A 144,179-nucleotide genomic window follows, 5' to 3' on the forward strand; every position below is an offset into this window, starting at 1 on the left:
AAAGGGAGGGGATAGGGGTAGCATTAATAAAGGGAAGGAGTGTTAATAGTATGTAGCTGCAGTAACTAAAACCAACACGTAAACAACTAAAGTATAAACTACATAGTATCATCAGTATACTAACTATACTCTACAATAAGCTGAGTTACTAACAGTAAGTAATACATTACAATTCTACGTCGTAAAAATTATATAATATGCTTCCATCTAAACTTTATTCTCTTACATCACACGAGTCTACACCGTACTATATACTGCCATAGACAAACCCAACATTAAATTATATACTGTATTGCTATAAACCACCCTAAACCTTATACATTGTAATATTACACTATGTATTATTCTACCCACCCTAATGTATATCACACTGCTATATATTCACTATACAATTACGATACTATATATTACTTTGAACATTGTATTAAGCATATAAATGTTATACTATTTGTTATTATACACTGTACCATTGACAGTCGTGTCAATGGGTGAGTAGTGGGAGGAAACTTGCAGCGGAGCAAAGAATCCATATAATTTTTACGACGTAGAATTGTAATGTATTACTTACTGTTAGTAACTCAGCTTATTGTAGAGTATAGTTAGTATACTGATGATACTATGTAGTTTATACTTTAGTTGTTTACGTGTTGGTTTTAGTTACTGCAGCTACATACTATTAACACTCCTTCCCTTTATTAATGCTACCCCTATCCCCTCCCTTTGATGCTGCTAATCATGCATAATGCACGGGCATAATTAGTACTATTCACATACCTGCATTTCCCATATCCCCTCCCTTTGATGCTGCTAGTCCTGCATAATGCACGGGCATATGTAGTACTAATCACATTCCTGCATTTCCCATAACTATGCTAAATTCCTCTTGATATGCAAATTCTTTTGTCGAAGCGCCCTTTCCCCCCCTTCCAACCCAGCTTATATATATGCTCCAAGCTCGTGTGCTGTTTCATTCAGACGCTGTCTCCCCGACAGACCTGGTTTTCACCTGAGGACGGCTGCTTGTGTTGTGGCCGAAACGTCGTGAGAATTATTTTATTATGTTTTATTTTTATTCTTTTATTACTTCCCTTCTACGTGACTTTACCGAAAGAACCAAGAAGATGAAACGACTGCTTTAGGCGTGCATTCTAAGAAGCATAGTCAACAACTAAATGACACAACAATTAAACTTGCATCTATTGATGCACACAGTGTGCTGCGGATTGCCACTCAGCTGCAGGAGTCATGTGCACCATGCACAGGATGTCGCCTGCCTCCATGCCTCCCATGGGCACACATCTAATGCTGCTTTCTTCAAAAGGAATAAGCGATTTCATTACTAGTTACAAGGTCTCAGTTGCATCCAGATTAGGAAGCCAGCTAGTTTACGATGGAAGTATCTGAATTTGTGCTGAAGAGCTCTAGATTTGGATCACTGAGCACATTTGTAAATTATGGATGGGATAAGTCACTTGATTTCAAAGGATAGTGATGCCCTGGAGTTCACCACAATGAAGCAAAAACTATTTTAGACCCATACAGCTGTTGTACATTTTTCCGTGGGTCATGTGGGGTGTTCAATCTGTGTCTCTGCCTGATGCCAAGCCAGACGCTGCCGGCATCCCTCGATGTCTGTGACGAACCCTGAGGTGGTCAACTCCTCACCTGGAAAAAGTCATCAGCGGAATTAAATCTGTGTAAATGTCTTCAATCTCTTTCTCTAGTTTTGCACCTGTGAAAAACGAAACACACACTGTCATGTTTAACCACCAGCACAGACGAGAGAGTTAACTTATGAAGAAAATAACATCCCATTGAGTCATGTTATTTTATAAGAGAACGTATATATATTTTCCGTGCATAATGACACATGCGACATCAACAATTACCTATCAACAACAATATTAATGTAAATATCAACACCACAAACACCACAAATATAATTCTTAGCACCAGCTATAAATCTATTTTACACAATAATATCCACAATATAACCACAATCTTAATAACTGCAACTACAACCACAATCATAATAGCCACATTATAACTAAAACAACTATAACAGTCGCAGTATAAGCACAACCATATCAACATCTGCATGAAAACCACAAACAACATTCTAACCTAAGACAAAAATTAAGATTTCCCGTTTAAGCCCACACAGACTGTTGGGGCAAGTGCAGTTAGCGAGCACCTATGATGTCTTGACGGCACACGAGGGAGTGAGATGATCAGCACCACGCCCTGCTACCTCTTTCTCCATAGTGGCCATGCTTATACATAGCACCAGGTACGTATTTGAGGCTGAGTTGACCTAGAAGAGGCCCAGGACTCATTTAAGATAATCATCATTGGTGTTTGACTACTCCCCGCACATTCTAATCGCAATCATAACCACAAGCATAACCGCAACATTACAACAGCCAGAATATAATCACAACCACAATTTAACCACGACAGGCACATTATAAACAGATCCACATTATATTCACAAAACCACAAAACCAAAATCAAAGCCATGACACACCCACATTATACCTACAACCATAACACATTAAAACCACAACCATAACTACCACATTATAACCACAATAGGCACAAACCACATCCCAACATAACCAAACCATAACCCCATTATAACCACAACCACATCCATAATCACTTTATAACTGCAACCATAACCACAACCATTATAACGACAATAATCAACACCTTCTTGGTTCTTTCGGTAAAGTCATGTAGAATGGAAATAATAAAATAATAAAAATAAAACAATAAAATAATTCTCACGACGTTTCGGCCACAACGCAAGCAGCCGTCTTGTCTTCTCGACAGACCTGTTATTCACCTGAGGACGGCTGCTTGCGTTGTGGACGAAACGTCGTGAGAATTAGATTATTATGTTTTATTATTTCCATTCTACGTGACTTTACCGAAAGAACCAAGATGAATCCCTGAGGTCACGAAAGCTTTAAATCGAAATAATCAACACATTATAATCACAACCACAAAATATTAAACTTATTTTTCTGTCTCAGCAAGTTAATTCAAAGATAGCAAAATTTTATATATTTCTTATGTATATTCACACAACTTTTACACAATTTCCAGGGAATGTCCTCGGCAAGAGATTTTTTTCAGTTGTATGCCAGACAGATGGACGGACATATGCGAACGAGATTTATAAATCATAATTTTGGATATTTTTAGGTTAAAATATAAGTATGAGGTAAGTAAGTGCAGATGTGCAAGTCTTGTAGGTGAGGAAAAATAAACAACATGAAATACTACATTAAATAATCATAATTATGTAGTCTAGCATAGTTTGAAACAAGACTGATTGGTTAGTTATAATGAATCATCATTGGCACTGCCAAAAATGACATTACCAGAACTCATGGTAACACGACTGGTGAGCGGCCCTGTCGAATGAAGGCCGTGTTTGTGCAAATCCACTTAGCAGAGTACATAATGTGTAGTCGTAGCACAGGTACTCACTAACGTCCACAGTGTAAGTCATCAGCATTTGGAACATGATCTCAGTGACGATTCGGAGAGGGATCTCAGAGTCATCTTGGGTGGGAGTGTCCTGGATCTTCTTGAGCAGCTCTAGGAAACACATGCGGCTCTTGTAAGGCGGTGAACACTGCAACATGCTCGTATTACAGGCGCACAGCAGCAACGATAACTGAATGCGTTTTTATGAACGAGTATAATATGCAGAAGGTATGTAGAAATTAATCTCCGTGGAATGTGAATGTCAGGGTCATAATGTGATCCAATAATCGAACTGTCTAATTATTACAATCTTGTTTTATTTTCTTAGTTTTGCTTAACTTGTTGTATAAGTCGAAATGCAGTTTAGTATATAATTTGCATGTCATTTACATATTAGGTTGAATACATTTTATGCATATTTTGTGAGCATGAGAAATAACATGTCCTCATGAACTGATGAAGTGATAGATAAAGCGATTTATGAAGCGATAGATGAAGCAATAGATGAAGCAATAAATGAAGCGACAGTTGAAGTGAGAGCTGGGGGCAATATTCCTGAGAAACTCTTGAGGACGGTGCACGTCCCTGCAGAGCTGTCTCAGTAACGCTCACACAGAGGGGACGCTGTCTACACACCTGCACCTCCCTGCCGCAAGAAGGCCTCCTTAACGTCCACTTTCTCCTTTATGGTGTGCTCCACACTCAGCATGTTCAGAATGTCTATCAATGGCTGGACGACAGTGAAGTCAAATCTGTAAAAAATAACACACGCACAATTGAAAAATAAACGTAGAAAGTGATAAATACTGGCTCATAATTGAGGACCCCACTGCATTAGTCATTGGTGTATGAGTAATTTTTGCTTTGGGAGAGCCTACCAATTTCAGATCAGCTGGTATAGTTGTATATACAGTAAACCCTTAATGTTCGTGGGGATTCGTTCCTGGAGAATGGCACGAATACTAACTCCGTGAATATTAATACTTAAAGCTTATGAGGAAAACAGGGTTAAGGGCATACACATATTACCTTTAAACATGAACATATAAACTACTAGCAGGAAGTACCCGGCGTTGCCCGGGGGAAAACTATATTTCAAAACTTCTCTTACACAAGCTCTCCTCCTCCCAACTCCCCCATTGTTCTGCTCCTGCATTAGCGTTTTGCTTGCGCAGCTCTTTCCCCCGCCCGTTCACTTTGGAAAACTTATAAGCAGTTGCATATGGAGGCTTGCCCCCTCTTTTCTCTCCGTCTGATGAAGACCACTTGTATTACGATCGAAACGTCGTGGGTTTTTTTGCTTTTATTATTTTCAATTTATTTGTATTTTTTATTTAATTTAATTAATATTGTATTTTAGTATTTCGATTTTTTTTTTCTATCTACATGACTTTACCGAAAGAACCAAGAATAGGAATACCAAAAGTGTACGAAGAGGGCAATCATTGAAGCCAGACCAGAAAAAGATGATGCATTGAAGAGGTATGTGACAATAGGACGAAGTGCTTTGGAAAACTAAATACTATTATAAAAATCAACATAGCAATGTGCCAAAATAAGTTAGTTTTCAATCATCACCCATGACCTGTCATGGTATATGGATCAGAGGACGCTTAACATATAAATGCAACAAAAAGGTATGGAGAAATGCATGCTGCGGATTATACAACGACTGAAGGAGTAATACGTGTATCACAGAACACACACATATTACAGACATTATACTGACGTAAGAAAAGTAAAGTAGGGTTGGGCAAGACACATTGTGGGAAATGTTGTTTGACAAGACAGAATGGCAGCCAAAGGAGGGAGCGTGCCGGAGAGGGTGACCGCGACTGGGATAGAGCAAAGAGATTATCTCAGTCAGAGTCACACAGAAAATGTTCATCAAGACCTAGATGTCAATCGAGGGTAACTCTCAAACCCTTTATAGTTTATAATTTAATTATCGTACGAACTACTTTTAATAACCCCACTATTTATCTCAACCACTATCAACGGATATACAGTTATATAAATGTTGTCAAGCGCCATGGATTAAGGTGCTATATTTCTCTATGTAAGATAAGATAATGATTTATTTGAAGCTTTCGTGACTGCAGGAATCCATACTCTTTGGTTCTTTCGGTAAATTTACGTAGGTATAAAATCAAATTAAATCACGACGTTTCGGGCGCAACACAAGCGTCCGTCATCAGGTGGGAAAGCATGATCCGCTGCTGAGGCAGATTTTTAAAAGGTTTGAAATGGGTGTAGCCCAAGGGTCATAAAGAAGCCAGAGCCACACGTTAAAAAAATTAGATGTAAACAAGATTGTCATCAATCATAGTAACATCCCAATTTTCGACAGTCTAAAATCGGCACTAGCTAAAGGGTTGAATGAATTTCGCAGTCACCCCTAAACACATCCCAGTGGATGATATAATTGCCCAGGTCGACGTAGCCCTCAAAGGCTTGGGACACATCCTGGCAGACGTTGCTAGATCTAAAATCGCTGCTATCCTCAAAAACGCTAAGAAACCCATTAGCAACATCAGCAAGGACGAGCGTTTTGAACTCTCTAAATTAAAAAAACAGAGATGACATTGTCATCCTCTCAGCCGACAAGGACAATGCCACTGTCATCATGGATAAAACCACTTACACCAACACAATTTAGGACCTTCTTAATGATGACAGCTATACCAAAATCAACAGAAATCCCACCAACCGCCTAGCCACAAAAACCAACAATTTCATCACTAAATCGATCAGACCAAGCAGAGCTCCCTAAAACCTTCGGCTGGTAGACCACCCAGATTTTATGGCCTTCCAAAAATCCACAAACTAGGTACCACGCTCCATCCTATCGTCTCAGTCATTAACTCACTCACCTACAAACTGGCCCAATTTCTGTCTGAGACCCTGCTTCCTTTCACGGGCAAGTCCACCTCAGCTGTACTTAACTCAGCTCACTTGGTTTCTCTAATCAAGGACATATCACTGTCTCCAGATGATTTGCTTGTCAGTTTCGATGTAGTCTCTCCGTTCACCAATGTACCTGTACCTGACACCATTGCAATCATTGAAGACTTGGTCCAACAAGGACTGAATCCAGATGTACCAACTTTGGTAAGGCACTGCCTTCACCTGGAATGGTACATTCTACAAACAAAATGAGGGTACTTCAATGGGTTCTTCCTTATCGCCAGTGGTAGCGAATGTTTTCATGGAAAAAATTGAGACAGATGCCATCCAGACATCCACCCTACATCCTTCTTTGTGGAAGAGATATGTAGATGACACGTTCGCCATCTGGCCACATGGCCTGCCAGCACTGAACCAATTTCTCATCCACATCAATTCCATACAATCGTCTATCAAATTCACCATGGAAGTGGAAAAGGATGGCAAGCTACCATTCCTGGATGTTTTGATCGAGAAGAGACCTGATGGCTCGTTGGGACATTCGGTCTACAGGAAAGCCACCCACACGGATGCATATCTAAAGCCTGACTCCCACCACCATCCAGCCCAGAAGAATTCCCTCATCAAAACACTACACTATAGGGCCTGTTGCATATCCGACCAGCACCACCTAGCCAGTGAGTTGGAGCACGTACACCAAGCCCTCAGGATGAACGGATACTCGGACAGTACATTCTGCAAAGCTGTCTCTCCAGCCATGGGGAGACAACCTTCTGAGGATCCAACCAAAACCATCACTTTACCATACATAGCAGGGGTTACCAAAGATATTTCCAAAATCTTAAACAAACACAAGATCCAGGTTCGTGTCAACACAGTACACAAAATCCGTGATTTAATCCCATCTGTAAACGATGTTATTCCTGACATGCCATACCCTGGTGTCTACAAACTGAGTTGTGGTTGCGGTAGCAGTTACATTGGGGAAACGAAACGACATGTCTCGGACCGCGTTTGTGAATACAAGGCAGATCTGAAACACGGTAGGACAATTACCTCTGCCGTTGCTGATCATTGTTTTACCGCTGTGGGCTTACACGAGATAGTTTTTTTCCAAGACGGAGATACTCTGCAAACCTAATGGTTACCTTCAGAGATGTGTTCATAAAGCCATCCAGATATATAAACACACACACAACTTCAGCAGAGAAGATGGGTACAAACTGAGCAATCATTGGAATGACGTTATTAACCAGGTAAAGTCTTAACTGACTGTGATGTTTCCATCTTACCTGCCTGTGTCTGCTGTTATTTACGACTCTGTGCCTCTCTCTTAGATTTCTCACATGTCGTTTGGATTGCACTCTCATGCTCACATGCCCTTTGGATTGCACTCTCATGCCTTTGGATCACCACTCTTAGATTTTACATTTTCATGCTAATCTCTCACATTAACATAGCCACTTCAGTGCCCTTATCGAGGAGGCTGCTTTAGATTGCACCACTCTCCGATTTCACATTAACATGCTAATCTCTCACATTAACATAGCCACTTCCATGCCCTTGTCGAGGAGGCCGCTCTCCTATCTTACATTTACATGCTAATTTCTCACATTAACATCACTAGCCCCGCCCACTTCTTTATGACCCTTGGGCTACGCCCATTTCAAACCTTTTAAAACAGTCTGCCAACAGCAGCAGATCAAGCTTTCCCACCTGATGACGGACTCTTGTGTTACGCCTGAAACGTCGTAACCAAAAAGTATAAGATAATGAGTGAAGATCAAATGTGTCTAGGATTGCTAATTGATTGTTTGTGTTGACAAAGAAAATTAAAGGTCATCGAATTATTTGTGCAAGTATAGCAAGCTGTTAAATATATTTATATGCATATCTTGACACGTCACAAGTAAATTGAGTCTATTGTCGAATATACAAACAGGCTGCAGTCAAATATGTTGTCGATTATCAAACATATACTGAATACAATTATTTAAATGTTGTCGATTTTCAACTGATTGTACCTACTAAATAGACGATATATAAAACACATTGCTATGCTATCTACATTCACTTCTGACTGGATTGTGAGTATGATGCATTGCTGTGCTCTAGCAGCCAGAGCCATCTTCTCTTCACATAACAAGATATATCTCCGTAGAGGCACAGTGTGTGTGGGTATGGTAAACAAAATCTTTAAAAGGAGACATTTGACCATGCTAATGGTGAAAAAACGCATATTTTGTTAAATTTATTAAATACAATGAGGGTTTCTTGCTTGGGATTTCGTCATTATTTAATGCTGGTCGTAGTAATGTGGCCCACGTCTACGACCTGTTTTCCTGAATGTTTATCCCGGATTGGGGTGGCCTGGTCAGCTGACTAGTTGTGGTTATAATGGGGTCTCCTGTCTCTCCCTCTGACTGTGGGCCTCTCTAATTGTGTGTGGATAGTGAGTGCTTTGGGGCAGCTTTTGTAAAGTGAAACTTGGTCATAAAAAGCAACGTACCAATGTGTCTAAAGAAGAAGGTTGTTTTATAAGAGTGCAGCATTACTTGTTGTGACATGGATCAGAAACATGAACAGTAGCAAAGAAAATGGAACAACAGTTCAATGTGCGCAGTGAAGCATGAAGGGATGCAAGCTTGGACTTACAATGAGAGATAGAAAGAGGAACAGATGGGTTAGAAAACATATGCAAAGTAAAGATATGACATTGCTTGTTAAGAAAGTCAGTGGGCGTGGGCAGGACATGTTACTCGAAGGGATGATGACTCAGTGGGTGAGAATAACAGATGGGCAGCTAAAGATGGGAACGTGCCCAGGAAAGTCTGTCATGCAGAGGGGGTGAAGAAATGAACTGTTGCGCAGGTGCTGGGTGGAATGTTGCATTATAGGACTATAAGAGACGGTTCCATCTTGGGGAGGCCTTCAACTAGCAGAAATTGATAATGGCCGATAATAATGACATCAGCCCACAATGTCCTAGAACTTAATTACAGCAAATGCAATGCTTTGGTAATGAAATCCTGCAATGATTACCAGATGGCTGTTTTTGTACAGTGCTTCGGTAGTGAGTGGGTAGTAACCACCCAGCCACCTAGAGAAGTATATATCAAGCCACAATCTAGATTGAAAACGAATTTATTTACAACTGATTTGTGTGTTTAGTTTGTTGTCCTTCCCCCACACCTTCCATTAGAATGGTTGGCTACGGACGGTGCAAAAGAAGTTCAACATATATACTTCCCCACATTGGTCAGCCTGATTTGGTGAAAGAGGTGGCTTGATAGCTGCTTTCGGGAAATAATGGTAGATAAAAAGCCGTAAATTGGAAGATGATTTAAATACCTTAGACCACAGCTTACAGATGTAGTGTGTGTGTGATTTTTGAGTATTTCGTGGGTGGATCCTTACTTAGATAACTTTTTTAGGCTGGTTATCTTCTTCAGTAGATTTTTATTGTTCTTCACACCTGTTTCTGTTGAAATAGAAACAGGGCATTGCAATAAACACATGTTTAAGAAAACTGATGCTACCATTTTCTTTTACTTGCATCATAAAGCTTTATACAGGGACTCCTTTACGAACACTCGACTTACGAACTTTCAGAGATAGGAACAAACCTGTCTGTATGTCCATTTGCCTGTTCGGACTGAGTCTCGTCAGTTCAACCGCTGCCCAATAGATGGTGGTCGTGGCATCTACATTTGAAGAACATGAATAACCAGTGGAATCTACATCTACAGGAGATTATACAACTTTTAAAGCCATTCCCCATGTTTAGTGTACATGCTGTACAACATGTTTGGAATCGACAGGAATCAAGTTGGACTTGCGAACAAATCGACTTACGAACAGACCTCTGGAACCTAACTTGTTCGTAAGTAGAGGCGTCCCTGCAGATGCCAATTTCCTCAAAATCAGGCAAGTTAGCAATAATTATGAATCCATTCTCTATTATTATTTCACAGTTGCACTAGCGTTAGGGAATGCTAGAAAGAAAACAATTCAATTAGCTAATATTAGGAGTCAGTTACACATGAATGCATGCAGTGTTTTATAGTAAACGTGTCAGACTTAATATTGTGGTTTAAAGAACGCAGACACTTCCTGACACTGATGTGTAAGTCGTATAATAATGAACAGGTCTTAGTCTATCCTCTTGTGGATTAAGCCCTCCCATTGCCTGAGTTACAGAGGTTGTATGACCATACTTTGCCACAATGGTCAGTGCAGGATGGTAAATGAAGGGTACCCAGGACTGCATCAGATATCACTAACTGCTGGTGCTCGCCATGGCATAAAATCGAGCTCAGGTGACTGGATTCATAGTGCAGTATGCAAACCACTATGCCACCACTATTTCACTTCTCCATTGAGTTCCTTAACATAGGAGAGATACCGGCAGCAGAGTAATAGGTTAACATGACAGCTAGTAGTGATATGCCTCTGCAGTGTCTCTGGTGGTGCCTCTGGCTGAATTTATGAAGGTGTTATAGTGGATTAATGCAAGGACTGTGCACACTTAGCCGTGACAGTCAAGAGCCTCCTTACGCTATTGTCCCACTGCTGCCATGTGTTAAGTTACCAAAACACGGGAGTGGCAGGACGTATCTGCGTTTTGGTCTATGGTTATCTAGATGACAGTTTTGTGAATGTACCGGCCGCTAAACCTACAGAGCTCCACTGCAAAACAGAGATGAGGTCTTGCCGCTGCATCTGCTCTCTTGCAGGAGGGGCAGGGGAGCGAGTGGGGAATGATATGGAAGCTGTCGGTGTGACCAGTGTTCATGTTTATTTATAACAGGGAGATCACCTCCTGGATTGCTTAGTAGCCCAAGTGCACTTTGCCACAGATGTTTCTCTTCCCATAAATTTCACCAAGAGGCTTAGGTAGTTTAACATAGGAGATACAATTAATCTATTTATCTTACATGCAATATATCTGTAAATTCGTGGCCATGCACAGATAAAAAAAGGAGAATTACAAATCCCCTTGTCTCATTGGAGCTGCCATAAACTGGTGCAGGGTTTCCCTATTTACACAAATGCCACTAGAAAATAATGGTCCAGAAAAAAACGTAGTCTGACAGAGTGTGATATTACACTCAAGTAAAGAGACATACATAATTGACTATTGTATTACCCACAATCCTCAAGACAGGGCATATTAAGTTTGGTGCAGTGATGCCAACTGGAATAACAGGTCTACAAGCTGCTTGTGCTGTGGCTATCGCTCAGTCGACTCTCATGGGAGCAAACTTATCTACAACTACCTGCAGATGTTTCTTACTTGTGCTGCAAGGTGAGGCGTATTACCTCAAGCGCAGACAGCTTGTTGTCACAGGTTTGAGTTCTCGAGCAATACGTCCTGGCTCGTCTGGGTAAGCTGTGCCCTTTGTAAAAGTGAGAACGCTCTGCATAATCAGCACTCACTCTGCTCTGGCGTAAACGTCTTCATCACGTCCTCAATGAGCTTTGTCGTCTCTTGGAGCTGCACGCCTGAGCCCTCTCGGGAGGCAGACGTCCGGATCTTCTCAAACATCTCTGCACAGGGTACCAGACTTGTTATCAAAGGAGAACAATATCAATACGTGTTCCATTTTATATGTTTGTTCCAATTGCATACTCTCGATAGTTATCAGGTATATTTAATGTGGTCATATGTTTTTATATATATAACAATTGATTATTGACGATAATGAAAACATAATGCAAATTATATGCATTTAGCCAAATTATAGTTGAACATTGTATGTTGCATGGTCTTGTCCTGAGAAAAATTTTACATTTTAAGTAAGATTATAGTTTTTCATTGCAATACCAGTTTCCATGGGTAAATATTGAGCTTGAAACAAAATCTTCAAACATCCATACATATGCATACACTCATTTACATCAATGCAAAGTATCGAAATTTCCTGCAAGATGGCATCAAGGGAAGTGGCACACCACAGCAGACTCTTACTCCACTAAACGGAATAAGAGGGAAGAGGCCTAAAACACAGCATGTGGGTAAAGTACTGAGCAGGCGGGCAGGCGGGGACTGCCCCTGTGACTTAAATGTTAGATATATGCTGGTCTAACGCGTGTAATGCAACTGCATACATCGTACACACGGTACTCTTAATACAAACCTGGGCCACCATTCTTGACAAAAGCTGTTTTCAGGGCAAATTTCTCCTCCCACGTGGAATCAACAAAAGTCATAATTTTCTTCAGCCTTTCCAGGAGCTCAACCATGGCGTAGTTACAGCTGCAAAAGAGGTTGGAATTTAGAAATACGAGCATCAAAGACAGAGATCCTACCTTTACCTTTCATATGCTTGTGTTTCATCACTTTAATACAATAAGAGCACAGAAACAAAAAATAAAATGACAGCTCAGGATGATTTTACCATTAACAATTTTTTTCATAGTGCAAGTTTTGTGACCTCGTTTTGTGAGTCAAATAATGATGTTGCAGCATGGTGTGTTTGAGGAGCTGAAGGTGCTGCTGTCAGTTACACGGTGTTGGTGTTGCATGGGAGGTCATTCGTTCAATGAAATTCAAGATGAAAGGGGAAAGATTACCGCACACGAGCTACAAAGTGCCGCAACGCACGAGTTGGCAGTTTTGATTAATGGCAAGGATCCAAATGGTGTCCAATCAGGTAAAGCTGTGAGAATAAGGGAAAAGGAAACATAGCCATTTGCAAGGTAGGACAACCAATTGGGTGAGATATAGCAAGGCTTGGGAGTATGCAAATGAGCGAATCGAAAGTGTTTTTTGGGCTCTGGGGCTATACAAGATGGGACTGAACACAGAACAGGAGTGTGCACAGAGCTATAGACTGCCGGAGAACCAGGAGCGAACAAGAGCAGCAAGATAAGCTCTCCCGCACTCGAGAAAGTACAGAAAAGTTAGCACAATAAAGTTTGTGAAAATGATTGCTTAGCCAGGGGAAGCGACTGTGAAAGCTGCTGTGTTGGAAGTGATACAGAAAGTGTCTGCAGGGACAGCAGTAGTGATGATACAAGTGATCCAAACTGAGGCGGAGGTCCTTGGAAGTCTATTGATAGGTTGAATAGCAGAGTTGCACCAATGCTATTCCACTCATGTATGTTATAGAGGCTGACAGTATTGTATAGAAATCCATCAGTGATAGCGCCGTTGGAAATAGTTTGTTAAATATCGGCGGAAGAAGTGTGTGTGCCACTGATCTATTTACGTGGGATTACACTTATATTGAAGAAAGTTCAGTGAGATACAGGGCATGATTGACGAGATGTTACTCTCTGGTGTGCTGGATTGGGGAAGATTGTAAGTCTAAATTGCATCGTTTGCTATCCATTAGAGTTTACACAACATAATTTTTCATAATACGAAAGATTAAATGTCACGATGTGACGATTATCACGATATCAGTTTCGCTTAACTTTGTAAAACGATGTCACGTTTGTACAGCGTGACGTCACGAATCTATGGTGAGTCCCTTCACCCGGCCTGTGATTCTTGACCATGGAGGGGACTTGTTCTGCTGCACACTCTGCGGGCTGGGACGCCGCTCCGGCCTGCTCACAAATAGCGACGCGCCACTGCAGCCGACGATGTTCCCTGAGGAAATTTTACGCCCTTGGAAATATCTGCTTTCACATTTTGCAAAAAAGCGCGATATACATATGTATATGTAATGACCGGAAAATAACCCCAAGCCTATGTGCAGCCAAACGCTATTCGAAAATAAACCAAGGTCCCTGATTGGACCAAAGTGGTTTCCACAGGGGTTGGTCGGGACGAAGGCTTTTAAAGTGATTGGAGAAAAGGGGTTAAAGGAGAATAGGCGGGAAACAAAGTGGAACCTAGAGGCGACAGTAGGGATCCGTTAGAGGGGAATGACAGGAATTGGCTGAGGGAAATACAGAGACAGAGGGAACATTCCAGAAAGGGGACTAGAACAAGGGAAGGGGGCGTTTCAGGGAAGACAAGCTGAAGACAAGCTGAAGGTGTCACGGGGGTTGTGTCGGGCCGTGACACTCTGCGTGAACCCAACAGGACACGCCAGGGGCCCCAGGGGAGTCACGTGGTTGGGGTTCGGGCCTCTCCGAAGGATCCGGAAGGGGGGCGTGGCCTGGGGCAGGGCCAGCCACGCCGGAGTGGTTATAAGCGGGGTGTTGGCAGAGAGCTGGGCTGTTCTGTGCTGTTCTGCTGTGTCAACTCTGTGATGAAGCCACTATCTACGATTCTCGGTATCCGGTCCAGAAATGTAGTATCCCCGTGTGTTAGCTAAGTTATGAATGGTGGTTACCACCCTATGTCGTTATCTTGTTAATGTTAAGAGTTGCCCGTTGTCTTTAGATAATACATATTTTTGCCTCCAAAGTACAGTGGGCCCCTGAATTTAACCCACCACACATAGTTTAGAATATTTAAGCATAACTACATGTATAGTAGAAGAGGTTTTTCTGGTTGGCTGGCGCAAGGGCAAGTGTGTGATGACGTCACCCATATCTCACGTTGTCCTTGTGTTGTGCAGATGCAACGCCTCCCCCACCCACCGCAGGTGTGTAACCCTTTGCAAATGCACGGGCGATGCGAGTGTGTTTATCACAAAACGTTATTGCATGTTAAAGAGAGCATTTCAACTATGGAATATGTACTTCACACTCACGACTCTGTCTGTGTCAAAACAGCATAAATAGGGTTACACTCGCATCGTGTATGTGCGTGACAGGGGGTTCGTCGTCTTTGATTGCTTCCCGCAGTCCACACTTGTCCCCAGCCTTCTCTGTCCGTTTCCTGCCCGTTCTCCCCCTTTTCCCCACCAGGTCTCCCTCTTATATCTCCTCGCCTGCTCCTCCCCCTTCCACTGTCACCGTCCCACTGTCCCCTTCTTTTTGGTGGGAATCCTTCGCCTGACATCCTTTACAACAGTGTGAAACCCCTTCCCGTGGAGAAACCAACATGTCTATATTAACAGCACCATCTTACCTGGGCAGATTTTTCAATTCCTTTACAATGTTCAAAACGTCATCTACTTTCTTTTTCAATTCTGGTCCTATTAACACAAGACAAATATGAGCAAGACAACAAGAACCCAGATGAAACGGCCTTAGTTGTCATAATTAGGGTCATAAAGGAGACACATGGGCTTTGGGGGTGGAGATGGGGGGACGAGGGCAAATGTAGCCATATCACAGAGCGTGTGGCTGATGTTTGTTATCACAGTTCATTGTTTGAGAGTGGCAGCTTTGTGGCGATTTAAAGGTTGTTGCTCTCTTGCTTGGTCTGCAGACTGGATACACAAAGTACTGCTGTTTTCTCTCCCAATGGGATAGTCGTGTGAGAGATTCCTACTACATCAAGATAGATTGGCCACTCCGACAGTCATTGGAGCCTGTGAGAAAAAGTGTTCAGCATCCACAACTCGTTGAATCAAGGAAGATTTGTTACCACCCTTACACAGCAAGCTGGGTCTGATAAAGAACGTTTCCAAAGCTATGGACAAAACACAAGCGGCTTTCAAGTACCTCTGTGGAAAATTTCCATGGTTAAGTGAAGCTAAGATAATGGAAGGTGTCTTTGTTGGACCTCATATGCGTGAATTTTTTCGAGATGATGCATTTGACAGTGCACCGCGTGGCAAGGAAAAGACGGCATGGAAAGCCTTCCAGTTCGTGGCCACAAATTTGCTCGGAAATGACAAGGCAGACAACTACAGGGAGTTGGTGGAAAACCTCAAGGCACACAAAAGCCTTGGTTGCCACATGTCACTAAAGATATTTTTTTGCACTCTCATCTAGATGTTTTCCCTCCGAACTGTGGAGCAATGAGCGACGAGCATTGCGAGCGATTTCACCAGTACATTGCAACAATGGAGAAACGCTATCAGGGAAAATGGAGCCCATCAATGCTTGCAGACTATTGATGGACAGTGACAAGAGATGCTCAATTTAATGAATACAAGAGACAAGCCAAAAAGCGCCGCGTAGACACTAAGGACTAAACTATGCACTTATATATACACTAGCGGTAAGTACCCGGCGTTGCCTGGGTGAAAAATATCTTTCAAAACTTCTCTTAAAAACCTTACATATACACACACAGATACTAAGGTATTGTGAAAGCCCGGTGTGCCGTTTGTACATTTCTCCACCAACAAAATTATAAGAAGCTTGCAAAAGTCCAAAAAGTTGTAGAAATTGTGGGGTAAATAGTTGATGTAAAAGGTTTCCGAAAATTGTGGACACCCCCCCTCAAAAAATTATCTTTACCCCCGTGTAGGTATATATACCTACACACCCTACATACAACAGAGGAAGTAGTATCTATTGACTCTGTAGTTGTATCTACTGACTGTACAGTAGTATCTACTGAGCCAGTAGTAGCTACTGACTGTTGGAGGATTATTTACTGATTGTAGTAATGACTGAACGTAGTACTATCTACTGGGCCTACAGTAGTATCTACCGACTCTATAGTAGTAACAACTAACTGTATAGTAGTATCCACTGACTATAGTAGTATCCACTGACTATAGTAGTAACTACTAACTCTATAGCATTATCTACTCACTCTATAGTAGTATCTACTGACTCTAGTAGCTACTCACCATCGAAGTATGTACTGACTGTATAGTAGTATATACTGACTGTAGCAGTATTGACTGACTGTAGTGATATATACTGACTGTTTTAGTATCTACTAACTCTATATAGCAGTATCTACCAACTCGATAGCAGTATCTACTATCACTACAGCAGTGCATACCGACTGAGGTGGTACCTGCTATGATCACAGCAGTACATACTGGCTGTGGTGGTACATGCTATGATCACAGCAGTGCATACTGCTGTGGTGGTACCTGCTATTATTACAGCAGTGCATATTGTGGTCCTACCTGCTATTACAGTAGTGCATATTGTGGTGGTACCTGTTGTCTACAGCAGTACATACTGTGGTCGCACCTGTTATGACTACAGCAGTACATACTGACAGTGGTGGCACCTGCTATGACTACAGCAGTACATACCGACTTTGGTGGTACCTGCTTTCACTACAGCTGTGCATACTGACTGTGGTGGTACCTGCTATGATTACAACAGTGCACACTGTGGTGGAACCTGCTTTCACGACAGCAGTACATACTGTGGTGGTACGTGCTATGGTTATAGCAGTGTATACTGACTAGTGTGCCTTTCTCCTAATTTTCAAGCTTGCGTACCGGACCACCTCGTCATCTTGCTTACCGCTGTCTGTTCTCTCTGCCTGGGTCCTATCTTTGGAATTTTCACACTTAAATTCTAACTTAGCAATCTTTGAAATACGTAATCAACCGGGCTATGTGTTAATTGTGTGTTGACCGACTCTCTGTGTTGCATTATATTACATTTTTATATTTTACTAGGTTATTTAATTTTAGTGTGTCTTTCTCCTGATTTTCAAGCTTGCGTGCCGTGCCGCGTCGTCATCTTACTTGCAGCATCACGTTGTCGTCCACTCATTGATATGCTAATTTTTTATCTGCCCCCTCCCTCTCTCCGCCCCCGCCCCCCTTCTCTATATTTAAGGCCCCGTCACAGAAACGACCTCTCTCTTTGTGCCGATATGTGTTCTCTCTCCGTGTGTCCTTGTGATGTCTGTCTGCTTGTATGTCTGTCTATAGTTTTCTAGTTAGATTTTTGTTGCTATTTCTTTTATGCCTGATGATGATTGATTGTGTTGCAATCGAAACGTCATAATATGCTATTATTTAATTTATTATTTTATCTTTAGACGTGACTTAACCGAAAGAACCAAAGAATAATTCCTGCAGTCACGAAAGCTCCAAAATTAAGATTGGTGGTACCTGCTATGATTACAGCAGTGGATACTGACTGTGGTGGTATCCTATGACTACAGCTGTGCATACTGACTGTGGTGGTACCTGCTTTCACGACAGCAGTGCATACTGACTGTGGTGGTTCCTGCTATGATTACAGCGGTGCATACTGACTGTGGTGGTACCTGTTATGATTACTGCAGTGCATATTGTGGTGGTACCTGCAAAGATTACAGCAGTGCACACTGCTGTGGTGATATCTGCTATGATTACAGCAGTGCATACTGCTGTGGTGGTACCTGCTATGATTACAGCAGTGAATACTACTGTGGTGGTACCTGCTATGATTACAGCATTACAGAAATAGTTTGTAGCCTTTTGTTTCATAATACATTGTATTTATATAACCCTTTTGCTGATTTTTAAAGTGTTACATGAATAGGACAGGTGACATGTTATCATGTAAAGCAACCATAAACACATGAAAAGGCCTAGGTTTACAATTTATTAGTAAAACTCTACGATCTACACAATATACATAGAAGTAAAATGTTAAAACTTTGATATATTTGGAACAGTAGACAATCACTTGTTTTAATTGTCATATTTGAATTCAGCACCTCAAAATCCATAATAAACAGCACATTTCATCTCTGAAGCAGACGACGTCTACAAAATTGTAGACGAATGAAATTAAACATTAATTGCAATATTTAAATAATAGTCTCCTTGCACATTTGCACAGAGGCTGCATCAAATCCATACCTCGCATGTCTTCTGCCAGAAACCGCAGAAGCTGAGGAGGAAATTAAGATTCAGCGATAACACCGAGCATAAACATAATCCAGCTGTGAAGCCGTGCGTGCTGAATGCAACACACAGAAAACCCCCTGGTGAACATGTTTAATTATTTAAGTCCAATGTTATCATGCAACTGTTATACATTAGCAATATAATGTAGAATACAGACAAGTTATACTCCCCTTGTCACTCAATTTATACACTGTATGCTTCATTGTGTATATTATCTGCTATACAGAAGAGTGCATCAGCTGTGAAAATAGCACTAATTCAATATCACCCACGACATGTACACTATTTAGAAGACAATCACATTACTGCTGTAACAGTAATAGTCTCCTAACACACTTGACCTGTTCACCGACTACACATCAACTGCTTTTTAATAGTTTATCACGAAACCAATTGTAATATACCTCAGTTAAGTTTTAACTAAAGCACACACCTCTGAAGGAGTTTCATCCATGGACTGCATAAGATCAACCGTCTAAAACAAAGACAATTACATGATTACCTCAGCACATTCACATTCGTTTCACAATACGGTGTCTCAATTGAAGCAAAAACCATCTGTTCTCACAATATAACAATAAATGCTAGTTTAAGTTTTCAATTCAGTGTTATTACATTTTGTAATAGAAGAATACATTGATAGATATCTCATTTGATTAGCACATTGCTCATGACTTGTTGGACAACTTTGTAGTCTTGTGACTTTCTTCAATAATTTCCTGTCGTTCATTCCCATTGGGAGTGATAATGGCTATGTCGTCAATAACTTAGATATGGACAACACTTTTTTCATCTATGTTCATTCCTCGATTTTTCTTATAACATTTTCAGAAAACATCTTCTAATGTCGCAGTGAGTAACTTTGGCAAGGTCTGTATATTGACTTAATATGCAATGTGTTTCATTATGCAACCTGAGTGTAGCTGTTACATTTTTGCAACTGGTCGAACTTAAACTATTTTCTTTTTACATGTATTTATCACGATCTTAACTTGCGAGAGGCTGAATGTGTGTCACACAGAAAGTAAATAGTATGAAAAAAGGACAGCATCAAAGAATCACAATCAGTCATTGGACCAATATCTGCAGATATGGTAACCACATTTTTACACGAAAATGTAAAGCTCAATCATTGAACTGTGCTTCAATTAGTCTTCTATTCTAAAAGAGTGATCATTCATGTTCTACAAATTTCCGAAGCAATAACAGCATTCCTCATGGAGTTTACTCAGAAATTAGCTTCCCCCCTCCCAAAAAACAGTGAAGTATCAATAAAACGAACTACATAGATTGTATATATAATGAACTTCTTCCGTACCATACGTAGCCTACCGTGCTAATCGGAGGTGTGGGGGAAGGACAACAAATTAAACATAAAAAGCAGTTCTAAAGAAATGAGTTTTCAATCTAGATTTAAAAGTGCATAGTTCCAGTCGCGTCCTTATATCAGAAGGAAGAGAGTTCCAGATGGCCGCAGAAGCACATCTGAAAGTGCGCGATGCAGTGACAGTATTTGTTCGATAGCTCGCCAAAAAGACGCTGCGAGGATGACCGGAGTTCACGTGATGGTTTATGCAGGCACCAATTAACACACACAAGGCATTCATAAAATGCATACAATATCAAGCACCACTATGTTCCATGAAGGATAAAGTGATGTCATAGCAGTAAAAGTATCTCCGTTGGCAGTTGTGTCTAGCTGAAGTGATGTTCCTCAGCTCAGTATTTTCCACGTAATTGAGAGCTTTATCATGTTGGCAAATCGGGTTGAGCAGTTATATCTAATGCATACATTATCAAATAATACATTTTGCATGTTTTACCACAATGCAGAATGTTTGCCTTGCAATGTGTGTCTATTTGATGTTTGAACATCTTAACACCTGTATTTTTGCCAGAAAGGGTAAAGCCTATTCTGTTTTCATAACCAATGTTTCACGAAAATAGGACAGTGTGATGTGAGTTAAGATGCCGTGTAATAATGAGCATAACCACAGTGTGATGAGGCAAGAGCAGTTTAACTTCCATGAGGAGCCCCGCTTCTCTCTCCCAGGCCCCAGGCAGCGCCAACTCACCTCGGCCAAGGCCTTCTCCAGCGCTTCATCTCTACCGCTGGCTGCCACGGCCTTTAAGGAAGTGAAAATCATTAATTACATTTTCATTCACGTCACATAATAATAATAATATGTAAATAAAGATAACTTACAGCTTCCCACATCGTGTCAGTCATGGGGGTTAATTGACCATACCTCACCGTACTTCATTAGACCTCCTTTGCCAGTACCAAAATATAATAGGGGTTTTCCCCTTTTTTCTTTCAACAAAACTTGTTAGTGTGGGTTGGTGAAGATGGAGGCCTCAGGACTTTCAGATATTACTCGTCACCAATATTGGCCGTAGTTAGAGTCAATCTTGGGTCGCCGGATTACATAGCACAGTGCGCTAGCCACTGTGCCACCGCTCCACCATTTGATTTAGGAATTTTCAACAATTAGACACATGTAAACTCACATTCACATGCTTTATATCAATTTGACTTTATATGTGATGACATAACTAATATTTAATATATTGGAGGTCCAATCTTCAATACAATTTTATTTTAACAGTAAATAATTTTGGAATACATTAACAATTTCCAGTTAATTAAGTGTTTTTGTGCAAATTCATTTTAGGACAAAAATGTTCAATGTGTATCAGGCAAACAGATCGAGTGTTAACTTAAAACGCAGGTTTTCAGACACAATGGCACGCTAGTTTTTGGGTCAGGCAACGTGGCAGTTTTATAAAAAAGCATTTCTGTCATTAACCCTCCACCACCCGACACCAACTACCAAAGCACGCGTTATCTGCATTTCTCTGTAATGTGGGCCTGGCCAGCTTTCATTTAAATTATATGAAATATATAATAATAATAAAAACACACACATTTCAGTAGTGTTCAATTGACTCCTACTTTGCTAATCATTCCTAGCATCCTTGAATAAAACAGACCACGTTAGTCTCTAATCAACTTGTTAAACCACTCTAGCATTGACATGTTTTTATTTCGTGCTCTTTCCCTCACTCATACCCACTCTCTACTATAAGATGCACACTAGTCGACTCTCTATCCCTCCACAGAGTCATTGAGGGCTCTCTCAATGTCATTAAATTCTGTCATTACAAGGCACGCCCAATGTGCCTTAATTCATGATCCAGGCGAGGTCCCACTAACCTTTGTTAAAAATCACCTCTCCTGGAAATCCTGAATATCACATATGTGGTGTTAAAGGATCTACATGCTCATCCTTTTGCCATATAATGTTAACAGCTATAACTATGAATCACACATTAATTAGTTGTTCAAGCTAAGTTAGGCAAACCAGTCCATGTCTAGAGTAGTCTACACTCTATTTTCATATAATATTTAGTCTACACCCTATATTCATCCATACAGTGTATATCTCATATCTTAGAGGCAGAACGTCTATTGAATAAATGTGATTCATAATAGATGTTTGGGTCATATCGCACAAATATAATGTGTTTAGTAAACCCTCCACTACCGAACACATTACAATTAATATAGTTGTCACTTGAACAAACGTGCCAATGTATTACTGCGTGCCTTTACACACTGTGAGTGCTGAAGCAGTAATACATTGGCATATTATTTCACGTGACGACATTATTGGCTGTGTTGGGTGGAGGAGAGTTTATGGCACACATTTTACTGACGCAATCTGTCCCAAAAATATATTTGTATTCACAATATTATTCGCAAAAGCTCACGTGTTTAATAAATGTTTATGGAAGTGAAATTAAGCAACACATTTTACACATAGTGGATAAGGCTATGTCATATGTTAGTATTTAATTCCAATACATTATTCATGGTATAGAGTGTAAGCAACAATACTCCCTTGCATATTAGTATCCATATGCCTGTTCTTTTTTTTTTAAGAAATACGTTGTGAAGCTTGATTACTGCAAAGTACAACCACAGAATTATCCAAGAAAACTCACGCCTTGGAACATGCGCTGTATTTTAAGAACATCGAGTGGGCTGAGGAAGTCCCTCTGACCGATCGGAGTTTTCTTGTCTTGAACCGGCACAATCGTGGGGCTGACTCCATCGATTGATGATGCATGCCTTTACACGGTAAGCAAGCAGAGGAGGAAATCAGTAACAGTACTAACACTCATTTGATGAGAAACATTGTCTAAGATTGAAAAATTGTTATTGCATTAATATTTATTGCCTTTTTGCCACATGTATTATTTTATATAGTTCAATCAAGCAGTGCATATTGCTAGCTACTTGGCATTGGGATCAGCAACTAGCAAAATGACTAAGAACGTTAAACAAAATATGATAATTGCACAAAGAAGCATGGGGAGATGCATTCCTGGAATTACACTGCGAGAAAGAAAATATATCACATAGCTAAGGGAACAAATGCAAATCTTGTGTTCCAAAAGAGGCTGTAAACTTGAGCTCAAGTAATAAATAAACAACTGTCACGTAAAAGTTTTATGAACAAAATGTAATAATTGATAGAGGGACACAACACTGGACAACAGAGCAGAAGTCTCTAGATGGTAATTAATGAAGGCTGACCAGGAACACAATGATGGAGTGTTGAGTAAGAGCAGGACCGAGTCAGTTTAGATTATAAAAAGCAACTTCGCAATGAATAAAAATCGTTAAGTTTTCAATCATTGCACATGACCTGCCATGAAATATAGATCAGAAGACTCAAAAAAGAAAATGAAACAAACACATCATGTAGCGATGCATGATGGGACAGAGACATTTAAAGTATAAAACATGGATCAAAGAACACACACACATTAAATACATCATACTGACTATTAACACAAAGAAGTGGGATTGGGCATGACCCATAGCTAAAACGGACGATGCCTATGAGAAATGCATCTGATTTATGCAATACGTGCACGCTATAAATAGTGTTTATTAATATTATTAGTGGTGATGGAATGGCAGCCAAAGGCAAGAACATATCTAACATTACAACCACCATTAGATGTGGTGTTGAGATCAGTGCAGGCACAGGAGTGAGACGGACTGTGGCATAGCAGGGCCATGGGGGCAGTGGGGGCCGTGGGGACCCTGGGGGCAGTTTGGGCCGTGGGGACCGTGGGGGCCATGGTCAACGTGTGGGGAGGTTTTCATCAAGTGTGGGAGTATTGGCTAACGATGATAATAAAAATTGTTATTGAACCAGAATTAACCTTTGAAATTCACATCAACATTTCTAGGGGATTCTGGCAAGATTACATCAAACATAATCAATGTATATTACAAGCACAGAAAATAGATGAATACAGGTTATAGTTTAACATGTTATCAAAGTTTTAAGAAGATGGTGTGAAAATGTGAAGTGTATGTTGCACACTGATGTCGGTGGAAAGGCACCACCCGCATAGCATGAATATTGATAAAGGACAATAAATAATAATGAAGAATTCCATTTATTTACATTTCAGTGATAAAGTCCATGGGGAGACCAAATATGGGAAATATTTTGTATGGTGGCAGATAAGGCAAGCACGTGTGTTCTAACATCAGAAGCTTTTGTTTTTGTCACTTTGTTAATATACAGCTCTATGACCAATACAGTAAGAAGGATATTGCTGGTGCCTCAAGCACCTGTCTCTTAAGACTAAATTTGGCCGCTTTACTCTTCCAAAGTGGTTTATATTGTCTGTCAAAAATCTTCGGCAATACATAAGGCTACCCGTTTCTGGGAGACTCAAAATGAACTTGAGCTGGCAGCCTGTCTCATGTTATTCTCGCCAACTTTTACACAATTATGCCCACCCAATCACGAGCCCAATTCACACAGTAAACCTCCTTGTTCTCTTTGTTGGCCCTTCCCACTGCCCATAGGCCCCAGCCACATGCCAACCTCATCCATTTCTATCCACTGCTGTTCTGTTTAACCATCCCTGATTGGTCAACCAATTGAAGCTGGGACAAAATCGGTAATGTCAAATAAGCTTCGGGATACCGGGACATCCTTTCTGAAACCCAAGCTGTCTCAACCACAGTGGGATGTTTGGTAGCTTTACCATAATAAATATTAACGTCATCGCAACCACCTACCTGTATTATGCATAAATACTACTGTAATAAATGGACTCGACCACAGTATCTGGTCTGGTGTCCTTTATTCGGGTTCGTTCTTCTCTTCCCACACGGCTGTCTCTCTCTCAGACCCTCCGCTCGGCGCCGACGCTGCTGCCGCACCCGTCGCCGCCAATAGCCTCTTTGCTGGTCTCCTCGTGTCGCTCCTGTAGCCTCTAGCAGCCTTGCTGCTGTTCCCCCACACGCAGCCCCTCCGGCTGCTGTCGCTCCCGTAGCCCTCTTGCTCTGCAGCTCCAGGCTAGCTGCTGTAGCCCCTTGCAGCCTCGCTGCTGTCTCTCACACGCAGCCTCTCCGGCTGCACTCGCTGCTCCCAGCTTCCGCCCTCCGTGGCCTCACCCTCGTCCAGTCTCCATTCTTCCCTTTCCCGACTGCCTCGATCTCTTCCTGTCTCACCGCTATACTATCTCCCTCTCACGTGACCCTGACTCCTCCCCTACATGACGTCACATCCGCCAAGCCCTTTACGCCCGCATTACACCACCCTCCCCCGTAGAGAAAATTCCAGCCGTCCTCGGCTGAAACAGAACCAAATAATGCGGGCGAAGGCATCACAACCAGGAGTCCCCCAGACACAATAGACCTTATAACAACAACAACAAGTAACAAAAGGGGAAGGATCAGGAACCGGACCAGAACAACAAGAATAATAATAGCACAAAGCACAACACAACGGCCACCAACACGCAAAAATGGCACACGCGCACAACCCAGAAATGTGGTGTCTCAAAGCGTGTCCATGTTGTTGTTCCATCCGCTCGGCTCAAGTCCAACATCAAAGAGCAAGTGGTAGAGCAGAATGACGAACGGCGCTCAATTGCTCCTTCAAGTCCTCATCCAGCTAGCACACCAGGTAACACCCAGTGCGACGGGAGCTGAAGAATCTGTGACGAGAAGGAGAATCCAATCCCCTGAGGCACAGCACAACAACGCACATCCGCATGTCGTACACGACAGCCACCCGGCCTCAGGATAGTGGAGATGATGTAAATCCGGCCCGCTTAAAAAAAAAAAACCCCAATAATTACCCAAATTAACCGCGATCGATGCCCCAGTATTTACATTTTAACAACAATATTATTTACACGTGAAAACAACAACAACAAAAAATTTCTGCTCTTACCCACCAGCAGTCCTCCCTTGAGGACCAGCACAGACCTCAGACGTACACAGCATGTACCCACAGTCACTCTCAACAAACCAACAAAACCCCTAATCGCACACCCTCGCGTGGAGAGAGCCACGCTCCCCAGCGGTAACGTTTAACTCGCCGTAACCCTCACCGTGGTCGTCAACCCACAGCAACATCCATTTACCATACTCTCGGCTAGTGCCATTTCGGGGATGAGCAGCACTCGGCCATGCTCCTCCCTTACTATCCCATCAGCGATGGACACACACCAGCCTCTTATAGTCTGACGCTTTATAGCCAAGGGAAGATCAATCCCTCGGCAAGGCCAGATATCAACGACCCCCCCCACGGGGTAATGTTCTCTTATAGAGACAATAACGCCCTAACCCAAATCCCGTGAGCCCCCGGCACACCAGGTTCAGTCTGCCACCGCACAACTGAACCATGACTCCCCGAGCCATATGAGCACACGGCCCATTAGTTTAAGACATACCACGGAGGTTTCGCCTCCGGGCTGTCAGGTCAGCCATCAGCCATAGGTCGCCGTGACCACCACTCGTGCATCACCCAATCAACAATGGCAGGCATAACAGATGGAATATTTGCCCCACCGAGGTTTTTCCCGCGCACTCAAAATGGCGGCCCTTTCCGCAAAGCGCATCGTCGCCATACCCCGCGTGTGCGCAAAATGGCGGCCCAACGTGCGAACACGTGGCCAGTTTTCTCCATTCGTGCACCCCAGCTTCCCTTTGCTGGGGGTCACAAAATGCATCCCCCGTCTTATTGTAACAATCCCAACAACGATAGACGCACAGCCCCAGCTTGCTGCGCGCAGCAGTCATATCGGAGAATTTTTTACCAATATTTTACCAACCACATTGGTTACACAACCCAACTCGCAAAGCAACTCGTGGCTGCATGCGATCAACCGAATACGCGACGCCACTTGGCGCCAATTTACGGTCCCATTAGCATTAACCTTTGAGACACCCACAACGGCGTCATCACGCACCCTCAAAGCGCGCCCTCTCTCTCACAAAGCGCAATTACCCATAATATACACAAAATCGCGTGTACATAACATCCATACGACCAAATAATAGGGTCCCCCTCGAATTTGTTACCAATTTCCAAACAGGTACGCACAATTAATAACATCCCAACCCCAATAGTCAATCAATGCATCGCACCCCATAACCGTACAGAACGGTGTAACAGCACATACAGTCAGCATATCGCGATCACACGCGCACATTTAAGCACAATAGCAAGCCGATCTGCAGGTAACCAACACACCATTAATCCAGTCGTAACATTGCAGCAACACAAATATTCTCTCTCTTGCAACAACCACATCGCACATAGCACCTCGCAGCACAATACACCAAAACAAATATATATATATTTTTCAATTAAGCCCATCGCACAAGGTAACCCACGAGATAATACAGCGCAAGATACCCGACGCTCCCGAGTTAATAATTAACTTCGCCATCAAGATAACAACTCCACACCGCAGCGCACACACACAATTTAACACTCAGCAAGCACAGCATACTCTCCGTCCATTCTCAACACACGTACACACTTTAATTGACACCGAGCAACAAGCAGATAGCGCGTTCATCGTTATTACACACACATACCCACAGTCCGAACCGCGCTCCGCACAATCGAGTCATGAGAGAAAACAAAATCGTCCCCCCCCCGGCCCTCGAAAGATGGGTGAGGTGTGTGTAAAGGCCGGGTGCGCATCGTTACGACTCGCCCGGGGCTGCAGCAAGAAGAGGACGGCAGGGCGGCAACTTGAGTCGTCTCGCAGAACTCGTTCGGCGACTTGACTGCTCCGTTGTCACGCACCCGAGCCAGGACGGGAGAGCTCCCGCCCCAGCAGCTGTAGCGTCGTCGTCCTCTCCTCGCAGCTCCCCCTCGCAAAACAGCAGCTCACAGCAGGCTGCTCTCCCCGCGGCACCTCCAGATGGCAGCGCCAGGCTGCCTCTCCGCCGCGATGTTGAAGATGGCGGCGTCTCCCCGCCGCGGTGAAGACAAGATGGCGGCTTCCCGCCGTTTCTCCCCTGCCACGCCCAAGATGGCGTCTTCGTGCCGCGTGGCCGATGGCGGCGACAGCGAAGATAACACGGACTCCTGCGGACCACCAACCTCTCCTTCCGACGCCGCCCTTGGCGTGCCGAGCTCACACAACTGTGCAAGCACGTTCTTAGGAGTTCCAAGTTGGTCCGCCATCTGTTGACATGGGGAATCCTCGTCCGTTGATGCTGACGGGCCCGCCACCCCGGCGACATCTTCAACTCCAGTTTCCGTGCTCACTTCAGCAGGGTTCTTTTCCACGACTCCAGCTGCATCCATCGTCGGAGGAAGATGAAGCCGATGCCGGAGTATTCTTTTTCTTCTCAGTTGTTTAGCCATGCCGTTGCACTTCTGACTCCAATGTAATAAATGGACTCGACCACAGTATCTGGTCTGGTGTCCTTTATTCGGGTTCGTTCTTCTCTTCCCACACGGCTGTCTCTCTCTCAGACCCTCCGCTCGGCGCCGACGCTGCTGCCGCACCCGTCGCCGCCAATAGCCTCTTTGCTGGTCTCCTCGTGTCGCTCCTGTAGCCTCTAGCAGCCTTGCTGCTGTTCCCCCACACGCAGCCCCTCCGGCTGCTGTCGCTCCCGTAGCCCTCTTGCTCTGCAGCTCCAGGCTGGCTGCTGTAGCCCCTAGCAGCCTCGCTGCTGTCTCTCACACGCAGCCTCTCCGGCTGCACTCGCTGCTCCCAGCTTCCGCCCTCCGTGGCCTCACCCTCGTCCAGTCTCCATTCTTCCCTTTCCCGACTGCCTCGATCTCTTCCTGTCTCACCGCTATACTATCTCCCTCTCACGTGACCCTGACTCCTCCCCCACATGACGTCACATCCGCCAAGCCCTTTACGCCCGCATTACACTACCTAAATACATCAAGTCCTCATCTATATTCACTCTCTCATTTCTTGACAGCTGTGACCAAGTTACAAGATACACATTCCTAACCATTGCCATGCACTTTGTTTTTTGGAAGCTCACACTCAGATCCCAATTTTCAGCCTTATTGCCTAAAACAGCCAAGAGCTGTAATGCCACATCCAAGGGCCTCACGAGCAAACCTTGGAGCACAAAAAGCCTGCATGCTGCAAGTCTCCTCGGTGCAAACAGCACACTGTGATCCCTGCGTGTTCTGCCATCTACAAGTTGTGGTTTTACTGAAAACAAAAGTTGATCATGACATTAAACAAAGCTGGTGGTAAAATACACCCCGACCCAACTGCGGTCCTTACTCAAAACCACTTTAACGTCTGTCTTTCAACCCAGATACAGGACTGTATCTCACAGTATATGCTCTTAGGCGGTCTGATTTATTTACCCAGAATGTGAAAGCAACCTAAAAGTTCCCATAGTCCTCTCTAAAGGCAATCATATGCTTGCTCCAAGTCTTGTTTAAAGTCTACATCAGATATGTTGTATTTGTGTAGAGGACACAAACACACACTGTGAAATAACTCACAAGAGTGGGCCCTCTGTGGCAGTGTCATAGATCGCATTTCATAAGAGCTTAAAGCAAAAAAAAACACATCTTGCATGGTTACGAGGTCTCACATGCATTATAGGATAAAGTGTCTCAAGAGCCTTTCTCTTGGTTTCTGGCCAACTGAATATGACACGCCAATCTTGTAGTGGCTGCTTATGTCAACGCTTACCTGCTGTTGTGTGTAATTGAGATGTAGTCATAAGGCAGTCCGTAGTCACGCTCACTTAATTCAAGACGTTTAAATTGGCACAGATCATCTGAAAAATAAAAAATAAAAATGTATTTAGTGGCATTACTAGAGCTGGACATTTGAGGATAGGTAGGAGGCAGATAATCCTAAGGACATCATGAATACCATATTGGCCCAGATTTACATACCTGGCAGGTAATTCATGATTGTGACTGAGAACTCTGCCATCCAGTGGGATGGATGTGACACACACATACACCATGTGCCTAGCCAATCATAGCATAGATGTGTGGAAAGGGGAATCTACAGCAATTCCAAGTTGACAAAAACTCTAGCCACTTGCATAACATTCCATCCTTCCAACCAGGAGTTCACATAGACACGGATGCTGGGTTTAGCAAAACAACCCACACCTCCTCGATGTTGTCATATGGGAACATTGATGTGTTTTGAGCAATGCCATTTGCGGAAAGGTCGAAAGGCTGATGCTAGTCAGCTGTTTACCCTCATGTCATGCTTATATCCACAACAGTGCTGAACGCAGGGGTGCTGGATAGGTGTGAGGGGGTGGAAGGCCCTCCATCTATTAGCTTATTACAAAATGAAAGAAATACAAAACACCAGCCTAAGCATGTGCCGGAGGCCTACAGGGGACGGGCAAATATGACATATCCTCGCCAAACCTCATATGCAGAGCCAGGAGACTGAATTCCCCTCACCCCACCCACCAACTGGGGTTCCTCCACAAAAAAAACTAATCATCTGTTGACACCTCTGTGGAATACAGGAGGTCCAGTGAACCAGTACTGGCTCCAGTTAGAAGTCCTCCACTCGAGGCAGGACACTATAATAAACGAAGTGTGGGAGCATAGCCATGAGGAGCATAGGAGGTGCCACAGTGGCGAGATGTTAACTATCTCGCCTGGTATAGAGGATGGTTGTGGGTTCGATCCCGACCCTGACGTCTGTATATTTGGAGTTTGCATGTTCTCCCTGTGGTAACCTGGATTTTTCTCCAGATCCTCCAGTTTTAACGCCGCATTTAAAAACATGTGTTTAGAGTATTTGGCTGCTATAATTTCCACATAAGCCACTTCGTTGGGCTATCATTCGTGGCCAGGTCGCTTTCTGAAAAAAACATTTTTTTTTGCTCAGTGAGCTTTACATGGTAAAATAAAAAAGTTTAGTTTTAGTTTAGATGTGGAAATCTGCGAGTTCCAGAATATTGTTGGCTTGCCTCCACATCGAGAGAATGGTGGTTGGTGGCTTATGTCCTCACTGAAGATGAATATCCGTGGAGAGATGCAGGAAAGACTGTCGAGTCACATGCTTTTGATGACTTCCTATCCAATGTGTTGGCTAAAGTGGCCCATCAGGAGAATACTTTTATTGTGGTGATTCATGACAATAATACTTTGGCAGATGGCCCAGATCAGTTAAATAACAATGGTAGGAGGCTGCTATACTTCTGTGCAGCTCATGTACTCGTAATTACAAACACGCTGTTCCGGTATTGGTGCAATCACCTATCTCCTGGCCTATATATCGTTATGTAATAGCAAATTCAGGCCCATATCCTTGACAACAGCACCTATCATGGAGCGGATCTGCCAACTGACCATCTACTTGTCATCTGTAAAATACGCATGCGATTCTTTCACTATTGCACTGGGCATGAACATAGGACGCCATTCAAACTCATCACTTTCAGTTGGGGTTGATATCGTCCCCCCCTCCCCTTCATGCAGAGGGAAATCGGTAAGGTTCAGTGCTGGCTAATGCAGCTGCTATGGCTCAATTAGATCAGCAGTCCAGCCCTTTCTCAAACACCCTGGCCAATGGAGGCGGTGTTCCAGCTCGCAAAGGGAAAGCAGCAGCCCCACTCTTACCATCTACAACATCCCATATCTGAGAATGAGGACGCTTACCACAGCCTTCGCTTGGAGATTCAGAGAGCCGTGTGGCACTGAAAGGATAATTGATGGTTGCAGGTCGCTGAGGAGATGGAAACTGACTCAGCAGTTTGCGATCACAAATCACTGTTTAATTGCATCCAGAAACCAACTTCAAGCATCACACATATTATAGTCCTTTAGGCAAATAATGGTTATACGATGTCTGACCCCCAAGAACATGTCTGTAGGTTTATTGAGTATATCTGTGAGGTCTTCGTGGATGGGAAACCCATCAGCCCAGATAGCGTCATGGGGTAGGATGGGGTTGACCCTCCTGGGGGTACTGTGCCTCAAATATTGGAGGAAGTATCCACCCCCTGTGAGTGGCTGGCTGATGTGCCATCTTTTGAACTATGAAAAGTGATCCAGATCCTGACACACGGAAAAGTGGCAAGCGGACATACCCTCCTAAGTGAACTGCTGAGGGAGGGTGGCAATTTTGTGCAGGCTGACGGATATGATATAATTACCACTGTCTGGACCATAGGATGGGTTCGATATCATAGGAGACCCTGGTGGTCCACTTTTTAAAGAAAAAATAGCGCACTGATTTTAACAAGTATGGGGTCATCTATCTCCTCAGTGTGCCGGGGGATGGTCCTGGCAAGGATTATTCAACATTGCCTTGCCAGGCACGCTGAGGAGAGGCTTGCGGAGCCCCAATGTAGTTTCATAACAGAGCAGCCCTGCACAAACACCATATTCTATGTCTGTCTGCTACATCAGAGGTGTAGGGAATTTGAACTGGACCTATAATCACTACTTTATTGACCTGGTCAAGGCCTATGATACCATCAGTAGGCCAGGGCTTGAGGTTATTATTCATGCTTTTAGGGTAGTACTCAGAAATCTACGTAATGAGGAATATAACACTCAAAGCTCCCCACAGTATAGTCTGGATTATGCAGTAAGTGATGTGACAAAAGCTCTGCTGTGGCACAATACTACTCGGTGCTCATGCAGCACCTGCAGCAGTCAGGCAGTCGGGAATGACAAAACTGCATCGGACTTGCAGCACCGACCATGAAGCTTGCAATTCCTTTCTCTTTTTACAGACGACTCTGTTTGTGGGACATAATTCCGATGTGATGAAGTAGTGCAGTGCAAGTGGCCTTCACTGATCGGCATTGGAAATGCCACAATAGTCTTACCCTGTCAGGTTAGTGCCATCAATCACAGACGGTGAAAGTGCATCAACACCATGGGTGATGTCAACAAAATTACACTTATGTGAGTAAACACGCGGATTCCCTTGCGTGCCATGCATACCACTATGTCTACCGCAGTTTATGAGAGAGCCAGTCAGTGATGCGAAGTTTAAATACCCCCTCGCACAATCACTAAATGCCTACCTGCAGGCTACTGAGTTCACTGCTCAACTGACCTTTTTTGGTCCTTATAAAATGTATGTAACTTAACCCATGTAAATGAATCCTCAAATGTGGTGCATCTACGTAAACATATAAACATAAGTTCATGAAATAAAATACTGCTCCTTATAACCATGTTAAAGATAAACAACGCACTCTCCTTGATGTTGTCCTCATGGATGTGGACGTGGTCATCGCGATCGCTGCGGCAGTGCTCGTGGTGGAAGCCGAGCGCGTGCATCAACTCGTGCAGAACCGTGCCCCTGTCCACCATCCCGGGCTGCAGGGACACGGACTGAGCCCCTCCCTTCTTGCCCAGGAAGGACCAGCTCCTGCTCACACAGCACCCGGGATGAGTCAATCAAACATTCTGGCACACGTGGCCATCCCAAACATGCAGATATTCATTACACTGCAGCAATTGTTATTGTTAAACTTGTTTACCAAGGAAAACCTCGTTAAGTATCAATACTCAGATCAGGAAGGTCCTGCCAAATTTTAACAGCAGGAGGCAATGTTGCTGTGTGTATTCACCTCAATTGAACAACTGGCACATTATTTTTCAGCAATGGAATATTTGGGCAATACCAGTTACAATGTTATTTGTGCGCGTAAAAACAGCCCCTGTTCACACAACTACTGTAAGCTAGTTCACAGTGAAACAATGCCTGCTTAAGAGCCGAGAGTGTTACATTACAGCAGTGCCATCTCACGGGACTGGCCAAGTCCAAGCCCACTTTCACTAACTAATCATCCAATTCATAAGCAGACAGATGATTATTTTCTTCCATGTTTGTTTTTACTTCTTATTCTGTTTTGTTGCATTACGAGCTGTCTTATCTGTTGTGTGTTTAGTATGTACTTTGTATGGTTATTTAATATTTGAAAAAACTTTTAACAAAAATGATGCGACGTGGAGCATGCTCTTGTTTATTTACGTGTGGTGTGCTCATGAATATTCAGACGCCGCATCTAAGTGTAAGAGCGTGGTGGGGAGACACTCGCACAGACTGAACATAACAGAATCAGCCCAAAAAACACAAAGATCCCCCGTATAGCCTGAACAGAATGTTGGGGCAAGTGCTATTCGTGAGCACTTGTGAAGGCCGGCACGGCACAAGAGGGCGTGGGGGGTCAGCAGCACACCCAGCAACCTCTGTCTCCTGAGTGGCGATGTTTACACATCACACCAGGTACTCATTTGAGGCTGAGTCGACGTAGGGGTAGCAGACTATAACTGCTATAAGAATGGTGTGAATTCTAAATGTACTGATGATTTAATTAAATCTGTGATCAATGCATTTAGAACTGTAACTCAATGAAAATGTATTTTAAGTAATGAAAAAGCGTATCTATTACAATTTAGCACTTGCACCTATTTAGATTTGTTCATGCTAGGGTTCAGGTTTCGTTTCTCTGTTGATTAAAGTCATCTAAGTGATGAATGAACCAGGGATATAGCGCTTATCTATATTTTCGAGGGGTCAATGAAGATCAAAAACATTTGATAAAGTCTGATAAACAAGATCTTACTTTTGAAAGGGAAAAATAATTTGCTTTATCATTTTTTAACAAAGTAAAATAAATTGACTCAACTTTTGTATCGCAGCAGAGATCACCTTCAAACATATATATTCAGCAAAAGGACACTGTTCAGTTTTTATGTGCTATCATATATGATCAGCACTAAGAGACAGATGCAAAAAATGAAGAATAGACAAACCAATGTTAAGGTAAATTTATTTATATACAATATTAGTAAAACCTAGATCATGTTCTTCTGGGTCAAGGCACAGTTTTAAGTTTGTTAATCCAATAAAAAAAGGGCCAAGTCACATACATGAGACATTGTTGAGACAGTAGTGCAGTGGATGGTAAACAAAGGCAAATTAAGTTTATTCACTCATTTGTGGATCATAACCCAGTTTACCCACTTATGTTTACCACTTCACCACTTAAGGCAAACCACTGACGTACATGGGAGTTGTTGCACAGATATGAGGTCTTAGAGAGCTGATGAATGTGAGGTAAGAAGGAAACCTGAGTCGAGGAGAAGCCCGTAAAGGCTGCTGGCACACTTAGGTTCACGATTTAAGAATAATGCGGAGAAGGAGTCTTCGTTGAGGCCTTAACATTTTGTGTTGGGAGTGCAGTCGAGAAAATCGGAGAACTTTGAAATGGAGACTCGAGTACATGAAGCAGTTTCAGTGGCGCTCTCAGGTGATATCTAAAGAAAGCATTTCGCGTTTGTTGGCTCGGTGTTCTGACAAGGCTAACAGATAGGCCCTATGAACTGTGAAGCCAGCTCCATTATGAAGTGTGAAGAATGATCAGTGCTCACCCGCCCAGTGCCTGGAAGTTAATGTAATCCAGCTCCTGTTTTCTTGCAACAAAGCGGACACACGTCTTCTCTTGGAATTCTCCGAAGGCTTCGTCCATCTCATTCTTGTCTCGAGAATCTATAAATAGACAAAATATGGTATTGAGCCAGTTTGGCTACTTGAATACATGTAAAGTAGTATGACACAGTGGTGGCTGGGCTATAGGGGACGAAACATAATTTTTTAATATAACAAAATTTTTGTAAAAGTAAAAAATAAATGGCTAATTTAAGTCACTATATTTAACTTTAGAATCACTTGAAATAGAACCGATTGAATGATAATCGCTAAGCAGGAAACATGTAGGTCGAGGAAACAAATAAAAGGATAAGTATTCTTTGGTTCTTTCGGTAAAGACTTTATCGAAAGAACCAAAGAATATGGATCCTTGAAGTCACGAAAACTTCAAATCTAGAAAAAAGGATCAGTGTCGGCTTCCCATTGGCCAATTCAAACGCCTCCCACAGAGCCAGAATGGGGGAAAGGCATTATATCTCAGGGCAATATCGGGGAAGCCCCAGCCAATCACAAGCAATTTGCTAAAAATGCATGTGGCCCGCCCCACCAGCTCCTCACACGAGGGTTACTTGATTGCCCATTAATAGTCACAGAGTGCATAGTCTTGTCCAGTTGTATACTACTACAGCACTGGTAATCAGGAACATTTAACCTGCACGGTGCTTGTCAGTTACTGCATGGTACGTTCCAACACAAAGACAAAGATCCTCCATATAGCCTCAACAGACATTTTGGGAAAGTCCTGTGAGTGAGCACCTATAATGTCCGGGACAGGACAAAAGGGGAAGGGTGGCCAGCACCCTGAAAAACCACAACAGGCACTCATTTAAGGCTGAGTCGACCTCGCAGAAGTGCAGGACTCGTGCAGGTAATCATAGCTGGTTTTAGCCGTGAGCGGAAATCAAACTCGAGTTGCTGGGTTCGTAGCAAAGAGCGCTAACCGCTACCCATAACATTCCAACACACGAAGACAAAGATCCCCCGTATTAACTTAACAGACTATTGGGGCAAGTGCTGTTAGAGAGCATCTATGAATGCCGGCACGGCACACAAGGGGGTCGGTGGCCAACACCAGGCCCGGCCGCCTTTGTCTACCGAGTGGCGATGTTTACACACCGCACCAGGTACTCATTTGAGGCTGAGTTGACCTAAGGGAGTCCCAGGACCGGTTCAGATAATCATCACTGGTGTTGGCCGTGAGCGGGAATTGAACTCAGGTACCCTGGTTCAAAGTGTAGTGCACTAACTGCTGCACTACCGTTCCCCACAACATTCAAACACAGACACGCACACACAGGGCCGTGTATCTCGCTTCATCGGTCTGCCTTTTGCATTGTCCATCTCGTTTGCTCTATCTTATTTAATTATCTCTCTCGTTCGTTTCATACCCCTGCCGTCCCACATTTTACCATCCATATGTCCCTCACAAGTAATCAAGCCAGTCGCTTGCTCCATTCAAAGGATTGCCCACTTTGATTTTTAAACATGCGCATTTTGTAAAGGAGAATGTTTAAACGTAATCCTCGTGTATGGACATCCAGGCACTGCTTTTGATTACCGGGTTATGTTTCATGACAAGCATCTTTCAAAAAGTAAATAGCAGCAGGATGTTTAACAAATACATTATTAAGAATATTTCAGTAGGCCTAGTGGTTGTAGAGGCCTCCAGGGTACATAAGCATAGGTATTCTTTTGACCGATACTATGTTTACAAAAGGATAATCTCTGCAAAGGAGCCAAACAAGCCACGGTGTGACGTTCATCCCAAAAACTCTTCCTCATGTTGCCTCCTGGATTTGTGGACGCTGCCGCTGCAAACTAAAAAATTGAGTGCAATGTACTGCACATGGCAATTTCATTGGAATTAGAGTGTGCGATGTCACATGCACGTGACATCCTGTGTGCGTAACATTATACACTTACACGTTGTGAATATGACTGGACATGAGGGCAAGTGGCTCGCTTGACAGAACTGTAAAACATGCATTGCTTCACCCTTAGGTATATACAGGCGAGCACTCCTGAATTAACATTTTGACAGGCCCACATTTAGCTTGACACTCCTTCTACTCAGACTTGCAATCTCATGGTATATATACGATCCTAACTCGGCAATATAACTCAGCTAAAAAACCCTGTGAGATCATGTAATCTCAAGTGTGATAGATTCGCACTCACTGAAAGCAATAGAGATGTTGAATGGGATGTACACGTTGCCATCCTGGTGTTTGGGCCATTCCACAGTTTTCTCTGTGGGATCTCCAGCAATGTCCCCAGCCTTCAGTAAGATAACTCCACCAACTAAACAGAGAAGTAAAAACATTAGTGTTTAATAGGCACTGTCTCTTTTGCATATGTGTTAGTGGGGAGCCCTTGAGAAAATAAATATCGTACCATATTCATTAAAAGATAATTAAGAAATTGTCTGATATACCTAGTATGTATGACTAACTTTGAAAACTAATGACAAAAACGTGTGGCTTGCATTTTGAGGTATATTATATACCTTAATTCAGCCAGGTGGACGTATGAGAGTGTGTGATACATAATTTCCTAGGGGACAACTCATATCACACTATGTAAAACATGTTTATTCCTGGGTAGTATTATTTTCTAATTGCTTATGCCTCAAAAGTATATAAAATGGCTATTATCCCCCACAAACGTTGCTTTCCATATTCTGCTTATGATTTTATACAAAAAGTGGTCAACAGAAGGTGACGAGTGGCAGTTCTCACTGTGACACTCGATGATCCCCAAGGCATTCCTAACCTGCCTCAAAAATCATACATTCATGATTCTCAGTCACAATATGGGGGCTCTAACACCTTTCCTTATACAATGTGGTCTAAATATATTTTTATATACTTTGTGGACCATACACCTTACCATACAAATTTTTTACTGAACAGCTCGTCATATACTACATTCACAGAAGGCATTTAACCCTTGACAGAGTATGTGACTTGCAGATGGGATAGTAATGTTGCATCATTTAGTTTAGTACCAAGAACTAATAACGAACTCTTACCCATCCCTGAATCATGAATCGCCATGGCACTGGAGATATTGGTGAGGAGATCCAGAAGTGGGATTCTTAAGTCGCGAGGTTTGGGAGAATCCATGATCTTAATGAGCAGTTCTGCAGATAAATAACAGCAATTGGGTTAAGACACTCCTGCACAGTCCACATTTACTCAAGTTGGAATTAAAAACATTATAACTTGAAAAACCTTTATGGGAGACACCATGTCAAAAGACAAGCCAGGCAGCCGTCACACAGATAATGCTGCTCGACTGATTATGAGTGATACATCTGTTGCTAAACCAGAGCTGTCTATAAGAATACATGGTATACACAACGTGTGGTATACACACACAAGCAGATAAATAAACACATACACTTTCTGTATTTTAATTTGATATGGCGTTCTCTCTTAAGTGGGTACATGTTTAGGAAGTATCAGATAAGTGCAGCATTAACAATTTATTTTGTATTTGAAATTAGGTTTGTCAGTAAACTCAGGAAGAGGTTCCTTGGTGGGGCATGAGGAATGGAGTTTGGGAAACCCTGATCCGCACCATGGGTCCTCACCACTCTGGTGTTTGCAGTCGTCCAAACGAGCTGCAACTGCGTGTTACTGCACCCTGCGTTATTCGTCTTTGAGTTTAAGAAAAAAAAAAAATATAGAGCAGCTTGCTACTTGACCAGCAGAGAAAATGGTACTAAAGTACAGAGACACTCTGCTGGATTTTAGTGTACGTGTCATACCTGTCAACCCCTTATCAGTGCCTACCTTATTACAGACCAATTCAGATTTTATTGGTCACCCCGTACCCTTATAAATCACAACGTTCATCCGACAAAGTTCCATCACAAGGGAGAAACTAAAAAAAAAAATGTGCCCGTATTGAAACGGCTGTATGCCGTGTGGATCTGAAAACTCAATTTCCTTGTACAATAATGCAAGTTTACAGGTATGACATGTACACGAAGACACTGGTAGCCTGTCACAAACCCCCATGCTTCCTCAAACCCCAGTTGAGATCCCCTGATGTGGTTGCTCATGTTTCTGAGGTCTCTGAAATGAGAAGTGCTGGCCCAGGCGATGGACAGGGATAGCACAAAAACCCAACCAGTTTTAGCCCCAGCCTGAAAATCTGAAAAAGTTTCGACCTTCATCAACGGCACACACCCAGCTGCCCTCACAACTGCACATAAAGGTTGTCTGTTACACCTCCACTAAGGGGCAACAGCAGTGTGAAGAGCTGCACCTGTTGCCTCAGTCTGAGGCAACTACGTCATGAACTCAGAGCAGGTCTCAGCAGAGGCACGTCTGCTTAAAGAAATAAGAATATCTTCAATGAGTATTTGTAACGATGTCCTGTTAATCATGATGTTATAAGAAAACCAACAAAAATAATGAGTACGGTAAGTCCTTGCTTGACGTGTGGTGTTCACACAATGCGTTTTCTCAATAACACGGTTCTTCCATCCGGGAACACTTTTCGCACAACGCGGAACATGCACATTATAATGCAGTTTCTGAGTTGTCAAAGGCGAACTACTTTCTTGAGCTACGCGACTGAGTGGTGTGGGGAGCGGTAGTGCAGTGTTTAGTGCGCTGCGCTACGAACCTGCGTAACCGGGGTTCATTTCCTGCTCATGGTCAACAGCAGTGACAATTAACTGAACTGGTCCTGGGCCTCCCCTAGGTTAAATGAGTACCTGGTGCTATGTATAAACGTATCCACTAAGGTATGGTGTTGGCTCCCCACCCCCTGGTGTGCCGTGCCAGCCTTTGTGTGCTCACTAACAGTACTTGCCCCCACAATCTCTTACAGGCTATAATGGGGATCTTTGTCTTTGACAGTATGCTGAATTATACAGTATGCGGTGCTGTACCCTCAGTTATTGTCCCTACACTTTCTGTGTGTGCATTGTTCATCGTATCTCGCCAAACTTTATTGTTCCATTTATGGGGAAATTGTTTTCGCTTAATGCGCTTTTTTTTTCATGCGGAACTTTCAGGAATGCATCTACAGCCTTAAACGAGGACATACGATACATATAAGAATTTAAAATATATGATACAACTTGCCAAATTTATAATATTCTCCTTTGCCTTATTTATTATGAAGTCCCATCTCAATTTAACATCCAACAGTGAAATAATAAGGGTGCCAATGAGACATCCCTCTGCTCATAAGATTTATATCATATGGAATGACAGCAGGCAAGTCTGAAGTAACATCGACTAGACCACAAGGTGTTGTTGAAATTGGCAACCCTCTTGCATTCAAACCCAGGGAAACGTTTAACCCTTCCACAAGTGGTACAATTCAGTTCATACCAGGGCCCCCATTCCCTTTGAAAGCCAGGTGCAGAGCAGCAGTCTCCTCCTCTGGACCATCAGCTGACAGCATTTCATGAAGGCACTCTAGACTTGTGATTGTAGATTCGTCAAAGCTGTGAACAAAGCAAACCACATGCAGCATTATGTTTTGCAAAACATTTGGTCATTTTTGTAAAAAAAATTTAATAAACAAGTAATGAATAAACATATCTGCATTTATTTATCCACGTGAATATTAAATATTTGTATAATCCATCAACCTATGGGACTTCCAACACAATCTGTTTAAGTTGTCAAACTCTGAACCAGGTATGGCTTCAAGATCTCATCAGCAGTTATGTTTGATTAAAATAGAAGTACTTGATTACCTGATGTTGCTGGAAAGAGCTCTCTGTCCATAAGACGGAGTGAATTTATATAAAGTACCACTTTTTCGTAAATTAGGGCAGCATTATGAAGAAAAATAACTCACCAATCATATCTGGCTACCCAGCAGTGTTTATTATTTAACAAGCCTGCCAGCTGATGACACCCTGAAGGTCTAATCCAGTCTACAGTCTTCTTGTTTAAACATATGCTCCTGGAAGATATTGCTCTGAAAGTCCAGACTTTTACTTCATGTGGAGACACAATGAGATGTCTAATTATTCACTATTAGGGGTGCTGTGAATCCAACATGGCTGCTATTCAGCCATTTTCACATTTAGAATCTCGCCAAAAATGCAAAGCTGAATATTACCTGAGCCAAGTTAAATAACCAAATTACAGGTGTCAAATCTGCATGCGATTAAGAAGGGCCTGGTTGTGAAATGCAGTTTTCTGAGTAGTCCACTGGAAACACTTTCTTGTATCTATACACGTTTACCTAAGATCTCTCTCCTCTCATGTTGTCTGAATACATCGCTTGTTATCTTATATCTCATCTGACTATCCACTACATTCTACCTTTTAAGTATTTTGGAATGCATCTAATATTATCTCTATCATACCCCATATGAATGCATCTCATCTATTGTGGATACTTCTATGTTCACTATATTTAACTTTGCTCCATCACTATCTATCTTGTATATCTCCCATCTAACTATGGTGGAGTGAAATTGAGTAAATATATGCATAGCCTGTGCATGCATGGATGTCTGACCCTGTCGCGAAGCTCCCTTAAAGTCCAAGTCGCATGAACTTTGATTGTACCACCACAGTCATCTCTAGTGACACCACAGTCCTCTCTAATGACACCACAGCTACACTATGATAACAGTTGTAGGAAACTAGGAAACTGTCCCTTGTGTTATTGTAGTCTGGCTGTATGGCACATGTCCAAAGAGATTTTTACTTTGAATCCCATTTTTGCACCACATCAATGTAGTAGATCATTGTAATGAGTCAAGTATGTTAATACTTTACCATCTTGCATTATAACTCTGACCACACCTCATCGATAAAAAAAAAACAATTACAACGAAGTCAGAGGTGTTGGGAAGAAATAGATTAACAATTCCCAGATAAATGTACACGACATAAAGTCATTTAAACTGCAATAGCAAGCAGGGTGACGTCCTACTTACTCTTCACCAGAGGGCAAGTTCTCACCTGGTCACGCTGATCGCGTTTTCTATCATTCTTTCAACAGTCTTCACTTTCATCTCCAAATTATTTTCTGCAGATATTGAAAAAGGTAGCTGTTAGGCAGCTGACAGCAGAATACAGAATGTTCGGTGAGAAAATACGATTGGCAAATGATGCAGAGCACACTAAATAATGTGCTGGCAAAAGCAGCAGAGGAAACTGACGTTTCTTCTGACAACTTTCTGTCAGGTCCCACAAACTGAATGCTCATTTACAAATGTATAATAATCTTTGGGCTGACATTGGTGGCACCCAAGCTTCCATCATGGAACAAAACTTATCAGTACTTTGTAGTGCATGGTATTCCACTGATGTATATCTGGTATGTGCTAATGTACCCTACGTAGCCAACCGTGCTAATAAGAGGTGCAGGAAAGGACAACAAACTAAACACACACAAAATAAGTGCTAATGCATATGTATCAATATCTGGGGATTTATGGAAGTGGCACATTCATATTATAAACATTCTCGGTGACTAAATCAAACCTTAGGGCTATTGCAAGGTACTCACACCTCAGTCTTTAATTCATAGCAAATATTGATGCATAAAGTAAATGTTATTGTATAATGCTATGCACTGTATTACAGTAATAATAAAATATCTAATTATAATTTTCTCAATATAATTATTATTCAAATTAATAATGCAATTCAAATGTGTGTCTTCTTCGCATCATGCTGCAAAAACGTAACACGATTTCCCATTCACTTTGTCATTTGGATACTTGTCATTGATTCAATAAGGTTATTTGTAAAATCGATCTTTATTATGGAAATGTATAATGCTTTAAAAAAACCGGAACCTATTAATTAATTAACAGAATATATATATGCCCTTGATATAGTTCTTCAATATAATATTTTAGTATACAATGAACATCTATAAGTGACAAATTCCATTCTAATGCAGCAACAATCAAGAACATACTTTAACATAACTCATACAATGCTAATGCCAATGTGCATAAAAAACACATGTGTTTTTGTAAATTCTAATACAAATCTTGATTGTGGTGCTTCCATTCTTCCCTGCCGTTTGGCTGTTATCTCCGACTCTCTGAGTTGCATTGCCCTGTTAGGTGCCTCTGCATTAACGGGCTGGGGTCTCACTAACATGGCCACCTCTGCTCCCTTAGCCTCGGTGTATCGATGGTTCTGGCTGTGTCTCACTGATACGACCACCGTTGCGGTGGTTCTCTTGCGTAGACGCGCTTGCCTCACAGCACAGTTGGCAGCGCTGCAGCTTGTGTTACACATAGACATGACATTAACTTACTAATCCCCCTAATCTCCCTGCCTAATCTCTCCCATCAACATAGTGCTAATCTCCCCCATTAACAAAACTGACGTGCTTTCATCCGGGGATGGAATTCCTTACAGCTCAGACCCCGCTTGCTTGCCCATCGTCACATATATAACCTTGTTGTAACAGCTCTCTCGCTGGTTCAGCAGTTCCACTGCTGGATTATTGTTTCCGCCTGAGGACGACCGCTTGTGTTGGGATTTAAACGTCGTGATATTTTTTTTATACATACGTGACTTTACCGAAAGAACCAAAGAGTATCTAATAAAAATGTCACTGTTAAATTCTGCAAGTCGATATTTATCTTACCTCGTTATGGAAACTCAATGAGTGAGCGAAAGCTTGGGATCATTATCTATCTTGAGTTATCATTATCCTCTCATATCTTTCAACACGCGGCCTCCTATCTCTACGTGCACAACATTTCCTGTATCCATCACTTCCTCACCCCATCATTGCCAGTACCCTTTCCAGGACTATGCTACGGTTCAACTACCACAATGTGCTCCTTGCCAACCTCAGAAAATGGCTTACCACCAAACTCCAAACTGTCCAGCATACTTCCTCCAGACCTCACCAACACCAACAAACACATTCTGTACAAGTTGACATTCTTTTTATCTTCAGCCCTCTTTTGCACAACTCATAATATTGATGGGGTCATGCCAATCCATGATTTTTCCATAATCCTAAGATCATCATCATTCAATCTACTGCTGGATGAAGACTTCCCAAAGCCGCCTCCATCTCTCGTGCCTGCACAGGAGCCAATTTCATCCCTCAATCTCCATTGCGGGTAATCTCTCAATGTGTTCCCTCCTTTGGCTGCCACTCTATCATATATTCTGGTGATGTATCCTGCTCAAGACCATTCACTTTTCTGGACAGTCAACATGCAGTATCCAATGTGTGTATATTTTATAATCCATGAGTTTATAATGTTGCCTCTCAGTTTAATTCTAAGCATACAACTCTCCATAAATTATCTGCATATTTTTCAGTCTTTGTTCCATTTTGCCAATGTAAATGTTTCTGCCACATATTACCCCAGGTAGTACACACTGGTTAACCACATTCTTCTTGAGGCACACTGGTATGTTGCTTTTCATTATCAAGTTCAGTTTTCCAAAAACACTTTACACCTGAACTCATCCTCATATTTATATCATATATTTGATTTCAGCGCACCTTAAATAACTGTCCGTGATTTACATACTGTATATACATATACTGAATTCCACTGCAAACCTGTAACCAACAATTCGTTGAAATTAATCGAGACATCCCTCAAGTTACACTGAACTGAGCATAGAATGAGGCTTGTCCACATCGATGGCCCCATGGTGAGGGCCTGTCTTTACACACGGTGGCGTCTAATGAATTACAATGATGTGGCACTCATTTTATTGACACCAAATGGCTATGTAGCCAAGTCAACCCCAACTAGGATTTCAACTACAAACTTGTAATTATTTAACCACTCTGGCATCTGTCTAGGAACTTTTTACTATAGAGTATAACATAAAAACCCACCATTCGTTTGTTGCTATGGTTCGTACTTATGTTGTGATTAAACTTAATCAAACCGGAATATACTTGGCAATCACTGCTCCCAATCGAAAAAGAGTCACGAAACTTGGTGAGGCTTTCCTGGGTAGACAAGTAGTGTAGTAATCATTGTTGTTGTTTAATAGACAAAGACAATGTGTACCTTTTTCTTTTTTTTCTTCATTTAATTCTTCTTCAGTCTGTAGATTCAAAGAATAGAAGATAAAATGAAGAGCACATTTTCAATGCACAAATTGTGTACACATTATAATCCATGAATTTACGACTGAATTGAGCAATTACTGGTAAGTGAAAGGTCACATGGAGTTACTCTGTCTGCTGAGGGACCCACAGTATAAAGGAGGTGCATATCTGGTGAGATGCTCAGATCAAGGCACATGTGAGCAGTGCAACTGCACAGGAACCCCTGATCTTTAAGGATCCCTGGGGTCACTGTCCAGATGTGGCCATCGGTGAGGTTAACGTTCTCCTTACCCTTCCACCTTACCAGGAAGCTCTTTGAAGTCATGAAACTACAATTATACAAAACAATTATAATGTATACAATGCCCCTTAATCAGACTGTAGGCAGATGGATGCTCGTGGATTTAAATTTAAGCAGTCTATGAGGGAAGACGTATTATACATTGGAGATAAATGATTGATAACGAAGGTAATTGCTGCATTTACTATTATTAATTTAGGGAGTGTAAGTATCATTGGAGGAGCAATATATTTTCCAAGGCCTATTGCCCCAAGCTGTAAATGCCATTACTGTGCTTTTACAGGTAGGTAAATCCATGTATGGCATTAAGTTGTCTAAATCACATTTTGAAATATTGTCACATTAGGGGATAGATAATTAATCAGGGCTTGTGTTGTGCTTCATCAAGTGAAAAACATGAAATGCCACTATCTCTTTGCATTTGAATCGTCATGTATTTGATAATATCTAATCTGTAAATCTCAATATAACGGGGTTATATCATGTTGTCAGAATATAAACGCAGCAATAGCTGTGTATAAGGGGTGTTTTTCCAATTTTAGGATTAACATGAACTATCCAAAACTGTCCGTGGGAAACAACATTTAAGGCAAGTGACACCAAGGCATTACGTAACGTTAATTATACGTTTTTGCAAGTGACGTAAATCATTTTATCACACTGACAAACAAATGGCCGTATATGGGTACGCGAGTGTGTGTGCATGCATGGATGTGTTTGTGTGAGTGCAAAACAACCCCCATCTCTTTGTGGTGCTGGCAGATGCTACCACTGTGGTGTGTTGTGAGCAATGCCAGCTGACTACCCTCATGGTTCACCCGTGTCTTATATGAAGTAACTGAGAACCACGCAAAGAAAAATAATGATATCCCAAAAGACCTCAGGGATCAGGAGACCCACATCTATGGAAAGATGCAGAACTATCCCAATTGCTGGCAAACGTGGCCACTTGTGACAGTCAGCAAATTCCTTCGTGTGCTATGTTGGCCTTCATAGGTGCTCGCTAACAGCACTTCTCCAACAGCCTGTAAAAGCTATATTGGGATCTTTGTCTGTGAGTGCAGAAGTGAGAGCTTCACGCCACCGACTATGGAAACGTTAAAGCTGGGCATGTATGGTGCATGCCTGTGATTCATCGCTTTGGGTCACACACATTGCCCTGTAACACCCAGATGTGCAAGGCTGAAAAGTGGTAGAGAACAAATGGTAACAAAGCAAGTGGGTTCGTAGAAGGCTTGTGTGGACCTTTATGTATATTTTGCTCTTAAGCAAGCAAGGTGAGATTTTTCTAGAGACTTCAGTTTCCTGCAACACTAAGAAAATAACTCCTTATTAAAATTAAATCACCCAAACATCACAATGCAGGGCCCTTCTTAAAAACAGTCTCGGTGGGGCTTCCCTGGATTAGGTAAATATTGTTATTTTTTAATTCCTAAAAAAAGCTAATGGAAAAAGAAAGGTCAAAGGATTAAAATGTAAAATGTTGAATAATGCAAAAGGAAAATAAAAACAATTTGGGCCCAAAACATCTCATTCCAAATCCAACATTTAAAATATGAATTATTAACCCAATTTGTATTCCCAATCTGAATTGTAATCATTTGTTTCTGCAGCTGGCGACTAATGACATATACAGGTATCCCTCGATTTACCAAAGGGATGTGTTCTTCCAAAAACACAGCGTAAAACGAAATTTCGTAAATTGGAACAGCTTTTTCCATTAATTTAATGTACAGAATTATGGATGTGTTTTGTACAGTCATTCCAACTCTACTCCTAACCGAAAATATATATACCTAAATCACTTTTCACAATACAAAAATAACAATGAAGAACACAAGTATAAACACGAATAAATAATAACAATATAAAATAAAATAATTAACTTTTTCAGGGAACTCACCAAATGATCTGCATTGTGGAATGACTGGAAAGGTGATATGGAGGCGTGACTGTTGCACTGTAGGGATACCGTGACTTGTGTCGTGGATGGATGATGCATCGTCTCAGGTGGTTCTTGTGTGATCTCGTGGCGTGTGCCGTGTGGAATTTTGTTCATGGGGAAATTCGATTTCGTTAATCGAGAAGTGTCCATAATTTGTCAATTTCGTGAATGCAAAATTTCATAAACTGAACGTTCTTAAATCGAGGGATACCTGTCACATGAAAACCCAACCTAACTGGCTGCAAATGTAGCAGTCCTTAACGCTGGCTTGACAGGGTAGTGACTAAATAAAAACAAGTATAACTTAGACATTACAAATCTGAAGGACCACACATTCGAAGAATGTAAATGCTGCATCTATAAACTGGGCATTATATAGTGACCGCATTGTGAGTACCGAACTAATCAGACCCATTCTACATGTTGCAGTGTTCCTCTCCCTCCGCTTCACTCTCACGAGTCCCAATCCTCACTCTCTCCCCTGGGATGTCTCCCTCACCCCGATTGTTTGACTTTCCCCATCGTCTCACCTCACTCCTACGAGAGGTGGAAGCAACAGGAAGCAACTGTTGCACATCACACTTCTGAAAGCACCTTTTGATTCGAATAAACCCAGGAAGGTGAAGCCTTAAAATAAACATACAATCACTATGTCTTCACCATTTACCGTTATTTTTAGTGCCCTGCATGCTGCACACTTGGTGAATGACATTGCAACACAACAGTAAAGCAAGAATTTACCTTACTGGGGTCTTTAGATTTGCCACTTTGACATTTGCATGCCTAGTGATATCACGAGGTGCACTTTCCAAAGCAGGATAACAAAACAGTTACGTTTTGAGCATCTTCAGATGCTGTTTCCTTGAAACAGTACATCTGAAATTATTGTTGTCAGTTACATATAAACATAATTATAGTTTGTACTCGAAACAGAAATATACAAAACACAGTATTAACTTAACACAACCACTGTATGAGCATCCACAGACACCGCACCTTCTTCCTCCAGAGGCCCACGCGGCGGTGCAGGGGCATGTCCTGGCTCCAGGCCACCACCTCCATTTTGGCACGAGTGCCAGCTGTGTGAGTAGCGCTCTCAGTGAGTCACAGCATGGGCGTGCGCTCTGCTGCACACTCCATTCAATCACACTTCTCACGGTGAGCAGCCTGAATACATGTTACTTTCCTATTACTGAATAGGCATTAGCACGTCACATCAGCTTATTTAAGGGGCACTTAGTTGTTGCTTTATAATCTATATTAAAATGTCAAAGGTTTCCATCTTTTAAATTAAAGTCACTGTAATATGGTTCTACATTACAATAATAATGAATAGACCTTAGCGTGCATTTTCCTAGGACTTCAGTTTCATACAACACGAAGTAAATAAAAATAGAACCATAATTAAAATGAAATTGCCCAAACATCCCAATGCGGGACCCTTTAAACAAAATATTTGGAGATTCAGTGAGACTAGTCTCAATTTTTTTGTACAAAAACAACAGTGAAAAATGAAAGGTCCATCCTACCACAAATGCATTTTTAGGTGGGATAGTTGCCCAGGGTATGACAGTCAACTGTGTAACTGCATAATGTGCCGGTGTAAACTAAAAGACTGTGCAGGAGGCAAGGGGAAACACCTCCACACTCGTTCTCTCGTCGTGGCTCAAAAAGCTGAGTACAGGAATGGGATCGGATGGGAAGGTGAGAGCTTGAGTCAAGGCTGCAATTAGCAGGCTTACTGCTCTCCAGAGGCACATTTACTCCCTAAAAATGTAAGTCATCACGGATTTGAGGGTGATAGCAAGTTGCATAAATACTTGAAACCATAGGTAAATTATTATTTATTTTACAATATAGACTATCCTGGAATAACAGAGCCAACCTCATACAATATATAGTTTTTTTAAAAATAGTATTAGGTAATATTCACTTTCAAAAGGAAAGGAAATGTGTGCATATCTATGGGACCTTTTTTCAAGATCAAAATGATGAAATAAAAAAATAGGCTTCACCCTGTCTGGCAATAAAACAGGAGGTGTTAGATGTTCAAACACCAAATAGATACCTATTGCAAGACATCAAGTCTGGATTAACCACATACACTTGTGGTAAAACATGCCAACACACAAGCTCTGATTTGTTATGCATTATCTTTGTAACTGATTTGCCTACACCAAACAGCCTTCTCTACAGCCTTGTCTCACCAGTGTTAGACCAGAGAATGCCAAAAGGCGAAGAGTATAAAGGAAATGCAAGTACCAAAGTATTATATTCTTTGGGTCTGTCGGTAAAGTCACGTGGATAGGTTCAAAGAAAATAGCAAAAAACTACGACGTTTCGATCGCAACACAAGCGGTCGTCATCAGGAAGACATCAGGAAGACGACCGCTTGTGTTGCGGTTGAAATGTTATAGTTTTTTGTTATTTTCTTTGAACCTATCTACGTAATTTTACCGAAAGACTCAAAGAATATGAATTCCTGCAGTCATGAAAGCTTTAAGTCAAGATTTATCAAAGTATGAATAGCTCGGGTTGAGCAGTTACATCTATGGGACCATTTTGTCAGAATCAAAATCGTGAAAGAAAAATAGTCTTTACCCTTAATGCTGGAACACATTAACACCTGTTTTATTGCCAGAAAGGGTAGAGTCAATAAAAAAAATCCACAATTTGTAAAACAGGTTTTGCTCTTCTTTTACTCTAAAGACTGCCGATTGACAACAAGAAGCAGGACTTTATGATTTGCACAAAACTGACAAATGTTTCTCACTGAGAACAAAACAAGAGGCATCTTCAAAGAATATTCAGATATTCTTGGTGTTATAATCAAGTCACCTGCATCTGGGTCTGCTATTATATATATATTTTCTCAAAATATTCAGTAGTCCTCCTATATGAAGCCAGCCAGCGGCTTGCAATCGGAAAGTTACAAGTTCAAATCCTGGGTGATGGATGACTCGGCCCATTATCTTTCCAGTTAATAAATGAGGTACCATTTTGTGGAGAAGTCCAGGGTGGTTGTGCTAGGGAATTAAGGATGTCCACCACTGGCTAAGAGCTGTACACTGGAGATGAGCACCACATCAATGCTCATTTTAACAGCAACTCAGTGACCTATTTGATCTATAAAACACAGACATACGCATTGCTTTTGTGGACTAACTCAGGCAGCACTGAATAGCCTCCAGTTGGTATAAATATTATGCAAAATAATTTCAAACCGCTCTCTCAAGTAGTCACGCTGCATTGGAAACTGTTGGAAAGGGGTAGCGTAATTTATTTAAAATACATCTTTAATTGTCCCAGATGACAATGATAAAACCTTCGCCTTAAAATTAATTATAAGTAATGCACCTGGAGCAGAGGGTCTCTCCAACGGTGGTGGAGGCGTCTGAGCTGCCACCTCGTATCCGTACAGCTTCTGCACCTTGGCCACGTCGCAGGGGCTCAGGGAATTGCCATGCCCCATGTGCAGCATGAGGAGCGGGTTCTTGGGGATGATGGTCGGGTTGCGCTCATCCACCGAGCCCGCCGTCCTGAACACGAACAAACACAGGTACTCATATATGTGTAGCGCTAAGTACAGTAGAATGAGGAAATATGGGTGTAGAGGCAAGCACTAGGGTGCGTGGTACTGGGTGCTTGCAGAGAGAGGCTGATGAGTCCTACCGACAAGAGTAGGGGATAGCAGCCACTCCGCCAGCACAGTGAGTGAATGCCACATGATTGGTAACTGGGGAGCGTGGTGCGGGCTGCTGGCAGAAGGGGGCATATGAGGACGAGTCACCCTGGCCTCGGGTGAAGCAACATGATGGGTCAGGGTGAGGAATGTGGGGCCAAGGTGACCGAGGGAACACGGGAAGTGTAGCCGGGAATCTTCTGGATAGTTCCTGAAGGGGGCGTGGTTAAAGGCGGAGCTAGGCCACGCCGAGAGAGACTGTATACTTGTGTGTATTAGGGTCACTGAATGTGTTACGAGGTGCGTGAATGCCCATCCTTGTCAGCCAAATATAACATAGTTTCTAATATTAGACAAACTTGTTGATAAGCTAATAGACAAAGTCCGAGATTCAGGTTGAGCAGAACACCAGGTTAATGGCAATCACAGAAACAATGGGTGTGAGGCTCTGGTGAAGGGGTTTGGTAGAGTTTTCCATTTAAGATAGTGAGTGAGTCTCCAGTTAAATAGTGAATGGAAAAGCAAGCAATTTAAGCGAGCGGAAGTTAGGCTCTTATTAAATAGAATAACAAAAGCATACAAGGTGAATCAATGGTTATGAAGTTTCAATTACTTATTAGGCAGGGGGACTGTCATTGGGCAAATGGATAAGGGGCATCACTGTATAAGCAACATGGGGAAGGGGACTCAGAGTGAGCGACTGAAGGGTGTGGAGACTGCATTCAGATTCGCAGCTCAATTCAAGGAGGGGATCCAGCATCAGATTGAGGAGTGCAACATCGGGGCTGGCGGAGTCTGGTCATTAGGTGGGTGTGGAATTTCATGGCATATTACGGTTTATATAGCAGAACAATCCATACATACAAAGACATGCATGTGCACAGTGAAAGTATGGATTATGCGTGCAATGCAAGAGCACTATTGTGTGGGCGCAGATGTAAATGTGGATGTGCGGTGGTGCGCTTATGTGCGGGTGCATACATACATGCTGTAGTGAAGAATGGAGTTGTAGTCATAAGGCGCTGACAAATCCTGAGGATTTGATTCAATTTTCACCATTTGGCATTTCCATTCTGAAAAAGAACACATTTTGCCAACGACAACCTGACCATCAACCACGACCTCAACAATGTTCCTCACCACAGACTCAAGTCCCGATGCCCCTTCTAGGATCACGATGTCACCAACTTAGAATCTCACCCAGAACCAGACGGAAGCTGGTGAACAGAGAGGATCAACGTGGACTTCCACAATAAACACCTAATTCGAGACCCAAACATCGCACTTTCTGGCTTTGACATTGCTCGAAGACACGTGTATTATTGACTACATCAGGACATCAACAGTCCGACATACACATATCCTTTATAAATGGAGAGCGAATGACAAGCCAGAATGTGATTGAAGTCATGCAACCAAAACTATGGACCATATAGGAAACCACTGCAGTATGCACTCCTACAAGGGAGGAATAGCAAAACTACACAAACTTTCTCCTGAAGTGCTCTCAGGGCTGGTAGCACTTGACATTGGTATTAAGCTCCTGAACACATTTCTATACACAATAATAAACAGAATTGAGTGCGTGCACACTTGTGCTATATACCGGGCTTGACGTTGTCACTCAGAACAAAGACGTAGTCATCGCGGTCGCTGCGGCAGTGTTCGTGGTGGAAGCCGAGCGCGTGCATCAACTCGTGCAGCACGACGCCCTTGGTCACCTTCCCGGGCTCTAGAGACAGCGGCTGCTCCCCCCCCTGCTTCCCCAGCAGTGACCAGCTCTTACTAAGAGGCCTGAAACATGGAAAATCACATTACCTCGTTATTGATATGAGCAACATTGGCTTGAATGAGTCAACGTGTTTATTTAAAAGAGTCTGCGTGAAGAATCTACTCGTTGAAATAAGCTAATCCGAGTTATACGGGAAAATATGTAGCAATACAAGGGTTTCAGATGATGCAAAATATGCACCGCAATAAGTTCAAAATAGAGACATTTCCAGCCACTTTATAATCGATGAAACAACGATCTGTCTCACCAAGGAAACATATCATGAGATGTTTTTGGTCTATCGGCCAACGGGATTTTTGTACTAATGCTCCCAGCAGCATTTTCATGCACATTCTGGAATGGTTTTGGGTTCATCATCTCATCAACAGGGTGGGGCCTGTTAAACAAATGTTACCAAGTTTACTGATGTGATGATAAACATGAGTCCTCTACAAAACTGTGGTTCCCATTCAGTGAAGTATAAACATTTTACATGTCTTATTGTTTAACGGTGCATTGTGTACAAGGCTGTCGATGATGATATCAGACCATCTAGCAACATTTGTTCAGAATGCCACACTGCTGATGAGACTCAGGATGTTGCATCTGCCTGCCTAAACTCTTGCTGCTCTAAAATATTTGTCTAGAAGCTCATAGGCTGATGGATTAAAGTGTAATTTTACTTTATTTAAAGTGGTACTTTAGACCATGATCTATTGCTATAATACAAATGAAAACATTTAATATATCCCATGCATAAGATGTTTAATGCACGATCAAGTCCACTATTACGTTTTACCTGCCATATTCTGGGAACGTTTTATAAATGATGTATTGATATTTTCATTACATAACTGAAATTTACATTAATTCCTATCAGGCCACATGGTGTATAGTGCGGTCTCCAACTTGTATTCACCCTATCCCTCTGGCCTCTCTATATGCCATAAAAAAGGGTCATTGCCCAAAAGTCACCCATTATATAGTTTTCAATTAAGGCAGTGTTATTCATGAATGTGTTCTTGTGCGCCACTACCAATACAGGATCACTAAATAATATAAATTTCCACCCAACCTTACATAGTATAAGTTGAACATTTTAGTTTATACTTTTGACCATGTCAAATATATTTCACCTTGTAAGTATAAAAAACTCCACCACCATAACAAGTAGCAGAACAAGAACAATGACTTGGACATGACTGCCTCGAATCTCGTGTATTCATGATGATATTCTTAGGTTTTTTCGGTAAAGTCACGTAGGTAAAAAATTTTAATTAATAAAAGTAAAATAAAAATAAATAAAAATCACGACGTTTCAGAGGCAACACAAGCCTCCGTCTTCAGGTGGAACCGTCACAGCCACGACAGCTGTATCAAGTAAATCAGAGATTACAAAAAATACCACCCCGTATATATAATGGTTGAGGGGGGAAGGGCCAGGAACGGCACACTTTTTATTAATATGGTAAGGTGAGGCTTAAGACTAAGAATAGACTGCATAACAAAAGACTGAGCTTTTGTTATGGAGAGGTGCGGTTTGTAACTAACGCCTAGCCTACATAACAAAAGTGTGAAAAAAGAAAGCAAGTAAAACTAAAACTGGTAAAACAAACTGGCTGTCTATCAGTAACCTGTAGTAGTTGTCTGTCAAATAAGATGGTCCAATAAGTGTAGTTAAATCCTTTTTGCATGGTTAATCACATCTTTCCAATGATTACTCAGTTTGTAACCCTCATCACGGTTGAAATTATGTCTGTGTTTGTATATCTGTATGGCTTCGCGTACAAACCTTTGATGGCAGCCAGGAGGCCTGCAGAGCACCCCGGTCTCGGAAAAGACAATTTCATGAGAGCCCACAGAGTTGTAGCAATGATCGGCAACGGCCGAAGAATCAGTTCTGCCGTGTTTCAGATCTGACTTGTGCTCGCGTACACGATCAGAAACATGACGTCTCGTTTCTCCAATGCAGCAATCACCACAACTGCAACCCATTCTGTAGACTCCAGGATACCGCAAGTCAGGAACAACATCCTCCACAGATGGAATCAGATCACGGATTATATGCACTGTACTGAATTGGACTTGGATCCTATGTTTGTTTAGAATTTTGGAGATCTTCCTGGTCACGCCTGCTATGTTTGGCAACGTGACAGTTTTGGTCGGAGTGGCATTTCTGACCAACACCACCTGGCCGGTGAGTTAAGACATGTACATCGGGCCCTCAGGATGAACGGATGCTCTGACCGCACCATACGCCAGGCTGTTTCTCCCACCATACAGAGGCAGCCACATGAAACTCCGACCAAAACTGTCACGTTGCCATACATAGCAGGCGTGACCAGGAAGATCTCCAAAATTCTAAACAAACATAGGCTCCAAGTCCGATTCAGTACAGTGCATAAAATCCGTGATCTGATTCCATCTGTGGAGGATGTCGTTCCTGACTTGCGGTATCCTGGAGTCTACAGACTGGATTGCAGTTGTGGTGATTGCTGCATTGGAGAAACGAGACGTCATGTTTCTGATCGTGTCCGCGAGCACAAGTCAGATCTGAAACACGGCAGAACTGATTCTTCGGCCGTTGCCGATCATTGCTACAACTCTGTGGGCTCTCATGAAATTGTTTTTTCCGAGACCGGGGTGCTCTGCAGGCCTCCTGGCTGCCATCAAAGGTTTGTACGCGAAGCCATACAGATATTCAAACACAGACATAATTTCAACCGTGATGAGGGTTACAAACTGAGTAATCATTGGAAAGATGTGATTAACCATGCAAAAAGGATTTAACTACACTTATTTGGACCATCTTATTTGACAGACAACTATTACAGGTTACTGATAGACAGCCAGTTTGTTTTACCAGTTTTAGTTTTACTTGCTTTCTTTTTTCACACTTTTGTTATGTAGGCTAGGCGTTAGTTACAAACCGCACCTCTCCATAACAAAAGCTCAGTCTTTTGTTATGCAGTTTATTCTTAGTCTTAAGCCTCACCTTACCATATTAATAAAAAGTGTGACGTTCCTGGCCCTTCCCCCCTCAACCATTATATATACGGGGTGGTATTTTTTGTAATCTCTCATTTACTTGATACAGCTGTCGTGGCTGTGACGGCTCCACCTGAAGACGGAGGCTTGTGTTGCCTCCGAAACGTCGTGATTTTTATTTTGTTTTATTTTACTTTTATTAATTTAAATTTTTTACCTACGTGACTTTACCGAAAAAACCTAAGAATATGAATCCTTGCAGTCACGAAAGCTTCAAATCTAGTATTCATGCTGAGTTAATTACAGACCAGAGGCAAGCTGGGTCTTCAGCTAGGCCAGAACTGAACGAACTGGGCAGGGTGTCGTCTATCCTGCTTTGACCCTGGTGCCCCTGGCTCCTAACACCCTTCAGATAAAAGCCTCCCTCAAGTGACTGACGCGACTCCGCGACCAACCCAAGCAGGGATCTCAGTGAAGTCGCAGGGTGGCGATTAGGATGCGGTCGTTGAACACAAACTCTGACAAAAACGTAATTTTCGTGCTGCTCAACCTGGGATACTTTGAGCACAAGTAGATATGTTTCTAAGTTTTCACATGTTATTAAAAATACACCTACCCAGTGAGGTGAGAGATCTATCCCAGCATGTGCTGCTTACTGCAACGGGTAGGGCTAGGTCTTCGGTCAGCTCAGCTTAGCAGAGCCGTGTGATATCAACCCGGGAGCACGGTCATCGTGAATCCAAGCCAACAAGGCTGTTGGCTGTCTCCGCATACCGAACATGGCTGAGAGTGTAGAGGAGAATGGATGTGATTTCCTATCTATCCTATACTTGTGGTATTGTTTTAAATGTTGAATGTGAGCAACTCTCACCCATCCAGTGCTTGGATGTGAATGAAGTCCTTCTCCATGCTGTACATTTTGAAATGGACACAGGTTTTGTTCCCAAACTCCTGCACTGCCCGAGTGATGGTCTCCACATCACAGTCATCTGCCAGAAAGCACAATACTTAATAATTTACATGTGTTTACATGTTTGACCTTTCCAGTGCATGCAGTTGTATGTATGTTGAAGTTCTTTTGCGTCGTATGTAGCCAACAGGTTTTTAGCCTCTGTGTTACAGTGTGACAAAAACTTAAAAAGTCCATAACCACTCACTATAAAACCTACATCACCACGCACAAGTAGAAATTAACATGCAGTTTGTGGTTTGTGAATACAACTACAATTCAAATGACATTAAAACTACAAATGCAAACATGATATATGCTTGAAAAAGCATCAGTATTCACTACAAAATGTAAAGAAACAGAGGTTTAAGGAAATATTTTTTTAAAAACAGCACAAATGCTGGTTACAATGCAGGTCCTGGAACACCTCTGCCGATTCTTTAACTCAGCACTGGCACAGAGGGCATGTTGATGTCTATTCCTCAATGACATGTGTTGTATGTGTTGGAGTTATAAATCTTTGATGAAAATAATAAAAATTAATAATTTTCCGAAAAATGCGCAAATCGCATTAATTATGTTAATGTGTGTATTAATATGCATAAATTATGATGATGCGTGTAATTATATGCATAAATTATGATAATCGCTGATATAATTGTAGTAATTTATGCGGATGCTTTTGATGATGTTAATGTGTGCAGTTGTGATAATTAGGCTCAGCTTCGTTTATCCAGAGTTGTCAATCAGGATAACACGATTATCATCGATTAAACGTTTACCGATTATCCTAGTGTGTGTTATGATATTTAAGGTCACCAGTTCAGATCTCATCAGGATACAGCTCTTATGAATAAGACAGTTTTGCATGGACTTGGAAAGAAGCACTCGAACAGTTGGTGTTGAGCAATTTTAATTCTAAACAAGCACATGACACTCTCTTATGCGAAAGCAGGTATACGTCAATAAATTCATGTAACTCGATTATGCAATTAACGAAAATGAATGACTAAAAATACTTCTTCATTGGCGAAATTATGCAGTTAACGAAAATGAATGACTAAAACATTTCTTATTCATGTAACTCGACGGCAGCAACTGCTTTGCACGATCAGTTGATATTGAACGCACCACCTCGAAATGGCAACCCTTTTTGAAACGCAAAGATAATTTTTTTTTTAAGTCTTATTCGTGTGCGTGCTGTGTGTGCGTTGTCCCCTCGTAATATTAATTGTGTCGTTAGCTTGTGTGGTGTAGGAGGATACAAACAGCGGCCAGAAGTTTTCTCTGGGTTGGGCGTGGCCGCCGCGAGCCTCTCTTGCGTGTCTCTGCTTGTGACGTCCGAGTCGTGCTGCTCTTGCGCTCTCTCTCTTTCTACTGCTAGATGACGAGTTGGCACGACGCTCGGTGACGCCCGGTGACGTCCGAGTCGTGTTGCTCTTGCGCTCTCTCTCTCTCCACTGCTGGATGACGAGTTGGCACGATGCTCGGTGACGCCCGGTGACGTCCGAGTCGTGCTGCTCTTGCGCTCTCTCTCCCTCTACTGCTAGATGACGAGTTGGCACGACGCTCGGTGACGCCCGGTGACGTCCGAGTCGTGCTGCTCTTGCGCTCTCTCTCTCTCTCCACTGCTGGATGACGAGTTGGCACGACGCTCGGTGACGCCCGGTGACGTCCGAGTCGTGCTGCTGATATTTAAGGTCACCAGTTCAGATCTCATCAGGATACAGCTCTTATGAATAAGACAGTTTTGCATGGACTTGGAAAGAAGCACTCGAACAGTTGGTGTTGAGCAATTTTAATTCTAAACAAGCACATGACACTCTCTTATGCGAAAGCAGGTATACGTCAATAAATTCATGTAACTCGATTATGCAATTAACGAAAATGAATGACTAAAAATACTTCTTCATTGGCGAAATTATGCAGTTAACGAAAATGAATGACTAAAACATTTCTTATTCATGTAACTCGACGGCAGCAACTGCTTTGCACGATCAGTTGATATTGAACGCACCACCTCGAAATGGCAACCCTTTTTGAAACGCAAAGATAATTTTTTTTTTAAGTCTTATTCGTGTGCGTGCTGTGTGTGCGTTGTCCCCTCGTAATATTAATTGTGTCGTTAGCTTGTGTGGTGTAGGAGGATACAAACAGCGGCCAGAAGTTTTCTCTGGGTTGGGCGTGGCCGCCGCGAGCCTCTCTTGCGTGTCTCTGCTTGTGACGTCCGAGTCGTGCTGCTCTTGCGCTCTCTCTCTTTCTACTGCTAGATGACGAGTTGGCACGACGCTCGGTGACGCCCGGTGACGTCCGAGTCGTGTTGCTCTTGCGCTCTCTCTCTCTCCACTGCTGGATGACGAGTTGGCACGATGCTCGGTGACGCCCGGTGACGTCCGAGTCGTGCTGCTCTTGCGCTCTCTCTCCCTCTACTGCTAGATGACGAGTTGGCACGACGCTCGGTGACGCCCAGTGACGTCCGAGTCGTGCTGCTCTTGCGCTCTCTCTCTCTCTCCACTGCTGGATGACGAGTTGGCACGACGCTCGGTGACGCCCGGTGACGTCCGAGTCGTGCTGCTGATATTTAAGGTCACCAGTTCAGATCTCATCAGGATACAGCTCTTATGAATAAGACAGTTTTGCATGGACTTGGAAAGAAGCACTCGAACAGTTGGTGTTGAGCAATTTTAATTCTAAACAAGCACATGACACTCTCTTATGCGAAAGCAGGTATACGTCAATAAATTCATGTAACTCGATTATGCAATTAACGAAAATGAATGACTAAAAATACTTCTTCATTGGCGAAATTATGCAGTTAACGAAAATGAATGACTAAAACATTTCTTATTCATGTAACTCGACGGCAGCAACTGCTTTGCACGATCAGTTGATATTGAACGCACCACCTCGAAATGGCAACCCTTTTTGAAACGCAAAGATAATTTTTTTTTTAAGTCTTATTCGTGTGCGTGCTGTGTGTGCGTTGTCCCCTCGTAATATTAATTGTGTCGTTAGCTTGTGTGGTGTAGGAGGATACAAACAGCGGCCAGAAGTTTTCTCTGGGTTGGGCGTGGCCGCCGCGAGCCTCTCTTGCGTGTCTCTGCTTGTGACGTCCGAGTCGTGCTGCTCTTGCGCTCTCTCTCTTTCTACTGCTAGATGACGAGTTGGCACGACGCTCGGTGACGCCCGGTGACGTCCGAGTCGTGTTGCTCTTGCGCTCTCTCTCTCTCCACTGCTGGATGACGAGTTGGCACGATGCTCGGTGACGCCCGGTGACGTCCGAGTCGTGCTGCTCTTGCGCTCTCTCTCCCTCTACTGCTAGATGACGAGTTGGCACGACGCTCGGTGACGCCCGGTGACGTCCGAGTCGTGCTGCTCTTGCGCTCTCTCTCTCTCTCCACTGCTGGATGACGAGTTGGCACGACGCTCGGTGACGCCCGGTGACGTCCGAGTCGTGCTGCTGATATTTAAGGTCACCAGTTCAGATCTCATCAGGATACAGCTCTTATGAATAAGACAGTTTTGCATGGACTTGGAAAGAAGCACTCGAACAGTTGGTGTTGAGCAATTTTAATTCTAAACAAGCACATGACACTCTCTTATGCGAAAGCAGGTATACGTCAATAAATTCATGTAACTCGATTATGCAATTAACGAAAATGAATGACTAAAAATACTTCTTCATTGGCGAAATTATGCAGTTAACGAAAATGAATGACTAAAACATTTCTTATTCATGTAACTCGACGGCAGCAACTGCTTTGCACGATCAGTTGATATTGAACGCACCACCTCGAAATGGCAACCCTTTTTGAAACGCAAAGATAATTTTTTTTAAGTCTTATTCGTGTGCGTGCTGTGTGTGCGTTGTCCCCTCGTAATATTAATTGTGTCGTTAGCTTGTGTGGTGTAGGAGGATACAAACAGCGGCCAGAAGTTTTCTCTGGGTTGGGCGTGGCCGCCGCGAGCCTCTCTTGCGTGTCTCTGCTTGTGACGTCCGAGTCGTGCTGCTCTTGCGCTCTCTCTCTTTCTACTGCTAGATGACGAGTTGGCACGACGCTCGGTGACGCCCGGTGACGTCCGAGTCGTGTTGCTCTTGCGCTCTCTCTCTCTCCACTGCTGGATGACGAGTTGGCACGACGCTCGGTGACGCCCGGTGACGTCCGAGTCGTGCTGCTCTTGCGCTCTCTCTCCCTCTACTGCTAGATGACGAGTTGGCACGACGCTCGGTGACGCCCGGTGACGTCCGAGTCGTGCTGCTCTTGCGCTCTCTCTCTCTCTCCACTGCTGGATGACGAGTTGGCACGACGCTCGGTGACGCCCGGTGACGTCCGAGTCGTGCTGCTCTTGCGCTCTTTCTCTCTCCACTGCTGGATGACGAGTTGGCACGACGCTCGGTGACGCCCGGTGACGTCTTGTCTGTTTACACTGGTCTTTGGTAGGTGTGCCCTCAAACACACGGCGCATTCGATGGTGCTGTCCTCTTCCTCACAGCCGTTTGACCAGGCTTTCTCCACTGCTTCGCGCTCTCTGCTTTGCACGCTTGGTCGACGCTTGGCGATCTCCGCCCTTTTATAGGTTGATTGCTTGTCGTCACTCGTCACTCTCTCTGCTCCGTGCTTCCCTTGTTCGTGCAGCTGCCAGCTTCACTCGCACTTAACTTCGTTCTGCGAGAAGCGACACCGGCTATCGGCATCGGTGTTTCGTGTCCTCACGACGCTCCGCCAGCCGGAGCACGGCTGAAACCCAGCCCCGACCCAGGTTGAACTCAGACTTCTGCGACTCGAACGACTCCTCCTCGTTCCATCACTTCTCGAGGCACAACCGCCCCACTTCTCTTGCGAGCCCCGTCGCAACACCGCGTCGCAAGCCGAGTTGCGAGACTGAGCGCGACTCGGACAGACTGCTCTCAGGCTGTCACTTTAACGATGTCTCGTCGTTCCATCTCTCCTCGAGGCACGACGCGCCTCCGTTCTCTTGCGAGCCCCGTCGCAACACCGCGTCGCAAGCCGAGTTGCGAGACTGAGCACGACTCAACCCAGACTGTCACTTTCGCGGTGTGCGCCCGTGCCTAACTCAAAACGTGACTCCCCTCTCTTCGCGTCTCTTGCGAGAGAAAACAAACAAGACAGAGCGAGAAGAAGCAGACACCCCCCCCCCCCCCCCCACTTGTGACCTTTTGCTCCCTCCTTGCCCGTCAGACCCCGCTGGAAGACAAAGGTGGCTGAGGAGATGTTTGTAATACATTTATGTGGTCCTGTGTGTTACATTTATTCTTGAATTATATTTTATGAGTTCCTTCGGTCTTAGTATCGTGGTAATCATTCGTCTATGTTTAATGAATATTCGTAATGATTCTCGTCACATTATTATTTTGGCTTCGCCAAGTTTAGTTCTCCAGAGATTGGTGTTTATTCTGAGTTATATTTTAATGTCCTGAGGTTAAGCGTAATTATGTTTCCACTTAAGCTTTCTGGAATTCGTACTCTTTAGTTTTTTTTTTTTGGAAGGTCGTGTAGGTAGGAAACATATAATAATAAAAAAAATATTATTGTTTGTTGGTTAATTATCTTTGTTAAGTTTCTACTTTTCGGTAAGGAAAACGTTAAGAAAACGCAAAGTTTCAACCGTTATTTATTCTGCACCTTATCTGTACATCTCCAGATGTCTTGGGAGGCTAGTCCATACATCTTTTGTCCATCTGGATGTCCATGACCTCTTTGTGACCGAACTCTCAACATTTTAACCGCCCTCCATGTTTCATGGATTCCTGGTGTTCTTGTGAGGAGAAGTGAGTTGTTTTCATTAATTAATTTTAAAAAAGGTATATATATAGATAAAAAAAAAAAAAAAATTTTTTTTTTGAATTGTTCTTAATAAAAAAAAGGGTATAGACACAACAATCCGCCCGTTTGAAAATTATCAGGGGTCGATTTGGCCACTGGCGAATTTTCAAACCAAGTAAATGCCCTTTTTTTGTGTTATGAATCTATAAGCCGCCCTCACTCTCGGCGGTTATTTCTTACGACGCGCGCATATGTATCACAATCGTAACATGGTTACATTTGAAATAAGCAAAAGAAATAAAACACAACGTTAAACATCGGTACTAATCCATAACGCATTCCTTCCAAAGCGCGCGCATATGTATCACAATCTTAACAAGGTTACATTTGAAATAAGCAAGGAAAATACAACAAAACGTTTAACATCAACACCACAAGTTACATTGATTCTCATACATCATAACTCCGACGAATGTTCATTTTTGTTTTTGCTTAGCATGGTTACATTTGAATTAAGCAAAGAAGATAACAACACGTTAAACATCGATATCATCAGTTACATGGTTCTCATACATCATAACTCCGGCGGATATAAATTTTTTTGTTTTTGTTAAATCCTGGGAAACGCTAGGTAGCGGTTTCGAACGCATTTTTGCGTTATTTTCCTCCTGTTACATCCTTGCAATCTTTTTACCAAGTTCCGAGTGTCTGGTTTACCACTTATCACTTTGATCATTCGATCACGGTTTTCCGGTTCATTTTTGTAATTTCCCCTCTCACTCTCTCGCGTCGTGGGAGTGTGTGGTGTAAAATTGTGCTGCACATAATCAGAATTCGCGCACACAACCAACTTCTGTACTCCGTCATCAATGGCATTCGCTCCCTCTGCGATTACATGCACATTTGCCGAGTCAGTGTGTCGATTTAATTCTGTCCCTCGTAATGTTGCCCTCTTTGTTTTTACGAGTGTGTTGGATTTCAACACCATTCCCGATACGTCATGGACATTCGTCTCCATTTTAGCACTCCGATCCACATAAATTTTGGTTTCCCTTGGATATTTTCCATTCAAAGGCTCACGCCTGCGCTCCTCAGGGCGTGTCCCTGCTGTCTGTTTTTGTACTGTCCGATCACGCTTCAATGCAACCCTGTCCTTGTATTCGATCCGCGCGTCATTTACGGGAGCACTGTCCACGTTTTTGCCCGCCCTGTCACTTGCAGCCTGCCTGTATTTCCCATTGAGCTCCGGGTTTAACACCTCGGGGGGTGGGGCGCGTGTTGGCCGCTCGCTCGCGCTCACTGTGGGTAGTTCATCATGTATTTGGACCGCATTCTGTGTTATTCCTCTATTCCCTCCTGGTATAGCCGGTGGAGGAATTGGTCGGAATTGGATCGATTGTGTTTGACCTCCCATCCTGCGATTCCTCTGAATGTTCGTATCCATACCTCCGCGGTCTGTGTAACACCTTCCCGCTAGGTGGTTATCTTGCCATCTCTGTGCGTAATTTGAACCTTGCGTGTGTCGTGGGATGGGGTGTTGATATGGTTCTGCTCTGAACCTCTCCCTCCTGCGATTCTCGTACATTTTTGGCCCAGTGTTTCTCCCATTTGGGTGCCAAATTTCTCCTGGATTGTTACTTTGCCAATTTTGTGGGTAATTTTGACCTTGCGTGTGTCGCGGCATGGGGTGTTGATATGGTTCTGTTCTGAACCTCCCCCTCCTGCGATTCCTCTGAATGTTCGGCTTTGTGCCGCTCTCATTCTCGTGCCAACCTCTCTCTGGGTTATTTTGCCATGTGTGCGTGCGTGTTTGCTCCGTCCTGCATTGTGGGACTGCTCGGTGATTTTTATTCCTCTCTGAGAGGCTGGGTTCCTTATCCCTCTCCCTGTATTCTGGATCCGAATTATGATTCTTAGCTCTGTATAACCATGCCATGTACGCCTTGCTCTCTATGCGGCGTAAGGATGCGGTTTCTGGATTCAAAACCATTCTCACCCTTTCTGTAATCTCTGGGCTCAAGGATTCAAAAAACATAATTTTGAACATTTTATCTCCTTCGTGGTATTGATTCACATCGCCTGCGTAATACGCTCTTTTAAATTGTACGAGGTAGTCACGTGGATCTTGGTCCATGCCCTGGGTCATCGATTTTACAGCATAAAACCCTTCAGTGAGTGTCGAATATTCTCCAAACTTCCGAATCACTGCCAGGCTCAGTTGTTTAAAATCATTTCTAACCTTGTGTGGTAGTGACTTTACCCATGGAATAGAATCTTTATGTAAGCTTCGTTTCAACAAACTCGCTTTTTCATCCCGTCTCATCAGCCCTCTAATCATTGCCTCCTCTTCCACTGTCGCGATATGTGTATGTATATCCATGGACTTATTGTGGGGGTCAAAATCGGGAATTCTGACTAGAGCCTTGTCCATCAACTTAAGGGTTTTACTGGTGAATAGGTATTCCGAAAGTTGATTGAAGACAGCGTCATCATCAAACAAGTTATCATCAGGCAATCTGTCACTTTGGTCTGTGCTGTGTCGCTTGTGTTTAAGTGGCGTGCATTTTTTGTGTGCGCGCCCAGTGCTGTGTCGCTCGTGTTGCCATTTCCCTTCAGTTTTTGCCTCTGCCCTTAGTGTACCATGTCCTGGCGATTTTACTTTAACTTTTGTGCGATCAGTTCCTGGACTCTGTCCACGTACCCAAGAGTGTGATTTAATGTTACTTCCATATTTATTCTGTGAATCAACGTCTGTGAGTTTCGCTGGTGTCGCGAGCCCTGATTTCTCCTCCCTTACGATGGTGTGAGGACATTTTTCCTCGTTTATTAGAGACGATTTCTCTCCCGTTTCCTTTCCAAATTTTTCCTCATTCCACAATCCCTGTCTGTATGCCTGTGTGAGAAGGCATGAGTCCTGTCCTGCCTTCTCTGCAGTTTTTGCATCGTGTTCGCCTTTGTTACATTTTATCCAGTCACTTAGTTTCCCTCGAGGTGTGTTCGTGTTATCGATACAGCTCCCTTCCCATATGTCTCTCTGACTGTACTGCTTTATAACAGATTGGTCGGTACGTTTTAATACGAGCTCGCAGTATCCCGTAACCCATTCAAAAATATTCTTAATCCTAGCATCTTAGGTATGGCAAGAATTACTTTGACATTTCCTTTTAGAGTGCATATAAAACAATTATCTCACAGAGGGTAGTCAGTTTGGCTCGAGCTATTGTTATTTTCCGATTCAGAGTGCGTATCTCTAACACAATTGATCACAGGATGCAATCGGTTTGATGCGATATTTTCTTAATTCCACTGTCTCTGTTTCAACCTGCTATTCTGGGTTTTAACCTTAGAGGGCGTTTTTTTTTTTGTTTTACGCCCGTTTTCAATCACCATGCAATGTTCGGTCACGATATTCTGGTTAACAGTAGTGATTCATTCCATCATCCATGCAAAACACTGTCTGTGAGAGATCCCGGGCGAGCCACCCATTATGTTGTATGTGTCGGAGTTATGAAATTTTGATGAAAATAATAAAAATTAATAATTTTCCGAAAAATGCGCAAATCGCATTAATTATGTTAATGTGTGTGTAATGTAGTAACTCGGCGGGAGACGACTTCACGGGTAGCACACTCTTTTATTTAAACCAACGGTATTACACGAGTGATCAACACCCACTTAGCTACACGGGCGACTAACGCCACTTAGCTACCCGGGCGACTAACGCCCACTTAGCTACTCGGCGACTAACGCCACTTAGCTACCCGGGCGACTAACGCCCACTTACTACTCGACTATCTACTCGGGCGACTAACGCCCACTTAGCTACTCGGCGACTAACGCCCACTTAGCTACTCGGGCGACTAACGCCACTTAGCTACCCGGGCGACTAACGCCCACTTACTACTTGACTATCTACTCGGGCGACTAACGCCCACTTAGCTACTCGGCGACTAACGCCACTTAGCTTCTCGGAACACACCCAGCTGGGGTGTCCGTCTCGACCCTGGGTCCCACAGTCCCGACCCACATGGGCGTCGGACCTCGGGTCCCACGGTCTCGCCTTCGAGCCACACGGGCCCTACCCCTTCCACTCCGTCCGTAATCTCTTAACTGGCTAACTGCCCCGAGTGCTCTTGCGCGTAACCCTTTATACCCCTCCTGCGGACGTCGCTGCGAGCACCTCCCCTTCGACCAATCACCGGGCGCTGGCTACGATCCTCTTTTCCCCATCTCGTGTCAGCGCGCCTCAACACCCACGCCGCGCCGCCCGTCATCTGTCACTCCCGGCGCGCGCGTCCATACCACGCCCCCAACGCGTGCCCAACCCCGCACCCCGTGCCGCCGCGTGATCCATCACTGTCACAGCCGGCGCACGTCAACACCACCACTACATCACCCCCTACCACATAGCTCGCAGCCGACCCGGCTGCTAAAAAAATATACAAACCCCCCTTCCCCCTGTGTGCCCCGTAACACAACAAGAACAACAAGAACAACAACTAGCGTAACAACATAACACAACGCGAACACTACCATCCGCAATCATCAACCAATGCCACCACGACAACAGAACAATATATACAATCAGGCGAGAGACAACAATAAATGTGTATGCGGAAAAAAAATGTGTTTCCTTGGCTCGTGTAGCGTCCCCTTCCTTCCGAGCGTCCCTTGAACGGGACATTACCCCGGGAGAGGGGGAACACGGCGGCGAGCTCAGGGTTGAAAAAGAGGGAACACCAAAAATTTTTTTTTTTTTTTTTCACAAAAAGTGTCGTGTCCTAGCCCGAGTCCTCCTAGCCGGTCCGTCGTACGGCACCCGACGTGGTTGACCGCCCGATGGTTCCGGCAGTTCAGGAAGGCACGGGCCAGGCATCGGGGGTCCCCGCGTGCAGCGGGGTTCCGGCTCCCGACGGTCAGCAGCCGTCAAGCCCGAGTCACCTGGGGGTGGGTTCGGTAAGGACACGTGAGGATCAGCCTGCAACACATCCCCCCCCGAGTCGACGGTCACGTCACACGCCCGGTCGCTAGGGCACAAAGCGGGGTCACGCGGTGCCGCGTAGGGTTTCAGTCGGGAGGCGTGCACGTACCAACGGCGTTTTTCCCATTTAATCAGTACACTCTGGGGTCGTGCAACCCGCACAATTTCCACCGGTCCCCTCCATGGCCTCAACAATTTGGGGGACGTAGCCAACGGTGCATGTGGACAATGCAGCCAGGCCTTATCGCCTGGTTTCCAATCGTGCGTATGCACCCTCCGTGCATGCAATCTCTCGTTCGCGATCTGCCGAGACCGCGAATTCAATCTCGCAGCCTCTCGCGCTTCAGCCAATCTGGCGATATTAAACTTGATGTGGTCTGCCAATTTAGATTTTGCACGTGGCTGGGAAATCCCCAGCTGGACGTCCATGGCCGGATCGGCCTCCCGCCCATACATAAGAAAAAATGGGGAAAACCCCGTTGCCGCATGAGGGGCCATTCTATAGGCCGCGAGTACCCCCGGTACCTGTAAGTCCCAATCCACCTGATCGTCGCAGACCTGTTGGCACAGCATAGACGTAATCGTCCTGTTCAGACGTTCAACCATTCCGTCAGTCTGCGGGTGGTACGGGGAGGTACGCACCTTCTTTGCACCCAACAGGTCGCACACCTCGCGCAACAAACTGCTCTCAAAATTTTTCCCTTGATCCGTCAGCAAGCGTTCGGGGGCGCCCTTGTCCATGACATAACCTTGGACAAAGGCGTCCGCCACCGCCGCAGCCGACTGGTTGGCGAGTGGCCATGCCATGGGCCAGCGTGTGAAATACTCTACGCCAACCAGCAGGAACTTATTTCCCCTGGGTGTAGCGGGAAAGGGCCCCAAGATGTCTAACGCAACCAATTCGTTTATGCGCGAAACCTGAATGGATTGCAGTGGCGGATTAGCCACAACCGGTGGCGGTTTCCTCTGGTTGCACCCTACACAACCCTTAAGAATGTTCGCCACGTCGTTGCCCATCCCCGGCCAATAATAGTCTCGCTGAACTAGGGCGAGCGTTTTGTGAAAACCCAGATGCATGAGTCGTTCATGGGCAGCCAGGACGACCCTACCCCGCATGGCAAAAGGCACAACGAGCACGTGACGCCGGGACATGTTGTCCCACTTCATCAAGAGGCCCTGCCTGCACACCCAGGAACCCAGCCGTGTTTCCCCCCCTTCGTACGCGTCAACCTTCCGACGTAGCGTGAGTAGGGAGCTGTCGGCCATTTGAAGACGGCCCCACTCGATGAGAGGTAACGCTAACAGCGAGTCCTTCCCCGTGGGAGCGTCGACTCCCGTAGCGTGAGTGGCGGCTAGCACAACTTCCCCGGAAACGGCGACCGGAGGTTTACACCGCGCCGATCCCAGCAGGCATGCGCATTCATTGCGCGGTGGCAACCGCGACAAGGCATCCGCATTCGAGTGGCGCAAACCCTTGCGGTAAATCGTCGTGAATTGGTAGTCCTGGAGGACCTCCAGCCATCGGGACAATTGGCCGGACGGCTGCGCCACCCGCATCGCGTATTGGAGAGCCGCATGGTCCGTACGAACCGTAAAATGACGCCCGTAAAGATACGGCCTGAATTGCTGTATGAAAAATACAATTGCCAGCAATTCACGCCGTGTCACGCAGTAGCGTTGTTCCGCAGGGGACAGGACCCTGCTACCGTAGGCGACCACCCGTTCGACTCCCCCGACCACCTGTGAGAGCACTCCCCCGATACCCGTGTCACTGGCATCCGTATCGAGCAAAAACGGCAGCGTAAAATCGGGGTAACACAGGGGGGGAGCCTGCACCAAGGCGTCACGAAGGGAGCAGAAGGCAGCCTCCTCCTCGGGCCCCCAGTGAAAGCGCACCCCTTTAGCCGTCAAAGCGTGTAGGGGCCTGGCTATGGTGGCAAACTGTTTAACAAAACGTCGGTAATAGGAAGCGAATCCTATGAAGCTGCGGACTTCAGTGACCGAGGTTGGCGTTGGCCACGAGCTGACGCATTTCGTCTTAGCAGGGTCTGTCGATATCCCTGTCCGACTAACTATATGGCCCAAGTACCTGACCGATTCCCGAAGCAGGAAACATTTAGCCGGTTTAAATTTAAGCTTGGCGGAACGCATCCTGAGGAACACCCCTCTCAACCGCTGGAGGTGTTCCTCAAAAGTCCGGCTGAAAACGATGATATCATCGAGATAGATCAAGCAGGTGTCCCATTGGAGACCTGACAAAACCAATTCCATGAGCCTCTGGAACGTGGCGGGAGCGGAATGTAAGCCCATGGGCAAACGATTGAATTCAAATAGGCCACCCGGTGTCCGGAAAGCGGTTTTAGGTTTCGATTCGTCATCGAGGGGCAATTGCCAAAAACCCGAAAGCAAATCTAGCGTCGAAAAAAACTGTGCTCCCGCCAAGGCATCCAGCGACTCATCCATTCTGGGGAGCGGATAAGCATCGGCCATCGAGATTTTGTTTAGGCGGCGGAAATCGACACAGAAGCGCAAGGATCCGTCCTGTTTTTTAACAAGGACGATGGGAGCCCCCCACGGACTGGAGGAGGGCGAAATGATATCTGCCGCCAACATGTCATTAACCGCCGATTGCACATGCTCCTTTTCGGCCGGGCTGAGCCGAAAGGGATTCTGTCGAACGGGGGCCGCGTCCCCCGTAGCTATGTGGTGGCGCAAAAGGTCTGTGCAGCCAATATCATACTTGTGTCTGCTGAACACGTCAGCGAACTCAAGCAGCAAGCCCCGCAACGCTCCCAACTGCACACTGGACAAGTTACCAGACCCCGCACACAACGAGTCCAACCACTCAGTCCCCTCCTCGCTTTGAGGATGCGTATCGGTACCCGAATCTGCGTGAGCAACGAGCTGTTCCACTTCGGGAAGCGGCGCGGCGTGAGCCAGCACCGTTCCCTGCGTAATGACGGCCGGCCGCGACGCCGTATTGAGGACCATAACGAACGGCTCAGTGTCCCCCCTCACCATGGTCTGAGCTACCGCCAAACCGAGGCCCCCTTGTGCCCTATTAGACGGCCCCAACAGAACTCCCTGTGCCCCCGCTTCCACCTTGAGGGGTTTCCTCAACCGAAGGGGTACCAACATTTGCGATCCCGGGGGCACCCGTATGGTCCGAGTCGCCAACGCCTGCACCGTCGCACAAACCGTGCGTATCTTAGTAGGACTCGTCAAAAACGCAACCCGCCGACCCGATGGAAGCTCGATGCAGGCCTGATCTATAAGAATTTTGATGGGCATTTTAGACAGAAAGTCCGTGCCTAGCAAACAAGGAACGGCCAGCGATGATGATACAAAAATAGGACCCGCCAATTTGATATCGCCAATAGAAATAGACGCCCGAATCTGGCCGATAATCCCCAAGGAACCCCCGTTCGCCGCGTAAAATGGCACGTCTACAGGCAGAAGGGGTCGACATTGGACGGGAAGAATGTTATAAATAAGGTCCGAAATGATAGTGGCCGACGCACCCGTATCCACAAGCACCCGGACCTCAACCCCGTCAATAAACCCCGTCACCACGGACGACCCGGCCGACGCAGCCACCATCCTATGGGCCAATTCGGACCATTGAACTGCATTCGGGCCGTGTACGAACCCTTCTCGCCGGACCGAACCCCTGGCGCCCATACACGGGTCCCCCACCCCCAAGCGGCGACCCGAACGTGCCCCGTGCACGGACCGAGTGTGTGAGGTGCCGCGACTTGCCGGGTTTAGCTGGGACGGCTTGTGGCCCTGGTCCTCGTCCGGACGTGGTCCCGCGGCGCGCTGACGCCGAGCCCGGCACCCGGACGCGACGTGACCCCGAAGCCCGCAGTTGTAGCAGACGATGAGGGACGTCGTAGGTTTCGGTTGCTCCAGCTTGCGGGATGAGCGTGTGGGCGAACGACCTCCCGTTCTCCAGTCCCCCGGTCTCGATACGGTGAAAGCCTCCTCCCGAGCCGCAGCAGGCTGAGGCTCGGTGACCGTGGGGGCCGTTGCCTCGTTCCCCGCCGATGCACAGATGACCGTCGACTTTCGCTTGAGGACTTCGTAGGCGTGAATGCTCGTGGCGATCCCCAGGGAACAAATGTCCATCTCATCCGCCACATTAATGGGGACTCCCAAATTGTGAGCCAACGCCAGCAGCTGCTCCGTCACCATGGCGTCCTTCCCCTCCTTGTCCATGCGGGGAAAAGCGGCATCCGCCAACGCGAGCAGCGCCGTACGATAGGCGAGCGTCGTTTCTCCAACCGCCTTTCGCCGATCGTAGAACTGGTGGCGACAGGTGGAGGGCGGCCCGAACACCTTCGCCATCAGGTGTAGTGCGGCCTGGAGCGTTGAGCGGGACGACCTCGCAGCAGATGTGAAGGCTGCAAGCGCGTCGTCGTCGAGCATCGCCGGCAGCGCACGCAGGGCAGTGGTGTCGGACCACCCCGACATTTCCTGATGTGCGAGGAATCTTCGTTGGAAGGCTCCCCAGTCGCCCCCATCCGCCTTGAACGCCGACAGCGCGGGCAATCTTTGCTGGAGGACCCGATCGTCGTCGGTGTCGGAGAGATTTTCCCGCGCCCCGCTGTGGTTGTAGAAAATGTCGGCTCCGGTTGCAGGCGCAAAATGGAGAGCTCCGGCGCGCGCTGATGACGTGGGCTGCGCTGAGTGGGGGTCTCCGACCACGTGGTGTCCATGTTTCCCGCCAAACGATGGCAGACCCTCATAAACGGCGCCAACTTCAAAACTTTTGGCGCGAAGCGCCTTTTGGCGGGATCCCGCCAGCCTCGCTCCTTCCTCCAACCCCGCAGCCGTTTTCTCGCCCGCCGGAACGGAGATCTCCGCCAAGATTGCAGCGGCGGCGAGCAGCAACTCCGCCAACCGGGAGTGCGCGTCCTGCAGGCTGGTGTCGGAGGCGAGCGGAGCGTCGGCCATCTCTGCAAAGGTCTGCATCGGCGGCAACTCCTCGTCCTCTCCTCCCGAGGTTGGTGTCCCCGGTACGCCGTCGTCTTCCCGACCTCGCTCGTGGGTACGGGTAGTCTTCCTAGTGTCCATTCTTCTTGAAGACAGGTTTACTTCTGACGCCAGTTGTAATGTAGTAACTCGGCGGGAGACGACTTCACGGGTAGCACACTCTTTTATTTAAACCAACGGTATTACACGAGTGATCAACACCCACTTAGCTACACGGGCGACTAACGCCACTTAGCTACCCGGGCGACTAACGCCCACTTAGCTACTCGGCGACTAACGCCACTTAGCTACCCGGGCGACTAACGCCCACTTACTACTCGACTATCTACTCGGGCGACTAACGCCCACTTAGCTACTCGGCGACTAACGCCCACTTAGCTACTCGGGCGACTAACGCCACTTAGCTACCCGGGCGACTAACGCCCACTTACTACTTGACTATCTACTCGGGCGACTAACGCCCACTTAGCTACTCGGCGACTAACGCCACTTAGCTTCTCGGAACACACCCAGCTGGGGTGTCCGTCTCGACCCTGGGTCCCACAGTCCCGACCCACATGGGCGTCGGACCTCGGGTCCCACGGTCTCGCCTTCGAGCCACACGGGCCCTACCCCTTCCACTCCGTCCGTAATCTCTTAACTGGCTAACTGCCCCGAGTGCTCTTGCGCGTAACCCTTTATACCCCTCCTGCGGACGTCGCTGCGAGCACCTCCCCTTCGACCAATCACCGGGCGCTGGCTACGATCCTCTTTTCCCCATCTCGTGTCAGCGCGCCTCAACACCCACGCCGCGCCGCCCGTCATCTGTCACTCCCGGCGCGCGCGTCCATACCACGCCCCCAACGCGTGCCCAACCCCGCACCCCGTGCCGCCGCGTGATCCATCACTGTCACAGCCGGCGCACGTCAACACCACCACTACATGTGTATTAATATGCATAAATTATGATGATGCCTGTAATTATATGCATACATTATGATAATCGCTGAGATAATCGTAGTAATTTATGCGGATGCTTGCGATGATGTTAATGTGTGCAGTTGTGATAATTAGGCTCAGCTTCGTTTATCCAGAGTTGTCAATCAGGATAACACGATTATCATCGATTAAACATTTACCGATTATCTTAGTGTGTGTTATGATATTTAAGGTCACCAGTTCAGATCTCATCACAGGATACAGCTTTTATGAATAAGACAGTTTTGCATGGACTTGGAAAGAAGCACTCGAACAGTTGGTGTTAAGCAATTTTATTCTAACAAGCATGTGACATTCTATCATGCAGGTCAAACATGCGTCAATAATTCATGAATAACCAAACTCTTATGCATTGCGATACTATGCATTTGATTAATATGAATAACTAAAATTCTTATGCAATTACGAGGTTATGCAATTACCTAATATGAATGACTAAACATTTTTTTTTATTCATTGGCGAAATTATGCAGTTAACGAAAATGAATGACTAAAACATTTCTTATTCATGTAACTCGACGGCAGCACTGCTTTGCACGATCAGTTGATATTGAACGCACCACCTCGAAATGGCAACCCTTTTTGAAACACAAAGATAACTTTTGAAAGTCTTATTCGTGTGCGTGTTGTGTGTGCGTTGTCCCCTCGTAATATTAATTGTGTCGTTAGCTTGTGTGGTGTGGGAGGATACAGACAGCGGCCAGAAGTTTTTCTCTGGGATGGGCGTGGCCGCCGCTCTGCTCCTGCTGCTCCCTCGCTCGGCGTGTCTCTGCTTGTGCTCTCTCTCTCTCTCTCCACTGCTCGATGACGAGTTGGCACGATGCTGTCCTTGAAGATGCTCGGTCGCTCGTGTCGCTCGTTGGCGCACAGTGGCGCACGGTGGCTCTGGGTGTCGCTCGCGCTTTCTTGGTGGCAGCCCCCGGCTTGTTGAGTCGGCACGATGCTCGCCGTCGCTCTGGACGTCTGGTGTGTTCACACTGGTCGTTGGTCGGTGTGCCCTCAGGCACACGGCGCATTCGATGGCGCTGTCCTCTCCCTCCCAGCCGTTTGACCAGGCTTTCTCCACTGCTTCGCGCTCTCTGCTTTGCACGCTTGGTCGACGCTTGGCGATCTCCGCCCTTTTACAGGTTGATTGCTTGTCGTCACTCGTCACTCTCTCTGCTCCGTGCTTCCTTTGTTCGTGCAGCTGCCAGCTTCACTCGCACTTAACTTCGTTCTGCGATAAGCGACACCTGTTATCGGCATCGGTGTTTCGTTTCCTCACGACGCTCCGCCAGCCGGAGCACGGCTGAAACCCAGCCCCAACTCAGGTTGAACTCAGACTTCTGCGACTCGAACGACTCCTCCTCGTTCCATCACTTCTCGAGGCACAACCGCCCCAGCTCTCTTGCCAGCCCCCGTCGCAACGCTGCGTCGCAAGCCGAGTTGCGAGACCGAGCGCCTCGGACAGACTGCTCTCAGACTGTCACTTTAACGAAGTCTCGTCGTCCCATCTCTTCTCGAGGCACGACTGCCACAGCTCCCTTGCGTGCCCCGTCGCAACGCTGAGCTCGACTCGGACTGACTCAACCCAGACTGTCCTTTCGCGGTGTGCGCCCGTGCCTAACTCAAAACGTGACTCCCCTCTCTCCGCGTCTCTTGCGAGAGAAAACAAACAAGACAGAGCGAGAAGAAGCAGACACCCCCCCTTTGTGACCTTTTTGCTCCCTCCTTGCCCGTCAGACCCCGCTGGAAGACAAAGGTGTCTGAGGAGATGTTTGTAATACATTTATGTGGTCCTGTGTGTTACATTTATTCTTGAATTATATTTCATGAGTTCCTTCGGTCTTAGTATCGTGGTAATCATTCGTCTATGTTTAATGAATATTCGTAATGATTCTCGTCACATTATTATTTTGGCTTCGCCAAGTTTAGTTCTCCAGAGATTGGTGTTTATTCTGAGTTAATTTTTTTTATGTCCTGAGGTTAAGTGTACTATGCACTTAAGCTTTCTGGAATTCGTACTCATTAGTTTTTCGGAAGGTCGTGTAGATAGGAAACATATACTTCTAAATAATATGTATGCGGTGAATATAAGGGAATTACTAATAATAAAATTATTGTTTGTTGGTTAATTATCTATGTTAAGTTTCTACTTTTCGGTAAGGAAGACGTTAAGAAAACGCGAGTTTCAACCGTTGTTTGCTCTGCACCTTATCTGTACATCTCCTGATGTCTTTGGGAGGTTAGTCCATACATCTTTTGTCCATCTGGATGTCCATGACCTCTTTGTGACCGAACTCTCAACATTTTAACCGCCCTCCATGTTTCATGGATTCCTGGTGTTCTTGTGAGGAGAAGTGAGTTGTTTTCATTAATTAATTTTAAAAAAGGTATATATATAGATAAAAAAAATTATTATTATTTTTTTTTTGAATTGTTCTTAATAAAAAAAAGGGTATAGACACAACACATGTACAGTCAACAGCAATTCATATGACCAAATACAATAATACAAATGGGAGTTATTAACTATTCTTAGGGTGGTAATATGTATATGAATAGTGTAATATTAATATACAATTAAATCAAAATAATAATTATACATTTTGAGCCGCGTCATATCGACCCAGGATTCACTTCCGGATGAATGTCTCCCCAAACTGTCTGGCATGGGGATTGTTTGACCATACTTCACCATACTAGTGAGTGCAGAATGGTGACGTGAGAGTTACCAGGACTATGATAATTGTTTTTTTACCCTTCTATCTGGCAACAAAACTGACACCTTTTTACAAGGAGTCATGTTTGCATATACCGCAATACCTGCAGTCATAATACAAACAAAAGACATAACTCTGATAATGTGCACTGTCCTTGAAGTTGATTGGTCCACACCCGAGACAGCTTTCCTTAGAGCCTAGTCTCACATAGGTTGGACCAGATGACGCCAAAAGGCGCACAATTCAAAGACAATGCACCATCAGAGTATGAGAGCTCGGGGAACCTCATTTGCCAGTAAAAATATGATAATTGTTTTTTACCCTTCTATCTGGCAACACAACTGACACAACCCATGTGAGACTAGTCTCTAAGGAAAGCTGTCTCGGGTGTGGACCAATCAACTTCAAGGACAGTGCACATTATCAGAGTTATGTCTTTTGTTTGTATTATTACTGCAGGTATTGCGGTATATGCAAACATGACTCCTTGTAAAAAGGTGTCAGTTTTGTTGCCAGATAGAAGGGTAAAAAACCAATTATCATATTTTTACTGGCAAATGAAGTTCCCATATTGTAGATGCTTGCCCCGAGCTCTCATACTCTGATGGTGCATTGTCTTTGAGTTTTGTGCCTTTTGGCGTCATCTGGTCCAACCCATGTGAGACTAGGCTCTAAGGAAAGCTGTCTCGGGTGTGGACCAATCAACTTCAAGGACAGTGCACATTATCAGAGTTATGTATTTTGTTTGTATTATGACTGCAGGTATTGCGGTATATGCAAACGTGACTCCTTGTAAAAAGGTGTCAGTTTTGTTGCCAGATAGAAGGGTAAAAAACCAATTATCATATTTTTACTGGCAAATGAGGTTCCCATAGTGTAGTTACCAGGACTAGTTTATATTCCACACGTCACTGATATTGGCTGTGGCTGGAAATAAAACTGAGGTCACTAAATTCATGAACCTAGTTATGGCCGTACGAATTAGAACACTAACATGAAGCATATACAGTGAGGGATAAAAGTATTTGATCCCCTGCTGATTTTGTACGTTTGCCCACTGACAAAGAAATGATCAGTCTATAATTTTAATGGTAGGTTTATTTGAACAGTGAGAGACAGAATAACAACAACAAAATCCAGAAAAACGCATGTCAAAAATGTTATAAATTGATTGGCATTTTAATGAGGGAAATACGTATTTGACCCCTCTGCAAAACATGACTTTTACTTGGTGGCAAAACCCTTGTTGGCAATTACAGAGGTCAGACGTTTCTTGTAGTTGGCCACCAGGTTTGCACACATCTCAGGAGGGATTTTGTCCCACTCCTCTTTGCAGATCTTCTCCAAGTCATTAAGGTTTCGAGGCTGACGTTTGGCAACTCGAACCTTCAGCTCCCTCCACATATTATTTTATGGGATTAAGGTCTGGCGACTGGCTAGGCCACTCCAGGACCTTAATGTGCTTCTTCTTGAGCCACTCCTTTGTTGCCTCGGCCGTGTGTTTTGGGTAATTGTCCTGCTGGAATACCCATCCACGACCCATTTTCAATGCCCTGGCTGAGGGAAGGAGGTTCTCACCAAAGATTTGATGGTACTTGGCCCCGTCCATTGTCCCTTTGATGCGGTGAAGTTGTCCTGTCCCCTTAGCAGAAAAACACCCCCAAAGCATAATGTTTCCACCTCCATGTTTGACGGTGGGGATGGTGTTCTTTGGGTCATAGGCAGCATTCCTCCTCCAAACACGGCGAGTTGAGTTGATGCCAAAGAGCTCCATTTTGGTCTCATATGACCACAACACTTTCACCCAGTTGTCCTCTGAATCATTCAGATGTTCATTGGCAAACTTCAGACGGCATGTATATGTGTTTTCTTGAGCAGGGGGACCTTGCGGGCGCTGCAGGATTTCAGTCTTTCACGGCGTAGTGTGTTACCAACTGTTTTCTTGGTGACTATGGTCCCAGCTGCCTTGAGATCATTGACAAGATCCTCCCATGTAGTTCCGGGCTGATTCCTCACTGTTCTCATGAGCATTGCAACTCCACGAGGTGAGATCTTGCATGGAGCCCCAGGCCGAGGGAGATTGACAGTTCTTTTGTGTTTCTTCCATTTGCGAATAATCGCACCAACTGTTGTCACCTTCTCACCAAGCTGCTTGGCGATGGTCTTAAAGCCCATTCCAGCCTTGTGTAGGTCTACAATCTTATCCCTGACATCCTTGGAGAGCTCTTTGGTCTTGGCCACGGTGGAGAGTTTGGAATCTGATTGATTGATTGCTTCTGTGAACAGGTGTCTTTTATACAGGTAACGAGCTGAGATTAGGAGCACTCCCTTTAAGAGTGTGCTCCTAATCTCAGCTCGTTACCCATATAAAAGTCACATGGGAGCCAGAAATCTTTCTGATTGAGAGGGGGTCAAATACTTATTTCCCTCATTAAAATGCAAATCAATTTATAACATTTTTGACATGCGTTTTTCTGGATTTTGTTGTTGTTATTCTGTCTCTCACTGTTCAAATAAACCTACCATTAAAATTATAGACTGACCATTTCTTTGTCAGTGGGCAAACGTACAAAATCAGCAGGGGATCAAATACTTTTTTCCCTCACTGTAATAGTGGCATGTAGAGCGCTGGGTCGCGATTAGCTCAGGGCAGAGGGGTGGCACTTCAGGCCTGATGCTTCCTTGGGACACACGTAGGCAGCAGATACGTGACTCATAGCCCAGAGTCACATGGTGCACTGAGAGGTGAGGATGAGTGCACACAGAGCTTGGATAATTTAATTATAAGCGATCTTTAATTATGGAATAACACAAATCGTATATAAATTGCCTCTAGCATAATTTTAGAGTTTGTTAATGCTAATCTGGTTATTATTTGCTACATTTAATAACAAAAACTTATAGTACACCCAAACATCGCCCATTCTGGGGATTATTTTCTTGAAAACAGGTACAATTGGCAATCCGCAAACTCAAAGGCCTATGGGGAAAATATGGTTTGTGTTACGGTTAGTAATACAACACCCCTTATATTTTTGTATGTTTCCCAACATTAACCCAAACATGAAACACGTAGTATTGTAATGCAAAATATGATTACTACAGTAACAAAAAAATCACGCTGCTGAACCTCACTGCTTCACTGCTTGCTGGAACATGTGAACTGTAACCCGCGACGGGCTGCATGGGAGACATGATGGCAGCAGCATTTGAGGAATCTGGAAGTGGTACCCATCTTGACCTTGCCACAGCATCATGGGGTATTGTAGAGTATCATATGCTCTGTTTGTCTCAGGAATTTTCTTGATGGTGTGGTCTTGGTATCGAAGCACAATGTCTCTCTTACCATGTTCTTCACCCACCATAAGAACAGCAACCTCACCACAAGTTGGGGCATTGAACCTCCGTGTGCTCCCCCATTAGAACCTTGGATGCACTGATTACAACCTGATAATGATTGGATATGACTTATTGGGCTGCATGTTTGAAATAAATTGTGTTGGTTGAACATCCCTTGGAGGGAGAGGACAATTTCTAGTCTGGTAGCAGGAACATTGCTGCATTGCTGGTTACCTTCATCTCCCATGAAGTATATCTGAATAAACGTATGCTCTTCGCCAGGCAGTGGCTGAATGTATCCGATTCGATGATAGACTTGGCCTTCAACTTTGAAGGTGGGCATAAATCCTGCCTCCACTATTTCCTTTGTTGCACTAAAAGAAGTAATTTAAAAGCAAGAATTGTACTTCCTGATGTTGGTCAGAAAGTGTTTAGACCCTGGGGTATGGCCAGATACCAAGGATTTCAGTGGCTCAGGGGGGGTCTGCACAAGGCAAAGTTTGACTTTTCCATCACTGCAGCACATTGCCTTGGATTCTCCTTTCCACTTTTTAGCACCACATTCTTCGCAAGTAATTGACATAGAGCCTAATATCACAATGGACTGATAATTATCGATCTCAGGTTGGTAATCTAAAGCTGCTCTGTTCCAGTACAGGTAATTTATTCTTGTTCTTGATGCAGCAGCATAACGGACTTGCCTCTTGCGCACCATTTTTTATGTTGTGGTTCCTCAGCCCGTGCTGCTTCAGTGACTGTGCGTTCCCTGGCTTGTCGAGATGCAGATTGTTCAGCATGTTCTTCAACCTGTGATGCTGCAGTGACTTTGTGGTCCTTGGCTTGTCGAGATGCACGATATTTCAGGGGTTTTTTCAGCCCATGCTGCTGCAGTGGCTATGCAGTCTCTAGCTTGTCTCCATGCACTCTGTTTAGGATTTAACTCAGCGTGTGCTTCTGCAGAAGTAACTCTGCAGTCTGTAGCTTGTCTCCATGCACTCTGTTTAGGATTTACCTCAGCGTGTGCATCTGCAGAAGTAACTGTGCAGTCTGTAGCTTGTCTCCATGCACGCTGTTCAGGATTTACCTCATCTTGGGCTGCTGCAGTGGCTGTGCAGTCTCTGGCTTGTCTCCGTGCATGCTGCTTTTCAGTTTCCTCAGCCGGTGCTGCTGAGGTGCCTTCGTTATTTGTCCCGCACTATTTGTTTTATGCGCCACAGCGCCACTCTCTTTGTGTTTGTTTTTATCTTAGAGAGGCTCAATTTTTTTCTTTTTGACATTTTTTACGCGAAGAAGAACCTCCATCCCAATTGTCGCCGCTCGCCAAGCTTGTTTGCATTGCTAGGGGCTACCGCGAGTCGGTGTTTACGCACATGTGCAGATGCGTGCTCTTTTTGGCGCACTCAAAGTTATCATTACGATCAGCGTAAATTGTTACAAAGTGTGATTTTCTTAGTTTACATTGGACCAAGGGCAAAAACAAATAGCTTTTTTGTCCGGGGCTTAGCTTGTTGTATCTGTGTTATTTGTTCAAATATAAACCCAACAGTTTGTCAGTTAAAAGCGTTACAAGGATAGGCGTGCGCAGACAGACAGACACAATTTACGTTTATAGGTAAGATGGTAACATCTGTGATGAGATAACGCACAATAGGGAACGTTTGTATTTTGTGAGGGAGCATAGAGGGAGGTGTGCTTTATCTACGAGTCGAGTCGTGAACCAGTGTGATCACGTAATGTCGTAACAGGTTCCATTTACATATTTATACTAATCTCTTATTGTATATATTCATCATATTGTTTAATAATTATGAACGTAATTACTCACAAAAGTCTGAAGACACTTTGTATGGGATGTAGACGTTGCCATTCCGGTCCTGGGGCCAGCGGCTGCCATTCTTTGCGGAGACTCTGTCACTGACTCCACACCCAGTGAAAGCACCTAAAGCAGAGCAGCAGAAGAAAGGCTGCGTCAAGCAAGCAGATAAAAACAGGCCACTTCAAAACTGATAGGGGATGCCAGGGATCGCTTCAGTGGGGAGGCATCTATGCTGAGAGATGAGTGGCAGAGAAATGAAGCATTAATTTTACACAGATTACGCACGGCGTATAGAAGTGCCAGCAGCTTCCCATGGCAGGTGTTGACATAACAAGCAATGATTTAGGCCCAGTGATCTCACTGCATCGCACGCTTTCAGATGCGCTTCTGCAGCCATCTGGAACAATCTTCCTTTCAATATTAGGAAGCCACTGGAATTATGCACTTTTAAGTCTAGATTGAAAAGAATTTGGTTTAAACTGCTTTTTGTGTTTATTTTGTTGTATTTCTCTGGCACCGCCAAAAAGTATGGTTGGCTATGTATGGTGCAAAAGAGGTTCAATGTACATTCATCCAATGAGTTGTCTCAATTCAGGGTTGCGATTCGATTCAAGAATACCTTCTCGTGTGTAGTTTTTTATTACAATGGTATTTTTTTTCAAATATTTGCAGTTTTTGTTGGATCTATTAGCCTAAATGTAACAGGCATATTATGTAAAATGTAACATTGGCGTATAATTATACATGGATTGTAAATAATCGATTCATACACGCACAATTTGATGCATGTCACTGGAGCATAAGAATTGGTTTCAATGAATCATTGTGCAATACATGTAGAGGGTTCCATCATGGCCGAGTGGCAATGTGCACTCTCTGTAAGTGTTAAACATTTTGTAGCAGCGTGACCTGCCACTACCCAACATTGTTCAGAAGACAACATGCATGGGTATTAGTCTGAATATCATTGCTTAGAACTTTGGTGAAACCTCCAAAAGCTGGCATTTGGAGAAAGGTAGGTTACCCGTGACTAATATTAAAAAAAATAAACAAAAAACGATGTCCAGAGCACTGTTTGAATCTTAGTTAAGCTGTGTGCTCTCCCCTGCGGAATTTTGCAGTAAAATTCACACGGATCAGCTTACCATAAAGCTCATGTGTAATAAATTAAATAAATGCTTGTAAATACTAGTAAGTGTAAGATGCTATCGCCAAACGCAAAGAAATACAATTATTGTGAATTTGTAACAAAAAACAAGCCAACAACACATACCTCGCACTTTGTTTTCCTTAATTTCCTTGGGTAGCTGCAATATCAAAAGACAAGGACTATCATGCACCTACTAGGCCATACACCAACATATATTCACCGTAAGAATGGGCCTTTTGAGATGTAACAAAGATGAAGACTTTTAACAGGAATAACCTCTATTTGAGCAAGGTGAAAGCCCATTGAGACGACAAGTCTTCCTTTCAAGGGAGATCTCGGTTATAAGAGAAAATATATTGAAAAAGCGAATTGCATAGTATAAAACAACATAAACACTTATTTTATTAAGTCAAGTTAATTTGTAAGAGTGAATTAGCCATGAAAAACGTATGATAGCAAATCAAAACGGAGGTATAAAACATATGTACACAACTCAGTTAAATACAAAGTGCAATCAAATCCAGATAGAAGAATCAAAAGTTATTGTACAGCATCTGCCTGCAACTTCATCTCAAGACACAGTACAGAAGATGGAGGCATGTTCATCATGGGGAACAGGGAGGCATATATGTACATATACAGTCAACCCTCTCTATCCGCGAGGGTTGCAATCCTGAAAACGCTCGCGAATGCAGAATTAACGAATGCAGAAACCTTGTTCCAATAGGAAAAATTGGGTTACATTCCTATTACAATGTCTTGATAGCAACTGTGGACCAATGTGTTATTCTTCTCTGTTCTTCCATAAGGAACATACTTCTGATGCCATCCATTTTTTTCTACCTTTCATTTATAATTTATTTTGCCACCTCAACAAGTATATATTTCTATTTATTTTATCTGCACATCCGTATTTTTAAGAGCATAATCTACTTTTGACAGCTGCTCAATCTGTTTTTTAATAATTGCACATGGATTTTAGGGGTCCCAGTTAGTTTCTATAACTTCCTAAATGTCACTGTCATTTTACCTATAACACAAATATGGTCGCTTCCATAATCTGCTCTAGGATATGTGTTTGACTGAAGAATTGCATTTCAAAACCGTAAATTAATATTTTTTAATCAGTCTGGTTCCTACTACGGTCACCTGGGCTCTTCAAAGCCCATAATCTTCTAGGCATTGGCGGAGCCAGTGGAGGGGAAGTGGGGTGGCACGTTCCCCCCCAATGATCCGATAGAAATCCCTTATTATTAGTAATAAATCGACATTTTGCGACCCCCACTGCCACTGTGTAGCATATTATTACGTGCCAGGGACTCTATGAGATGACAGGACAATAGTCTGAGTCCATAATTGGCAATAATTAACGGCAAAACAGTTATACGTGACTCACAGAATTGTGCGCAGTTGCGTATACAGTACACGAAGGCATACCTTTAGCAAGCGCAATGCCGATCACACAATGCGGTTCGAATTCAACCTTCGATCGATGGCTGCGGCATTGCCGCACACGCGTCGAATAAAAGCAAGGGACAAGTCCTTACTTACTTACAACTCCTATCATTTTTCATGGCTGGAGGGGTTGCCCCCCCTACCTGAAAATCCTGGCTCCGCCATTGCTTCTGGGATGTGCTTTAAACCCCATTTTGTCACTAACCACCCATTCCTTTCCCCAAATCCATATGGTCCAATTATAATCTATTCTATCTCCTGAGATTTACACTGTTCTTTAGCCTTATCTCCTCATAAAATGCTGTAGATGCATGTTAAGAGTGATTTACATCTGAATATCACAAGCAATACTCAGACAATGCGAAATAGCTCGACAACCAGCTTGTAGCCTGGTTGTCTCGCAGCATCCAGACTCCTCTCCCATGTAGGTTCCCTCCTGAATAGATTCACAACTTTCCATTGGTTGTATATTATCGACTAACATACCATCTAACTTCACTCAGTCCTAAAATTTATTTCAAGTCTTGTAATTTCTTGCATTAAAATGTATTTGTTGGTATACATTTCTTACATTCCAAGTTGCTGTGCTTAGAATGTTTTTGTTGTGCTCAGTCACAGGACAATGGTCGAATGTGATCTGCTGCCCATAACAGTCTCTTCCGGGCGAGGTGTTTTCACTCTGTGAAGCCCCATCTACTCCGTTATGGCCATTAATACTGCTATTTATGGCCATGATTTCCTTGGCAAATGCAGTAGTGGTTTGTCATTGCTTTTTGACGATTTATTTATGGCTACTCCCATAGCCTTTGGTTCACAACCTATCCCCCAAGGTAGCAGGGGGAATTTACCCATTGCCTTCAAAGTAGATTACCTTCAGGTTGCCACCATAACCACGTAAGTCAGGCAGGCGGCAACTGTTTACATTCATTGTGTAAACACTACACTCTAGGCACCATGCTAACCACATGAGGCACATAATCAGCCTAGGTTTCAGAATAATATGTTGCCATACAGGTATTACACCTGCAGTTATCACCAGAGAGGCCACTGGATTCGAACTTTAAACCCTTCTGCAAAAGGCAGTGAATGCGCTACCGCTAGGGCATGTCACCGCCCCTTCAAAACATAATTATGCTAAAGAGTAAAGAACCCTATTACAGATGGCTGTGCAGATTCTATGTCCATGCATTTTAAATACATTCCTAATTACTACATTATGATGAATGCTAGAATGTATAAATAACCTGGTGGTTTTACAAGTCACAGTAAAGCCACAGTTATGATACCTGATTCCAGACTCCCACCACGTCCACGAGGGAGTAATCCGAGACACCAACGTCTCTGAGCATGGGGCCAGCTCCTGCACAAAAGGGCACACGAGCACACACACACAACATGATTACAATCAAGTCACCCCTCCACTCTGCTAATACTCAGCAAAGTCTGCTCGGTGCCACCACCACGAGCATGGTGTATTATCAAGCAGGTGAAGTGCTGATATGCCTCTGATTAAGTGCAAATGTAATTGTTCAGTGTCATTCAATGTCGTTTGCAATCATATTCTTTAATAATATTCACGTTATTAATCCATCAATATTGGAGAAATTTGTCAGGCATCCCTGTTATCAGTGAGAGTCCACGAAAACCTACTTGTTTATCTGGTTATGCTGTCAACATTGTGATTTTATGAATGACAGTCACCTTTTCCGAATACTTTTAAGAAACCGTACATCAAACCAAGATTGAAAACATTGATGCATTAGCTCCGTCAACCTGTTTGTCAATTTGTCTGTTAGTAACATAGAGCCACGGTGAATATGTTGCGACTGTGCATGCCATGTGACTTCATATCTGTATCCAGCTTCATAGCTAATAATGTTTGCATTTATATAATACCTAGATGCCTCAGAAACCCAAAGCACCTTATGTCTGTGAATCCACATAGCAACATCAACCTGCTTGACCCATTACACCTCTTCGTTTGTTTAAATGTGTAATAATTACGTGTGAATTGCACAACTACAGTCCAATTTTGACTGCAGAAATTCATATCACGCCTGATGAAGACCGCTTGTGTTGTGATCGAAACGTCGTGGGTTTTTTGCTTTTATTATTTTCAATTTTTTTTAATTCTTATTTTATGTTCTATCTACGTGACTTTACCGAAAGAACCAAGAATATGAACTACAGTCCATTTAAATATTAAAACGATATTGTTACATCATTGCATCCATAAATAACCCTTAAATGAAATGTATACAGGTTACAAGGTGTGCTACTTAAGCTGTTTCTGAGACTCGTGGTGTCCCACCCCCTCGGCTCCATTGTCTCAACCAGGAACTACTGTCTCACACTCGGCTAAGAAATCCACTTGGAATGTATTGTAGATATTTAATTATGGAATATATTACAGCATCGTTATCATACTTCACGTTAATTAAATAAGCTCCGAGCAATCAGCTGAATAGACACGCTTCAAATTAGCCAATTAATGAGTGATACTGCATTGGCGGTATCGTCATCAGGTGAGACAATTACGGCAAGAAAATTGCTTAAATAGGCGAGAGAGCTGCCGTGACAAGAGGTTATGTAGATCTGAGCTGGGAGCAACCCAAGGGTAAGTGGGTGGGGCTGGAAGTGAAAGGCTGCGTGTGAGACACGGGGGAAGAGGCAGACACGGGAGAAGAGGTCTCCCTCGGCAAGAGTGAGAGATCGGCGGCAAGGGGGGAGAGGGGGGTGGGCAGAGATAAGAAAGGGGGAGGCAAGGGGGGAGAGAGAGGGGTGGGGCATAGTACATCGGTGGCAGCGGGAGAGAGAGGCTGTGTTAGTGAATGTGTATTTTCTGACCCCCCCCACCTGCCGCCGATTTCTCACTCTTGCCGAGGCAGACTTCTTCCCCCTTGTCTCATACGCAGCCGCGGTAGACCTCTTCCCCCGTGTCTCACACGCAGCCTTCCACTTCCAGCCCTGCCCACTTACCCTTGGGTTGCTCCCAGTTCAGACCTATATAACCTCTTGTCACGGCAGCTCTCTCGCCTATTTCAGCAGTTTTCTTGCTGTAATTGTCTCACCTGATGACGATTACTTGTGTTGCGATCGAAACGTCGTGATCTATTATTAAAAAATCGAATGTGACGTTTCAGGCAAGGACCCTTTTTCATAGCACATAAATGTCCTATCATATTTGGGTGCTTGCAAGGTCATCTGATCTGGTTACATTTTTTTATCCAATGCCAAGCCAAACCCATTGTCACCCACAGTAAGGGAAGGGTGGTGAGGTAAGCTTATTGTTAGCCCTCCAGTATGCCAGGTGGGGGGCATCAGCTCTAGCCCCCCTCTATCCCACTGTGGCGCCACTTTTGACCAAGCGAAAATCTCGAGATTTCCCCACTTGTCAAAATAGCATCTAATCAGATCAAGGCACATACACTGCACTATCACGATTGCTGGGTTGACCAAAAATAATAAAATTACATGCTGAAAATTCTTCCCCACTAGTTCCACGAACATTGCTTTGAACCTAAAGCCAATGTTACATTAAGACTCAGCACCCGGCCTCTGCTCACGGCAGCCAAGGAGACACCATGTTTCCTACTGCATGCAGCTTCGACAGTCTCACGTATTTTTCAGGCATCCGGTGGCCACCTGTTCACGTCTTGTGAGAAAAACTGCCTATGGGGGTAGTGAAGTGGACTGTTATCACCCTGTGCTCACGCACCACTACCAGTAAAGCTGCTTCATCTTATCGAATGGTCAATATGGCTGTGGCTCTCGCACCTGCAGATACGTTCTGGTGATTCAAGAATGCTCCTCTTCGTTGCCGTGGTGCCGGCTCGGAGTCGAACATTTTCTCGATCTTCTCCACATCGCCATCACTCAGGGTGTGGCCGCCACCAAAGCGATGCATGGTGCTGGTATCTCTGGGTAGCATGGTGGGGCTGTGCTCATCTTTAGATCCAGCAGTCCTGGGGGCACACAGAGGAGAACCATTAAAAAAATACCAATGCCATTACACACTAATGCACACCACTACTCCAATCATATCTTATATCTAAGTTGAAAACTAATTTCTTTAAATTGAAAACTAATTTCTTTAGAACTGCTTGTTGTGCTTAGTTTTCTGTCCTTTCCCCGCAGCTCTGATTCGCACGGTTTGCTATGTACGGTGCAAAAGAAGTTCAACATACAATCAGGCACATGCAAATACCAGGAGTTTTCTATTACACACAATGGATTTGATATTAAGCCCGACATGCAAGGCATGTGCAACTTGAGAACATGTGTGCACAATTGTGGGATAGTGATAGAAGTGGAATGTTATTGGTTACTTTGTTGCATGCAGACCCTTGAGGCATGGGTATATTTTCCAAGGCAAATTAACTTGTCAATGAGTCAAATTCACACGTGCTCAGGTACACCAATATATAATATTTAAACCTCTTGAAGCTAGACTGAAGGAAGCTGGAAATTTGGGTACACTGTAATTTTGGGTAAACCAGAAAGGATACCCTAAATAAATAAATGCAGTTTTGCGTTAATAAACACACAGTGGCCAACAATGTTCTGCAGTCCTCTGCATGCAATGCATCAATCTAGCCCAGGGCTCGGCAACCTGCAACTCCGCATGCGGCTCTTAAAGAACTGCTCCGTGACGTTATTCACGTGCATTTCAGCTCTTGAAATATTGAGGTTTTTTTACCGAATTCGAACAAAAAATTATCTTGTTCTTTTGGTTGTTGACCCCTGGGCCTGCACGTAGTCAGCTGGTGAACACCCTCTCTTTTTGGACATACATTTACTAAAGTAATTACATTTCTATTTAAAGCTTTTGTGACTGCAGGGATTCATCTTCTTGGTTCTTTCGGTAAAGTCACGTAGAAGGGAAGTAATAAAATAATAAAAACAAAACGTAATAAAATAATATTATGCTCACGACGTTTCGGCCACAACGCAAGCAGCCGTCCTCAGGTGAAGAATGAAACACCACCAAGCTAGGAGCGTATATTTAAGCTGGGCTGGAGGGGGGGAGGTGCGAAGAAGAGCGCCTTAACAAAATAATTTGCATATCAAGAGGAATTTAGCATATGGAGAATCCGTAGGAGGTGGACGGAGGGGGTTTCAAGTTAATATTATGCCCGTGCATTATGCAGGATTAGCAGCTCCCCCCCTCCAGCCCAGCTTAAATATACGCTCCTAGCTTGGTGGTGTTTCATTCTTCACCTGAGGACGGCTGCTTGCGTTGTGGCCGAAACGTCGTGAGAATTATATTATTTTATTACATTTTGTTTTTATTATTTTATTACTTCCCTTCTACGTGACTTTACCGAAAGAACCAAGAAGATAAATCAATTACATTGATTTAACTTGTTTTGTAAAATATTGAACGAATTTTATGCGTTAAATTAAATGTTGAGTCAAAAATGCATTTAATTTACAGTAAAATCTCTCATAGCCTGATGTATTTAGGGAGAGCCTTTATGCTAATGTGGTATGTATGGCAAACTTTATATTTAATAATAAATTGAAATTGCATTCACAAATAAGGAATACTTAACATTACATTTACACCGAATAACTTAACAAAATTAAATTATTGACATTTTAATATGCACAATTTAATGTAACAAAAAAAATCGACTGTACATTTTTATTTGAGTGACCATCACCATGAAGCAGAGGACGGCTGAGATTCACGAGTTGTGGGAGAATGTAGAGAGTGCACACAAAGACAGCACAAGGGAGAACGAGGCCTACAAGGGCACAGGCTCACCGAATTCCATGCAACGGGTAAGTCATTAGCTTCAGAATTGCTAGAGCACAAACGCACAGCAATGGTACTGTATTTATTACAATGTTCTGGCATAACATATTACATTTCCTAGCGCTGGCAAGAACATCTCTAATTACCTACGTATGCTTAGCATAGAGTCTTATCGCACATTACATGTTTAGCACGCAATTAGTCAACGTGTGCCCTCGGATGCGTCGTTCATCCACGTCCTTCGTTTTTCTCTGTTAGTGCGTTTGGTTTTCCTAACGTTACATATATATTGCACATTAGCTAAAAAAAAATACCTTGTGTATCCTACAATGTATGCTACCCAAGAGGTCTTTCTTTTGCCATTTAGTTTATTTGTATTATCATACAAGTTTACCCCAGTTGTAGAAAACAGATAAGTGGAACCGAACCATTCGAGCCCATTTTTAATAAATGAATCGCAATAAATCCATAAGAGGATTTTTTTGGGTTAGATCGCTTAAATATATAAATGAGTCGTTAAAACCCGCCAGCAACTGACAGCCAAACTAGTAATGGTTGTTACGTAAACAGAACATGTCAATTCGTCACTAGTACAGCACACCGGTGTGTTGGAGAGCCAATGTTGTGGCTTGGCTCTCCAATACACCGGTCGCAAAAGCCTACGTGTTAAACTGAACTGCAATCAGTTCAATCAGTTTTGGGTTAACCAGAACCATACCCAAAAATATATCGGTTCAACTCCCTGGTTACAAGTCCTGTAAAATAAATATTTGTTTTCCATTGTGATTCAACCAATTACACACATTAACCTTTGTTACAACAGAACTGTGCGATTGAATAAATCAGTTAATAAAAAATGATTTACACTAAAATACAGAATATTACATATTTCTCATACACAATCCCTGTGAAGGTAAAACCTGGAAGCACCACGTACATGCCGTAGTGGGTGATGGAGCTGTAGTCATACGGAGTTGTCGTATTGGTCCCATGGAGTATTGTATTCACAATTGCATTCTTCCATTCTGAAAACAGATATTGACCTTAAGTAGAGCATGCTTCAATTAAGCAACACATTTTCCTTAAAAAACAACTGGTGTTCATGATTAAGCAGCATCTATTGAAAGGCTCTGTGCAGTGAAGGCTCAGGGACTGCGAGTGAAGCTCAGTTGATAAAGGTTTGTAGGCTGAAGTGACCAGTTTGGGCACAGACTCGAAACCCTATTGTCCTTATTCTCTCTGCTGCCTAACTCAACTCAATCGCCTCCTCCCTTATTGCTGGAAATGTTGACAGCTAGAATTAGAATCAGAATCTGTATTCATCGTGGAGAAATCTGATTAGCTATGAAGCTCTTTTTCATAGATGTCCAGTAGGGGTGGGTCAGAAAGTTACAAGAAACAATACAAAAACGATTGGAGTGGAAAGTATAAAAAAGGTAAGAAGATCACAAAAAATAAATATGTAAAATAGATTAAAAAAATATTTCAGGAGAAATTGCAAAAGTATATAAATTTCTGCCGATTTTTCAACAATAAATGCGAGTTTGGGAAAGGTAACAAAACAACAAAATGTTACTTTCGATGCACGGGTAAGTATCAAAGTTACAAATGACATTGGGCAATGTGGTTGTATCCAGCACAAATCTTTTGCTTCAGGATATTTTTTGAAAGAAGATTTAGGATATTTAGGGAGGAAACAAGGTTGTTCCAAACGTTGGTACTACAATGGAAAAGGTTTCGTCACCTATTCTAATTCTTGTTCTTGTGATAGCGTAGTGTCTTCTTTTGTAAATCACTCAGACTGACACGTTGTAACAAGTCACCTGCTTACACTTTATTCACATTTTTATGCACCAGTTGTAGGCACTCCTATAACTATCTATACGGTCATTTATGTTTCTTCTCCCCACTCTTATCTACCCTTCACCTCGCTATCCTGCACTCTGCTCTAAGCGACTCCGCACACAGCGCCTCCGCACTGTTGGATATATGCCCCCCTTTTTAATTTTAAATTTTTTTTTTTTTAAGAATTATTCTGCCAACATAGATAATATCGTTTTTTTTATAGACACGGGGCAACGTGAGAACGGACACGCCCCCACACTCCCACAGAGGTCCCCACACACTAACACAGATGTGCGCACACCTCATTTCAAAGGAAAGAGGGCATGAAAGAAGGGTAATCAAGATCATAAAAACTCCCCGAATTTCACACAAGAGGAACAAGGGAGGGGGGAATGGTAGCCGGGGGGTTCTGAAAGAAACATCCTTTCGTAAAGAAAAAAAAACCCTTTGATAAGTACAAAACCAGGCCACGAAATATATAATTATATTCTTAACAAAGGAACAACATTAACGATAAAAAAAAACACAAACGGGTTTTGAACCATGTTAGACAAACTAGTACAACTTAGCCATGAAGTAAGCAAACAGTATCCATCCTCACTACAATTGAAAATCAGACTACAGTCTGCACCAGAATCGCGACCCATCATTGTTAATTAAATACTGACATTATTTACCTTTATAGAATTTCTACACGGCCGGGCCGAAGCATCGAAGAACAATTATGGCATCTATTTCGCTCCAAAACAAATTCTTAGCCGGGATAGCAGATTAAATAATCACAAGAAGTCAAATAATAAGTACGGAATTAAAGTGAATATCCTAGGAGTTAACGGTGAATAAGGCTCTCAAAATTAACCAAACACAACAACCCCCTGAAAACAACAGCAGCAACACGACCGTCTTTGTCTTTCCGAGAGGATCTCCACACGCAGGCACAAAGCCGGGAAATTGCACCCATAAAGGGGGCAATGGCTCAAAGGAAATTAACACGTCCTCGAAGATAAATAAATAAAAGCATGCGCCGGGTGCTTCCACACTGGAAACAACCGTCTTTGTCTTCCCACAACACGGACAGCAAAAATTGCACACGCAAGGAATAACATCTCCATGAGAGATCGGGTCACGATGAAACATCGGGAACACGGTTTCGGCATAACTGGGGCATAATGGAATAAGTCGCATTTCAACTTCCAAACCAAAACAACTTAAGCTGTGTGAGACAAAAGATATGATCCCCGAGCGAGGGCGGAAATAATTAAGCTCGCTTAACGCGTAGGTTTTTACGACAAATATTATTCAGTAACAAAAACATGGATTCGAATATCTCTTTTATATATATATAACTCGACGCGAATCATCGGTCTGGCTAATGTATAACTTCGTTGGCGCCGTCACGAGCCCCCCCCCCCCTTTCAGAACGACAACAGCTGTGTCTTCAAAGCTAATAAACACACGGACACACACACACACGGATGCAGATGGCCCCACCCACAAGAAGGTTTTATGACAGACTTTGAACAACTCGGGAAACTGAGTGGATATTCTCGATATAAGCCGAAAAAAATCCATTCAAGACAGATCGTCTGGGCCACGGGCCCCACCACCAGCTCGTCAGGGCCTCCGGCCCCATCACATCGTCAGGGGCCTGGCCCCCCACCACAGATCGGCAGGGCTCTGAGCCCATCTCGTCGCCAGGGCTTCGACTCCACCACAGATCGTCAAGAAGTTTTCGTCATCAGCATGACGAGGATCGAGGTAGCGACGTGCCGCTACAAGCCGAGGTCTGCACCAACTTAGAAGAATCGCTATCCTGAGTCGCAGAGCTGCGAGTGAAGCCAACAAAGACGCCAACGTCCACCCTGCTACGAACGAAGCATCGCTCCTCGTCAGAGTGACGACCAGCGAACAACCCGCAGGAAAGGCGGACATCGCTGAACGAGCGACACCGTGCGCCACCTTGCGCCCCCGTGCGCCACCTTGCGCCACCTTGCGCCACCGTGCGCCACCTTGCGCCACCTTGCGCCACCGTGCGCCACCTTGCGCCACCTTGCGCCAAGCGAGCGCCAAGCGAGCGCCAAGCGAGCCACCGCGCGCCACCGAGCGACAACGAGCGACACCCAGATCGACCCGCATCAACCAAAACCGACTCGTCATCCCGCCGTGGAGAAAAAGAATCAAAGTCTTCTGCACGAGCGCCGCCGCTCACCTCATCGCAGAGAAAGTGTCAGCTGCAACTCGCACAGACGGCAGAGAGGTTGTATCGCTCCCCACATACAGACTCAAGAAAACGCAGAGAAAATCTTGTCAAACCAGTTCCCTTTGTCATAGAGCCTCGCCGATGAATTAATTAAAACAGAGCCAGATTAGCTCTCCCGCAAAACGCCTCACCCACCATTGTATCAAACATTCCGTTAAAAAGAATTGGGTACTTGCCGAGGAATCTACTGACATGTACTTTCGCTTCTTGGGTATAATAAGTGCCATATTACCGCCATACGAAATGTGTCATGCTTGTTTTAAACTCGGCCAGTCGCCGATTGTGATCGATACGAAAACGAACTAATGAGATGCCTGGTTGTTAGGAAGGTTTTTTTTTGTCATTCAGTTCGTTAAATGCATAAGAGTTTTGAGTTATTCATTCATGTTAGTCAAACGCATAGTCTCGTAATTGCATAAGAATTTTAGTTATTCATATTAATCGAATGCATGATATCGTAAATGCATAAGTGTTTGGTTATTCATGAATTATTGACGCATGTTTGACCTGCATGATAGAATGTCACATGCTTGTTAGAATAAAATTGCTTAACACCAACTGTTCGAGTGATTCTTCCAAGTCCATGCAAAACAATCTTATTCATAAGAGCTGTTGACTGCGATGAGATATGAAAATGGAGACCTAAAAATATCATAAACACACACTAAGATAATCGGTAAATGTTTAATCGATGATAATCGTGTTATCCTGATTGATATAACACTGGATAAACGAAGCTGAGTCAAATTGTCACAACTGCACACATTAACATCATCGCAAGCATCCGCATAAATTACTACAAGTATCTCCGTGATTATCATAATTTATGCATATAATTACGCTCACCATCATAATTTATGCATATTAATACACACATTAACATAATTAATGCGATTTGCGCATTTTTCGGAAAATTATTAATTTTTATTATTTTCATCAAAATTTCATAACTCCAACATATACAACATAATGGGGGCTCGTCCGGGATCTCTCGCAGACAGTGTTTTGCATGGATGATGGAATGAATCACCACGTGTTAACCAGAATATCGGGACCAAACATTGCGTTGTGATTGTAAACGGGCGTAAAACAAAACAAAAAAAACGCCCTCTGAGGTTAAAATCCAGAATAGCAAGTTGAAACAAAGACAGTGGAATTTAGATAAATCATATCGAACCGATTGTATCCTGTGATAAATGGTGTTAGAGGTACGCACACTGAATCGGAAAATAACAGGATAGCTCGAGTCAAACTGACCACACTCTGTGAAATAATTGTTTTATAAGTACTCTGAAAAGGAATGTCAAAGTAACTTCCGCCATACCTAAGATGTTAGGATTAAGAATAATTTTTGAATGGGTTACGGGATACGGGGAGCTCGTATTAAAATGTACCGACCAATCTGTTACAAAGCAGTACAGTCAGAGAGACATATGGGAAGGGAGCTGTATCGATAACACGAACACACCTCGGGGGAAACTAATTGACTGGATAAAATGTAACGAAGGCGAACACGATGCAAAAACTGCAGAGAAGGCAGGACAGGACTTATGCCTTCTCACACAGGCATACAGACAGGGATTGTGGAATGAGGGAAATTTTGGAAAGGAAACGGGAGAGAAATCGTCTCTAATAAACACCATCGTAAGGGAGGAGAAATCAGGGCTCGCAACACCAGCGAAACTCACAGACGTTGATCCACAGAATAAATATGGAAGTAACATTAAATCACACTCTTGGGTATGTGGACAGAGTCCAGGGACTAATCGCAAAAAAATTATGGATATCGAACAAAAAATCCGTGACAAACAGAAACCCTCACAATTCGAGAGAAGGGATGGAGAGATACATATGCAAACAAAAACATGTGAGATTGACAACTTCACAGATAGAGGGAAGCAAAATGTTAAAGTAAAGTCGACAGGACGTGCTCCACTAAGGGCAGAGGCAAAAACTGAAGGGAAACGGCAACACGAGCGACACGGCACGGGGCGCGCACACAGAAAATGCACACCGCTTAACCACGCCCGACACAGTACAGATCAAAGTGACAGATTGCCTGATGATAACTTGTTTGATGATGACGCTGTCGGCAATCAACTTTCAGAATACCTATTCACCAGTAAAACCCTTAAATTGATGGACAAGGCTCTAATCAGAATTCCCGATTTTGACCCCCACAATAAGACTATGGATATCCACACACATATCGCAACAATAGAAGAGGAGGCAATGATTAGAGGGCTGATGAGACGGGATGAAAAAGCGAGTTTGTTGAAACGAAGCTTACATAAAGATTATATTCCATGGGTAAAGTCACTACCACACAAGGTTAGAAATGATTTTAAACAACTGAGCCTGGCAGTGATTCGGAAGTTTGGAGAATATTCGACACTCACTGAAGGGTTTTATGCTGTAAAATCGATGACCCAATGCATGGACCAAGATCCACGTGACTACCTCGTACAATTTAAAAGAGCGTATTACGCAGGCGATGTGAATCAATACCACGAAGGAGATAAAATGTTCAAAATTATGTTTTTTGAATCCTTGAGCCCAGATATTACAGAAAGGGTGAGAATGGTTTTGAATCCAGAAACCGCATCCTTACGCCGCATAGAGAGCAAGGCATACATGGCATGGTTATACAGAGCTAAGAATCATAATTCGGATCCAGAACACAGGGAGAGGGATAAGGAACCCAGCCTCTCAGAGAGGAATAAAAATCACCGAACAGTCCCACAATGCCTAGAAGAGCAAACACACACGCACCTGTGGCAAAATAAACCAGAGAGAGGGTGGCACGAGAATGAGAGCGGCACAAAGCCAAACATTCAGAGGAATCGCAGGAGGGGGAGGTTCAGAACAGAACCATACCAACACCCCATGCCACGACACACACAAGGTCAAAATCACCCACAGAGATGGCGAAGTAACAATCCAGAAAAAATTTGGCACCCAAATGGGAAAAACACTGGGCCAAAAATGTACGAGAATCGTAGGAGGGAGAGGTTCAGAACAGAACCATATCGACACCCCATCCCACGACACACGCAAGGTTCAAATTACGCACAGAGATGGCAAGATAACCACCTAGCGGGAAGGTGTTACACAGACCGCGGAGGTATGGAGGCAAACATGCAGGAGAATCGTAGGATGGGAGGTCAAACACAATCGATCCAATTCCGACCAATTCCCCCACCGGCTATACCAGGAGGGAATAGAGGAATAACACAGAATGCGGTCCAAATACATGATAAACAACCCACAGTGAGCGCGAGCGAGCGGCCAACACGCGCCCCACCCGCCGAGGTATTAAACCCGGAGCTCAATGAGAAATACAGGCAGGCTGCAAGTGACAGGGCGGGCAAAAACGCGGACAGTGCTCCCGTAAATGACGCGCGGATCGAATACAAGGACAGGGTTGCATTGAAGCGTGATCGGACAGTACAAAGAGAGAACACAGAGACACGCCCTGAGGAGCGCAGGCGTGAGCCTTTGAATGGAAAATACCCAAGGGAAACCAAAATGTATGTGGATCGGAGTGCTAAAATGGAGACGAATGTTCATGACATATCGGGAATGGTGTTAAAATCTAACACACTCGTAAAAACAAAGAGGGCAACATTACGAGGGACAGAATTAAATCGACACACAAACTCGGCAAATGTGCATGTAATCGCAGAGAGAGCGAATGCCACGAACCAAGTGTCAAAGTGGGTTGTGTGCGCGAATTCTGATTATGTACAGCACAATTTTTCACCACACACTCCCACGACGCGAGAGAGTGAGAGAGGAAATTACAAAAACGAACCCGAAAACCGTGATCAAATTATCAAAGTGATAAGTGGTAAACCAGGCAACATGAGGAAGGTAACGCATAAATGCGTTCGAAACCGCTACCTAGCGTTTCCCAGGATTTAACAAAAACAAAATTGAATATTCGTCGGGGTTATGATGTAGGAGAACCATGTAACTGATGATATCGATGTTTTAACGTGTTGTTATTTTCCTTGCTTAATTCAAATGTAACCATGTTAAGCAAAAACAAAAATGAATATTCGTCGGAATTATGATGTACGAGAACCAATGTAACGCAATATCGATGTTAACGGTTGTTATTTCCTTTGCTAATTCAGATGTAACCAGATTAAGATTGTAATACGTGCACGCGCGTTGTAAGAAATAACCGCCGAGAGTAAGGGCGGCTGATGGGATGCATGACATAAAAAGGGGGCATTACTTTGTTTGAAAATTCGCCAGTGGCCAAATCGACCCCTGATAATTTTCAAAAGGGCGGACTGTTGGATATATGCCCCCCTTTTTAATTTTAAAATTAATTTTTTTTTTTAAGAATTATTCTGCCAACATAGATAATATCGTTTTTTTATAGACACGGGGCAACGTGAGAACGGACACGCCCCCACACTCCCACAGAGGTCCCCACACACTAACACAGATGTGCGCACACCTCATTTCAAAGGAAAGAGGGCATGAAAGAAGGGTAATCAAGATCATAAAAACTCCCCGAATTTCACACAAGAGGAACAAGGGAGGGGGGAATGGTAGCCGGGGGGTTCTGAAAGAAACATCCTTTCGTAAAGAAAAAAAAACCCTTTGACAAGTACAAAACCAGGCCACGAAATATATAATTATATTCTTAACAAAGGAACAACATTAACGATAAAAAAAAACACAAACGGGTTTTGAACCATGTTAGACAAACTAGTACAACTTAGCCATGAAGTAAGCAAACAGTATCCATCCTCACTACAATTGAAAATCAGACTACAGTCTGCACCAGAATCGCGACCCATAATTGTTAATTAAATACTGACATTATTTACCTTTATAGAATTTCTACACGGCCGGGCCGAAGCATCGAAGAACAATTATGGCATCTATTTCGCTCCAAAACAAATTCTTAGCCGGGATAGCAGATTAAATAATCACAAGAAGTCAAATAATAAGTACGGAATTAAAGTGAATATCCTAGGAGCTAACGGTGAATAAGGCTCTCAAAATTAACCAAACACAACAACCCCCTGAAAACAACAGCAGCAACACGACCGTCTTTGTCTTTCCGAGAGGATCTCCACACGCAGGCACAAAGCCGGGAAATTGCACCCATAAAGGGGGCAATGGCTCAAAGGAAATTAACACGTCCTCGAAGATAAATAAATAAAAGCATGCGCCGGGTGCTTCCACACTGGAAACAACCGTCTTTGTCTTCCCACAACACGGACAGCAAAAATTGCACACGCAAGGAATAACATCTCCATGAGAGATCGGGTCACGATGAAACATCGGGAACACGGTTTCGGCATAACTGGGGCATAATGGAATAAGTCGCATTTCAACTTCCAAACCAAAACAACTTAAGCTGTGTGAGACAAAAGATATGATCCCCGAGCGATGGCGGAAATAATTAAGCTCGCTTAACGCGTAGGTTTTTACGACAAATATTATTCAGTAACAAAAACATGGATTCGAATATCTCTTTTATATATATATATATAACTCGACGCAAATCATCGGTCTGGCTAATGTATAACTTCGTTGGCGCCGTCACGAGCCCCCCCCCCCTTTCAGAACGACAACAGCTGTGTCTTCAAAGCTAATAAACACACGGACACACACACACACGGATGCAGATGGCCCCACCCACAAGAAGGTTTTATGACAGACTTTGAACAACTCGGGAAACTGAGTGGATATTCTCGATATAAGCCGAAAAAAATCCATTCAAGACAGATCGTCTGGGCCACGGGCCCCACCACCAGCTCGTCAGGGCCTCCGGCCCCATCACATCGTCAGGGGCCTGGCCCCCCACCACAGATCGGCAGGGCTCTGAGCCCATCTCGTCGCCAGGGCTTCGACTCCACCACAGATCGTCAAGAAGTTTTCGTCATCAGCATGACGAGGATCGAGGTAGCGACGTGCCGCTACAAGCCGAGGTCTGCACCAACTGAGAAGAATCGCTATCCTGAGTCGCAGAGCTGCGAGTGAAGCCAACAAAGACGCCAACGTCCACCCTGCTACGAACGAAGCATCGCTCCTCGTCAGAGTGACGACCAGCGAACAACCCGCAGGAAAGGCGGACATCGCTGAACGAGCGACACCGTGCGCCACCTTGCGCCCCCGTGCGCCACCTTGCGCCACCTTGCGCCACCTTGCGCCACCGTGCGCCACCTTGCGCCACCGTGCGCCACCTTGCGCCACCTTGCGCCAAGCGAGCGCCAAGCGAGCGCCAAGCGAGCCACCGCGCGCCACCGAGCGACAACGAGCGACACCCAGATCGACCCGCATCAACCAAAACCGACTCGTCATCCCGCCGTGGAGAAAAAGAATCAAAGTCTTCTGCACGAGCGCCGCCGCTCACCTCATCGCGGAGAAAGTGTCAGCTGCAACTCGCACAGACGGCAGAGAGGTTGTATCGCTCCCCACATACAGACTCAAGAAAACGCAGAGAAAATCTTGTCAAACCAGTTCCCTTTGTCATAGAGCCTCGCCGAAGAATTAATTAAAACAGAGCCAGATTAGCTCTCCCGCAAAACGCCTCACCCACCATTGTATCAAACATTCCGTTAAAAAGAATTGGGTACTTGCCGAGGAATCTACTGACATGTACTTTCGCTTCTTGGGTATAATAAGTGCCATATTACCGCCATACGAAATGTGTCATGCTTGTTTTAAACTCGGCCAGTCGCCGATTGTGATCGATACGAAAACGAACTAATGAGATGCCTGGTTGTTAGGAAGGTTTTTTTTGTCATTCAGTTCGTTAAATGCATAAGAGTTTTGAGTTATTAATTCATGTTAGTCAAACGCATAGTCTCGTAATTGCATAAGAATTTTAGTTATTCATATTAATCGAATGCATGATATCGTAAATGCATAAGTGTTTGGTTATTCATGAATTATTGACGCATGTTTGACCTGCATGATAGAATGTCACATGCTTGTTAGAATAAAATTGCTTAACACCAACTGTTCGAGTGATTCTTCCAAGTCCATGCAAAACAATCTTATTCATAAGAGCTGTTGACTGCGATGAGATATGAAAATGGAGACCTAAAAATATCATAAACACACACTAAGATAATCGGTAAATGTTTAATCGATGATAATCGTGTTATCCTGATTGATATAACACTGGATAAACGAAGCTGAGTCAAATTGTCACAACTGCACACATTAACATCATCGCAAGCATCCGCATAAATTACTACAAGTATCTCCGTGATTATCATAATTTATGCATATAATTACGCTCACCATCATAATGTATGCATATTAATACACACATTAACATAATTAATGCGATTTGCGCATTTTTCGGAAAATTATTAATTTTTATTATTTTCATCAAAATTTCATAACTCCAACATATACAACAGCACACAGTGTCTTCACACACAGCGTCTCCACGCAAAGCATCTCCGCACAAAGCGTCTCCACACACAGAGGCTTCACACACTCCACCGCTGCCCTCACCTACGCTCCCCCTCAGACCTACTCACTCATCTGTCCCGGACGGGGGGATCAACCATTACCCGCCCGGCGACTTGTGAGGATTGAGGTCCGTTGACGGCTTGAGCAGCAGTGGCAAGATGTCTTCACTCTTGTCCCCAGCAACAACTCCCCTTCGCTCACACAGCCTCCTGCTTATATCGCCCTGCCAATTATCTGAGACCTCTCGTGTGCCTCTTTAGGCTCTCGCCAGGCTGGCGCCTGTCAGCCCATTAATCACCCCTTATCTCCCGTCTCCCTGGCAACTCCTCCAGTCTCAACGTGCACAACCGTCGACCCCTATTTGCACCCGCTTCTCCCCTTAATTAGGTGGCGGTTTGCCCGTGCAACCTCATGTTGCACATGCGCACCTGTTTGCCCTCGGTTGCCCTCGGTTAACAGTGTGTACCGCGTATTTTACTCCTCTACAATAGTATAAAGACAATTAGATGGAAGTCGTAGGTTTCTTGGGTTTGACAGTGGGATTATTGATTTATCTCAGTATAGTGCAGATTTTCCAATAACGATCTTATGGATGAACAGGGCCCAATGTAGAATTCTTCTTGCATCAAGTGATTTTAAGTAGAGGTCACAATAGTGGGTACTGTATAATAAAGGGGGATTCGTCTGTTTAGTGTTTCATTAGTAGCTGATCTATAAGCAGTGTTACAGAAGTAAAAAAGTGGCATGATGATAGCTTTAACAATTGTACCTTGTCCACAGCAATATTTAGGAGTGAAATGAACAGATACATCTGTAGTGTAGCAGCGCTGACTGGCGATCAGGAGTAGCAATTGCGGATGTACCCCCCACCCCAAGGGGAAGAACTGGGGCAAGGGTCATGGAAGGGATAAGAACTGGGCCAAGGGTCATGGAAGGGATCCATCTCTAAGCTCCCAGAACCAGCGAGATGGTTCGAGAAAGGGGGTGTGGCCAGGCCCCACTGGAAGCATAAAAGGGGGCGAAGAGAGGGAGCTCGGGCCTGTCCGTGGGAGTTATGGTCGTCTCATCGTTGCTGCCATCTTTGTCGTTGCCGTCATCGTGGCCTTCTTTGTCATCACTCGACGTCGCCGCTGCTAGATAGTTAGTTAGGTGGTCATTGTTGTGTTATGTGCTAGCGAGTGTAATAGTGCAAGTTGCGAGTAATAAATGAGAAGGTGCCTCTACAGTTTTTTGTGTCCGGAGACGTACTTTTTACATCCATGAGGGCTAACATATGGATTTGGCAGCTACCCTTATCAGCTGTGACAGAAAAGGCAGTGTCCTCCTAGCCAATTAAATATTGCCACCACTTGTTCAATGTGAAGTGAAACCTTCTTTGGCAGCAACTCAGAGGCAGCCACGTACCTGGCTTGACGTTGTCAATCAGCACCAATATGTATTCGTCGCGATCGATGCGGCTGTGCTCATGGTAGAAGCCGAGCACATGCATGAACTCGTGCAGAACAATGCCCTTGGTCACCTTGCCAGGGTCCAAGGACAGCGCCTGGTCCCTACCCTGATAGCCAAGGAACGACCAGTTCCTGCAGAGACAACCGCAATAGACTCCATTACTACTTGCCCACAGTTTAGAAAATGAATGTCAAACATCCCGCTTACAGATAGCCATCTTTTGCAGTGACATGATGACAAACTCTATTTGTGCCATCTTTTCCACGAATCGTTAGAATAAATTTGATTTCGTTATAACATGGCCATTGGACAAGAGATATTACCTTGCAGGAGTCCAGGATGTCACTTCTATCCAGAGGTGGGACAAAGTCATTGTTATGCAAGTCCAAGTCGAGTCGCAAGTCATCAAATTCATGACTCGAGTCTGACTCGAGTCCAAGTCACATGACTCGAGTCCACATCTCATAGGTGGGACAAAGTCATTGTTATGCAAGTCCAAGTCGAGTCGCAAGTCATCAAATTCATGACTCGAGTCTGACTCGAGTCCAAGTCACATGACTCGAGTCCACACCTCTGCTTCTATCATATACATATAATTATCATCACACACCCACACATATTATAATACAACCCTTCACCATAAACGACACTGCCACTGACAACAAATGTTTAAAAAAATGGATGACTGAAGGGCGAAGGCACGGGGAGGGTAACTGAGGTAATCCTTGGCTGTTTCAAGATGCAAGTTATACAAATGGTGAAGGACCGGTCTGAGTGGAGCGGGTATTGAGAACATTTAAATCGAGCAGATGAAATGATCACCGGAACGGGAGGGATGAGTGAGGGAGGTAGGTCATGTTGAGGGCCCTAGGGGTCAGTGCGTGTTCAGCCATTTGAGTTTCTATACTGGGGCATAAACTCATTGGATTGAAGCAGATTCATAAAGAAATAAAAGGGACCTGTAGATACAGGAATGATAGTTAGGCAACATGAAACATTAAAGGGATGACCAAGGGAGGGGGTGCCAGACAATGCAAATTAAACGTGTTTTCCCTTGATTTTATTAAGTTCTTCAACCATTTCCTGTTACTCATTCTGATTGCTTGTTATAATAATTATCTAACTATATAATAACTAATAACTATGGAGGAGGCTTGTGAAGGACCCTACTGGCCAGTTGGAGGCAGTTGCCCTCCAACAACAGAGGGCAGAGAAGCAACACTCAAAACAACGAGCGGAGCGCCGGGAGCTAAAATGCAGCAAGTTGGCACAGGAGGGGGCACAGCTGGTGCATCTACCAGTCATCTCAGTCAGTCAACCCATGACATCCTGTTAGCGAGCCTTTGACACTTCATGTGGCCTCAAAGTGCACCTGGCCTGGCACAGGTGCCACAGTGACGTCACCGTCACTGAGTGGCGAATGGCGCATATTGGTATTGACAAAACCGAGGTGATTAATATTTATTTTTCCTTTCCAATTTTCAGAAAAATTATTCAACTGTTGCTGTAAGCAACTTTGGCAACAGTGTATCGCCTTGCATAACTTCCCTTCTGATATGTAGTTACTCTCTGCATGGCATATATAAGGTATATACAAACCACCATTTCTAAATCCAGCTTTTGAACATAGTTGGTTTCTGAATTGAGATCTTCATTAACAAGTTATATGCAGGCAGAACTCACTTATAGCACTACCCAGTATAACATTGATTCGTTATAGTGCTCTTTGTCCTGGATAAAACGTTTACCAAAATCCAAGAATCTAAAATGTGCTTACGAGAGAACACAGCAATTCACAAGGAAGCGCACCCGCCGCCATCTTTGTTTACATTCACTTAGCCAATCAGAGCGACGTACGGTCTGAGCCAAGTGCTCACCAGTTTTTTTTTAAAACACACCCCGCCCATTGACTGTTGTTTGCTCTGCCATGGTCTCACACTCTTGCCTTATTTTCGTTTTTGTTGCAAATTCGACCCTTAATGTCTGGAAAAAGGCCTGCGAGTGTTAATTATGTCAATTTTACCAAAGTGTCAAGGAAAAATATTACTTTGGATTTTAAAATGCAAGTGCTAAGGTGGGTCAAGGCTAGTGAGTGTCAGGTACATACGGGTCTAAGCCTGGCCCATCTTCCCGGCAGTAGCTCCTCCAACCCCGTCTCCCACCGCTGTGCCATGTAGGCATAGAGTAGGAAGCACTGGTGATTACAGTCCATAATAAATTACAAATAAAAATATATATTATGTTTTATTCATGATATTAATATTTACATCTGTATTATTACGAGTGCTATTATCTATACCCCATTTAGAAGAAAACGCTCTCGGGAACGCACCTCCATATCTACAATGGTATAATGGCCGATTAGATTCAAGCTCAATTCTCCAGGAACGCATTTTGAGCGCTAAGCGAGGTCTGCCTGTATATGCAGTGTAAGGCTAATGTGTCTATCACTATTGAACTCAGTTGTCTCCCTTATACCCCTTTTCCACTTGCACATCCATGCCATGCCAGCACGGGGCCAGTACAGGAAAAGTGGTTTTCTACTGGTGTCTTACGGAGCCAGAACCTAACCATACTACGCTTGGCTCAAGATATTCGAATCTGGCTCTGGGTCAAGCCCTGCAAACAGCTGGGATAATTAAGTGTGCAATTCACCTGAGGTCCATCAGTTCAACGTAAACACAGCTCTACCACGTCATCTATATGTCTTTATGTCACACATTGGTATATCAGTCGCATAGCTTGCCTTGTGGAGTAGGATAGTAGCCTATTCTTCCTGACCCACGCCACGCTGGCTCAGCACAGCCCCAGTACGACTATGATGTATAAATGGAAAAAATAGGTATTTCTCTTCATCCTATACTGGTCAATGCTCCAATGTTATTCTTAAAATGTAGCAATTCCCCTCCAGCTACGGGATGTGCTGCAGATAAGGCTTTCGTGGGCGGGCACAAAGTTCCCGTCCCGGCCATCGTCACACTTCTCCACCCCCTATAAGTTTCACTTCTTTCTACACCTGGGGACAAGTTGCAGCTCAGGATAGAACAATCCTAGTTAATAGTTGCATATTTACGATATATTAACGCAGATTCTCAAACAATCAGGAAACTGTATGTCTATCCTTTTTTGCCTCATTTTTCGCTCTTTGGACTGTCTGGTTTTTGATGCACGTCCAAATTTTTTAAATTATAATACTCGTGACACAGCTTGATTAACTGTTGTTATTTTAATGCCATTACACACTTGTCGCCTAAAAGTTCGCTTATGTACTGTAGGTGTGCATTGTAAATGAGTGCCAACATCCACTTTTTTTTTACGTGTCTTGAAGTCAATTATGATAAGGATAACTTGCTGACTGCGATAATCTCTCTTGTTTCAATAAACGAGAGAGAAGTCATTGGCTGTAAAAACTGCCGAGTGGGCTAAGCTGCACAAATTGCCTCACAACTTTCCTCCAATGTTTCACCATCAAAGAGGCCCCCTCTGTTAGCAGGTTGTGGGAGGCAAGTCTTCTGAAGTGTGCACCACCTGGTATGTCACCGTTCCCACAAAAAGGGTCATGTCATGTAAGCCTTGCAGCCCAGAGCATGGCTGGTGCTTAGATTGCGCGGCAACTTGCGGTCACCATTTTTCTCTGGAGTGCCACCAGGACTATCAGAGCCACTACACGTCAGCCGCTCCCCGTGGCGACTTTATTATTCAGGCCAGCCGTAGAGCCAGCAACTCTGTCGATAAAGGCTCGGACAAATTCGGGGTGTACAGCGGGCAAACTTATACACATTGTGCAAATCTAGGAGATCCCAGCCGCCACACAAGATGAAAACAGTGGAAGACGGTTAGTAATGGAGGCGCTTGTCAGTTCTTCTGACCAGCCGTCCAGGGAAGAGGATCTCATCTCGGGGGAGACTTCTCTTCTAGGAGAAGAGGTGGACAAGTGGGATGGATCTGACAGAAGCCTCGTCGGGAACTTGACCGCACATTCCATGTGGGCAGAGTGACAGAGCAGCTCTGGAGGCCCTTATGGAGGCCCTTATGGTCCAGACCAGACAGCTGATGTGTTTGCCACAGACCCCGCAATCTGCTAGGGCAGATAAGAACATCTTGTTTTCACATGATGTCACAGGACAGAGATCAGTGCCACTTATCCCACATCTCGCTGCAGAAGCATCAACCTCCAGGAACCTGAGATGCAGCTGAACAAGCATCAGATGCACACCTTCATGCAGGAGGCTGTGACAAACAAGTTGTTCAGAGGAGAGCCAAGTTGGAAAATACCGAATATGCGGCGTAACTCCTCATTCGCAAGAGTAATCCTTGGACCGAGATTCGTCAAAGAGAGAACTGAGAAATGGACGTTCCGACATGACTGCCTGTGCTCACTGACGCGGAAGATCAAGCTCAAGCTTCTTAAACCAAAACAATTGATGCCAATCGAATCGAAGCCATTTCTTACCAGGGGTCTGCCAGCAAGAAATACAACTCTTCCGCTTCCAGAGTCTCTGATGAAGTAGATCTGCCGGGGAATGGGCAAAACCAGCCGAGGAAACATGGACCAGGCATAACCTCAATGCCCAGTATGCAATGGACAAGGTGGATCCTTACACATTCGCTTCATACTACATGTGGTTGCGACCATGGTAGTGAAGGTGCACCAAGGTCACCCTGTTGCTAGTCCCTGTCAGATGCTACGGACGGGGCATGGATATAGGTCAATGTGCTGCAGCCAAGTTCATTCCCGAGTCGATGGAAACTCTCAGGCCCAAGGAGGAGGACCAGGAGTTTCACCAGGCCTAGCTCGACGCGGGAAGATACTTGTTCAAAAACACATCCCTGATGGTGGCTTCTGCTGTAATGGGCAGAAGGGTGATCTGACATGAGGAGACAAAAGCTGACCACCAATTCAATGGTGATCTTGTGCACTGTACTATTCGAAGGGGAGAGCCACTCTCACAGGGACCTAATGGAACGACTTACGATGGCAAGAAGGTAGAGGCACATAAGTAATTTTGTCCCCTGCAGGCCTCCAGACACCAGTCCCGGTACTACAGCAGGAAACCAGCCTACACGTCCAGCTTTGCCGGAGGCAGAATAAAGGAGAAGCTCAAATATTCACAGTGCCAAACTGACGCAATCACCACGGCATACAAGCATTAGCAGCACTGATGGTGCCAAGTAAAGTGGCTGGTCCCCTTAGTCTCCTGCATGCATAGGCGAGTGTATAACTATGTGGGCATGCACGACACCGAACACATGGGTCTGAGTCATTGGGGAACAAGGCTATAAGCTGGACTTCCAGGAGCCCCACGTTTCAGTGGGTTCAAGCCTTCACTTCCGCCGGAGGATCCAGAGCTCTCTCAGATGCTCACCAAATAAATTTCACAACTTCTCAACATTGAAGCCAATCAATATGTTGCTGCCAATCAACAAGGACTGGGGTTTTACTCCAGATGGTTCATGGTCAGAGAAGTTATGTGGGCTACAGGGCAATTCTGGATGTAAGAATGCTAAATGCCTTACTTGCAATGCATGCCTACCTGTATGTTTCCTTGCACCTGCGGTACTTCCAGTAGCTATGGCTCTATGCTCTAGGGCAACACTACACGTACTGGCCCCTGCTCCAAGGCTGTTAACCAAGCGACTCATGAACTTCCTGGCGGCTAGAGAAGGGTGTTCACATTTACCCAAATCAAGTGACTTGATCAGAGCAGCAACACGTCTCTGAACCAAGCCAATTGTTTCCTCCAAACGACTCAGTTATCTACCATCTTGGTACCAACATCTGGATGGACTAAGGTCAGATGCAGCTTCCAAACTATAAGGCACTGCTCATAAGCCAGCAGGTTAAAGAGCTGCAAACCCGACTGGTGACCAAGACAATGTATATCCGAGTCCTTCTGGAGCACATGACCTCCACTACGGCGATGGTGCTCTGGGTGAGACTACACATCAGACCACTTCAATGGGCTCTATTACATCACAATCCCCTGAACTGGGCAGGTCTGTAGACATTTCCTCCTTTGTCCAACCCGCAGAGGGTACTGGCCAAGAAAATAATTTACCATGGATGTGTCTATGACTCTGTGGTGTCCATGGCTCTGTCATGTCCATGTCATTGTAGTGTCTGTGTTACCTTAGTGAGTTCTGACCTCAATGCACATAAATGGAATACATCTAGTCAGACTATCAACCCTGGTTCATAAACACAGTCTAAACTCAGACTGATCTTGTGAACTTGATATGGTTAATGAGCATGGCCTTCACTAAAGTTGAGTGGTGATGGATCCATTACTGGGTAAAACTGTACACATCAAAAAACAGAAGTCATGAGCTAACTGAACATTTAAGACCCTCATCAAATGCACAGTGGCAAACAGCTCCACTACATCAAGCAGTTTTAAATGCCTAAGCAGACACTTGCCATACTTCACCACTGTGGCCAGTATACAGTACAGTACAGACTGAACTGAAATAGCACTTTACAATAATTACAACAAAGGGTTATAACAAAGCATACTTAATTATCCTTGCTCTAGGGACCGTTGGATATTTCATCAAGATTTATGCAGGGCAGCTATTTCAAGAGTGACTCCCAATATCTTTCAGTCTTTAATAAAATGAGCTGCCCATGCTAATGCCTGAGTAGGCCTCTTTATCAGAGCTCATGTGGAATACTGTGTAACTCTCTCTTTGAAACCTGTTATATGCCATGAACTAATACAGTCATGTAGTCTACATCAGTGACAACATGATTTACTCACAAGTATTGTGGGTACAGGATTGCAACTTCTCTTCTGCATTTTAAAACAGCTGAACCAGACTCTGTATAGTCATGTGATCAGGGGACCCTCAATCTGGATAGCAATTCCAAACCTCATTGTGTTAGATATTGTAAATTATCAAGCGTCATATGACCAGGACTCCTAACCAGGCTATCAATTCCACCCTTGCACTTACTGCAATTAGTGATTATTAGGTGTACGTACCAAAAAGGGACATAACAATGTCCATGTCTCTGCAGCATCCGAGTCTCTGTACTGTCTGCATCTATGTAGAGTCAGTGTTTTTGAAGTGTCTATGTCTCTATAGTGGCCATGTCACATTGTGTTCTTGTCTCCACAGTGTCCATGTCTCTGCAGTGTCCATGTCTCTGTAGTGGTTGTGTGTCTGTAATAGTCATGTCTCTATAGTGTCCATGTTTCTGTAGTGTCCCTCTCTATGTAGTCTCCGTGTCTCTGTGGTCTCCGTGTCTCACCCCTCCCATGCGTGGATGTAGATGTAGTCAGTCTCGTTGGAGCGAGGGATGAACCGGACGCACGTTTTCTTCTTAAACTCCAGCGCCGCCTCCTCGATCTTCTTGACATCGCCATCAACTGTGAGATGAGACACAGGGAGGCTCAAGATGCACGTAAGTCGCCATGTGTGAGAGGAGCTAGATGAGGGATCACGCTGACTACTGAGCACTTGTGATAGCGATGGCAACATAGACGGCACCGCAGCAGCAGGAGCCTCCTCCCTGGGGAGGGCCCCGGGGGACACTGATTGTGGGGTGCGGTGATTTCCTCATTGTTTTAGTCTTGTCACGGTTTCTATTGTCTTTGGAAAGCATCAATCATGTGTGACTTATTAACTTATGACTCATTCATTGAGTCCCCAATGCATGTATTTGACAGCGTTGGTATCTGGCCTTTCTAATTTCTAAACAACTTGTGTTGAGTGAGCGGCACAGATTCATAAAAAAACACGAAGTGGACTCTCTGCACGTTTAAAATCTTCATTTCACGGTTTCACGGTCCCCCACCTGGCGACTTGAGGAATCGTCATGATTCCCGACTCGAGCCTCTCTAGGCTTAGTTAGAGGCCTACTTGTATGATTATGCCATGTATATAAGAAGGTAAAGCTATACTTCCTATATATCGAAAGTCATGTTCATTACAGAGTTACAACAAATATTCTCTATTTGCTACCACAGCGCTAGGGTCTGAGGTCGTTCACTATTCGTCCCTGAGAGCAGATGGGATGCCTCAGATAGCGTGTATTTCTCTTTGTCGTATGTTAATTTTATTAAAGTGATCAAAATAAAATCAGCAATGTGATTACATCACCTTAAAATGCCGAATAAAGGGTTATGTTACTTCTAATACCAAGTCATTGGTAATTATCAGATGTAACAATTATAATTACTGGACCTGTGATGTCAAAGTTTGCGTGATGTCAGAATGCATGCAAATAATAATTGATGCAATATGATGGTTCTAAATGTATAACCTCTAGTCATTGCAATGTCTCTCTTCTTTCATAATGTTCATTATTATACCATCTGGTCCAGCAACTGTCCCCTTGTTCACACTACAATCGACAGAGTTGACCTCTTCAAGTATGACATCTGGAACTTCCTCCTCTTAATCTGAGATTCTGTTTTCTATGTGATGCGCATTTTTTTTGCTATAGTGAGATACATAGAACTAATTCACTAATTGCGAGATTATATCGCAATCATGAGTTAGAATTCCATCTCTCCCACTTGGGTCAATGATTTGTGAATTGAAAATACATTTTCCTACCGCTTTTCCAAAGGGAATATCAATTAATCAAAGCCCTGGGAATATGGGTTGATCTTTGGGTGAATGTAAGTACATACACCAATCCTACAAAGTAATTGAGTTATTTTTTTATTCAGAGACAAATGTTCCTTATTATCCACTCGCCTTCAGCCTATCACAGCAATCTCTTTGCCCAAAAGCGATTATGGTCAAGTGATTATAAATTCACACATAGCACAGCTCTGCATAATTTAGACCCCGTTACCAGAGGTGGGACAAAGTCATTGTTATGCAAGTCCAAGTCGAGTCGCAAGTCATCAAATTCATGACTCGAGTCTGACTCGAGTCCAAGTCACATGACTCGAGTCCACATCTCATAGGTGGGACAAAGTCATTGTTATGCAAGTCCAAGTCGAGTCGCAAGTCATCAAATTCATGACTCGAGTCTGACTCGAGTCCAAGTCACATGACTCGAGTCCACACCTCTGCCCGTTACACATTGGGTGCAGCACTTTTTTCTAAACGAGTGCCACTGTTAATGCGAACTCTACCCTCAATCTGGTCCTCTTCCAGTCTCTCAGCGGTGGGAGCTACATTGCTCAAAGTTCATTTTAAAAGCAGCTACAGATATCAGTCTTTAATGAGGAGGATGAACAAGGTACAGGAAGAACTAGGCGCACGAAAATCAAGGAACAGGGATGAAGCACAAGGAGCAGGAAAATGAGCATTGCATGACCAGAGCGTGCGAGGTCTTTCAAGGACTCTTTCTACAGATGAATTTGAATGGTAATTCTGAGAACGTTTTATTACGCTAATTTGAAGAACAACCAAAACACTTTTTTTCCCAAAGTGGAATGTTACAGTTTTTGTAGCAGCATCAATGGCTTAGACGTTGTAGGTGGCTACTTAAGGCAGTTTAACACGTAGGCCTTCGCCTCCCATGGTGGGTTTACTCTCCAACACACTGGTATGCTGAAGTAGTAACTAATTGGCACACTTTATTTACGTGAATAATTGGCTGCATCGGGTGGTGGCAGGTTTAACGACACATTTATATTTACGCAATCTAACCCAACACACCTTTATTGTGGCTTCTTAAATCATTAGAGTGATAATAAAAATAAATTATCTAATGCAAACTTTTAATAGAAAAATGTCTGGGTGCAAAACAGCGAAAGCATCGTATTAGACAAAAGAGGCACCCAGCTGCACATACCAAAATAGGTTAAGTGAGTGTGATTGTGGTGGTGTATGTCTTGAACGATGCTCCAGATCTTAGGAAACCAAGTATCAAATGTTTCATGCTTGAATAAAAAGGATTAACCCATGATTACTTTAACCAGCACGTGTCTAACACTTGAGGCAGGACACTCACAGAAGGCGAGGGACACCTTGTAGGGCACGTAAACTTTGCCGTTCTCTGACTTGGGCCATTTCTTCCCGAAGTTGCGGTCCCGGGGAACGGCGATGTCTCCCCACTCGAGCCCGTAATCTGTGTGAGCCAAGACAGCGCCACTCTTACACTCTGGCATTACTCACTGTGATACACTCATTCTCAGTGTAAGACTCTTACAACACTCAGCAATAATAATCACTACAGCGCTTGTGCCAGGCTCGATGCATTTTTCAGCCACGTAACGTGTCTAAAGGCTCACTGATAGATGACAGGTAGGCCTCGGCAAGGTAAGGTAATTTACCCTTTTTACCGGGTAAAAGGGTAAAGGTAAAGGGTAAACGTGTCGACATGCCAAGGGGTAAGGTAAACGGTAGGGTAGAGGTAGCTCGGAAGAATTACCCGATGGGGTAAAGATAGCGCGAAGTATTACCCGGTAAATACGGTACCTTGTTTACCGCTAGAAGCTCCGTGGCACAGTCCCTGGCCTCCATTTAATAAGTAATATAAAAAAAACTTTTTTAAAAACACGCCTTTATTAAATGTACTCGTAATGGCAGAACTCCACGACTCCAGGAAGTGACCCCGAAGCTTGTCATAACGTAAGGGGCCGTGGTGATTTACGGACGTCAGTTGAGCGTGGACAATTAGAGCCAACCCGAAACATAACGTATACAAAAGATAGTTTAAAAATATATTTTTTTAGTGATATAATATAGTATTGTCACCATTATGACATACGTATACCAAGTTTGCAGTCGATACCACATTAGGAAGTGGGTTAAAATTGAGTTACAAGATTTGAGGATACGACAGCGACGACGACGACAACAATGACAACAACGACAACAACAACAATAACGACAACAACATACAGAGTGAGTTCAAAGAAAGCGTGTACAATTGGAATCATCGAGAGTATTCTATATGAATAAAGCGCTCTACCTAGCATTTACCGTTATAAACCTTTTTCAGTCGTAGTACCCCAGTAATTACCCTGTAATCGGGTAATTTGTATGGGGTATGGGTAAAAGGTAGGCTCGTTGCTTTTTACCTTTTACCTTACCTGCTAATGGGTAAAAGGTAAGGGTAGAGTGATTGTATTGTGGTAAGGTAAAAGGTAGGGTAAAGGTAGGCTCGTTGTTTTTACCTTTTAATTTTTACCTTAACTTGCCGAGGCCTATGACAGGATAGACCCAGGTATTATGGGTTGACTGAGATGACTGGCAGATGCACCACCTGTGGTCTCCGTTGTGCCAAGTTACTTTGTTTTAACCAGCTGGAGCTATGCTCGTTCTGAGTATCACCCCTCTGCCCTCCATTGTTATTGGGAGGCCAAATGCTTCCAACTGCACGGTAACATTCTTTCCAGGCTTTAGCTCCCACCATATAGTAAAACAGAAGCTACTTGGGCATGCAGTGACTGGGTACGTGGGCTATATAACCTAGTGAACGCAGCCTGGACTGCTACAGCTCACGTATGGGAATGTGTCCAGATCTTTCAAGGATCTGTGCACTCCTCATACAATCCAGGGTGTTTATATCTAGGATGGAACGGAAGGAGGGCATACTAAATGCTTCAAACTGGCACAGATTCTCCTTAAAAAGCCCACGTTTCGCAATTGTAGATAAGAGAGGTTATAACTATGGCCGAGAAGACCTGAAGCTTTATATGGAGCAACAGGCCAGATAGCTTCCCCATAGTGTCACACAGCTGATGTAAAGTTAATAACACTCGACTGATATGGAGTGAGACTTCTACTGCCAAACCGGAACAGGTCATAAGGACACTGCAAGTCACCTCAGTCAATTAACCCATAGCACCTGGGTCTGTCCCGTAACCTGCTGCCAGCGAGCCTTCGATATTTCACGTGGCCTTCAAGTGCACAATAGCCTGGCACAAGCGCCGTGGTGACGTCACCGTTACTCAGTGGCAAATGGCGGTTGTTGTTTGTGTCACAGACGACTGAGTGGGGAGCAGTAGTGTAGCAGTTAGTGTGCTGCTCTATGAACCCGGTGACCCAAGTTCGGTTCCTGGTCACGGTCAACACCAGTGACGATTATCTGAACCAGCCCTGGGTCTCCTCTAGGTCGACTCAGCTTCAAATGAGGACCTGGCACAGTGTGTAAACATTGCCACTCAGGAGACAAAGGCGGCCGGGCATGGTGCTGGCCACCCACACCCTTGTGTGCCTTGCCGGCCTTCATAGCTGCTCGCTAACAGCACTTGCCCCAATAGTCTGTTGAGGCTATTCTGGGGATATTTGTTGTAGGTGACACGCACTGAGTGCTCTGTGATAGTTGTGATCATTCCGGAGAGTAAGTGACACACGCTGAGTGTGACACACGCTGAGTGTGACACACGCTGAGTGTGAGACACGCTGAGTGTGACACACGCTGAGTGTGACACACGCTGAGTGTGACACACGCTGAGTGTGACACACGCTGAGTGTGACACACGCTGAGTGTGAGTGACAAACACGGAGTGCTCCTCACCTCGTCTCTCAGTCTCCACCTTCAGCTTCTCTCTCAGCTGCGCTCACAGCGAGAGACAGGGAGACAGAGTGGAGGGGTAGAGATGCACGCACACTGCCTGCTATACTCGTCTTCACGTCACTCTCGTGATGATCATCGTCAATGTCACTGCCTTTTTATCACTGTATCTGATTAAATGTGCTTAATGCCAGGACTCCTGGATTCATTCATAATAACTCCTTCAAGACCTCTTCCAAACCTTAATCTGATTTTCAAATAATTAATATTGTAATCAGTAATGTGTATATACGTGGACATGTGTAAGCCATGTTGTCAATCCACTCTCAGAGGGGGGCCTCCACACACTATGCAAGCTGGGGGGTAAGTTGGCCATACCGCACCGCACTGGTCAGTGTGGGTTAGTGAAATTGGGGAGCATATATACATGGAAGAATATATATTTACAGTACAAAAATGAATGCCCTTTGCTCAGCACAATGTAACTCCATTAATGTTTATTTCTTTTCAATGTTTAAGCTCCAAGAATGATTTTGATTAAATTAATATTTATCGGATCCCACTGCCTACATACCAATACCCGCCATTCACCACTAAGTGACGGTGACATCACCACGGCGCCTGTGCCAGGCCAGGTGCACTTTAAGGTCACATGAGGTGTCGAAGGCTCGCTGACAGGGGTCATGGGATGACGGAGATGACTGATAGATGCATCAGCTGTGCCCCCTACCCACACACAAGCTTAATGACACGTCTGCTTTGTAAGGAATGCATCACCGACATGTGTAATGCATCGCATGCAGGGAGCGCAGCCAGGTGGCACTCCATTGTGTCATGCGTGAAGCGTCGCTCCCGTGCATTGCGTGCGGTGCGCGTGGTGCGCATGTTGCGCGTGGTGCAAAGCTGGTTCTTAGAGAGCATTAGGACCTGTCTCACCTTAGGGAGGATTTCCTGCAGTGCCTCTTGATCCAGCTCGGCTCCCGGCTGCAGCGTCTGGGGGCAAAGCAGGGATCAGTCATCCTCTCTCACGCAGAAAGATCCGTGTGTGGTGTGAGTAGGACGAGCCGAGGGGGGGCCGACGGAGCCAGGGGGGGGGGCCGTGATGAAAAAAAAGATGGCCGCCTGAGCGCGCGCTCCCAGCGGCTGGCGGGGCCGCTTGTGGTGGGCAAGAGGCGCGAGCAGAGGGAGTCGACACTGAACTCACTCACACATCATACACTGACTTTCTCACTCATCATACGCTGACTCACACATCATACACTCACACTACCACTGACTCACTCACACATCATACACTGACTCACACATCATACGCTGACTCACCTATCATACACTCACTCACACTACCACTGACTCACTCACACATCATACACTGGGAGTGTCATGCTGCCAGCTATGGCTGCAAGTTTGGTCGTACGTGCTATTGTGGTGCCACAGCGACGGGGCCGCTCGGCCGAGCCAGGGAGCCGCCCGGCTTCCACCGCCGCACTGCCCCCCATCACCCCCCCCACATAAACACGCACCCGCACCCACGTAGGGCCTCGTGGTCGGGTCACCTACCCTGAGTTTTCACCCGAGGGCCCCCTAGGGGGGTTACCCCACGGTTTCTCAGGGCCAGGGAATTGGACAGGACCCTTCCCAGGCCAAGTAACACTGCGGCGCCGTGGGCGGATTTGAGATCGCACGACCACGGCGAGCTCAGAGAGCCCCGCAGTTAGAAACGCATACAAACACAAACACGGGTCAGCAAGGCAGATAGCTGGGATCAGGACCCGGGACGACTGATTTGTCGAAAGTTCAAAGGCCGGCGGGATCGCAAAAGAGCGGGAAATCCTAGGCTCAGGATTGGTCGAGAGACCAAGGCGGTCGGGACGGGGGCGCCTAGCCTTTGATGTGAATAGTTTAAAAGAAAACGCAGGGGCAGTAGGGAACTCTCTTCTTCTGGAGTTTGGACACGGGGTCAGCGACGAAGGAGTCATCGGGCGAGCCGCTAGATTGTCTGCAGGACGATCTGAGCGCCGCAAGGTCACCAAGGACTACAGACGGTATCGTGTTGCGCGCCTTACAACACCTCAGAGCGGAGGGTAGGATCCGTAGGAGAGGGTTAGTTCGGGGTAAGGACGAGTAGGAAAGCGGTTTAGCAGAGAGCGCAGCATAGAATAGGGCTACACGGCACCAGAGTGTGGGTTAGAAGCGCCTTGCTGTCCCGCACACACACACGGGTGGCTCGGTTGGTTAGCAAGGGCTAATAAAATCTCGAGCGTAGTAACAAAACCGTGTTGTTGGGTGTTTTTGGAACGTGGTATTAGCGTGCACTGCATTCGCGAGTGTGTGGTCGTTGTACGCATAAAGGCCGTGGTCTCTGTACGATTGTGCGGGTACGGAGGTGTGTGCGTTAACGCCCGGGGAGAGCACTTTTGGTGTGTTGGCGTGACTACGCAGCCGTGTGAGAGGAGAATCGTCCTTGTACGATATTTGTGTTGACGTGCACGCGCGAGTGGGGGAGGGGACGAGTCGTCGTGTCGGCGTGTGCCCCGCTTGCGTGCGCTCGTTACTTGCGTAAGCTCTCGGCGTGCGTAATCGGCGTGCCCAAGGTGCGCGATCGTAACGTGGGCGGCCAGCGCGGCGCAGAGCGGCGCAGGAGTGGGTATCGCGTGTGGAGCTGTATGCGTGTGTGCGCGCACGTTCACGACGTGTGTAACACAGGTGCGCGATCCTAACGTGAGTGGTCAGGGTTGGGTGAGTGCCGTGCAGAGCTGTGTGTGGGTGTGCGCGTGCGTGGTTATCCATGCCTGCTACGCGGACCCGCGGTGGAGGGGAATCCTCGGGTGACGGCTCCCACACCCTGGGTAAGGAGCCTAGCGGCGGTTCGCTTAGCAGCGGGGGGGCGATTGATGATGTTAGTCCGGCCGTTAGTATTATCGAGGGAGGGATCTCGGGGGCTAGCGACCCCCACAAATTGGTGTCGGAAGCGGTACGGACCCCCGCGTTACCTCACGCTAAAATAAGACTGATATTTACCGGCCGGGGGGCCCCTTCGTGGAAGGCATTCGCCCGCAATCTCTTAGGGGCCAAGGAAATTAATGGATGGACGGACGCGCAGGCAGTACGTCAACTTAATATGAATCTTGATGGGCGGGCAGCCGATTTTGTAGAAGCGTTACCCGCGAGCGCACAGACACAGCTAGAGGAGCTGATGCGCCGACTCGATCAGCGTTTTGGCACACGTGACGAGGAGGAAGCAAAATCGGCCTTAGAGGCGCGCCGTCGCCAACCTGGCGAAGATCTCCGTGATTACGCCGAGGATGTGCGCGAGTTAACAAAGATCGCACGCCCGGGGTACGCAACTGAGGTTATTGAGGAACTGGCTGCCGAGAAAATCCAGCGGTACCTGTCTCGCACGGCGTGGTGGCAGCCAGACATGAGCTGCCCACGTCTTCCCTTTAACACCCTTGTCGAGCGCGCACGTAAGTGTGAAAGAATTCACAGCGAACGCGCGCAGCTCCGGGGGCTGGGACGAGAGCGCGCCATTGCGAGCCTGCTCTCGGAAGACGAGGAGGAGAAACAGGAGCTCGCGAGGACGGTAAGGGGCCGGGAAAGAGAACCTCCAGTGTCCCGCGAGACAACCCCGGGATGGGTTGCCGGTATACAAACGGGTATAAAGGATGTCTCCGGCCAGGTAACCCAGGTACGCGAGGAAACGAACAAAAATATGACCCAATTGCAATCCTCCGTTGAGACCATCCGATCCGAAATGGGGGACCTAGACTCCGCGGTAGGAGGGCTAACTGGAAGGATAGCCCGACTAGAAGCAGAGTATGAGCAACAGCGCACGGGGGGAGGAGGGAGTGGGCAGAAAGTTCGCCACAGAGCCGCCACTCCTCCCAGGACGTGCTATGTGTGCGACCGTCGAGGGCATCTCATGAGGGACTGCCCTCAGCTCGCCCGTGCGAGGCCGATGCATAGGTCAAACACTAAGCCCCCCCTAGAGAGGGGACCACCGGGGGATGAAATCGACGTGGACCCGACCCAAACCAGCTGTAATAATAATGGCGAGCGAGTGATCTCCACACAGGTTCCAACAACAACGCCCACGGAAACGGTGACTCCTGGCGACTGGCTACGGGAGCTGGTGGCGGGGATCACGGGGGCCACGTCGCTCGTGGAAGGGGAGGTAAACGGAGTGCGTACCCGAATTCTGCTGGACACGGGGGCGGTGGCCTCGCTCGTGAGCGCAGCGCACTGCAGCGCGATCGGGGTCGACGTGCGTCACCTGCAGGCACCGGACCGCGCGCTGCACACGGCGAGCGGAGCCGGAATGGGGCTGCTGGGGAGAGCCACCCTAGAGGTCCGCATAGGCAGTCAGGTGTGCACCCAGGAGTTCTACGTGTCGAGTGCGTTGTGTCACGAGTGTATCGCAGGTACCGACCTCTTAGAACGGCTGGGACTCAACGTGCAACCCCGCCAGCGATGCGCCACCATGGAGAGCAACGGCGAGCGGATACCGTTCCTGGGACGAGAACCAACGCGCCCCCGCTTCGCACCTGTGGTCGCTATCCTGGCGACGGCAGTCACCATCGACCCACTCACCGAGATGCTGGTGCCGGTGGCAACATCCCCCACCGACCCCGCGCTCCGACCATCAGGAGAGGTAATGCTAACTCCTCACCCGGAGTTGGCAAAACGGTATGGGATAGTGGGATCCGCCACGTTGGTAAACGCAGATGGGGACCGATTGTTTATACGTGTGTTTAACCCACACAGTACCCCGGCAATGATACGACGACGCACCCCGGTAGCCACCGTACACCCCCTGCACGCTCGCCACTCGAACGACTCGGTGTTCGCACTCTGGGCGGAGGACCCTGGCCGCCCCGAGGACAGCCAGGATCTGGTCTGGCGGGTCGGCCCGACCCCCCGAGCCGAGATTGTTCCCCTGCAGGATGCGTTACATGTGCCTTGGGCAGCCTTACCTAAGGGGGAGGCCGATCAGCTGCGCGGGTTATTGCGGGAGTACGCCGACGTGTTCAGTGAGCACGATTCGGACGTGGGCCGGACCGACCTGGTCAAGCACCAAATTGACACAGGTGCAGCCCGACCCATCAAACTCCCCGCATACCGAGTGGGCGCGCCTGAACGGACCCAGATCAAAGAGGCAGTCACGGATATGCTACGCGATAACATAATCCAGCCCTCCGCGAGCCCTTGGTCTGCCCCGGTGGTACTGGTAACGAAAAAGGACGGATCGACTCGGTTCTGCGTTGATTACCGAAAATTGAACGCAGTCACCCTCGGCGACGCTTTTCCCATCCCACGCATCGACGACACCTTCGACAGTCTCGCAGGAGCGCGGTATTTTTCCACCCTCGATCTCGCGTCCGGGTACTGGCAGGTGGAGATGACGGAGGAGGATCGGCCAAAAACAGCATTCACCACCCCGATGGGCCTGTTTGAGTTTCGAGTGTTGCCGTTCGGACTCACTAACGCGCCCGCGACGTTCCAGCGGTTGATGGAGTTGGTGATGCGGGGCTTGCAGTGGGAACAGTGCCTGATTTACTTGGACGATGTGATAGTGTTCAGTAGATCTTTGTCTGAGCATTGGTCCAGGCTTCGAGAGGTGTTCCAGCGACTGCGAGCGGCTCATCTCAAGCTCAAGCCACGTAAGTGTTACATCGCACAACGCGAGGTGGGGTACCTCGGGCATCGCGTCAGCGAGGCAGGCGTGCACACCGATCCGGAGAAGGTACGCGCCGTAGTGGAGTGGCCACGGCCAAGGAATCTGACGGAGATCAGATCATTTTTGGGGCTCGCCACCTATTATCGTCGATTTGTAAAGGGATTCAGTGAGATTGCACGCCCTCTCACCCAACTCACCTCCCCTAAGCACCCCTACCAGTGGACGGGGGCCTGCCAGACGGCCTTCACCACTCTCAAAGATCACCTCACCCACGCCCCCACCCTCGCTTTCCCCGATTTTACCACCGATTTTATTTTAGACACCGACGCCTGCAGCAGCGGGCTGGGCGCGGTGTTGTCACAGGTACAGGATGGGACGGAGCGGGTCATCGCATACGCCAGTCGGACCCTGAGCGGGGCCGAACTGAACTATTGTGTAACCCGTCAGGAACTGTATGCTGTAATTTTCGCGTGTAAACAGTTCCGACCGTACTTGTACGGCAGGAAATGTCGTGTGCGCACCGATCATTATGCACTGCAGTTCCTCCTTACATTCAAGGAACCGCGGGGGCAGATGGCTCGATGGCTGGCGCAGCTGCAGGAGTACAACCTGCAGATCGAGTACCGAGCGGGGCGAACACACGCGAACGCGGACGCCTTGTCAAGACGGCCCGCGGTGCGCGCTGAGACGAGGGAGGGAGACGCCTGCCCGTGCTTCACGGGGGGACGCTGCCGCCAGGCAGCAGAACCCAAGGAGCGCGCGGAAACTAAACTCCCCCCCCCGAGAGAGAGTGCAGTGTGCGCCGCAGGAACCCCTGCAGAAGGAGCCCGGGGACAGACGGATCATCCCACCCCAACCGGGCGGATCCAAGAGGATGTCGGCTGCGCCTTCCCGGGCTTGGACGACGAGCAGCTGCGACAAACCCAGCAGCGGGATCCGGATCTGGCGGCGGTGGAGGCGGCACTGCGAGAGAGGAAGGATGCACTACCAGGGCCCTGGAGCGGTTTGTATGCCCGGTTGTGTGTAGAAAACGGGGTGGTGAGGGAACTGGCCGACGCTGGGCAGCCGGGGTGCATCTGCGTTCCCGCACATGTGCGACCCCAACTACTACGACTGGTACACGACCACCCGCTCGGGGGCCATGATGGGGAACGGCGCACCCGGGAGACTCTGCGTCACCAGTATCTCTGGCCTAAATTGGCGCAAGATGTGGCCGCCTGGGTGCAGGGCTGCCGGGCCTGTCAGCAGTGTGGGCAAAAGCCGGCGAGGTACCAGGTACCACTGAGGCCGTTCCGAGTCAGTCGGACGAATCAGTTGGTCGGAATCGACCTGCAGGGGCCCTTTCCACGATCCCACCGGGGCAACCGATATATTCTTGTAGCGGTGGAGTACTTCACCCGCTACCCCGTGGCGGTGGCTATCCCGGATAAAACAGCCCTCGTAGTGGCCCGGGCCTTCGTGGAAAACTACGTACTTAAGTGCGGGATCCCCGAACGAGTCATTACCGACCAGGGTAGTGAATTCGAGGCCGAACTATTCCAGGCGCTGTGCCGAGAGTTCGGGATCCAGAAGGACCGAACCACGGCATATCACCCCCAGGCGAACGGGATGGTAGAGAGGATGAACCAGACTCTGGCCGGGAAGCTTAAACGCATGGCGGCCGCGAATCAACAGGACTGGGACGAACACCTCCCCTATGCCCTGTTCGCCTACACCACCGCCGTTCACACATCTACAGGACAGACCCCGTTCCTAATGATGTTTGGTCGCGAGTCTCGCCTGCCCGCAGATCTGCTGTTCGGTGTCCCTCCGCCGCAACGGGAGGAAGGGAGCCACCCCATGGAGCACTTGCTGGAGACCCTGCGAGAGGCCAGGGGCCGAGCCTACCCGCACGGAGAGGCCGCTCACCAGCGGCAAGAGCAGGGCGCCCGACCCCGTATGGAGCCCCCCTTCTACACTGCGGGCTCCGAGGTGTGGCTGTACACTCCCCGCGTCGGTGCCGGACAGGTGGGGAAGCTGACCACCTACTGGCGAGGACCCTGGATTGTGAGACGGCAGATCTCACCATGGACGGTGCTGATTCAGGGAGGAGAGAGGGGCCGGGAGATGGTGGTCAACATCCGCCGACTGAAGCCATGGCGAGCAGCCCCCGAGGGGGGGAGCCCCGCCGTCCAAGTACCCCGAAACCCCGGGGTCCCCCCACCCCCCGTGCCCGGGGGCCTCGCGCAGTATATGGGCCCCACGGAGCCCCGGGCTCCGAGGGGCCCCGGGCGGGGCCGGGGGCGACGAGGACGGCGACCCTTAAACCCCACCGCCTCTGAGTTTGTCCCCCAGCCCGCAGGTGCCGGAGACCGAGGGGAGCCGTTGGAATGGAGGAGGAGACCACCGCCGGAGCCCCAGGAGACGGAGCCGCCACCCCCGAGGCCAGCCACAAGGGCCGGGCGAATCCCGCGGACCCCGCGGCGATACCTCGTGGGGGCAACCCAGGCGAGGTGCTCCAGTCAACCCGGGACGGGGACTGGCACCCCGGGGGGCTATGTGGTGCCACAGCGATGGGGCCGCTCGGCCGAGCCAGGGAGCCGCCCGGCTTCCACCGCCGCACTGCCCCCCATCACCCCCCCCACATAAACACGCACCCGCACCCACGTAGGGCCTCGTGGTCGGGTCACCTACCCTGAGTTTTCACCCGAGGGCCCCCTAGGGGGGTTACCCCACGGTTTCTCAGGGCCAGGGAATTGGACAGGACCCTTCCCAGGCCAAGTAACACTGCGGCGCCGTGGGCGGATTTGAGATCGCACGACCACGGCGAGCTCAGAGAGCCCCGCAGTTAGAAACGCATACAAACACAAACACGGGTCAGCAAGGCAGATAGCTGGGATCAGGACCCGGGACGACTGATTGGTCGAAAGTTCAAAGGCCGGCGGGATCGCAAAAGAGCGGGAAATCCTAGGCTCAGGATTGGTCGAGAGACCAAGGCGGTCGGGACGGGGGCGCCTAGCCTTTGATGTGAATAGTTTAAAAGAAAACGCAGGGGCAGTAGGGAACTCTCTTCTTCTGGAGTTTGGACACGGGGTCAGCGACGAAGGAGTCATCGGGCGAGCCGCTAGATTGTCTGCAGGACGATCTGAGCGCCGCAAGGTCACCAAGGACTACAGACGGTATCGTGTTGCGCGCCTTACAACACCTCAGAGCGGAGGGTAGGATCCGTAGGAGAGGGTTAGTTCGGGGTAAGGACGAGTAGGAAAGCGGTTTAGCAGAGAGCGCAGCATAGAATAGGGCTACACGGCACCAGAGTGTGGGTTAGAAGCGCCTTGCTGTCCCGCACACACACACGGGTGGCTCGGTTGGTTAGCAAGGGCTAATAAAATCTCGAGCGTAGTAACAAAACCGTGTTGTTGGGTGTTTTTGGAACGTGGTATTAGCGTGCACTGCATTCGCGAGTGTGTGGTCGTTGTACGCATAAAGGCCGTGGTCTCTGTACGATTGTGCGGGTACGGAGGTGTGTGCGTTAACGCCCGGGGAGAGCACTTTTGGTGTGTTGGCGTGACTACGCAGCCGTGTGAGAGGAGAATCGTCCTTGTACGATATTTGTGTTGACGTGCACGCGCGAGTGGGGGAGGGGACGAGTCGTCGTGTCGGCGTGTGCCCCGCTTGCGTGCGCTCGTTACTTGCGTAAGCTCTCGGCGTGCGTAATCGGCGTGCCCAAGGTGCGCGATCGTAACGTGGGCGGCCAGCGCGGCGCAGAGCGGCGCAGGAGTGGGTATCGCGTGTGGAGCTGTATGCGTGTGTGCGCGCACGTTCACGACGTGTGTAACACAGGTGCGCGATCCTAACGTGAGTGGTCAGGGTTGGGTGAGTGCCGTGCAGAGCTGTGTGTGGGTGTGCGCGTGCGTGGTTATCCATGCCTGCTACGCGGACCCGCGGTGGAGGGGAATCCTCGGGTGACGGCTCCCACACCCTGGGTAAGGAGCCTAGCGGCGGTTCGCTTAGCAGCGGGGGGGCGATTGATGATGTTAGTCCGGCCGTTAGTATTATCGAGGGAGGGATCTCGGGGGCTAGCGACCCCCACACTATGTATATCGTTAATTGTTACATTTTTAATCACAGTTCCTATGATTACTGTTGTTACATTGTTTTTATAACTTTATTTTGGTGATTCGAAAACATATGGTTAATCTAAATTGTCTCATGGTTGTTATTGTTGACTTGCACCACATTGGGATTTTTTCATACAGCGTTTTAATACTTTTTTTTATATTTGCTGGTTTATTCCAGGATGTTTCTGTTACACGTCGTCGCTTTAAAATGTTCTGTGTTCATATTTTGTTTGTTGCAGTTGCACCCGACTTAAGAGCTGCATGGCACACAGGGCTATACCTAATAAATGAACTTGAACACTCAGAAAGATCCGTGAGTGGTGTGAGCAGGGACGAGTCAGGCCCCCCCCCTCTGAGTATCTAGACCAACAGAGACTCCCCACAGCCATGTATTGTGCTGAGAGACAGCCACTGACAGTTGTTGTATATATGCCTTTTCCAAAAAAAAATATTAAGAGTGAAACTGCCTATTTTGAATGCAATCGTTTTTTTATATACCTGGCAGTGGGGTAGACCTGTTAACTCCTCCCTCGAGACAACAAAGGCCAAGAAGTACACCCCTGCCTCGCCCACACAAATGACATCTGGAGTAGAGGTCGACCGAAACGGAATTTCTGGTTTCGGCCAGTAATCCAGTATATAATTTAATGTTGGGTTTGTCTATGGGAGTATATAGTACGGGGTAGACACGAGTGATATAAGAGAAAAAAGTTTAGCTGGAAGCATATTATACTTTTTTTGCGACATAGAATTGTAATGTATTACTTACTGTTAGTAGCTCGGCTTATTGGAGAGTATATTTAGTATACTGATGATACTATGTAGTTTATACTTTAGTGTTTTACGTGGTGGTTTAGTAACTGCAGCTACATACTATTAACATTCCTTCCCTTTGTTAATGCTACCCCTATCCCCTCCCTTTGATGCTGCTAATCCTGCATAATGCACGGGCATAATATGACTTTGAAACCACCCGCCCACCTCCTACGCATTTCACAAGTAGTGACTAATCCCATATCTGAATTTCCCATGAATATGCTAAATTGCTCTTGATATGCCTATTCCTTTGTCAAGGCGCTCTTCTCCCACCAACCCAGCTTAAATATACGCTCCAAGCTTGGTGGTTTCATTCTTCACCTGAGGACGGCTGCTTGCGTTGTGGCCGAAACGTCGTGAGAATTATTTTATTATGTTTTATTTTTATTATTTTTCTTCTACGTGACTTTACCGAAAGAACCAAGAAGATGAATCCCTGCAGTCACGAAAGCTTTAAATCGAAATTTAACACAGAAGTGTTTGAGTGTTTCTTTCCTAAGTTCATGTTTAACAATCTTATTTATAAGAACTGTATTCTCCATTGAGATATGAATTTGGAGACCTAACATAACACACTAAGATATAATCAATAAATGTTTAAGCAAGAATAAGTGCCTTATCCCGATTAATACGACTCTGGGTAGCGAAGCTAAGCCTAATTATCATAACTGCCTACATTAGCATAATCGCAAACATTCGCGTAAATCAATACGGTTATCTCCATGATTAGCATAATTTATGCACATCTTTTTTCATAACCCCACAAATACAACAGAGCCAAGGAGCAAAATCAAAGTAATTCCGGTTCTTTGTCAGAAGAAAGCAAATAATTCGGATATAAACGACGAAGACAGAACCACCAAACCAGTCTTGCAATGGCAAGCTCCGGGGTATGGTCCTCGAAATCAACCATGGGTGTTGAGTCTTGCAGAGAAGAGGGGCTATGTGTTGCTAAGTATTAAGTTCGGCGCTGACAGACTGAGTAGCGCTGAAAGTTTTATTCTACATTCATCATGTTTTGAGTCGCTTGTAGAGTTGAGGACTATGAGAAGTTGTACTTGTATTAAACTATAAGAGTTGTGTGTTCATATAATATTGTGATCAGATAAGACGGGTGAGAAGTTAAGTGGAGATTGGAGTTATACACTAATATCGAGAATGCATAAAATGTTGTCCAAGCGACTGATATTCTGATAAGAGTTTTGATGAGTTTTGGAGAGTGAGTGAGGAGGCGTGGAGAGTGAGTAGGTGTGACGAGCAGCGCACAGCAGGAGCCCTGTGGAAGGGGGGGGCACCAAGGGTGGTCGCGCGAGGCAATCTGCTCCTGACAGGTAATGAGGACTGACCAGCAGCGCAGCGGCTAACGCCTAACCACGAGCGTACTGACTCAGAAGACGAGCACCCTCCAGCAAAGGTCGAGCTCGAGGCACAATCAACCGTGTCTGGTGCCAAGGGGGGTGACGCACTGCCGCCCAGCAGACAAGCTGCGAGCGCTATCTGGCAACGTGACCATCGCACACACCACCGCAGACGGAGCCGGACCCATCGATCCCTGCCAGCACGGGCACCGCAACCAGCTGAGTAGCGTGCCGAATCGACAACCACTCCACTGTGGACGGAGCCTGACCGGCGCAGCTGAGAACAAAACGCCGTGTTTTCGACATACACACCTGCCGACACAACGCCCCCTGCTGGAGACCTGAAGTATTTTCAGTACAGGGAAACTCCGTAAATCAATCCTGCCCCGTCTCCGGAACAGACCACAGCCAAGATCGTACGTGGACAAACTCCAAACCATTCTACCCGCTATAATTATTTGACCTCGTGGCGACTGCCCTCCAACGCACACACAATGCGCATATTGGTAATAAGTATAACCCGTAAAAACAAAGTTTTTCACTATAAATCCTTTATATGCGTGGCAGCGAACTTAATATAAAGGATTTAAAAATATATTCGCCTGTGGAGGACACGGGGATCGATCCCGCGACCTTTGGCATGGGAAGCGAGGGCGCTACCAACTGCGCTACTCCGCCACGGCCTGTGGAGGGGTTACGCTCTGGGCTCTTACACTCTGACGTTCAGCCAAAGCCATGAATGCGTTCTATTTGAATATATGTAAAAAATTTTTTTTTGCCTAAAAAGTGTACAATTTTGGGAATTTTTTTCACGAACAATAATTGTCTGGCACAACGAGTCTGTGTGGAAAATGTCAGCTCGATTGGATCACGGGAAGTGGGTTAAAAAACGACCGAAAGATTTGCACGGTCCTAAGCAAGCAAGCAAGCACGCGAACTTAATATAAAGGATTTAAAAATAAGATTGTTCTGCGGGGTTTTGATTCGCAAAGGGTTGCTATTCCAAGGTGGTGTGTTAATTATTAAATGGTTGTGGAGAAGCATTGTTCTGTCCCTTAAGTTGCATGAATACGGTCGTTTACAAGTATTTTAGTCATTTGTTTTCTTTTAATCACATAATCTTGCCCGCGAATTCATTGATGTGCCACTAGCCATTTAATAAGCGTCCATTTTACGAATCTACACATTCGCATGTACACTTTTGTTTGAAGATATTCCTTAAATTGCATAATCGTATAAATGAATTCATTGATGTGCTACTAGCCAATTGATAAGCATCTATTTTTCCAATCTATACACACGGATAAACACTATTGTTTTGGGTTATTTATTTTAATTGCATAATCTTGTCCATGAATTAATGGATGTCCACTAGCCAATTGATTAGCATCTGCGTTACAAATCTGCACACTCGCATGAATACTATTGTTTTGAGATATTTATTTTAATCACATAATCTTACCAATTAATTAATTGATGCCTCCTTTTGAGAATGGGCACATGTTTCTTTAGCACGTTTCCGTGTGAATATTGTATTTTTTAGGACTTTCCTATCGTCATGTATTGTTGCCTTAATTTTGAGTAAGCCTATTGTTCTATTGCTCTGTTTAACAACGTAACCATAATACTTGACCATTGATATTTTTATTGTACGGATCGATGAGTATGATATCTGCATGAGTACTGTTGTGGCAATTCCAATCATAAGTGTGTTCTCATATTAGAGTGTTTTTAGATATTAAAGTTTCTTAACACGGAATAGTCTTAGTTGTTCCTTCCGAAGTTAATGCATAATATTTTTTATCATAAGAACGGTATCATGCGGCGAGATCTGAATCCTGAGACCGGATATAATTAAGCGAGAATTATAATCAGTAAGAGTTAAAGCGAGAATCATTGTATTATCGCGATTGGTAATACACCCCTAGACAACGAAGCCGAGCATCACACATACACACGTTAATCACACACCGTCACACACACACACGATTGGCCCCTAGACAACGAAGCCAAGCACCACACTAACACATAAATTACAAATATACTCACACACAGAATACAGCCTCTGGATAACGAAAGAGTCAATAATAATACACTTAACTATACACACACCTATTGATCAAATAAAACTAACACACATAAAAAATACTCCTACATATAATACATTCTCACGTTTAATCACACATATGATTGATGAACATTACACTTACACTCAATTAACATACATTTACATTACTTACACACACGTTTAATTATTTAATGATTTTTTTTTCCCAAATTGCATAATTTCATAAATTTGAAAACTTTTTTATTTCAAATATTTTTCACAAGACAATATATACAGCACAGCAGTGATGTGGGTGCGGTTAATAGCTGGGGAGGCACTGGCTAGTGTCAGAGCCAGTCACACACTGAGGGGGGCGTGTCCTCACGGAAGGAGGCGTATTAGACACGTCCCCCTCAGTGAGGCAGATGTGATAGCTGCCTCCCCTGGTGCATTTTCATTGCAGTTTCATGACGGGACCAGCGAGCCTAAATATCTTTATACACATACGTGAAATAAGTTACCTGGAGTATGGAAGGCGAGGACATGAAATGAAGGGGTCTACAAAAACTACATTAGTGACATACTGAGATAGTAACAGGCACACGCTTATTGCCCGCGCTCCATCCAGTTACTGAGGGGTTGCGCAATGAGAGGGGAGGCTGAGTTCGTCGCTGCCTCACCTCTCGTCTCTTCCTGTATTTGCAGCGGAGCTCCACAAATTTGGCGATTTTGACTATAAAAATGATTGGAATCGTACATAAATTACATTTATAACACAGATCAGTGGAAAAATCTTATTTTATTTGATTCTTTTTTTTTACTTTTAGAAACAGCTATTTTCATTGGAGTATGACAGGTGAGGCTCTGCCTCCCCTGCCTCCCCTGACCGCACGTCCCTGCAGCACAGTGATAGGTGGGGGGTAACAAGGCCCAGCGTTAAGGTGTTTGCGGCTTGAAGAAGAGGTTCGAGCTCAAAGGCCACCCTGGTTAATACTATAGGTATTTTAACAAAAAATGCACGCTGTCTGCTTCATAGTGTTATGTGCGGCTATATCCGGGTCGCTGATGGATTACAACTCGTCACGATGATTGGCTCTGCCGGTCCTGGTCCATAGCCAATGGGGGGAAGCCTAGGGGCGTGGCCCTGACGTAATGGAAAGGTGACAGCTGTTTGTAGAGGATTGGTTCTGCTGGCTTTAGCCACAGCCAATGGGGAGACGAGTCAGGGGCGTGGTCCCCGGAGCCTACGGGGGAGTCTAGAAGATTCCATAGAGGCTAACCAGGATTGGTGGAAACGTACCACGTGACCCGGGTATTAAATAGGGGTGGAGACGAGCAACACGTGGTCAGAACTGGAACGAACGGAGGAGGAGGCCACGCGAGAACGGGGGTCTAAGTTGACACGTGGCTGCGCGCGTGTCTCTCTCTCTCTCTATCCCTCTCACGCTGCCTGTCAGCAGCGTGAAGGAATGCTGTCATGAAAAGTGAATAAAGACCGGATTCCAGAAGTCGCTTCAAAGACCTTTATTACAATAGTGAAAGAAGCCGTGACATTATAAAAAAAAAGTTACATCTGCCAGTGTCACGGTCAAAATTTGAAAATTACTCGCAAATTACCTCTGGGTAAAACTACAATGCTGCTGGCTATAGGATCCATCAGGTCTCCTTGGGACATTTTGTCTACAGAAAAGCCACCCACACAGATTCCTACTTGAAACCTGATTCCCAGCACCACCCATCTCAAAAGAATTCTCTCATCAAAAAGCGACACCACAGAGCTCATGGCATTTCTGACCAACACCACCTGGCCAGTGAATTAAGACATGTACATCGGGCCCTCAGGATGAACAGATACTCTGACCGTACCATCCGCCAAGCTGTTTCGCCCACCATACAAAAACAGCCACTTAAAACTCCGATCAAATCTATCACGTTGTCATACATAGCAGGCGTGACCAAAAAGATCTCCAAAATTCTAAACAAACATAAGATCCAAGTCGGATTCAGTACAGTACATAAAATCTGTAATCTACTACCATCTGTGAAGGATGTCATCCCTGACTTGCAATACCCTGGAGTCGATAAACTGAGTTGCAGCTGTGGTGATTGTTACATTGGTGAAACAAAACATCATGTCTCTGATCGTGTCCGCGAGCACAAGTCAGATCTGAAACACGGCAAAATTGAGTCTTACGCCATTGAGGATCATTGCTACAACGCTGTGGGCTCTCACGATATTGTTTTTTCCGAGACCAAGGTGCTCTGCAAACCCTCTGGCTACCATCAAAGGTTTGTACACGAACCCATCCAAATATACAAACACAGACATAATTTCAACCGTGATGATGGGTACAAACTGAGTAATCATTGGAAAGATGTTATTAACCATGCAAAAAAGATTTAACTACACATTTTTGGACCATCCTATTTGACAGCTACTATTCTACTTTACCGAGTGTTAACACCCCCAGCGTTTAACAGCACTCTCCTTTTTTGTATTTGGATGGCCACCAACACTGGGTAAAACAACATGTGCATTGTCGTTCTCTTCTAGCACCATGTGCACCTCTCTTCTAGCACCATGTGCACCTCTCTTCTAGCACCATGTGCACCTTTTAGCCCCGCCTCCCCCCCAAATACGTTCCATTCATTAGCTACCACACTCAGATAAGCTCCCCCCCCCCCTCCTCCCCCCCTTAACTTGTATTTAAGAACTTGTATCTTGGAATCTTTCCCTCACTTGATACAGTAAATCTAATTCTAGATTTGAAGCTTTCGTGACTGCAAGGAATCATATTTTTAGGTTTTTTCGGTAAAGTCACGTAGGTAAAACATCAAAATTAATGAAAATAAAAATAAAAATAAAATAAAAACAAAAATCACGACGTTTCGGAGGCAACACAAGTCTCCGTCATCAGGTGGGACCGTCACAGCCAGATTAGCTGCATCAATTTAATTAATTTTGATGTTTTACCTACGTGACTTTACCGAAAAAACCTAAAAATATAAAAATACAGTAAATCTAGCTGTGATGGTCCCACCTGATGACGGAGACTTGTGTTGCCTCCGAAACGTCGGGATTTATTATTTTAATTCTATTATTACTTTTATTAATTATTTTTACCTACGTGGCTTTACCGAAAAAAACCTGAAAGTATGAATCCTTGCAGTCACGAAAGCTTCAAATCTAGAAAGGGAAGGTAGAGTCATTTGGGGCCGACCATAAATGACATCACGTGATTTTGGACGATTATTGACCCCCCCCCCTTCGTCACATGGCGTCACAAAAAGTCAGACCCCCCCTCAAATATGACGTCACAAAGCTCTGCCCCCCCCCCCAAAATAAAACATGCTTCAAATCGCTTTAAACTATTGTCATTGTAGCGTGTATTTAATGTGGTGCTGCACTCTGATGTTGTAGGAAAAAACATAAACAAGTCTTTAATTAAGTAGAACATGTTGTCTATATATATTTAAAGTTGCGCACTTTGATGTGATGTCACATTTCTCAAACCCCCCCCCTCATCACATATCATCACAAATGTCCGACCCCCCCCCCCCTCCAGGAGCATGACGTAATTTATGGACGGCCCCTTTGAGCAGTTGTGGACGTATTACAATATCCTCCGGATGCACATTTATAGATACCTGCGGATCAGGGATGCCTTTAACAAAGCTCCAAATAAAAGCGTTAGTAAGAGGTTTTTTTTGTATTAGATCGCGTAAATATATAATTGTGTCGTTAAAACCTGCCATCACCCCACACAGCCAACTAGTAAGGGTTGTCACGTAAACAGAACATGCCAATTCGTCACTAGTACAGCACACCGATGTGTTGGAGAGCCAAGCCACAACATTTACAATCTGAATAAACATTTATATATTGACGCGATCTAACCCAAAAAAGCCTCTATTATGGATGGTATTTGTCGCGAAAGCCTATATGTTAAAAATAGCATTAGTAGCCACCCCATACTTTATTGACTGGGGGATAAAAAATAAAAGTATAGACTGGCGGAGACACACCACCTAAACGATAGTGATAGTGACCGTGTCAGGCCCAAATCCAGAAAACTATGGAAAAAGCTGCTGGGACAGGACATCCCTCATCAGAAATGGAATAAGATATGGCCGGCTCAGGGAGCAGGCCCCAGGTCTCCCCATTGAAAATTATTCAATTTAAATTCACACGGGACTTATCTGACCAATGACAGGAGAGTCATATTTCCCAACTTCTCCCAAGATTCCCCTAGATGCCCGCTAGGCACGGTACAGACTTACCCGCATGCCTTTTGGATGTACCCAGATATCACACACTTATATCAGAATATAATATCCTATTTTTACTGGATTTGCAGCACAGAATTGAGCCCTTCGGTGGACTCAACTCTGTGGGGTTTGAAGCCAAGGGGAGTGCAAAAACACCAACATTCATTGCTCCAAACCTTCTACATAGTAGCAAGGAAAACAACCTTCTTGGAAACTCTGGCATTGAACTCTCCTCACACTGGCAGGAATGGAGCACATTAGCCACACTGAAAGGGACAGAATTGGAATATGAGGACAAATAGTCACCGTTTCTGCTGAACCCTGCATGAAAAGCCAGACAAATGGGGGGCCGGGGGTGGGGGATGGACTTCAGACACAACCACATTCCATAATGATCATTGCTCCCAAGGGAAAACAAGTTGGTTAGACCTAGCATTGCATTTATGTTACTTTATTTTTCTTCCCTCTCCTGCCCCTTCATAAATATGCTACACACAATTATTGTATGCATCGTTGCCCCTGTGGTGGTGGGGTGGTAAGCCCAACCATCCCCTATTGGTCCATGACCCAAAAACGTAAAACTCTGGACCGCTGTGCGATTGTTCACCGTGTATACCTCTCAAGGACCATACGGTTGATTTCTTGATAAACAAAAATGTATGTTGATATTTAGACATTTCCTTTATCATTATATCTAAAGTCATTCTTCAACTGTGCTGTTGTAAAACAGCCGATATATTATATTATAATGTTCACACCAGTGTTTTGCCACACTGCATGACACCAAGTCTTGCCTTGTTGTCACTGAGTAATTTATACTTCCCCAGAGCTCTATTGTGGAAGAGACTCCACATCTCTCAGGGCTCTCCCCTGGCTTAGCCCAACGATGGAGCCATAGAGCATTACCATGCAGTCGGCGCCATCGCACACCAGGCCTCACCTTCCTGCGGATGCCAGCCGTGATGGAGATCATGGTGAGAGTCTCCACCAGCATCTTGGATGAGTACAAGATGTTCTCCAGCGCCGTGAAATCATTGTATGAGGGCCGGTTCACCATGTCCGTCAGAAGGGAGATGGCTCCTGCACACCACGATCATACATGACTCAATTACTGTAATAGTACAGCACAATTATTATTTTAGTGTTTAGGCAAAATGTGCCACATTTAACATATGAAAATTAGCAAATACAACCAATCAGAAAAAAAGATAAATTAGCTGAGATGTAGAAGGCAACGTGAGATGTTCTGTACAGCCATTGGGCCACTGATTGCTAAAAAAGAGATGCATAACATTTTTACACGTGTAGTGACATCGCTGGATGTCACTCTGTATGGCTAGCCCTAGAGAGGCACGGCGTGCGATGTATTGATATCGCAGACACCACTTGAATGTGGGTGCAGTACCAGCCCTAGAGGGGCTTGGTGAGCGCTGACTGACAGTGCTGGATGGCACCACGCTCTGCGTGCAGTGCCGGCCTCTATAGGATAGGGTGCGGGAGTGCCGGCCATGGAAACGGGGTTATCAAAGGCCATGTCACTCTGGTTGACTCCGGATGACACGTGACCAGTTAAGTCGACATGGGGCCCCCAAGTGGGGGCTAGAGGTGATCAAGTGTCAGGGTCGAGATCCTGCTCGCAGATTCCAGAAGGTGGTTGTGGCTAAAGGCGGAGCCAGCCCCGCCACAGAGGATATAAGCCGGGTCCCCCAGAGGGACCGGCTGCTTTTGTTCTTCTGAAGAAACCTTCGTCGATGTTCTAGGCTCTGCAAGAGTGTCCAACACGTAGACCTGGACCAAAGCTGGGGTCCGGTCCGTTGTAGCTAGTTACGTGATAATTAGTGTAGTTAGCCTGGTGGTCACCACTATAGGTTGTTATTGTGTTAACTCAGTATTGGTGTTAATAAATGTGTTGCCTCAAAAGAGTACGTCTGCGACTCAGTTGAACTCACTACACACTTAATAAAACAACCCTTTCCCCATTACATCGAGTGATTACTTGTTAATTCGTTTTTTACCCTTTTATCTGGCAACAAAGCTGACACCTTTTTACAAGGAGTCATGTTTGCATAGACCGCAATACCTGCAGTCATAATACAAACAAAAGACACAACTCTGATAATGTGCACTGTCCTTGAAGTTGATTGGTCCACACCCGAGACAGCTTTCCTTAGAGCCTAGTCTCACATGGGTTGGACCAGATGATGCCAAAAGGCGCACAACTCAAAGACAATGCACCATCAGAGTATAAAAGCTCGGGGTAAGCCTTTACACCATGGGAACCTCATTTGCCAGTAAAAATATGATAATTGTTTTTTTACCCTTCTATCTGGCAACAAAACTGACACCTTTTTACAAGGAGTCATGTTTGCATAGACCGCAATACCTGCAGTCATAATACAAACAAAAGACATAACTCTGATAATGTGCACTGTCCTTGAAGTTGATTGGTTCACACCCGAGACAGCTTTCCTTAGAGCCTAGTCTCTATGGTGCATTGTCTTTGAGTTGTGCGCCTTTTGGCGTCATCTGGTCCAACCCATGTGAGACTAGGCTCTAAGGAAAGCTGTCTCGGGTGTGGACCAATCAACTTCAAGGACAGTGCACATTATCAGAGTTATGTCTTTTGTTTGTATTATGACTGCAGGTATTGCGGTCTATGCAAACATGACTCCTTGTAAAAAGGTGTCAGTTTTGTTGCCAGATAGAAGGGTAAAAAACCAATTATCATATTTTTACTGGCAAATGAGGTTCCCATGGTGATTACTTGTTGTTTTGCATATCGAGTGCATTTGGGCTTTTTGTTATATGTTTTTAAATGTCGTGTTTTTACTGTACAACAATACGTATTGTGCAGATTGCATTGTGATTGCTCAACAGCCTCTACAGCGGCAAATGCACGTACACTATGCACTTGCAGCTTGTTTATTTGTGTACAGATTGTGCTTTGCGAGTGTGTTGATAGTATGGGCAATCACAAAGAAAATAAAGCCCAGAAAGAATCATCATGCTTCAGGATGCAGAACTTTGCAATGTAAACATGCACGTCCTTCAGTTCACCATGCTTAATCATCTCTGTTATTAATCCAACACAGGCCTAGTTACAGTGTTACTTACTACATGAGAGCAGCAGCAGACACAGATGGCGGCTGATTCCTGTACATCACCTGAGCAGCGCACACTTCCCTTCAGTCTGATCTTCACCTTTCTTTGTTTTCATTTTCCTACTGTTCATGTTCCACACTTTGTTTGACCAATGTAAACTGGTGATGGGTGTATTAACTATACTACAATGTGTTGTCTGCTGGACAGTAGACACTGCTAAAGATCATGTGATGCTAAAGATCATGTAATGCCTTTCGCAAAACAAGTCATTGGGTGCCGCAAGAGAAGTCATTGTGTGCCGCTATCATGGTTCAGATTTGAAAACCTACCCACCAAATACTCAACTTTGATTAGTTGGATCATACACAGCAAGTATCCTCTTGACTCAGGCAATCGTTGGTACCGGTTTCTGGCTGCCTTCCAACTCGACCGTGGTTTCCTGATCGACTCAGCAAAATTGACTGAATGGCTCCCTCTCGTTAATAACCTTTCTGGTGTTCTGATGTAGACCAAATATTTAACACCACTCATTCACATTTACCTAATATTTAATACATTTAAACTTTTTTCCAGGAGGGTTCTGCCAAGTTTTTGCAAAAGGGGGTAATGGTGCCAAGTGTAATCTCAATTTTAAGAAAAAAATTCAGCAATGGGATATTTGACCTATATCAGTCACACTGCATGTTTTTTTTCTCTATAGGAGGAGAACCTGCATGATACCAATGCAGAACAGGGGGAGACCAGCAAGGCACTTGAGTCGTGAATCAAAGCCAGGCTGGCTCTACTTGCTATGAGACACAAGTATTACCAATGTGTCACCCTACCGCCCATCCTTGATGTGTAAATTCATTGCATAAAAGTAATTGTTTAACCATGTAGTTAAAAGGAACGGAATATTGTCTTTAGTTGTAACTTAAGACACAATATTTCTACATGTGCACTCTACATATTTACACTCAACTTACCCAATGTGTCCTGACACATTTACTCTAACTGCGATTGCATGCAAAGGACATGCTTATCTTGCACTGCTTTAAACATGATCTCCTCCAAACATGGCTAAACACAGCTTTCCAGTCCAACAACCATCTGCTCACCCTTTGCATTACAGATGATGTCCAGGTCCTGCTCAGTGGCGATCCTGGACAGGGTTTCCAGAGCGGAGAGCTTGCAGGGTGCGTCGGGCACATCCAGGTAGCAGGCCAGCACGTCTGCCGCCAGCTCCTGATGGAAGCACGACTTCAGCTCTGCCTCCTCGCTCAGGTTTGCCAGAGTTGTAACAGCAAACCTCAGCGTGTTGCGGGATTCCTTGAGAAGATGACAGCAAAACAAATCGCTTTCACAAAACTTAAAGCACAGCATAACATGAGCCTGACATTAAACATTTCAGTGAAATAACAACACATTCTTATATTGGTAATTTTCGATACACTGTCTGTACTTTTGCTTCATGTATGCACTATTGCTTCATATCTGTACTGCTTATTCATGCCTATGTAGTGGGTTCAATTAAGGTGCACACTGGAACTTTGGAGGCAACACTATTTATTAGTTAAACACGAGTAACTCTTAACATTAACAGGATAACGACATAGGGTGGTAACCACCATTAGCTAACACACATTACTGGACCCGAGACCGAGGATCATAGATGGTGGCTTCATCCCAGACTTGACACAGCAGAACAGCCCAGCTCTCAGTCCACACCCCGCTTATAACCACTCCAGCGTGGCCGGCTCCGACCCCCTTCTTGATCCTTCGGGAAGGCCCAAGCCCCCAACCACGTGACCCCCTGGCCCCCCTTTATCCAGTCACGTGTCCTGTTGGGGTCATGCAGTGTGTCACAGCCTGACACAACCTTCGTGACACTCGCCTACACCCCCCATAACGAGCTAACACAGTAGTGTCGTTCTACTACACTACATCACCCCCCCCTCCCCCGTATAACACACAGCCATACCGGCTGTAACGCAATTGTGGAAAATAAAGAAAATAGTGAAAGGTGTGCTTCTGAACAAGCAACATCAATAAATAACCAGCGACCGATAATAAATACCGCGAAAAACATATGTACACATACCGAAAGGGGAGAAAAGAAGAACGTATAGAACGAGGGGAACCAACAATAACACATGTACAACAAGAAAAACTGGTCAACCCGCTTACCCCTCAGCACAGCCCACCCATGTGAAAATACGCACGCACCGACGTAGGAAATCAACAAGGTGTGAGAGTCATGTACAGCGGCCAGTCTTCGAACGAGTTCGCATGGCCGAGCCCCCAAGGGAGATGAGCACGCTCTCCCTGGAGGTCCTGGGGGAACTTGAAAAAGACAAAAAAAAGGCACGGCCCCTCCCCAGGAGTTGAGCAACAGGAAGAGCAGGAGTGACGGACGGGCGCTCCACTTCCCCCCTCAAGTCCATAACCGGTCAACACAACCGGCGACTCCAAGGGTGGCAGGTGCAGGAATCCTGTGACGAGAAGAAGAAACCCAAACCTCCTGAGGCACAGCACCACGACCACGCGCCTCAGCTCGTCGGACATGACAGCCACCCGGCCCCAGGGTAGTGGAGATGATCGTATTCTGCCCGGCGGGAGAAAAGAAAAAGAAAAATACACAGATTCCGATGCGTTGGATGCACAACCAACACCGGTAATCGAACCGAAATTACACACCAACACCACATGGATGGCAGGGTCTCACACCGCCCTACTACCATTCCACCCCTCAGGTGGCAATAAGGCAAAGACCGAAATGTCTAACACCCACCTACACACTACTTAACATTCCGGACGTCTTTCTATGTCCCGGGTCGAGAAGTCGTACTTCAATGTCGACCCATGTACTGGCTCAAGGAAGTCATGTTTCAAGGTTTAGCCAGTATGCTGCACCAGAAGGTACAATTGTGGATGTTTTACAACATCCCGGGTGAAGGAAGTCATGCTTCAAGGTTGACCCATGTACTGGGCAAAGAAGTCGTACTTCAGGGTTTCCCCAGTATCTACATTAAAAAAAATATATATATAAAATCGATGTGACAAAAAAAAATCTGCCTGCTCTTGCCCAGAAATGACGGCCGCACTCGTGAACCGCATCTCCGAGGCTACCCGTGCTTGTACAAAATGGCGGCCGCATGCACGAACCGCATCTCCGCGGTTTCTCACGCTCGCCCAAAATGGCAGCCGCATGCGCGAACCGCATCTCGGCGGTTTTCCCGCGCTCAAATCTCAGCAGCCCCCCCTTGGGGACCACAACAGACATCATCCGACATATCGCCGCAGCCCGTTGCACGCGTCGGCCGTATCTGTGGAAATTTAAACCAGTCTCTCTCCAAGACTCGCATTGCAGCAATCAGCTGTCCCAACCAAGTTGAGAGTACACACCAACCCCTCTCTCCAAGACTCGCATTGCAGCATTTAGCTGTACCAACCGAGCTGTAATTGGCACCATATGTCACACTCACAAGCAATGTTCCAAACAATCAACAACCACGAGCAAAGGTCCATACAGTCCGTAGATAGTCAATAATCACGATCAAAGTTTCCTACAGTCCCCACATCATTAACAATTGCGAGTGAAGCTGCATACAGTCAACACATCATCAACAGACGCGTCTCCGCAACAACAACAAAAACGATGTCACAACGCGAACCGTTGACACGGCAACCCAAGGGATTTTAACAGGGCTCAGGGCACTCGAACATGACATAGAAAAATGCACCAAACAGCCCCCTCAAAGATAAACGATCCCGACGCCATAATTAACAACAAACAATGTTACAACGCGGACACCCGCCCAGACACCGCGTCCATCCGCCACCCAGCGAGTAAAAAAAAAACGTAATTTCAACCGCAACCTGGCGCACGCAAGATGGGTGAAGTGATAAGGGCTGGGTTTATGTCGTGTCACGACTCGCCTGAGAGGCTGTGAGGAGCGGAGGACGGCAGGATGGAGACTTCAGACACCCTGAAGAATCTTGAATGGTGAGCGCGGCATCCTCTTGCGAACCGATCCAGCCTCTCGCACTCGAACAGAAGAAGGGGGCGCCACCGAGACGGGCAAAGATCTCCCTCCGCAGGTGTTGAAAATGGCGGGAAAGGCATTTTGGCGGGAAACACATCCCGACCGGCCACCAAAATGACGGCCGAGTGCACGTGTTGCGCGCGCGAATTTCCCGCCCGAGTACCAGCAGCAGTGACGGTGTCCTCTCCCCACGGCTCTGGCGCTCTCCCTCTAGACGGCGGCGAAGCAACGGCGTGATATTCGTCCCGCCACCCCCCCGGGGCTGTTTGGAGGATGATCTTCCCGCCGTCCCCGTCGTATGAAGGCGTCCAGGTAAGTCGTTGTCTTCGTGCGCACATTGGACTATACTAGGAAAACACCTAGCAATTAATTTCCGCAACTTCTGACACCAAATGTAGTGGGTTCAATTCAGGCGCACACTGGAACTTTGGAGGCAACACTATTTATTAGCTAAACACAACGGGTACCTCTTAACATTAACAGGATAGCGACATAGGGTGGTAACTTAGCTAACACACGGGGATACTACATTACTGGACCCGAGACTGAGGATCGTAGATGATGGCTTCATCACAGATTTGATACAGCAGAACAGCCCAGCTCTACGTCCACACCCCGCTTATAACCACTCCGGCATGGCCGGCTCCGCCCCAGGCCACGCCCCCATTCCTGATCCTTCGAGAAGGCCCGAGCCCCCAACCACGTGACCCCCCTGGGGCCCCTGGCCCCCCTTTATCCGGTCACGTGTCCTGTTTGGTTCACGCAGAGCGTCACGGCCTGACACGACCTCCGTGACTCCCGCCTACAGCCCCCATACCGAGCCAACGCAGTGGTGTCGTTCTACTACACTACACCTATATGGCGACTTCATGTCTTTGTTGCTCCCTTGTGCCTGTGCTACTTCTTCATGTATATACGACTCCTTCACGTCTGTACTGCTACTTCATATCTATACTGTCCCTCCAAGTATGTTCTGCTGCTTCATACCCGTTCTGCTGCTTGCCCGTGTCGTGGTTGCTTGCCCCCTCTATCCAGCCAAACAGAAGGTGCTTGCACATAAAGTGGCTGTGTACATGGCTACATGACCGAGCCAATGAAGCATTGCTTGCCAGAGGATCTCACTAATGGGACTGTGTCCAAATCTTTCAACCATCTGTAAGTTCATACAGTCTAGTTTGGTTGAACCCAGGATTGCTCGTAAGCAGGCCAGCTTGAATGTTTCCAACCAGTGCAGAATAGAGAAGAGAGTGCATAATTGAGGTCAATAACACCTGGAGCTTTGTATGGCACTATATGCAAGGAAGTAGCCACACAGCGCTGTGTAGCTGATGAAAAGATGATGCTGGTAGATTTATTCAGTCAAACCTTCACTACTAAACTGGAGTTAGCCATAAGCACACAGGTATGGAAACTTCTCCACTATCTCCACAATTTTCCTATCACTCATGGGGAATTGACAGGGTGGAGTATTTGATGATATAGAATACCCAGGCAGATACTATGTTTTTGTGGAACTAATGTTAAGGCATCATCTCTTCGTGGCATGCTCCAGGTTCAGCTATTTCATTTCTATACTGCCCTTTATATCTGCACTGCTGCTTCATATGTGTTCTACTCCTTTTCATCTGTGCTATCCCTTCATGTCTGTACTACTGCTTGTACTGCTCTGCCCTCTCCCGTGTTCATCTCTCTCTCTTTGTGCCCCTCTTTTTAACGGAACCAAACAAAGCTGATACGTACTCGGTGTTGTGTCGAGATGTCTGAGGCAATAACTGGGCTAGTAAAAAACACAAATAAAATACTTGGATTATTACTGGGCTAGTACACACACTAGCACCAGGCGGCTGTGTGGACATGACAAAGACAATTCCTGGTGTATCACTGGGCTAAGACACACACTAGCACCGCAATGCTGTGCGAGTCCCTACTCAACATATGCACTGCTTGTGCCGAGGCCAATACCAGTCAGCAGTATCCATCTTGGGAAAGTATGAGAATGTAGTTAGAGTCTCCTACCCAGATCAGCACCTGACTAAACTTGGCCAGTACTCTATTGAGAAGCAGAATTGAGCTTCTGCCCATGCTGCTATCGAGCTGCTATCGAGTCAATGCATCAGATAGAAGAAGTACTAAAGCTAGTAGCTGGAACAGTATGTGGCCAATATCTGGCTGGCACCCAAGTTAATACTGGGCTCCAATGGAGCTAATATTCATGTTCGTGCTGTGTTTGCGTTATAGTTGTGGGCCAGCACTGAGGCTTGTGCACAAGCAGGAGTGGACATACTTGGCCACATGAGCTGCTGCCCATCCAATGCTCTCTGCATCTCTGTATCACACATTATTTATCCGTGTTTTTCTCTGTCTGAGTCTCTCTGTGCCCCTCTCTCCACACCCTTACAGGGCTGTTTCACTCTGTCTTTGTGGGTTTCGTCTTATTCGATTGAGTCTCCTCAAGTCCCCCAACAATACTCCAAAATTAGATTTAAAACCAACATTTGCCTTGGATATCACTGACACGCGAATTACATTAAAAATCTCATCCTTGGATGGTGCTGATTATCTTCCTGCCTTTGCCCTTCATGTGTGGAAAACCACATTTCTGAACTCATCTCCCATATTTGTAACCTCTCCAACTGCATCATAAAGCAATGCTGACCCAAACAACGACCAACCGATTAAGTTTTTACTAAAAATACAAATTACTGACTTGATCCAAAAGAATAACCGATCCACTCCAAGCAATCAGGCTATAGAGAAAAGGTCAGCACAACCTCAGTAGTGATAGACACTCTTGATGTTATCTTCAACAGCCTGGATAATAATAAACACCTTTTTGTCATCCTATTTCTTGACCTTTCTAAAGCATTTGATACAGGTGATCACGACACGTGTCGAAGCCAAAGTAAATGTCGGAACTTTT

At 45.3% G+C, this 144,179-nt stretch overlaps 1 protein-coding gene and 1 long non-coding RNA gene across 2 annotated transcripts; both read right to left on the reverse strand.

Moving 5' to 3' along the window:
* Positions 1-11,850: 11,850 nt before the first annotated feature.
* Positions 11,851-15,444, reverse strand: LOC144948863 (uncharacterized). The gene is made up of 3 exons (XR_013640201.1): positions 15,380-15,444; positions 12,546-12,664; positions 11,851-11,955 (listed from the first exon to the last, which is right to left on the reverse strand). It is a non-coding gene; the product is annotated as an uncharacterized LOC144948863 (long non-coding RNA).
* Positions 15,445-19,431: 3,987 nt separating this feature from the next.
* Positions 19,432-91,405, reverse strand: LOC144948025 (uncharacterized). Its single transcript, XM_078877456.1, has 20 exons — positions 91,370-91,405; positions 88,449-88,636; positions 85,958-86,031; positions 83,340-83,373; positions 82,076-82,189; positions 57,392-57,509; positions 53,368-53,555; positions 52,747-52,834; positions 51,437-51,618; positions 49,076-49,158; positions 42,740-42,828; positions 41,144-41,259; positions 38,821-38,931; positions 37,968-38,090; positions 35,732-35,849; positions 33,547-33,722; positions 30,045-30,132; positions 23,031-23,157; positions 21,098-21,148; positions 19,432-19,497 (listed from the first exon to the last, which is right to left on the reverse strand). Coding segments are annotated over exons 1-20 (2,136 nt in total). The 5' UTR covers positions 91,372-91,405.
* Positions 91,406-144,179: the final 52,774 nt, after the last annotated feature.

Source organism: Lampetra fluviatilis, chromosome 3 (assembly GCF_964198595.1).
Source record: "Lampetra fluviatilis chromosome 3, kcLamFluv1.1, whole genome shotgun sequence".
Classification (NCBI taxonomy): domain Eukaryota; kingdom Metazoa; phylum Chordata; class Hyperoartia; order Petromyzontiformes; family Petromyzontidae; genus Lampetra; species Lampetra fluviatilis.

Bases quoted from the DNA above. Each gene is read 5' to 3' on its own strand.
- LOC144948025 (XM_078877456.1), bottom strand. The intron at 38,932-41,143 runs GTATGAACTGAA...ATTTATCTGCAG, and splicing joins CAAAGGGAATGGGGGCCCTG to AACTGCTCATTAAGATCATG. The intron at 35,850-37,967 runs GTGAGTGCGAAT...GTCTATTTATAG, and splicing joins CAACATCTCTATTGCTTTCA to ATTCTCGAGACAAGAATGAG.